This window comes from Catharus ustulatus, chromosome 2, assembly GCF_009819885.2.
Source record: "Catharus ustulatus isolate bCatUst1 chromosome 2, bCatUst1.pri.v2, whole genome shotgun sequence".
NCBI lineage: Eukaryota > Metazoa > Chordata > Aves > Passeriformes > Turdidae > Catharus > Catharus ustulatus.
In genome coordinates this window covers 92,510,383-92,636,975 of record NC_046222.1, presented here as the reverse complement: position 1 = coordinate 92,636,975, position 126,593 = coordinate 92,510,383, and the positions used below count along the sequence as shown (strand labels likewise).

At 40.6% G+C, this 126,593-nt stretch overlaps 2 protein-coding genes across 8 annotated transcripts; one reads left to right on the top strand and one right to left on the bottom strand.

Moving 5' to 3' along the window:
• Window positions 1–7,699: 7,699 nt before the first annotated feature.
• On the top strand, window positions 7,700–39,706 carry CNGA3 (cyclic nucleotide gated channel subunit alpha 3). 2 transcript variants are annotated; one of them, XM_033085227.1, is made up of 8 exons: window positions 7,700–7,806; window positions 17,674–17,805; window positions 21,450–21,566; window positions 22,977–23,156; window positions 29,319–29,426; window positions 31,502–31,609; window positions 32,485–32,591; window positions 35,827–39,706. In XM_033085227.1, exons 2-8 carry the CDS (start codon window positions 17,705–17,707, stop codon window positions 37,230–37,232), a joined length of 2,127 nt encoding a protein of 708 aa, XP_032941118.1. In that variant the 5' UTR covers window positions 7,700–7,806; window positions 17,674–17,704; the 3' UTR covers window positions 37,233–39,706. The 2 variants fall into 2 exon arrangements, with proteins under 2 accessions (XP_032941118.1, XP_032941109.1); XM_033085218.1 differs by lacking the exon at window positions 29,319–29,426.
• An 8,063-nt stretch (window positions 39,707–47,769) lies between these two features.
• On the bottom strand, window positions 47,770–101,823 carry UBE3A (ubiquitin protein ligase E3A). Of its 6 annotated transcripts, XM_033085203.1 has the most exons (16): window positions 101,738–101,796; window positions 97,925–98,132; window positions 92,213–92,280; window positions 84,543–84,689; window positions 83,810–83,928; window positions 83,088–83,169; window positions 80,412–80,456; window positions 70,532–70,842; window positions 66,214–67,469; window positions 58,677–58,821; window positions 53,273–53,478; window positions 50,961–51,125; window positions 50,421–50,576; window positions 50,246–50,319; window positions 49,635–49,778; window positions 47,770–49,419 (listed from the first exon to the last, which is right to left on the bottom strand). In XM_033085203.1, coding segments are annotated over exons 7-16 (2,580 nt in total). In that variant the 5' UTR covers window positions 80,414–80,456; window positions 83,088–83,169; window positions 83,810–83,928; window positions 84,543–84,689; window positions 92,213–92,280; window positions 97,925–98,132; window positions 101,738–101,796; the 3' UTR covers window positions 47,770–49,298. The 6 variants fall into 6 exon arrangements, with proteins under 6 accessions (XP_032941094.1, XP_032941058.1, XP_032941047.1 ...); XM_033085167.1 differs by lacking the exon at window positions 83,088–83,169 and having other exon boundaries at window positions 97,925–98,014; window positions 101,738–101,800; XM_033085156.1 differs by lacking the exon at window positions 83,088–83,169.
• Between the last annotated feature and the right edge of the window lie 24,770 nt (window positions 101,824–126,593).

Sequence of the window (126,593 nt, the reverse complement as noted above, 5' to 3'; positions counted from 1 at the left end):
CAAACCTCTGCTTTTTATGTAGGTAGGAAATGCTTGGTTCCTCTCCTGGATGGAGCATCTCACAATGGGATGACGTAATTTTATCACCCATGCAGTGGGACTCAATGGCCCATTAGCAGAAGATATCTCCCTGGAGGAAGGATGGGTCATGGGAAAGATAAAGAACACTGCCCCACCTGGTTTTTAACAGATGGCCCATTAGCAGAGGATATCTCCCACGGAGATAAGGAACATTGCCCCACCTGGTTTCAGCAGATGGTGATAGAATACATACTTCTGGGCACATCTTTACATTGTAACCTAGGACATTGACACAAGTATCTGAAGCTTGGTTTTAACCTCCTTATTTCTGTATAAAACACCCAGCACATCATGACTTCTAACAATACCCCCTCCTGTGGCAAGAAAAGGGTTTAAGGATAAACTTTAGGGATGCTGCTTGCTAAGCTCATGAAACTTGTCCTTCAGGGCTGTTCTTTATAAGTAAGGCAATAAACGGGAAGCTAATCTTAATTATATTCTGTGAAATTATTCCTTCCCCTCTAACCATTACCAGCATAAAATCAGGCACTATTTGTTGTTCTGCGCATTAGAAGGTGCAAACATTGTAAAGTGTCTTGGGTTACAATACAGGGTGTGATAAAAGGTCTATTCTATCACCATCGGTTGAGGGTGGGGGCAGTGATCCTTATCTCCGTGGGAGATGTTCTGCCAATGGGCCATCCATTGAAACCAGGCAGGGCATTGTTCTTTATCTTTTCACAACCCATCCTTCCTCCAGTGAGTCATTTTCTGCTAATGGCCCATTGAGTCCCACTGTGGGACTGATAAAATTACTGCATCCCATGGGAAGTTGCTCCAGCCAGGGGGAAGAGCCCAACATTTCTTACCAAGATAAAAACAGAGATTTGGGGACACTAAAGTAGCCCCTTTCCCCACTGGACTCCAGAGGGAAACTGGATTTCTCCACATCACCACTGGACCTCTGGTAGGAAACTGCACCTTCTACAGGAGCACTGCTCCAACTGAATCACATCTGTCACTACAAAAGGACTGCAACCACCATTTAATCAAACTGCTATCAACACCCTGCCTGATGGAGTGTCAGGTTGTACCCTGTCAGGGCTTGGGGTCTGTTTCTTTGTAGTATTGTATTTTTATTTTAATTTCCCTAGTAAAGAACTGTTATTCCTAATTCTCATATCTTTGCCTGAGAGCCCCTTGATTTCAAAATTATAATAATTTGGAGGGAGGGGGTTTACATTCTCCATTTTGAAAGAGAGGCTCCTGCCTTTCTCAGCAGACATCTGTCCTCCAAACTAGGACATAAAGTCTTATTATTTGGATTTTAGCAGTGTTAATCTTGTAAATTCTTCTGTTTTACTGGCAGCCTCTGAAGCTTTTTCCAAAAACTCTCTGGGTCTGTCTCTAGCCCTCAGGAAAACCACTCAGGGTTTTCCCTGAGTTTCCTCTGTGCTGAAAAGAAGGCACCATTCTGGGAAATCCCTTTTCCCAATGGCAGCTGCGCTGCTATTTCTCATTTGACTTTCAAGTGACATCAGAAGATTAGTTGCAATCTCTTTGCAGGCTGCTAATCCAGAGTGCTGCATTACAGTGTCTTGATGTCCCTCTGAATATGACATAGAGTTGACAAGAAACAGAATAGTGTTCATAGGTGCTACACAGATATTGACAAAGATATCTTGACACCCCTGTCTTGAGCCCCCTAAAAGTAGCTGTAACACCCCCAAGGCAAATCCATAGGTCTACTTGGGGGAAGATGCACAACTTGAGGCTGTTGAGGCTGTTTTGTCTTGTCCTGTCACTGGTTGCCTGTGAGAAAAGGCCAACACCCATCTGGCTGCACCCTCCTCTCAAGTGGCTGTAGACACCAAAAAGGTGCCCCCCTGAGCCTCCTCCAGGCTAAACAATCCCAGCTCCCTCAGCTCCTCCTTAAAAGTCTTCCTCATTCCTCATGCACTGGCAACATCAACTTTGAAACTTAGGTAGTTACTACTATGGAGGCTTTTTGATCACTGTAATACTACTTACAAGTGTGCTATTAGTTTTCTGAAATAAAACTCCTGTTGTTATGGAACGAGGACAAGCTGACTTGAAACAAGGATTATTTCGCTGTCTGGGGAAATATCTGCATTCTGGTAAACTCTGATAGGCTATGCCAGGCCATGGTAAATTACCATGCTGTAGCCATGTGTGTGTGTAAGCCAAAAGGAGATAGGGCACAGATGGCTTGGTACCCACACTACAAAAGAAGGCATCTCCCCAAAAGAGAGACAAAAGAGTCATCCAGCAGGAATCTCTCCCTCCCACCAAGATTACAGTGAGAGTCAGTAACATGCTCAGTTCAGCCACATCAGGAGCACATCAGTCAGACCCCAGCTCTCACACAGCTTGTTTGTTCAAGAAAAGCCTGTGTACAGAATGTTCCCGTTGGCAAAGGTTTCCTGAGTCTTTGTCTTTGTTGTCTATGGTTGTTTCCATTTCGTAAGATAACAGTACCCACCTGGCCCAGCCAGTAATATTTGTTCTTTAAAAGTGTTTCTTATTTCAGCATTTTGCCTTATATGACTCGTATGAGCTGGACTGCTCCTGCTCTGCTTTAACCTCTGGTCCACAGAAAGCCCTAGAAAGACATTTAACAGTGCCAGATAAAAGAAGATTCAGCAGAACTCAGCACTCTACTGAAATATTGAACTTTCTGTCACATTTTTAAATGCTTGCTTTTTATGACTACTGTAACATGAGTATTAGTGAGACAGATCTCACACCTTGAGCCTTGTATACAGCAGATGGAAATAAAGGGTGTTGCCTAAAGAAACTCCAAGGGAAATCATAGAATCACAGAATGGCTTGGGTTGCAAGGGACCTTACAGGTCATGTAGTTCCAACCCCCAAAATGAAGTGAATAGGATTTTTTTCTTCTCCTTTTTCCTCAGTTGTTGAGGGAAGTCACTGCTATCTGCTAAGAGGCATTTGATTACTCAAACTGCTGTTGAAATGAGGGTCAGAACAATGAGGGTCAGAACAAGGAGCTGCTAGCTCCCAGTAGCACTCTTACACACACTTTTTAGTTCTTTGATTTCTTTAGTTCTAAGTATACAGCTTGACACAGTGCTTACAGACAGCAGCCAGAGATGTACCACTCATCATTTGTCTCCTGTATTTCAGAACAGTCCATCACAAAGCCTGTACAGGCTGTTGTTAGAGCCAAGTAAAGATATTTCTGAGCTCATGAAAGAGACTTCTTTAATCTGTGATTATCAACATTTGGCTGCAGACTCTCAGCTGTGTTTCCTCAAACTCATTAGTGAGGCCCAGCGATGGCAGTGACTTCCATCATATAGCACAATGGGAAAGGCTTTTAAGCCCTAATTTATATTTCACGTAAGTGTCTCTCTTCCCATTAGCTTGCTCTTAATGGACTGCCATTATGTGACTGGAAATGTCAATTCATTCTGTTTGGAGGATCTGGGCTGTTTCCCTATCAGTGCCTCAGGCCTGACTAGCATTTTACTAAAATTCCCCTAAGGGACAGTGGGATAGTTTTATTTTCATTAAGAGACAGGATTGTCCTGGGAACCAGCATAAACAAAGTAAGTGCTCTTGTGTATACCTATTATCGAAGCCAGGGAATGTTCACCTGGGGAACATTATCAAGACAGCATTTGCAAACGTGTTTGTTTAAATAGAGGAGCATGAAAATTCACAGGAGGATTTCACAGCTCTCTGATTGTCTGTGGTGCTTCTGCATGGCTCACAGAGCCTGTGTCTTCAGGCAGTTTGACTCACACAAGATGGTGAGGGAGCTCACAGCTAGGCTTGCAGTCAGCGGGAATTTCCACACCTCTCCCAGACCAGGAGCAGTGTCCCTGCTGACAGGTGACCATGTGCTCCCCATCCCTCTGGGCTCTCTTCTGACAGAGAACGGGCTGGGGCACAGTGAAAGGCTGTGTCACAAAACCGGGACACCAGGTGGGAAAGCTCCTCACCTGACCATGCCCTGGGCTGCTCTTGTGCAAATGCCTCCATTCCCTGTGGCAGAACAACCCAAGTTAGAAGGTCACCATTCATGCTTTGGATAGTTCAGCCTGTAATGGTTGCACTGTGATTTTTCTTGGAAAAAAAGACTGGCTTTAAGTGGATGCCTGGGTTTTTGTGTATGTAACAAAGACCCAACCCTGTTACACCAAAACCTATGGGATGCTTTCCATTGATTTCAAAGGGACACAGAGTTACTTTGCGCTCAGCATTTATTTTTACTCAAGCCAGGTAAAAGCTCCTTAATTCTGGTTAAAAAGAGAATATCAAACTCCTGTCTTGCCCCCTTACTGTACCTCACCCCAGTGGTGCCGAGTAGGGTAAAATAAAGAGAGCTCATTCACTTATAATTAGAACAACATGGAGATTGCAGTGTAGAACACTGAACAGGTATGTGTGACCTTTTATGTATGTGTGACCTTTTATTTAGCAGGACATCCTTGGCTCCAGTGGGGCTAGTTTATGAAAGCAGCTTGACTGTGTTCAGTTTTCTACAGTAGTTAGTTCCTCACAGGATCAGGCTGTTCAAAAACTCTGAAAACACCTGTGATGTGGACTTCACATGCCTCATTTGGTTGTTTCTAGTCTTCTATTTATTCTGTCTTTTGAGTCTTTTTGTCTTGCATTTGCACATCATAACTTCACAGTTTTGTTCAGTGGAGCTCCAATTTTGCAGGTCCTCCCCAAATCATAACTCACATTGTTCAAATGTGAATGGCTTTCTAAGGCAGATATAATCAGTGTTTCTCTTGGAAACAAAACCAAATGAGCTTTTCTAAGGTTGGCAATTCAGCCCAATTATTTCACAGATCTTTGTTCGTTTAATTCCTCTGAAGTGGAACAACCAGGAATAAACAGGGCAGAGCTACAATACAAATGGGAAATTACGATTTCTCAGATTGAAGAAAATGAGATTTTATAACACATTTATTTATTTATTTATTTATCAAGTCTTATTCTTTTGCCATGCATCCCAGCAGTGCTTTATCGCAGAAGCACTGTGGTCTTGAGAGAACTATCAGAATAATGTCAGTGCTCCTCAAAATGGAGCTGTGTAGACAAAACCACAGGTACTGTAAATAAGCTCAACTCCATTGATTACCTGGGACCTATACCAGTTTAGAATAACTGAGAACTTGCAGTTTACTGCAGTGAAAGGATGTTTTTTTCACTTCTTGGATAATATCATTATATATAATCATAAAGTATCTTGAGCTGGAAGGGATCCACGAGGATCACTGAAGTCCAGGTGTGCTGGAACTCCAGATTTTCCTTTTCTTATTGATTATAATTTCCAGTCACAAACTGTCATGAAGGTTTTGCTTAATTCCAGGCATTGTGGCACAAAATTAATCTTTAGTTTGCATATAAAACTGAAAAATCCTCTGTTGAAATTAGACATGGTAATTCATGCTTGTGTTTTGAGGAGATGTCTATCTAAGACCAAAAACTTTAGGCCACTGAAATGAATCATCAGTAGTGCCTTGATGAACATAGTAATTTTGATGGATGATATCTTGCAGCCATCAGCAGGTTAAATCTACTTGTTGATAGTTCTCAGGGGACTGGCTTAATGATTGTACAAATGAAGCAAGAACTAAACTTGGAAAGAAAACTTCATGGAAATTATGAAAATATTGGAAAGAAGCAATGTTTGCTCCCTGAATAAGCATGTTTTAATTTATACCTAACAATTCAGAAAATGGAAAAGGAAAACAGATTTTTTTTCCCTCTCATCTTCAATTCCTAGGCAACTGATTTTGAGGTACTGTGAAGATGTATTACAACTTTAACTCAGTCTTTTCTGCAGAATTTCTTGCAGCACTACCACTAAATGAATGCCATTCTGGATGTGGACATTCATTTTTGTTGACCCAGCCTGATGCCCTCACCGTCCAGATCTGGAAGTCTCCACAGCTTTTTCCTTGTGTTCCATTCACAGGATTCCTCCACATGACAACCAGAACACAAGGGCAAGATGTACAACCAGACCTTGTCTAAGGAGGAAGCCAGAACCTGTAAGAGGCATGTGTATAAAGTGCAACCAGTGCTTGAGCCTTTGGGGGACAGCAGCAGCCTGGCACTTGGTGCACACCTGGTTGTTAGCTGCACTTCCAGTGCTTCCAAAACGCTGCCTGCAGTACTCCTGAAGGGTCAGCCCAGCAGGAAAGGACATGAAAAAAGGATGCTCTTCAAATGCTTTCTGCCTTCTGCTTTTTTTGCCTGGGGTTTCTATTCTGATCCTCAAAGACCCTGTTACACTGAAGACTGATGTGGCAGCTATATGAGACAGACACCTGGAGTTTCTGATGGAGTTTCAGGAGTTTTAGCCATGGTCTTTTTCCCTCCTCAGTCCTTTTTGTGTGATGTGGTTCATATTTCAAGTAAAATAACCCGAGCACTTAGAATGCATTTCTAATGTCCCATTGTGTTCATTCTGGTTCAATTGACATGCAGCAAAGTGCAGCAGCCTTTCAGTCAGGAATGACATGGCTTCTGCTGATATTTCCCAGCTGAAGAATCATTTTATGAATCATACACACTCTTTGTTTCCAGCTCTTCTGAACCCTGTGAAAAGCAGAATCAGAACTGAACAGGTGGAGTTCGGGAGAGTGTGAAAGCCTTGAGGGAGCTTCATCAGAGGAAGATGAGGGTCAGCACCCTCAAGGTCAGGGAGCAAGCGCTGAAGAAGAAACCTATCCATGGGTACGGCGAGGAGAAGCGCCTCTCATGATGGGAGAGGGTGCCGGCCCAGCAGCAGGGCTAGGAGCGGCTGTGGGCCGCCATCCCCTCGCGGCTCCCCTCGGGCAGGGACGGAGCCAGAGCCCGGGGAAATAATCACTCCCCGACGGCTGCCGAGAGGGAGCAGCGAGCAGGCAGCGGTCGCCCCAGCCGCCTTCCCGAGCATCCGCGCCGCCTCCGGCCGCTCCGCCGGCGGCAGATGAAGGAGCCCTGGGCGGTGTGTGCGAGGGGAAGGGCTGCGGGGAGCCGGCTCTCCTAGCCGGCCCCGAGCTCTCCTCCCGAGCGGCGGGACCGCCGCCGCTCCTCCCCGCTCCGCACGGGCTCTCTCGGCGGCACGGACCGCACCGGGCCGGGCCGGGCCGGGAGCTGATGCGCAGCGGGGGGCGGATGGCGGCAGCCGGACCCTGCCCGGCCCGGGGGCGCTGGGGCAGCGGCCAGCAGGGCTGAGCGCTCGCCGGGCACGGCTCCGCCCCGCCGGGGGACCGCGACTGCCGCGGGCAGCGGGCCGTGCGGCCGCCCGCCCTCAGCCGCCCGGGGCTGCGCATTCCCGCCCCGCCGGCGGCCCGGGCCCGGCCCGGCCCTGCCCTGCCCGCGGCAGGTCCCAACTTTCCTCGGCGTGGCACGAAATGTGCCGAGGCGCCGCCGAGCCCCTTTGACGTCTTGATCCTCTCCGAGAACTTAACAGGATCGCAAAGCCCTTCGAGCGGCTTTTCCCGTGAGCCGGGCTTAGGCGCCGGGGCTGCAGCCGTAATCCTCCGGGCCCCGCGGAGGGGCGGCTCGGCGGGCGCTGCCCTGCCCCGGCGGGCCCTGCCCTGCCCCGCCGCCCCCGCCGGGCCGCCCGGGCTGCGCTGCCCTGCGCTCCCGGGCTCCGCGGCGCGTCCGGGCCGGCCGAGGGCAGCGCTGCCCGCAGGGAGAACGCCCCGGGCCCCGCAGCCAGGCAGGCGGACGGGCGGACGGACGGACGGTGCTCCGGAGTTCGGATGCTGCGGAGGAGAGCGTGGGCAGGTGAGTCTGAAGCAGTAAGCCTCTCAGTCTGTGATGGCCGTGAGAGTAGCATCGTGTCCTGCATCAGACTTCAATTCCAAGCCTTAGCTCAAAAGCTTGAAATGGAAACGTAAACTTTGTTTATTTATTTAATTTCAAAGAAAAATGTAATTTGATTACTCGTTGCAGAGATCTGTGTACTTACAATTAATTAATTCAGGGCACAAATCTGAACAGAAGTGGGGCTGAGGGGACTTTCTCTACTCCTGTTGACTGATGCTTAATTTTATTAGCTTTGATCAACGTTTCTCTTAATTTCTCCACTGTCTGGTGCCTGTGGTGTAAGCATGAGGCTGTCAAATCCTATATAAAAATTGCTAGCAAATACTACAAGCAGTGAAAGGGAATAATTTTTCAGTGATTCCTTGTGCTTCCAGTAAATTTACCTTGGTTCTAGGAATATGACATCTTTTGCAAAAGTCCTGTACTGTAATCCAGGCCATAGTCTGCCTAAGAATGTAGAAGATACAGTAATAACTAAAATCAGTGTCTTTCTCTAATGCAAGGTCCCCTCATTTAGCAAGAGGAAAAGTCTAAAGAAGATAAGGAAAAATTACGTGAACATTAGATCTCTGAAGAAATAATGTTAAATGTAAATGTTGGTATCTGTTGATCTACCTGTTTTAACTGTATTTTGTCTTCCAGATTTGTAGTTGCTACATTCAAAGCAAATTGTTAAGGGATTGTTATATTTAAAATCTGTAAATTTTATTTTTACAACTGGGTAAAACTACATTTGTAGTTTCAGATGTTACAGATTTTGAAATAGCATAACTGTGTGTCTTCAGTCAGCACAGTCTTTGGTCTTTTTCCTCTGGTATTTTTCATGTTGTTTTCTTTGAGTATGCATGCTAAAACCATCTGATTAGAAAAATACATGTTGCAAATGAAAATGGGACTGTCAGGATGTTGAATCAGCGAGGGTAATCATGGTAAACAAGTAGTGAATGACTTGAGGGAAGAACACATGAGCGTTAAAAAATTATACATCATCCTTTCGTATCAGCATGTCTCAGCTTTGCCTTCTGTGTATCCCAGCCTTTGTCATCCAATTTGCACCCAAGCTCAGTCATTTCGGTTCAGCACGTTGTCCTGCAGCCTTCTGCAATGTTGCTATCTCATTTCATTAACGTCTCTTAAATCCTCTTCGGTGAGATGCCTCGTTACCACTTGTGAAACGTGACACGATTTACCTCTCGTGTTTCCCCAGCCAAATGGGATGGCTCCGATAGCTTTACATAAAGTGGGCAGGGAGTGAATTTGAATGGGAACATTCACACGTATGCACGTGCACACATGCAAACACGTATTTATTTTATAGGCACACACTCAGCAGTGTAAACCTGCTGTGTCCCTGCTGTGTTCGCTTTTAAGAGTTAACTCGATATGTGAGTGCACTGACAGGAGACATTGGCAGAACCGGTGAATTTTACAGTGGCTTCAGAAGCCTTGCACTGAGCTTATTTGCTGTGTAGAAACATGGACCTGCACCGTGCTAACCCATACTGGCAGCAGAAACAACATGTGGCTTGATTGTCCAGTCAGCTGTGATTTTTAATTTACTGTGTTTTAATTTACAATGTTAAGTTCAATATCCACAGCAAGTTTCTCCTGAAAAGTTTCCAGTCTAAAACAGAATTCATCTGCAGAAAATGGTCTACAGAAAACTTCAGTAAATCTTGAAACGGCACTATATTGCTAATAGTTCATAGTTACAGAAGGGAAACTCAGTCCAAATAATTCAATTTATTTAAATTATTATTTTGGTACTACTAGGCGCCAGAGACTCAAACATCAAATAGATCAAAGGTAATAATGTGCATTTCATTCTAAAACTATAAATTATACATACCTGAATAATGCAGTGCTTTGTGAAGTGCATGCACATCTAAAGTACCTGTGAAAGGTAGAGTATTTGACATCCTTGGTTGGTACTGAGGCTGCTAGGCTATGCATATAAATTATGTGCATTCTCAGGAGATTTCAGTGCTCACGGACTGTAGAAAATGTAATATGACATAGCAGACAGTAATAAATTTTGACAAGTGTGCTTTTAAAAGTGGTCCTAGAATTTAAGAATTGTTGATTTAAACTGTAATGAATTCATGAGGGTAAGTTGGTACTGCTGATTGTTTTTTCAACTCCCTGAGCTTGATCTAATAGCCTTCATACAAAGCTGATTTCTGTGAGTGTGCCAGTCCAGTCTGCAGGTGAATTTACAAACCTCCAAATCCTTGAAGAAAAGGTTGTGCCTTGTCCTCAAATCATGTCGTTGTTGAAAAGTTCCAGTGTCCAGTCTTTGATTTGTTGCCGTTGCTGGTTGAATCATTGGAGCTGCAGCCTGTCACAGGGCACTCACAGAAGATACATAATGCACAGCTGAGCTACAACTATTAGCAAGTGATATAACAAGGATCATGTAGGTGGAGGTCAAATCCCAGAATAAATCCCAAAGACTTATCAGGGTTGAATCTGAGAGGCTGTGTGAGGATTTGGAACGTGTCTTAACTAAAATGATGTAAGTGATCCCATGCAGCTTATCACTGCTTCCATAGCAATAAATAAAATGCTGAAAGCTTCAAGAACAACATTTTAACAACTACACAAACACATAGGATACTTTATAAAATCAAATGTAAAGTCATCTTTTGCTTTGTGATGGTGATACATATTTCACCTTGAAAAGCTCTTTTTAAAATTCTTCCATATTTTCTTTCTGTACTCCTTTTACTCTAAACAAATAAACTTTAAGAATCCTAAGAGGTGGTATAAATAGCTTGATCTGTCATTATTTCTTGACAAACAACTACATTTACTTTGTATCAGGTGTATTCATTCTTGGTTGGTAACAATTTTGAATTAAGTTAGGTAGGGTTGATGTATTCTGCCCCGAAAGGGAACCGCTAGAGTAGCCCAAACATGAACTCCCAGTGCTTTTGAGGGGGAGACTACAGTAATTCAAAGATCCTTCACAGGTGTTTGACAGGCTACAGAGCTCACTTTGATGGCTTAGTGGATAGCTATCAACTTCCTAGATTCATTATAATTTGTAATAGTGAAGCGTGTGCCTGTGTGTTGGCGTTTTTTTCCCTGCTGAGAAGCTGCAAAATTGTCTGAAACCCAGGCCACAAAGCTGCTCAGAGGCCTTGACTGTGTCCAGATTGCAGTGGGTGCTAAAAAGAGATATTCCTGCTGCCATAGGTATTCTCAGAGCACTGAAAACTCATGAGAAAGTTATTGGTATCCCATAATGTACTGGTAGCAGGCTCTGAAAAAGGTGAAAAACTGATTTTGTCTTGCTTAATTTGGAGCAGACTTGAAAGGTTTCTCATTTTCGAAGTGCAGCTGTTCAGTGCAATGCAATTTGCTGCTACACCGGTGAATCAACTTGAGAAAGGGAGAGCTATGGCTGTGAATTGGGTGCCACTCCTTTTGGCCTGGAGTTAGAAGCCCAGTTATTCTCAGTATCCCAGTTTAGTTTCAGTCATTTCACATCTGTAGCTTCCTTCTTAGTGCCTTAAGCAGGAGTACCTTCTTAGCTGCATTTCTACTTCAGATACTGCAACCTTCGTAGCTCTAGTTCTAGGTCTTATTGATGTAGTTCTGAAGAGGTAAGTAAAACCTGATTTCCAAAATTAGGAAATACTTATGTGAATCTGAAACTTTTATGTGTTACTTGAACTCATATTTGTTGTCAAACAACGGTCTGTATCGTTAGATTTCACGTAATTTCACGATTATAAGCCGCGCCATCTTGACTAAAATTTTGGTCCGAACCCGGAAGTGCGGCTTATAATCAGGTGTGGCTTACATATGGACAAAGAACGAAAAGTTGCTGTTTTAGTTCGGAGGACAGGTGTCTACTGAGAAAGGCAGGAGCTTCTCTTTGAAATGGAGAATGTAAACCCCCTCCCTCCAAATTATTATAATTTTGAAATCAAGGGCCTTTCAGGCAAAGATATGGAAATTAGGAATGACAGTTCTTTTCTAGGGAAATTAAAATAGAAATACAGTACTACAAAGAAACAAACCCCAAACCCTGACAAAGTCAGAGTACAACCTGACACCCCATCAGGCAGGGTGTTGGTAGCAGTCCCATTAAATGGTGGCTGCATCCTCCTGCAGTGACAGATGTGATTCAGTTGGAGCAGTGCTCCTGTACAAGGTGCAGTTTCCCTCCGGAGGTCCAGTGGTGATGTGGAGAAATCCAGTTTCCCTCTGAAATCCAGTGGAGAAAGGGGCTCCCTTAGTGTCCCAAAAACTCTGTTTTTATCTTGGTAAGAAATGTTGGGCTCTTCCCCCTGGCTGGAACAACTTCCAATGGGATGCAGTAATTTTATCAGTCCCACAGTGGGACTCAATGGGCCATTAGCAGAAAATGACTCGCTGGAGGAAGGATGGGTTGTGAAAAGATAAAGAACAATGCCCCACCTGGTTTCAATGGATGGCCCGTTAGCAGAATATCTGCTGTTGAGATAAGGATCACTGCCCCCACCCTCAACAGATGGTGATAGAATAGATACCTTTTATCACACTCTGTATTGTAACCCAGGACAGTTGCCGACACCCAGAGGTGCGGCTTATAATCAGGTGAGGCTTATAATCGTGAAATTACTGTACTTCTTTTGTACCAGATAGTGCCTTTAAAATTGTTTGACACAAAACCTCAGTTGCTATAGAATCTTGAATCGGATATCGAAAGGAAGAGAATAAAAGAGCTGGACCACTTGCATTTCAAGTAGAGAGTGCTAGCACTAGCGTATGTAATTTGTTACATTTGTAGTAGGATAATGCACCTGTCTCGTTTAGCTGTAGTTTCAGTCTCTGATTTAGGCACTGAAAAGCAATGTTCTAGAGTGTGGAATTATTCATCTATCAGGTAAGTATATTTGGTAGCAAGGAAGAAAAGACTAGGTGAGAAAGCATATCAAAATTCTTCTTTAGGCATTGGTAAAGATGCCAATCTTTCAAGAGCTAGGAGGGATTCAAGTTTTATTTTGCTGGGTGACTACACTGAGGTTCAGAGGACTGTGTATGTCTGTCTGTCCATCTGTTTCTCTTGTTAAATCACTTGTGAGCTAAATACCTGTTCTAAGTGCCTAACGTGGATTTACCAGACTTGTCAGCCTTTAGGTAATCAAGTTTTACCCTCAGTGTAATTATTAGCTTTAAATATTCAGAGCAGAGAGCGTAGTTCCCAGGTAGGAGATGTTAATTATAAAGGGCAGGTACCAGTGTGGGGTGGGTGCAGCTGGCAGGGATTGTGAGGCCAGATGTGAGCAGCCGGCAGGGCTGCCTGTGCTGGACACAGATGGCTTCAGCCAACTCCAGCTCATCCCCTGTGGCTTTTTTTTCAGGGAAAAAGCCCTTAAGAAAAAGTAGGATGCCACAAAGCCAGTGTGTGGGGATTGAAGGGTTAAAAAAAGGGTGAAAACCATCTCTGCAGGAAGCAAGGTCAGAGAAGAAGGAGCGGAGGTGGTATTGTCGGCACTGGAGCAACTCTTGGAGCAGACTTCCACTGTGGGTGTCCATCCTTCAGTGGAGCCAGGCATGTCCTGAAGCAGACTGCAGCCAATGAAGAGGAACCTGTGCAGCAACAGGTTCTCCTGACAAGAACTATGGTCCATGGAGAGCTCACACTGGAGCAGGGTTATCCTGCAGGACTGCAGCCTATAGAGAGGACCCACACTGGAACAGTTTGAGAAGGACTGCAGCCTGCAGTAAGGACCCACGCTGGATCACAGGCACGGTGTGAGGAGGAAGGAATGGCAGGGAGGAAACATTATGGATTGACTGCAGCTGTTTCCCATTTCCCACTTCCCAGCCCCTGTGCTGCTGGGTGAGGTGGAGGAGTTGGGAATGTAGGGGTAAAGTTGAATCTGGGGAAAAATTAGTGGTAGAGTGTTTTGTCTTTGTTTCTCACCATTAATTCTCACTATTTTAATTTGCACTGAATTGACTTTTCCCTATTTTGAACTCATCTTGCCTGTGATGACAATTGGTCTCCCAATGTCCTTTTTCTTGCTGCTTTTTCTCTTGGCCCATGATGAACTTTCTCATCTCACTTTCTCCCACTGGGCTGCTGAGGAGTGGAAGTGCAAAAGCAGCTGGGTGAGCATCTGGCAGCCAGCCAAGGCCAAACCCACCACTTGTAAGGATCATGGTTTTAAATATGGAGCTGAGCTCTACTCGATTCTTAAAACTGGCTTGCGAGAGCCAGTGTTTATTGGCAGTTTTGGCATTGCAGGTCCCAGATGGTTGGAGCCATCTCTCTGTGGCCCTGCAGAAGGTGTTTGTGGGAGCCTCATGGCTCTTCAGGGCTTTCCTGCTGGCTGGCTCCTGTTAAGCTGCTCCTTAGTTGGTTACTTGCCATATTTTGGATCTAATGTTGAAATACTGATCTCCTCCTTAGACTATTAAAAATGTTTATAATTAGGGTTCTTAGAGGCCTGGAAATAATTCTTCTTCATCAGATAGCTAGTAATTTGTCAGAACATTATGGACTTTATGCAGTGCCAAACCATGTTGCTTCAGGAGGTCTCAGTACCTGTGCTGTACCCAAATTACCTCGCTGTTTATTTCTGTCACTCCTATTTTCAGTCTCTCTCTTCCACAGCTGGGCACATGTAACACACGTTCATCCACTCTTCCTGCCTCCTTCCAAAATATATATTTATGTATTTTATTGCTTTATAGTAGAGTTATATTTGTGAAATTCTACCCCCCTCCTTTCCTCCAGTACAGTGAAGAATAAGAGCTCAGACCACACTGTATATTGAATGCAAATTTTACAGCTGAAATAATTGTAAGGGATCTGAAATGAGCTGAAATTTTACCTACATATTTTTATTTTATGATGTTTTAGTCTTCACCCTTCTAGGGTGAGCAGGCCTCATTTTCCTTTCTCTCCCTTTTCCATACCTTTAATCATTCTTGCCAAGCTGTTACCTTTCTGCTGATATTCTGCTTTATCTTTCTGTTTAAGAGAAGGACTTAGAATGTTCCAGTGTTCCATGCACTGTTGTTTCATGGAGCAGTTTTATTGTTTTTTCACATGTCATTAGCATGTTCCATGTATACATTGTAAGTTGTTGCGCCAGCAAGCCTGCCCTGCAGTGAGCATGCTGTTTCACTGAGCTGCACCTGTGTCATAAGTTCATAAGTTGGTTTGGTTGGAAGGGACTATAAGGACCATGTAGTTCCAACTCCCCTTCCACTAGATCAGGTTGCTCAAAACCTCATCCAACCTGCCCTTGAACACTTGTAGGGATGTGGCATCCACAGCTTCTCTGGACAACGTGGTCCAGTGTTTCAGCACCATCATCGTGAAGAATTCTTCTGAATATTTAATCCAACTACCCTTTCAAGTTCCCTTTATGAGAGCATATGGTTCATCTGGAAGCATGTAGGGCAGCAGTTTTCATGCTTTTCATCTGTATTCATGGGTTTCTATTTGTCCATGTTGCACATCACTTATCATCAGATTGAAAAATTGCTGTAGTTGATGTTGGCCACCCTGAGGTTCCCTGCACTCCTTTTGTTTCTCTTGCCTATACCATTTTTTGTTGTCCTGAATCTTACTGGATCACCACTCCTTCTTTCCATCAGCGTCATTAACAACAGCTTTTCCTACAGAGCCCTGAGTTATTAAACTTCTGCAGTGGTGAAGGTGACTAATTTACTCCTATTCTTGCTTTTTGTCTTGTTATCCAGAATAGCGTTTGGCTTCATATGCTTTTACTTGTTTTTGGTTTTTTTTTCTTCTTTAGTGGCATAGCTTTTGAAAGTCTAAATAAAATTTCCTGTATTCAGTGCACTGCTGACATACTCAAGCATTTCAGGAGGCTTGGAATATCTAATTCCTGTATCTATTAAAAGTGTTTAATTCCAGATTAGTTATATCCAATTTCAACCATTTCAGTTTTAAGTTTAAAGAAATACTGTACTTAATGCTTTGTATACAAAATTTCAGGAGCTGATGCACAAACGCATCTGGAAATCCGTGTGCCACACCTAGAGCATTTGAAATGTAGAGAGGCACTGTTCACTAATTCCAGTTTCAGAAGTAACGTGTCTTCTCAGAGAAGGAATCCGTGGTGTTGGTAGCAAATTATCTACATCATCCCAAGACTTCAGAAGGGCTTTATTATCTCATGCTTTTATTGTTTTAACAGTTTTGGTTTTTAACAGACTTGCTTACTTTGTTGGAGATTGTGAACCAGGTGACCCTTGTTTTTAAGAACTGTTGTAGGTAGACATCAATCTGATCGTGAATCGTCAGAACTGATAAGTGTAACTGTTAAGTGTCAGAACTAGTAAATAACTTGACTCAGTACTAAATTTGCTCTGAAATTACATCTTCAGAAAAAAGGTTAATGCTTTGTTACTTATCTTATGAATAATTCTTCCCATCATCAAGCTTTTAAAACTCTGAGTTATGTTTTTAACATAAATGATCTGCACTTTGGAAGTTAATTCTTCTGAGTGAACATTCCAATCTGAGAGTGGGTTGAAAGAATTCAATTTTTTTAATATCAGTGTGTTATAAAAATGCCCATTTGCTCCCCAGTAAAACTTAATCAGCATGAACAAGGCTCAGTTTAGGGGAAGACACAGTTAGACATTAACTGATTTACACTGAGGCAAAATTAGTAATAGGAAATACTAATAAAAAATTTAAATATTAAGTGATGCCCAAGGCTGTTTATAGAGTAATTTCATTATTTCTGGATTTTAAAAAACCCGCTTTAAAATATATTAAAATAATTTTAGAAGTTGTATATTATTTTCTTTAAATGTATGGGAATTGAGTGGAGGGTAAGTCAGGTATCAGGTTTTTGAGAAAGTGGGTGCATAATGTTCTAATCATGGATAGTGAGCTTTGCTTCGGGAATAATTCAGATCACAAAGTTTCTGAAAGATCTGTATTTCATTTGATATTGAAGGTGGATCTTGTGTGGTCAATGAGGTGAAAAAAGGACACAACCTAGTCTGAGGGAGTTGATTGATCTTGACAGAATTTCATTCTAGTATATTTCAAACTAAAAAGATTCCTGAATGGAGTTTCAAAACCTTTTTTTTTCCTTTTTTTTAAAATTCAAAGATTTCACTGAAAGTCTTTCAGTCCTTCATTTGTAAGACACTTGTCTTGGGTCTTAAAACTCATTTTGTAAGTGGTACATGTGATATGAATTTGGAAAGGCATTGAAGATCAAATCTGGAAAGGAATTCAGACAATTTTTTTAAAACTTGTAGGAGATGATCTGCTACCTATCTTAACAGAGATTATTTTGAAGTATTAGAATAAAACCCTCTAGTGTGTGTTTAGTGCAGAGTTTTAATAATGTAGAATTGTAGTATGGCCTGCATTAAGCTAAGGGGTAAATGTCATTAATTATCTGCATGGATTTTTGTAATAAAAAGCTTAAATATAAAATAGATGAAATTAGTACACAATGTAAAGTGTAATGGGTTGTCCTAGCACACGTGCTTCTTTTGGTTGACTTTCTCACTAACTATCTTTTAATGAGATTTTAAATGCAATTTCCCTGTGCATAATAGGTATGTCAGTGTTGGTAATCCATGGAGCCCAGAGACTAAAAGAATATGGTGTCATGTAACCTTTTTAATTTGGTCATGATGAATCTTTACTAACACTTTTCTTTTTCTGTCTACTGAAAATAAATCTAGAAACACGTGTCATATGTGTGTGTTAGTATCACTGACTGTTCTTCAAATGGTTGAAATTGCTTTTTGCTGTTCCACTGTTTTAATAACGAACTCTTTTTAAGTACTGAGCAGCCTTCATAAATATTTTTCCCATTTCAGCTGTCATTTAGATGTTGATATGTAAAGCAAAATGGCAAAAATCAACACCCAACACTCCTACCCTGGTATGCACAGCCTGTCTGTCATAACTACTGATGAAGATATCGAAAGGATTGAAAATGGCTATATCAGGTAATATTTTCCTTTCTTCACTGTCAAGAGGACAGATTGCTGCATAATTTGTGGAACTCCTGTACCTCTGGGAATGAGAGCTAGAAGAGAAGTATGGGAATATTGTGTCTTGATATTGTTGCTCCAGTGCACTTAACAGTGTATCAGACATGACATCTGTGCAAAGTACAGAAGAAACAGACACAAGAAGATTGTCCTGGCTTGCAGTTTTAGAACCAGGAGCTGTATTACCTCAGGGAAAAAAGCCAATTTTCCCATCAGAGGGAATTACACTAACTCATTAAAGAGAAACCTCTTTCTCAAGTCACCACACAGATTAGCAGGGTCTGTGCTTCCAACAGAGTATGTCGGATTTGGTGAAAAAAAGGTCCTTCCAGCACCATGCAGTGAAGGCTTGGGAAGGTTTTTTATGAAAGCAGCCTCTGCAAATGGCCTAGTTCCTGTGATAGGGAAAATCTGTAGTGTATGAGGAATATCAGCATTTTTGTTCTGCGTTTTCAGTGTCTCACTGTACAGAGGAAATGTAATAGTTTCTTTACATTCACCTTTCTCTAGTTTTGATAGTTTTGAAGTGGCTGTTTGAAATGTGCCAGTGAGCTTGCACTTACCTGTTGCACAGTGCCAGTCATTCCTCTAGACTGGGCCTGCTGGGCCTGTGGAAAGATGCCTGATGATCCATGGCATCTGTAAACGCTGGAAAATGTTTTCTGCTTTTGGCTTGTTATGGGCAACCACCTCCTCTATGTGGACCTTGTCAGGCTGTTCAAATGCACACCCAGACTAGAGCACCCAGAATCCTGATGGGCTGATGGGGCTCTCTGCATTATGGTGAGTTTTGGATTGCATGTCCCTAGCAGCTGCTATGGATGTTCTGTTTGAATTGGTCCTTTTTTTCTTCTTGCTTTGCTTACATGATACCTTCAGTCACATAGATGTACCTACAGCAGTGAAAATGAATCTGATTTGTTCTGCACTGTAAGGCTTGCTTGCTTGTAGTTACACTATCCCATGGTCTCCTTAGGGAGATTTAAAAGAGCCCTGTCCCTTTCTCTCCATTAACAGTGATGTGTCAGAAAAAGTGAAAACACAAGTTGAAATGAGCCACTTCCTTTCCTTTTTTTAATGTCCTATTTGTAGCAGATGTCAGTGATTGGCAGCTCACAGAATGGAATTACTGGCAGAGATGTGAGAGTGGGGTTATAAAGATTTAAATGTAGAATTAAATCCCTGGGGTCATCTGCAATTTCAGAGGCAATGCCTTTGACAGATAGAGGGACTGAAATAGAAATTGCACTTCATCATTGGGGTGATGGTCTTGAAGATGCTTTTTTTAAAGGAAAGTGTGGTATTATCAGCATTAATTGCAAGATTTCATAGATGGGTAAGAAGATACAGTCTTGCTCTGTAAAAGAGATCTCATATTTAAGATTTTTGGATTGTTGAAATGATTGCTGGTAGGTATATACAGTATCTTCATAATACCATTCAAAAATTCTGTTATTTTTTTAGAAATTCAGATTTGCTTTAAGATATGTCTGTACCAAAATATAGAAACCATCCAGGACTTTAGCTCCTCTCTACCTTATATCAAAATATGCAACTATAGGTATTAGGAGAAAAGCACATTTGTAGAGTAACAGCATTTCTTCTTTGCCTTTACCTTCCTCCAGCTCCTGTTGGCTAGAGTTCAACAAAGCAATTAAACACATTACTTAGTTATTACAGCAGTGGGTGTTAAATTTATGCCTAATACTAAGGATGTGCTTAAGCACTTTTCTGCTGTGAAATGAGGTGTTGCCAAGAAAAAGCATTCACTGCAACAGTTAACAGAAAGTTGCTACTGATCTTTAAAATGCTATGCTCATTTATGCTACAGTGATTCATGTGCCCGTTATCTTACTCTCTACTGTGTTATAAAGTTGGTTCATTTTGTTAAAACAAAAATAAAAAACCCCAAAAATAACAAATGAATCTCCATTTTTCAAAGTATAGAATGTATAGAAACAGCTCGAATAGGAAAGGCAGCACACTGGCTTATAGACACAGGCTGGCTATCTAAAGTTGAAAGTAGGATTCAACTGTGCCCTATAGATATCAGGATTTCAGTGTCTTTATGTATGTAGGTGTCTATATTCCTGCTGTCCTGAGTGGAGATGTAGTCAGTACTGATGGTCAGCAGCACCCAGGGAACTGCTCAGCTTACCCTTAAATTCAGTAACTCTTCTGGCTCCTTGGTTATGAGAGGTATTTAGTTGCCTAAAATAGGCGTCTAATGCTATTTGAGATACCACAGAGTATTTGAAGTGTTTAGCTGGTGCTAGTGGATGTGAGGAGATACCTGTGTGCTCTGGAGAGGTCCAGTAAAGCATTCTGAGGTGTTCCAGACTCCTGTTCTGAATGCATTTTGTTGTATTCTGTATGTAGTTCTGTTGTACCAGACTCCTATTACGAAGCAGCTGAATCAAGCCCTGAGAGGCCATTGGCTATAAAGGGAACTTAGATATGTATTAGGCAGTGCCATTAACAATACTAGAATTTATTGCTAAGATCACACAAAATTATTACTCAGTATTACTAGGTAAATGGGAATAAAAGTACTTAAAACCAACCATGGTAGTGCTGTCTAAAACACTACCTAGTCCAGTATCCTTTCTTCATCAGGTCTGTAGGCAATTTCTGCAAGAAGTACTAAAAAAGGTGGACAAACTCTGCTATTCTCCCAGCATTTGTCTGAAGAGAGTTCTTGGGGTGAATGTGGGCTCTGTGTATCTGGTAATCTGTGATGAATGTCTGTTCCATAAGTTTGTTCATTGTCCATAAGAAGGATGTTAACTTTGGCAACCACAATATTCTCAGCACTGGCAACATAAACTAGGTTATAAAAGTTTTTCAGTACTAAATGGTGTTTTGTTATGGGAAGAGAAATAGAAAACAGTTAACAAGTTGAGAATACTGGGACCATCAAGATCTATTTTAGCATTGTTCTTTGAGTAGAAATAATAAAGTTTTAATTCTTTGTCTGTTAGTTTCTCAGCTGTGAGTGCACATAAAATTGAGCTGCTAATTATCCTCTTGTGGGCATTCAGAATGCTGCTGCCAGTTCTTATGAAGATACTGCAGGTATCATTTCAGTCAGTGTTTTCCTGGCAATACAGATTAACAGACCCATGTGAGAATCCTTGTTTGCATTACAAAGGCAGAAAAAAGTGATCCTTAATGGACGTAAAAAAGTCTTATAAAAGTGAATACTAAAGACTGAAAAACGCAGAGAAAAACAAGGAGTACTATAAAAAAATCTGGAGTGAACCCTCATAAAGTTCAGGTTCCAGTGAAGTAAATTTCAAAACTTCATTACTGGAAGACAAGGCTAAAATTTAATTTTTTTTTCTCAAATGCTAATTTTTAAAGTGCTAATAAGTAGTATTTAGCTTCTGAGCTTGCTGGAATGTATGACCAGTTCATATTGGATGGTTCCAGAAGAATAGGAGCACAGGCTTAGCAATATGGTTATCAAATATATGCTATATTAATAGGGAGAGGACAATTTGCTGGACTGTTTCCTGATGCAGTGGTGGAGAGAACCAGATGGGGGTGAGTCTGGTGAAGGCTGCATGGAATTCCTTAAAAATAAATTGTTTTTGCAGAACCCATTCACTTCGTGAGGATGCATGTTCAGAGCTGCAGGGAGTCATTTCTGTGGAGGGAGGACATGTACCTGAATCTCAGGCGAGCTCCTTCACTGGCAGGGGAGCAATGGCAAGGTAAATTACTAACTGATATAATTTCCAGTATTGAATTATTAGCTGAAATTTGCTGAAAGAGACTGATCACAATTTGGAGGCCAAAGAAATCACTTTCCAAAGAAAATGGATGGAGTCCAGCTGAAGAAAGTCTGTAAGAAGTAACAGAAGTTGCATTTGACCTTGATTCATCACTTACTTACTGCTAGTAAAAGTCTTAGAAGCTGAGAGAGGCTGAAAAAGCCCAAAGAAAGTTTGTCAAATATTAAAAATATATATTTTTACATAACTGTATCTGAAAATACATTGAATGCTGAGGAAATGTAGGGCTGGACTGTAAAATAAATGGCTGTGTTTTGTTCTGGCTGATAGCTGATGTAGTGTTTGTTTACTGTCAAATAAAACATAATGATTGTTTCCTTTTGGTAGATGGCTCTGGAAAGAGAGGAGACAGAGGGTATTTGTGTTTTGAGTGCAAGAATTTCTCTGTTTTTGGAATCCAGTTATAATGGATTTGGAGCCCTAGTCAGCAAAAGTGAAGCTGAACATTGTCTTAAGTTGTTTATATTACTGGAACTTAAATATAAACATAAACCTGAAGTGGAGCTTCAAAACCTTATTGTGTCTGCTTTGTGTCTGAGACTGCAGGGCTCTGCCTTCAGATACCATTGCTACACACAACACAGACCACAGTCACTTTAAGCACAGTGTATTTCAAAACTAGGATAAAAACTGTAAAACTAGGCTAATTTAAAGAGTATTGTTCACACGTCATCATTTTAGATAGTGGAGAAGAAGCTTTTATTTCCCTGCTTGGTTTTCAGATAATGACACCACCAGATGTAAATGACAAAGTCTGCAAGAGGTTGACTTTAGATGAAAAAAGATTATATATGTGTGTTTTGTGTAAACATAGTGCACATGAATATATAAATTCATACTGAGAGCTTCCTTTTTAATCTTTGTTTATAGTTTCCTTTACCATTTTCAGGATAGATTGAATTACATATGCTCTGAACATACAGGGAAGTTTGTGATGTAAACATGAATGCCTAGCAGTTTAAATATTAGGGTAACATAGCATGACTTTTCAATGGAAATTCTCAAGGGTCTAACACAAGTGCATCTGGTGGACTTCACAGAGTATCTCACTTTGAGATGTAAGGCCCCCAAGCAAGAAAACTCTGTTGCTCCTGCCGTGGTGGTACAGTAGAATAGGAACTGATGTGGGAGGTATTTTCCTGATCCACTGGAGAAGGTGATCTACGAAATTGTGGCAAGTGGCTGGGTTCACACAGTTACTCCATCAAGTTTAATTTCATGACAGGTGGAGATGTGGAATAAAATTCCGGGCTGGTGTTTGCAGGGATGTTTTAAACCACCTCATGTTTCTGTCTGGTTCAGTCAGTTCTGTGTGTGTGTTCCATGCAGGCTGTCACGATTTGTCTTATCTGTGAGGTCATGGGCCACAAGACACTCACACCATGGTGACCAAAGGCCTGATTCTTTTTTGGAACGTATCAGAGGGCCAGAACTCGTAGAGGTGTCCACCAGGCAAAGCAACATCCGCTCCTTCCTGGGTGCCCGGGAGCGGCCCGGGGGAGCAAGCAGGTAAGAAGAGGTGCTTATACTTCAACTGAAGATGATTGAAGTTATCATGTTTGCTTAGTAATTAGGATGTAATTAGTATTTTAAGAAGGTGGTAAGGAGCTTAGAGTGGGAGAAGAACAGATTATTTAATGCTGCCCAGGAATCTTCGCATAACTAAAGTATTGCACTTTCAACAGACTTTCTCTTTCCTCCTCAAACACACTGTGGCCAAGATCTTAAAGTAAAGGATTTTGATTATGCTGCTTTAGGGAGAATGATTTCTCAGAACTGGAATTTTACCAAATGCAACTTGATGTTGCTAAACTGCTCAACTGAGGAGAATGCAACTTCTGTTTCAAGAATCTAGGATATTTCTACTTTTGACTTTTCATGGTCTTAATGTGAATTATTTGCAAGTGTTAGGAAACTGTAAAGAAGCAGTTGTGCAGAATGTGTCATTCCTTTGCTACATCTACTAAGAAGTCCACCTGATAACATTACAGAAAGTTTTTGATGCAGAAATGACAAAATCCTTTGGATGCTGACTTCACTTATTAGCACATATGCAGTATTTGGTATGGAAGGCAGGTTCAATCCTAATTTTTTCCAATAAAACAAAAGAGAAACCTTTATGTGTTTACAGTTCTTTGACTTGATGAGTTGTTATTACTTTATAAATGTATGATACATATTTTAAATTTAACTCCAGCTAAAATGGGAAAATGAAGCCCCTAGACAAAAGCTGACTTTGGCATTAGGCATTGAAGCAGACACTCCTATATTCTCCTGCATAATTAAAGATTGGTAGGTAAGCAAGTAATTAGTTTCAAAAATCTCAGCAAGCAATTCAGATTAAAGCAAAAACCTTTGAAGGTCTACATTATGCAGGTTACTTTGATTTGTTGTACTCCAGCACAGCCTTATTATCTTCACTTGATCTGCTCTGTACAAATTCATCTCAAGAGCATATTTTAGTGAATTAGCCAGACTGTTGCCTGATTTCTCAGGTGTCTGGATCAGTAGCAGCTGCAGATGGGAAGTAATTAGAGAGAACAACATTGATCATGGGCCAGCAAACCTCTGTATAAGTCTCTCTGAAGTCAATTTGAGAGCACCCATCCTTACTTTCTCAGTTTATGCTGTTGCTGGTTGACAGTAACTTTCAGTTGTTGTATCATGAAGGCTTAATTCTGCAACAATGGGTAGGTATGCTCATTACTTATCTACAAGCCTTGACACTGCATCTGTGAATAGGACTTGAAAGGATTGAAGAAAGCTTAAAATAGTAGTCCAATGAGTACAGGGCTAGAAATAGTGAGGTGCATCTTGCGATCCACTAATACGCCTAAGAACAGACTTCAGACATCAGATGTGGTCACAAATGTGTATGCCAGGCACATGACAGAAAGGAACTGGTGCCTTGAAGCAGTTATGCAAAGGAGCTTATCACAACAGTCAAAATTGACCTTGCTAATCTTATCAGTGCATATGTGAGGAGCTCGTGAGTCAATCTGTCGTGTCAGCAAACACGTGTTTGAAATACCAACAGCCTTTACACTCTTTAATGTGTTTTATTTAATTTGCTTGCAGTCACTGGCCCTTGGCCAGGTTTAATGTCAACTTTAGCAACAACACCAATGAAGAGTAAGTACTGTTAACTTCAAAGACCTTTCTGCTACCAACAGCTTCCCTTTTTCCCTATCCAACCTAGTAACATTTGTAGTATAAACTCCTTAGTTCTTCCTAATCCTTTCCTAAGAGTATAGTTTTATTATAGAGAAAGGGCTAGTTTTTTAGTATGAAAAGCATCCTTTGTGCTCCCTGTGAACTTCTTTTTGGCTGAAGTTACCCCTTCCTCTCAAGGAGTGAATTTGACAAGTGTTTAGTCCTTACCTTCTGTAGTTCAGCTGGCTGATTTTACTGCATTGCCAATTGATGCATTAATTTTTCAGTTTTTAAATCAGATTAAGGTATTCATTTTCTAGTAGTGGTTTTCCTCTTTTAACACACTGGTCCCTTTTTGCAAATCAAGCATCCCAAAAATTTCAGATTGTCAAATGAGAAATGGATACTGATGAGGGCACCAAAACCCATTTATATGTCCATATTTGAAAAGTCTGTGCTTCAGTTCAGTGGGTACTGTTGTTTTAGAGAGACAGGCACCATAATATTGCCACAGAATGTCTGACAGAAGCTGTCCTTTCAAGTCTGTTTTATATAATTGACAAGCTATTTTCACAGTGTTACACCAATGAGAAATTTATTAAACAACGTGAAGAGCTCCTGTAATTTAAAATCACCCAACAACATTTGTTGCTTGTCTTAAACCACAGCAATCTGAAGGGATATCTACTCTTTAGTATTCAGCAGCAGATCTGTTCTCATGCATACTGGTAGTAGTTTTTTTCATTGCTTTCCAGATGAAAACAAATTTAAAAATAGCCAGTACGTCTTCTGATTGTGTCAGAAATACCTCTAGAAAACTCTTGGGTTATTTTTTTCTCTAAATAATTCTACCATAGGCAAGTTTAAACTATACATTCTAAATGATGCTGCAGAACCTTTGTGCATGAAGCTGAACAAGAGATCTTCCTGCTCCTAAAGCAATTTTTTGGTTTGGTTTGCATAACTTTTGTTCAAAAGGAAAATCTGTGTGCAGTGAACAGTGACAGAAATATGCATACTTTTATTTAGACAGATATAAAAGAAGTTCTATAAGCTTGGAGCTGAGCCTACTAGACAGAACCCAGAGGACTGGTTTGGACAGAAATTCTTCTGCCTTACTTTGTTTCTGACAAGGACTCAAGTACCTTGGGCAAAACTTTCATCCCTTCAATGTTTCATTATTTTTAAGTGAAGACGAGACCTGTTTGTCTGTCTACCTGTCCAACAGTCTGAAACATACTTGATTTGCAAAGTACTTGATAGATGAGAAATCCAAATATTTGAGTCTTTCAAAGAGTATGGCAGTGTTTTATAAGGGCTGATGAAATAGGTTTCTAAATCTGAAGCTGCACATAGCTTAGAAACAGCATGGATGCTGCAGTGTTGGGGTCAAAGAGGACAGACACAAACTGTTTCATTAGTTACTGGGTTCCAGTTTACTCAGCATTACTGGTAAAGAAGAAGAAAAGTGGACTTTTCATTATGTTAAAGACCTAACTACGCCATGTTCTGGGGAACTGTATATGAGTGTACAGTTCTTTGATTATGGCCAGCCTTTTCATCTGAGCAACTTCCATTGCCAGACTGCAAGTAGATGGGAGTATGATAAGATGGGAGTTACCACAATGGAAAGATGAACAAGGCAACATAAATAGAAGAAACGCACTTAGGAAAGGTACCTGTAGTTGACAGATGAGTTTGCAGGAGATCTCAGGCCAGAGAAAAGTAAGTATGACTATTAGATACTGTGTGAAATAAAGTTTTTTCACTTTTTTTAAAAAAAACCCACAAACATAGGAGGGAGTTGGAATTTTCAAAATTCACCACCACTGAGACTTTTTGACTTATTCTCGATCTCAACCTACTTTTCCCTGCATAACAAGATCCACAAATGTACAGTGGCCCTACTCTTTGAAAATTCTACTTACAGTAATTTCACGACCATAAGGCGCACCGGACTATAAGGCGCACCCCCTGGGAGTCGGAAAAATTCGCAACTTTGTAGATCATATAAGGTGCACCGGACTATAGGGTGCACTTTTTTTTTGCCGTGAAGATCCGTGCCGCGCGCAACAAAGTAAAAACTTAGTAACGGAAACCCGCGATCGTGGAGTTTACTGGCAGGTGCGCAATTTGGAAACATTTTTCACAGATCGACGTAGGCTTTCAAAGGCAGCCCCAGGCACCCTCCCCGTGCAGTGGGCCCTGGCACTCCCGCCCACCCCCGGTGCCAGCAGGCACGGCTCGGCACGGCTGCGGGGCCACTTCCCCCTTGTGGCTCCGTGCTGCCACGGGGCTGTTCCCCCTTGTGGCTCTGTGGAGCTGCTGTGCTGTTCCCTCGCTCGGCTTGGCACTCCTGCCACCTGTCCCTCGCTCAGCTCGGGGGCGCTGCCCCTTCTTGCCCCTTCTTGCCCCTTCCCCGCGGTCGGCGGCGGCACTGCCACTTCTCGCCCCTTTTCTGCGGCCACAGGGGCTGCCCTGCTGCCGCCGCCACTTTCCCACGGCCGGTGGCGCTTCGCTCCCCCTGCGGCCGGCAGCTCCTTGTTCCCCCTGCGCCGGGACCGGGGCCGGCAGCAGCTCGCTCCCTCCCCACGCAGCTCCTGCCGGCCGTGGCCGCCCGCTCCCACCCCCCATCACGACTCGGCGCTCCCGCGGCAGCACCCCCCAGCGCCCCCCCATTGCAGCTCACACTTCCGGGGTGGCAAATGTCGCAACTTTGTACATCAGATAAGGCGCACCAGACTATAAGGCTCAATTCTGGATTCAGGGAAAAATTTTAGTCAAAAGGGTGTGCCTTATAGTCGTGAAATTACTGTACTTGTAACTCTTCCATCCTGATAAGAAAGCCAGGCATTTGAAGTGTTGAGGATCTGCATTAATGCTAACAACAGCAAGTGTGCATTTGCCTTTAGATCAGACACCATGCATGGTAATCTGCAGTGAAATCCTGACAAATTTTTTAAACAGGAAGGAGTTTTGGGGGCAGATTGGAAAATAAACCATTAAAGTTCTGGAAATAAAGTCCAGAGAAATAAATTTTTGAGAAGCAGTTCCTACTGCTGTGTAGGAATCGGCCTTGGTAAATGAAAACATCTTTTTTTGATTTGAGGCACTAGTAGAAAGAGATCAGTCAATCCAAAGGTTCTTTTCTCCTCCAGTTCTGCTCCCTTGCACTCTGTACTTTTGAAGGTTTCAGTGGTCAACTTGGTAGATGTTCTCCTGGATGTGGCAGAGCGGAGGATCTCAGCGTTTTTTAGCAAATGAGTTGTGGCTTTTCCAAAGTACACTGTGGTGGTGCATCACTGTGGAAATGTCTAAGTGTAAGAACTGGAATAGGTGCTCAATGCTGATTGGTGAAAGCTGCTACTATCTTAAAATTGGTGGCTGTCGTCTCCTTTGGAGCTTCTTTCTCCCTGCAGTGAGAACATTCCTAGATGTGACTGCCATTTACAGCACAGACCTTTCTGGCCTAGCAATATGAGGAAATGTGTGTGGAAAGCCCAAGTTCTGTAAGCAGCATTATTCCATATTCTTCCTGTGGGACGTTGCTGTCATTAAATTCATTTGTCCTTTCTTGATACCAGTGCAAAGGGAGATTCAGTCCTGACAGCTCAGAGGAGAAAAAAAAAAACTCCTGTGGGAGCAGGAATCCATGGCTTTTATTCAAACCAGATACTATGTATGGGGAGTTTTGTTGTCTACATACACTGTATCTTATCTACATACACTGAGGAACACTTAGGCTTTTCTGTGTGAGAAGGACATGTTCTGCTTCAAGGACTAGACAAATGTCAAATTAAAAAGGAGATCTCAGATGATGGATTTTCTGCTTGTGCAAATGAGCACCGTTCTTCACATCACATTACATGATTCTTCACCAAGGCATGTAGCAAATCTAGCTTTAAGATTAGGTATTGTCAGAATCTTGAGAAAGATGTTAACTTCCTGTAGGTTTGAAAAGTGTTTGTGGGCCTGCCTGCAGAAGTTAACATATTTCAAGACTTTTCTGTTCAGGCAAACCTAAGAATGGGGCAGTTCAGATCCAGAGGCAATTAACTAATTAAAATGTTGTTGGTTTTAAAGAACCATAAGAGGAGATTCATCCTCATTTTTTATGATTATTATCAAAGCTTCAGACAGTCATGTTGAGGTTTTGGCTTTGCAAAGAATGTTGACAGTTTGTTAAGCCATTTCACATTCTGTCATCATTTGATAAATTTCTTTTTAAATGCCTGAGTTCTTTAAGAGTCAATCAAACTGAAAGCAGTTACTTAAAATCAGCCTGGTACACTGATGTATGAAAAAGTCAGGAAGGTGTGGGCAGCTAATGCAGGGAATCAGCCAGCTGGTTACTTGATGTGGTAGTGTGGTGGTGTCAGGTCTCAGCCTGTAAACTTTTTTCCAATTGGATTCCTGTCCTACTCTGTCCAGAGTCTAGTCTTGTTTCCCAAACCTCCACCCTCTCCCTGAATTGCTCAGTATTGGTAATATTGCTAAGCCTTGCATTATGTTGTACAGCAAAAAGGAAGAAAAGAAAGAGGTTAAAGAGGAGAAAAAAGAGGAAAAGAAAGAGGAAAAGAAAGAGGAAAAGAAAGATGACAAAAAAGATGACAAAAAAAAGGAAGAGTAAGTATAAAGAATTAATGTGTGATTGTAGCACGTCTCCTACAGTACAAAACATGGAATAGCATTTCATTGTAACCCTTACAATTGTTCTGTAGCTTGCAGATTCTTAGCCTATCAAATCTCTAATACTTTTGCCCCTTTGGGAAGGTTTCAACTGCTCAGCAAAGTTGTTGTGTCTTGAAGACCTGTGTTTAGATCTTTCAGAAACAGCTTCCTATGTCAGTAAAAGGGAATTGACCTACCTCTGCGTCACTTTGAAGTTGAAGATCACTTTTTAGTTATGAAGCACTTTAGGACAGCAGCCTGCTTTGCAGAGTTGCACAGACTTCATTGTTCCAGAATTTCCATACTGATTCAGAGCAAATGGACCAAAAGTCTGGTTAATCTTACCATGTAGAAATACCTTACATGTAGAAAATTAAAGTTTGCTACTAAGTTTAGTTATTTCACTGACTGGTATATTTATTTACTTATTATGGTCCAGTTCATTGAATTTCCTTTTGTTGATTAGGGGATACTGTATTTCTGCAACAAAGTGAGGTAATTTGAATGCTTTTGGCAGAAATGGATCCTCTTCTAACTTTGTTCCTGCAAAGCTGACCCAAATATAGCACAATTTATTATCAGTGATTAAAAATAACAATGATGGCAGATTTAAAAAGAATGCATTTGGATGGCCTTCACAGTTAAGGAGTATGTTAGAGTAATATACTGTAGGTTTATAGGTATGTATATGGTGGTACCTGCTATATAGACATGAGGACATTCGAAATGAAATCTGATTGATCTCAGGATCTTTATTAAAGCTTTTAATTGTTTTTTTTTTCCCGATTAGAAAGCCCTTGTTCAAAGCACTCTCTTTTGGCTTTAATTACTGTGTAGTGAAAGCCTAAGCTTTGTAGTAGCCAAGAGTGCTTTAAAACATTTTTTCAAAGAGAGTTAGTGTTTTAATGTCTGCAAGGTAGTATACTCTGACATATAATGACCATGTTTCATGGTCACCAGTTTTAAGGTGGTGACCAGTTTTCTACAAGAAATGATTTAAAACCAGTTAGTGAAGATGGTAAATACTTTTTAGATAAAAGCTGCTTCCTTTACTCACATTGCCTAGACATTCAGCTGACAACAGTGGTAATGCCAGAAATACACACAGATTTGAAATAAATTATCATTACATTTTAATATATTTGCATTCTTGGAGATTAGGAAAAGTCCCACAAATGCATGTTCAAGCATTGCCTGGTCACATATTCCACACACTATTATACAGTCCACAGATCACACTCCTACTGTTGAAGTAATTTTGCAGCTGTGGACCTCAAATCCACTACTGTATATGTCCTCTGATTACTTGCCTAATTGCTCTCTGTTCCATATCAACCTTTCTCATGCTAGAGGTGGGCACTTCTGAGCATGCCCTGTGCCATTAGCCATGCTGTTCTTTAAATCTTCATATTCCAGGCCTGTGTGCATCTTTTAGCATGACTTCCTTGTTGTGAGGCCTAAGGACCAGGACTGTGAATGTGTGAAATTTCCCTTTACATACTAAGATGTGTTTCAGCTCTAGACACACACACTGTATGTGCATATGCACACAGAGGTTCTTACTTGTACAGACAGGTATTTGAATGCATATGTGTTTTACTTGTTCAAATGTATGCTTATACAATCATTTCCATAATAGAATTTACTAAAAATCAACAATTAGCCTGCAAAAGAAGGCTCTTTATCTAGCAATGAAATGTAACCTTCTAACAGGAGTGATAATAAGAAACATTTAACAATTTTTTTTCAGCGTGGGGCTTAATACAGAAGGCTGTGGGTTTCAGCCTGGGAGATACAGAAGTCTGTGTTTTTCTTTCCACTCTTATTTACTTTTCCCGAAGTTGGGTCAAACAAAGAAATAGAGCTTGTCAGATGGGGTGCCTGGAATCTCATCTGCACTGCCTGCACGGATACTTCCTCCTCTTGGGCAGCTGTGAGTTCATGGTGAAATAAGCAGCCTCAAGAAGAGCGAGATCTAGGAGGTTACTTGCATACATTTCCAGTGTAAATCTGCATGTTTTACTTTCCAGGCCAAAAAAGGAGGTCTTTGTGATAGATCCTTCAAGCAATCTGTACTACAACTGGCTAACCGTAATTGCAGCACCCGTGTTCTATAACTGGTGTATGCTAGTGTGCAGGTATGGACTTAATAACAATTTTACATTTCAGTCATTGTGTTTCCTATGTAAATCACTCTCTTATCTTCCCTGCAGCATCTTTTGGGTGACTTATCTAGAAGGTTTACAGTTCATATGTCCTTAGGGGATGTATGACATGGGTACCACTGGGAATAGATTGCCAGTGGTTTTTTCCCCCTTTTTCTCTAAAAAGCAGGTGGATGTAACTTGCAGTGAGTGTCCTCATGAGCGCCGGTGTGGCCTTTGTGTGCCACCTGCTGGCTCGTGGCTGAGCTGTGTCCTGGCCACTTCATCCCTAAGCACTCCGAGGGATGAGAGCTTCCCACCACCCAGGAGAGGACAGGAGGGATGTGGGCAGTGACAGGGCCTCTTAAATTCATATAACGCATCTTTTGGATGCTCGAAGGGCAGGAAGATTTAACTCAAGTATTTCTTTCCCATGGTAGAATGTAGAAATCAGTTTCAGTCAAAGTGATGGAAGGTTGTAGAAATAATTTTCTTAAATTGTGTAAGATGATAGGGGTGAGGATGGCTTACCACTGGCAAACAAATCTTTTATTTGGGAATTATCTTCATGGAGATGTGTATCACATGAAATCTGATGCACTTTTAATTGTAGGGATATGTGTAATCCTCCGTAAGTGCACTCGTGTGGCTTCTAGTGTTTGAGTTTTACTCCTGTCCTGTTTCAGAATTCTGAAAGATCCTGGTATCTGTTTGGACATAGCTCTAGTGTGCAGATGTCTGGACATGAAGATATGCTGCCTGTAATATTTCTGTTCCAAAAATGTGCACTAATGTGCAGCTAGGACACATAATGCAAGTACTCTGCTTGTGTAGTTGACCTAATTTTAAAAAAATCTTTCTTACTTTAGAGCCTGCTTTGATGAGCTACAAATGGACCATGTTAAAATGTGGCTCTTCTTGGATTATATCTCTGATATTATCTATATTATTGACATGTTCGTCAGGTTCAGAACAGGTGAGTCTTTCTGGGATTTTACAGTGTTTCCAAATACTGCATGTATATAAAGGATTGGAACAAAAATTCCCCTGTGGGCTCTGACTACTTTAGAACACAACAGTGGAGGCTTTTGGAAGATGAAGTGTCTGATCAGTTTGGATTTTTTAAGGCTGTACATTCCAACACTTGCTCTTCACTTCTCTGTAAATTCAGTTCTGTCAGTAATAGGTGTGCCAGATGCTGAGTGCGTAGCCACTGTAACAGGCTGTATGGGAAGGGACAATAGGACACTTGGGGCAGGAAACCAACTGCACCTCACAAATGCTGCTTTCTTAACCAAGCTGTGCAGCATCCTGGTCAGAAGTGGTTATTGAGTTGGTCAAGTGCAGGACCTGGCACCTATCTCAGCCTTCAGTTTGTGGTCCTATGCCTGGCACAGGCAGTGTGGTCCCTCTGCCATCATCTGTGCTTCCTGTGGCCTCCATGAGGTCCTGTCTGGCTTTCCTACTGCCTGGTGATGGGATAGGGTTATCCAGGAACCTCTGTTTATGTCCTGCCTTCCTGGAGAAAGAAGGATCTATGAGGGCTGCACCATGCTATGTGTGAAGTGGTTCGCTTCAGCTTCTTGTCCCTGTTTCTGTAATCCAGGCAGGCTGAGATTCCAACCTTAAAGTGGTATCTGTTTTAAACTGAACAAGGTCACAGTACAGGCCTAAGCAATGACATACAGTGATCCATATCACCAAGTTACTGAATAGTCCTTGATGCACTTTGATGCCTGCACTTTGGTCCATGCCAGCAAGTACCCCGTGTCTGGGGACAGCTAGGACAGCAGTGGTTGGGTGCTGTTCATGGTGGTGTTTTTGGAGGGGCCTGAAAGAATTTACATGTGAATAGAAGCTATCCTATTGTGGCAGCTGGTCTTTGGCCAGAAAACATCTCCAGTCTCATTGTCTTCAACTGACACAGCTTCAAAGTGTCCCTCCAAAGAACCCAAAACAACACTGATGGTTAAAAAAAATTAGAGTACTTTTAAATCTTTCATTTTAACATCATGTCTTTTTAATCTATTTATTTATTTAAAGTTGTGCTGACAGCTTGATGCTAATTATGGCCTGTGACAAGTTGTAAACATAATTACAAGATGGGCTAAAAATGCTGTCATGTGGGATGCACACAACCCATGGCAAGTCAAATTCTTAAACCTAGCAAGTACCTTGTTCAACAGGAAAGTTAGTTTCAGGTACCAGCCTAAATCAAAAGAGTGCTCTATTTGGGGCAGGATGGGGGTGGGGGGTGTTCATCTTCTTTGTATAGTTAAAATACCAACTGTGCCAACTAAATTTACCTTCTGCAGTTACATCTATTAATGTAATGGGAAAGAACAGAGCAGAAATTAGGCATGTCCCAGCAAAGCAAGCTATAAGCTGCCATGGGCTGTCCTGATAATGATTATATGGCTGTTAAAGCCTGACTGGAATTTGAATTTTCAGCTCTGGCTTGCAACTGCAGAATTGTTGGAGCTGTCTCCTGAATGCTTCAGTGCAGGTGTCTGCTGTAGTTCCAGGCACTCCAAGAAAGGACTTGCTTCTTTTAGGTGGCAAAATCTTTGTCAACTCTCTTAACAGCCCCTCCTGGCTCTGCCTTTGCCTGCTGCCTTTTCCTATGAGTCTGCAAGGTCCATCTGTCCTGGGGACAGAGGTCCTGGAAGCCTTTGGGGAAGAGTGAGACTTTCTGCTGTCTGAGGGCAGGGTCTGCCTTTGAACTGAGATCTAGGTAGCCCCATGACTACTCTGATCATCAGCTTCTCCATGGTGCATTTCTGTCCAGCTGCAGGGCCAGTTGGACTGCATTTCACCTATTTGGTGACTGTGCACTGTGAAACAGAAAGGATTAATGTCTCAGCAGCTGGTTGTGTTTAGCATACACTGTGTTCTGATGCTTTCAAAAGATTTTACTGTAAGATTTTAGTTCCATAAGGGAACAAAAAGCTAAGAGATGTTATCTCCTTTCAGCAGGAAGGCGTTTTCAAAGTTATTTTTCATAACTGTGTATCAGAAATTCATCACTCTGGCCAGCTTTTCTGTTTAGTTGTATAACTAAAGGGCATATTTGAGGCATATTTGACCAGCTTTTTCAGCAGTTTTCTGGGGGGCAACACACGCATGGCACAGGAACTACTCCATTTGTATTCACCATTAGTTTGCAAATCCAAAGCCAGATACACACAAGTGGATGAGGCTTTATGGATGCACCACACATTCCAGAAGTACAGCCGTGCTGTATAGGACACAGAGAAATGCAGCTTGGTGTTCTGCGTGAGATGCTTCCCTGAGAAAGCTGTAGAAGGTTTGTAGATTACTAAGGGGCTAGTAAAATGTGATAGTCCCAGATACACCAGGAATGTTTTGTTTTTTCCTCAGTGGACTTTTTCTCATGAAGGGCCTAATGGGCTGACAGTTAGATATCTCCATTGCAATTGCAGCAAGTATTTTGCAGTGCATAAGCTGTTCCTTGTGGAACATTTTTAATGCTGTCAGAGGCACAAAAGAACACTGTGGCTGGACTGTCTGCTGTAGAGATCTGTCACTGCAGTTTATATCTACTTGTAAATTTTTAAAATCGAATACTTTTCAAAGTCTTTGGAATGAAGAAATATTGATGTGTGAAAGTCTGCTTAGTAGCTCTCTCACTAGAAACACAAAGTGCAAACCAAGGAAAATCGTGTCAATTTTAACATTGGACACAAGAGGAAAAACATGACTTAGCGGGGTAACTGCATTTCTTTATCTCAAGGATATCTATATTGTTTGGAAAAAGTTTCCAACAATCCATTGTACCTACCTATTCTTGGTATTTATCTTAAAATATTCCACTGCTGTTTTATACACAATTGCTTAACGTTTGCTTAACTTTATTAGGACTCATGCTAATGATTAATGAAAAATTAGACACTTGAATCTCCCTCTTTATTTTTGGCAAAGATACCTAAAAGAAAAAGATACAGCTGTCACAGAATAGAGTGGAAAGCCTCAGGAAGCACTGTTCTCATGATAGAGTTATTGTTCTTAGTCATTATATATCAGCTTTGAAACTTGATTGAAATATTTAAATACGCAATTAAATGACCTCGGTGTCTCAGTGTTAGGTGTAACAGTACAAGTTTTAACATTCTCAGGCCTGAAACGTAAGTCACTCACTACTGTTGATGGTATTTTTATTCTAACAAGTAAAATCTTTTTATTCTCTGAAGGCTTCCTTGAACAAGGCTTGCTAGTTAAAGATGAGAAGAAATTACGAGAACATTATACCAAAACTACGCAGTTCAAACTGGACGTGCTGTCTCTTGTGCCAACAGACCTGGCATATTTCAAGCTTGGTTTGAACTACCCCGAGCTCCGATTTAACCGCTTGCTGAGGATTGCTCGGCTCTTTGAGTTTTTTGACCGTACGGAGACCAGGACCAATTACCCAAACATGTTCCGTATTGGCAATCTTGTGTTGTACATTCTTATCATCATCCACTGGAACGCGTGCATATACTTTGCGATATCGAAGGTGATCGGGTTTGGAACCGACACCTGGGTGTATCCCAACGTGTCTGTTCCGGAGTACGCGCGCCTGTCCAGGAAGTACATTTACAGTCTGTACTGGTCGACGCTCACGCTGACAACCATCGGAGAAACACCGCCCCCGGTGAAGGATGAGGAGTATCTCTTTGTGGTCATCGACTTCCTGGTGGGCGTGCTCATCTTTGCTACTATTGTCGGTAACGTCGGCTCCATGATTTCCAATATGAATGCTTCCAGGGCAGAGTTCCAGGCCAAAGTAGATTCCATTAAACAGTACATGCAATTCCGAAAAGTGACTAAGGATTTGGAGGCCAGGGTTATTAAGTGGTTTGATTACCTATGGACCAATAAGAAAACAGTGGATGAGAAGGAAGTTCTTAAAAATCTGCCTGACAAGTTGAAGGCTGAAATTGCCATCAATGTCCATTTGGACACGCTGAGGAAAGTGCGTATATTCCAGGATTGTGAAGCTGGACTTCTCATTGAGCTGGTGCTGAAACTGAAACCTACGGTCTTCAGTCCTGGTGACTACATTTGCAAAAAAGGAGATATTGGAAGAGAAATGTACATTATTAAAGAGGGAAAATTGGCTGTGGTGGCGGATGATGGCATAACCCAATTTGTAGTCCTAAGCGATGGCAGCTACTTTGGTGAAATCAGCATCCTAAACATCAAAGGTAGCAAATCTGGCAACAGGAGGACAGCCAACATTAGGAGTATTGGTTATTCTGATTTGTTCTGCTTATCTAAAGATGATTTAATGGAAGCTCTCACAGAATATCCAGAAGCCAAAAAGGCTCTGGAAGAGAAAGGACGTCAAATTCTGATGAAAGACAATTTAATAGATGAGGAGGCAGCAAAAGCAGGAGCTGACCCAAAAGACTTGGAAGAAAAAATAGGGCGACTTGAAGTAGCTCTGGATACACTGCAGACTAGGTTTGCGAGGCTTTTGGCAGAATACAGTGCATCTCAACAAAAGGTGAAACAAAGACTTGCCAGAGTAGAAACACGAGTGAAAAAATATGGTAGTGGCAGCTTATCAGTTGCAGAAGCAGAAGCTGAAAAACCTGAGGAGGAGAAAAAGTAGTAATGGCGTATTTATATTTCCCCATTTATTGGAGAAGGTCGAAGCACTGAAAGCCATAAATGTATGTAAATATGTGTGTGCATACATAGACATAATTATTTTTATATGAACTCAAGAGAATGGTTTTTAGCATTTTTAACTGAAGCAGTATTTTCTTGTAAATAGAACACTGTCACCTTCTTCTTGGGGGGAGATTTGGTCCAGCACTTGGTACTTTTTTGTACTGAGAGTGGGCTTCTTACAAGTCATGCTCAGAATGTCTGTTGTGTTTGGTATCTGTAGGTCTTGACACACCATCTCTTCCTGCGCATTGTGCGCTAAGAAGGCATTGTACTTGAACTAGAAGAGATTAATTTTTTTCCTTTTTAAGAGCTTAAAAAGTGTTTATAGGGTACCCTGCTCTAACTTGCTACTTCAGTAGCTGATGAAATGCGTGGATGGATATCTGGGTTCTCAAAATCTTTGTTCTTTCACAATTTGTGCAAACAGTTGGATGACAGCTAAGCAGAGTCAGGTACCTGGACATTGCAGTGCACCCTGCACGTGTCTGAAATAGCTGTGCAGTCAGATGCTTTAGTCTGATTCTCTCTAACGAGCTCTGTACAAAGGACCATGCTGACAGAGTAGCAGTGCTCATTCCTGTCCCTTCTGGCAGAGTCTGTGACAGCCTTTGCTACTCTGCAGCTGCTTCACTGGGGAGAGAGCAGAGGCTCCTCCCTTTTAGCCCAGTTCCATCTCCACTCTGGTAAAACCCTCACTTGGAAAGGAGTCCCCTAAAGCTCACTGGTGGAAGGGTAGTACGGCTTTACCGAACCTGGGAAGAAAAAAGAGGGCCCTGGTGTGTGCAACTCCCATATGTAGGGTGCTGAGTGAACTCCCTGGCAAGTGGGCTGTCTGTAGGGAGGCTACAGAGAAATGCCATGGGCTGGCAGAGCAAGCTGTCCCTGCTCCCACAACAGGGTTTCTGCAAGGCAGGGAGAACAAGCCCTGTGTTGCAAAGTAATTTCAGTCACTTAGGCCTATGTTTTCTTTCTTTTTATTTCTTGTAAGGATGTGCACTCCAACTCCCTTTGCTATTTACCACCATCTTTTCTCCAAAGTAGCTGTCACACTAACTTGTTGCCATCAGTTAAGGACAATGCAGAAGATATTAAGCTTTCATTTTTTGCTGTACAGTATTTGCTGTCATGCAATTTCCCTATGTTACTTTCATCCTCCTGCATCTCACAGGCTTTTGAAAAGTATGGAGTAGCAGAGGCTGTTCAGCATATATAGCATGGGATCCTCCAATGGCATTAGGTATTACTGTGGGTGGTGCTCTGATTTTGGTTGTCCTCAGGCCTGACTTATGACAGCATCTGGGATCAATGGCCTGTTGGAAAATTGGTGAGGAACCCACTAAGAAGGTGGTTTAACTGGGTGGTAGTGGAAAGAAAAGAGACAGTTTTGCTAAACTGAGTACAACTGCTCAGAGTAAGTCCTTGTCTCCAGGCAAGCAGCTGTTCCCTTCTATTGACACTTCTGAGCCTGGTGAGGGAGACAGATCTGTCAGTGATGAAGGAATGGGGCTTTGGCAGCAACACTAGCAAAGGGACAGCTGGGTAGTAATGTCCACATGGGGCCCTCATCTTAACTGCTGTTAGCCTAGAAGCCAACTACACTTATGGATCTTCCCTAGATTTGGCTTAATCTCTATTATCAAAATATCCACTGATTGTAACAAGTAGTTTGGAAAGTTAGCCAAGACCTGTTTGTGGCCAGTGGCATTGGTCCATCAGCTTAATCTTGTCCTTATTTTCTTTAAGGGCTTGAGAGAAATGGGGGAGCTCCGAGAGGCTGTTTCTGGCAGGGGTGTAGTGCCCTTGGTCCCATGCAGAGGCAGGCAGGGCTGAGGTGGAGCTGGGCTCACTGCCGGGTACCCCTGTGAGCACAGATGATGCTGTCACAGGCTGCTCAACTTGTAACTTTCACCTCCTGACAGAGGCAAGTACCACACTCACCTTGGCTGACATTCACTGCTGTGTGACTCAAACCCACTGTATCTGGCAGGGGTTTTGTGCATATTGACATGTTCTCCATCAGTCATCATCTCATACCAATCTACCCAACATAGTACAGCTGTTCCAGCCCACTAGGTATGTATGAGTAAAACTTGGAAGTTCTCTTTATACCAGATTGATACCTGTTTAAAAACCCTAAAAAACACAGGACTGCTTCTTCACCTGATGGATTAGAACAGCCTAATTGATCAGGTAAATACATATTTGCTCTTCCCTTTCTGTGCCTCTTGATCTGGTTTTCATACACCAGAAAAGAGCATTTTGATGCTATTGGCTTCAGTCACTTTGAAACATACAGCTTCTGGCATGATGAAATCATATCCTTTGGCATCTTTCATCTCTGTAAGATGTTTGTTCCTGTTCTTTAATGTGGCTACACATGTACATTAAAATATTTTGAGTAATGTTCAAGGATCTCTGTGTTTTCTCTTACCCGCATCTCTCTAGATTTTAGTGTTTCATGACAGACTTTGATCATGTCACCATTACATGGCTCAGAAAATCATTAGCTGGAACAGAGATCTGAAATGACAGAAAACTAAGTGGAAATGGTGGTCTCCCACACTGCAGGGCAGCTGGCACACAGCTTTGGTCCTTGGCCCAGTTCTGACACCATCCCTGTTTTTGCAGATACCACTCAGGCACAAGAGCCTGACCATTATCCCACTGCCCAAGGGGTGCCAGGTCCCATGGGGCACAGAGCCTGTCAGGCTCTTCATGCACGGCCACCTGTCTCCTGTCTTCCCCTTCCCAGTTCCAGGCAGGGCAGCACAGCAGGGACAGTGGTTTGTCTAGCAGAAATAAGTGTGTACAGCTTTCTGCTACTCACACATAGGTCACCTACCAAACATTGCCTGGCACAGACTGGGCTGGGCTGGTCTTTCAAGCATGCCACAAGAGAAAGCAAGGCACAGGGTAGTGCTTACAAAGCATTTGAGCATAGGCCCTGAATCTAGAAATAGGTTTAATGGCCACAACACTCACTTCACATGGCCCAAAGCAAGTAGCCATGGGCTGGCACTGCTGCTCCAAAGTGCCTGTGCTGAGGGAGACACCAAGTGGGCAAAGTCTGAGAGGTTTAAACATCTGCTCCACATGCAGAAGGAGAGGAGAGGTGGTGGAGTGGCATACCATGCTCCAGCTGCTGCTCAGAGTGAGCTTTTACAGGGAGAGGGCCTCAAGCTGTGGACCCTATACCCTGATAGCAAACAATTTCAGCCTTGCTCCTCTCTGAAGTGCTCTCAGTGCTCTCCCCGTCCTTTTACCCTCATCCCCTACTATTATTTTACTTTACAGTTTTTACTGTAAGAAAACTGCCCTGGCAAATTCAATGAACTGGACTTAAGAAGCAGCAGTGACATTAAAACAGCTCATGTATTTATACAACTGAGGGTTGGGGTCTTCTTGACAGCACAGGTCTTTCTCCAGAAACAGCCCAGGGAAGGTACAATTGTGCTTTTAAAACTCTTCTCCAAGGCAATGGCTTTAGAGTTTCATTCCTGTCAAATACTTATTAATGTACAATATGAGGGCTCTACTTCACATTAAAAACCAAACTGCTCATCTTCCTTTCCTGCACAAAAGCATGAGTGCTTTCTCTGAGCTGGTCCTTATGTTGCTGGCTTTGGAAGACACACTTGTGTCTGCATCACTGCTGACACCAAGGATGAGGTATTCACCTCAGGCCAGGCAGTCCAGTGAGATGAAACAGGCAGACTAAAGGAGAGCTACTCTTCACCCTCAAGATTTGCAAGATGACAGCATTTGCACTTGGCTTCAAGGTCCCCCAGCTCTTCTATTAATGTTTCCAACCTGGAACAAACAGAAAGAATCAAACCCTTGTCTACATAATTCAGCATTTGCAAAAACCCCTCATGTATCCCTGAGAGCAAAACGAACTATACACTAAAAGGATCTGGCAACTGTACAGGCAGTTAAAGCACAAGATTGCAGTTGTGGCAGCTCTCTTGAGGGAAGCCATCAGTCTGGGACTCCCCTCTCCTCCCCAGCCCCATTCATAGCTGAGAGCATAAGAAGGGTGCCTGGGGCAGGGAAAAACCACACCAACTCTCTAGGGCTGAAGATGGTCAGGCCTTTTGTTTCCGAAATTCAAATTTTGCAATCATTTCCAGCTCACAAGGGCTGAGGCTTGCTGCTGCCCATGGCCCTTGCAGCTTCACTGCAGCAAATAGTTCTGCTGCTCTGTGTTTGCAATCCTCCCCCTCCCATGCCTTAAGAGCAAAGGGAGGAAGAAAAGCTTGCACTCTTTAAGCAGTTATTTAAGGATGAACACAAACATTAGCTTTACTCCAGAAGCAGCAGCAGTTCTCAGATTTCCTTCATCAGAAGCTGGGAGATCATCTGGGCTCCTGTAAGCAGAATACAGGTTGTAGTGCAAATGGCTCAGCTTCCATGCATGGGCTGTCTTCCCAAGAGGCTGAGGACACTAGCCAGCTCTAACAGAGACCTGTCTTGTTTCTACAGGTAAATCAGGGGTAGAGTACTAAAACCAGAAATGCAGAAACATGGAAGGAATTGCCTAATGGATGCTATTCCATTTTTCTTTCCTTAGCATTTGTGATGCCTGGTACCAACCTTTCTGTAAGAGGGCAACTGAAGAACACTAACATGGAAAATCAGGCAAAGCACGGCTGTATTCTAGAGCAATAGGCAGCTTGATGAACAGCTATTAATTTCTTAGCTTTTTGTCTGTTCTAATATGTCATTTCTTTAGCTTTCTCACAAGGAAAAAACCCCACACCATTCTGTTCTTATTGCCTACAATTATATGCCCTCACTGCCCTAGAAAGGGAATCACCCCAAAGCAGTCACACCCAAGCAGCCACTTCAGGTGAGTAGCATGGCAAGAACCCATGGGCACTACTTGCCTTTCCAGAGAAGGGGACAGAAAAGCACCAAATCTTTTTCTTTCATGTAGCCTGCCTGCAGGGCTGATTAATCAAACCAACCATGCTGTAAAGATCTGTTATAGGAAAACCGATTGCCAGTTCCTCATCAAAGCACAAATATTTTACTTGCAGAATAGTCCAGATAATTAATCCAATTTACTGCTATGAGATTCCCACTGTTTTCACATTACTTGTAGATTTAAGCTGTTTAAAGCAAGTCCTCAGGCTGCTTGTTCACTAGTTGGCATAGGAAAGCCTCTCTTATAGCAGCAGATTTGGGTACTATCCGTGAAGGAAATGATCCACAGGTGGGAATTTTCAGTTCTGACTATTGAAAACCCAATGCCTCATCTCCTTGCAATAAAAGCTGCCTCTGACCATACTTGCATCAAGGTTAGGAAAAAAGCTTATGTGTAGCAGCACAAAGCTGCAGAGCTTTTATAGCAAAGCACCTCATGCCTTTCCAAACACGTTGCTTGCCTCCACAGCTCATTTATCCTGTCAGCCACAGCCAGGCTTGTCTGTGTATGGTTCAGCCTGAGCACTGACAGCACAGGGAAGGCTCATGGCTCAAGGCAGATTGACAGAGGAGCTGCCCCAAGCAGAAACACTTTCAGTTCAGGGCTTCAAGGCTGACAGTTTCATTGCCATAACCTGACTGCACCAGCTGTGAGCACTGGCAGCCCAAGAAGGATGAGTGTGGTGACGAAGAAGAGGAGCAAGAAAAGAGCCATGTAGCACCTCTGGGCAGCTGGTGGCAGTTCAAAACCACAGCCACGAGCAGGGGTGACAGATGTGCTGGGCAAGGGAGACACCCCAAGCTGCTCAGCTTCCTGCCACTGGGGAAGGGAAGCTGGTACAGAAGGGATGCAGCCAGAGAAAGCAGACAGGGGAGCCTCTGTAGAGTTTTCTAAACTGATTCACACTGGTGGCCAGAAGAGGCCCAAGCCAGACCAACTGGTGACAGGAATGACTCCAGAAGAGCATGTTCCCCCTCCCAAGCCACTGCCAGTGCTGAGGACAAACCAGTTGTGCAGCAGAGCAGTGCTGCCTACTCCATACAAGGTTCAGTGCTACACAGCTTCACTCTTACTTGAGCAGGGCAAAGGGAAAATTTTGGAGCAAACTCAGGAGGTGCTGAGACTAACTGATGCTGCCATCAGCCACTATGAGACCCCAGAGGCTGCAATCATCCTCGGGATCCAAAATTCCCAGAGGAAAGGTTAAAAACAGCAGCGTATGGCTGCTGGAGGCTCCCATCTTGCAAATGACAGGAAGAAACTGCTAGAAGAGCCTGTTTTTATCACCCACACCCCTGCAGCAGTGAGGCTTGGAAGCAGCAGGCAAATCATTGCCACCAGCTGCCCCCAGTGCCACTGCTAGGCTGCAGCAGGACATGGTGTCCAGAAGTGCTGGCTCCAGGCCAGTCCTTGCTCTGCAGGAGAAGGCAAGAGCACAAAAGAGAAAGAAGGGACTAATCCATTCTCTGAAGGTGGCAACAGAGGGCAGGGGTGGTCCCAGAAAGAGAGCCCCAAACCCAAGAAACCTTTCCCGAGGCTTAAACACCAGGAAATCCTGTCCTCCAAAATCAAAGCTAGCACTGTTTGGATGCTAGAAAAAACTGTTCTGGATGACAAAACTTCTTGTCCAAACTGCTGCAGGTCTGGAGCAGGATTGCTTCCAAAAGGCCTGAGGATATTGACTGGAATAACTCCAGGCACAGGAGCATTGCTCTCACCCAGGCTGGCTGCTAGGGCACAAACCAGAGGCTGGTGGCTCCAGCCCTACATCAAATGAGCCAGACAGGAATTCTGTTGGAAAGGATATCCTCTTGAGGATTTCAGTTTGGGAATGAGACCCTTCCCAGAGAGATTTAAGGTGTTAAAAAACAGTTCAAGAGCAACACTTAACAAATGCTCACAGAGAGGTCTGTGTCATTTTAAAGGAAAGTGCCCGTATTGGCAAAACTAAAATGTAATTTGTTTTATTTCAGGTGGTTTGCTACAAAATTCATAGTATTCTTCATGCACAGATGACAGAAATTAAAAATCAGTGTGCATAGCACAAGGGAGATTTTTCTTTTGAAAAAACTCTTTCATCTAGAAAACATTATTTTGCCAAGTTTCCCATTTTTATTAAAATCAGTTCTCTTAGGAAACAAAACCCCTTCAATTATAACATATTGGCTTACCTGATCTTTACCCCTTGCTGCTCAAACACAAGAGTGCTTGCAAAAGGAAATATTAAATCAAAGGTAGCAACACATGATGTATAGCAGCTCAAAACCTGGAACAGGGAAGTTGAACTAATTTTCATTTCATAGCCAGTTACTCCTGAGCACTGTTACTCCCTCTGCTGTCCTATACAGGTCTGGAAGCAGAAGGATGCAGCAGTTTTAAGTTTTTTTTTTTCTGTACACGACCCCAGTGGCACAGCAGATATCCTTTGGTGATATTAAGGTTTCCTGTCAGCCTAGCATGTAGCAGTTGAGCTACAAATCTCTGCAGTTTTTATCTTCACTTGACATTGGTCAGTCCAAGCTGTGAGCCAAGGTCACAGGAGCAGCAGGATTTCTGCACATGCAGTTGTTTGTAGTTGAGCTGTGCTGCCTGTCCTTCAAAGGGCAGAAGTCTAACTCCAGCAATTGCTGTCTGACTTTCACAATCAGCTCTGGTCTCAATTTTTAAGTCTCAAAACTATGCACAAATCTACCCAGCAAAATAATGTAGGAGTTCCTAATGCAATCTTATTGCTGTAAAATAGAATAATGATTTCTATCCTCCACTTGCATCTCCAATGTCTTTGTCTGTTAGACATTTCCCCACACAGAAATCCCAGCACAGGATCTATATTGAGCAAGACATCCACAAACACAAGCACACTAGGCAAACTTCAGCTATTTATCAGAATCGCTTTCTTGATGTATCCTACAAATACTGCTCAACAGAACAAAACTACACTTGTATATCTGCAATTAAAACCACCTTCCCACACACTTTTTAACTGAGTTAATGAAGAACAACAATAAAAATAAACAGCTGAAGGTATCTTCAGATGGACCACTAGAGAAAAATACAATGACATTTCATTGGTTTTCCAAATTAATTTATCTGAAAAGAAATTACCTGTCTAAAGACTAATGCCAGTATCAACTATTTCCAAAGCAGCGCCCCTTTCATGATTCAGTATAAATCTGAATTTTTAAAAATTAATTTTTTCAAGTCCCCAATGGTCTTATAAATTTTATGACAATTTAATTAAACTTTCAACTATGAACAAGAACTGTAACTTATCACAAACCCTTGTGACTCAGAATAAGCATAATAATAAACTCAGCTCTTGTTAGAAAAGGTTTGATTTTGAATAGTTTAACTTGGAAGAAATTCCAGCTCCATCTTGCATGCTGAAATGATGGAGTTTTTCTGAATAATAAACAAGGCACAGTTCAAGCATTCCACCCAATTCATATTCATCATAAAAACTCTTGAAGCAAGCAGGAAATCTTTAATCCTCTTGTGAGATTAAAAATTTACCTGGAGGTAACTGGCTACAACAGTGCAATGGAAACACCTTAAAGCTGATGATATGGGGGTTGTCCTCTTCTGGAACATGAGTAGCATGGGAACCTGTGTCCAATTCCCTCCTTCACGGAGCAGTAGCCCAGGCAGGCACCTGGGCAGCTCAGACTGCAGCTCCCTGGAGGTTAAGCCCACCAGGTCCATCACACCTGGGTGTCAGATGTGACAGGAAGCTCCTGCTTCAGCAGTGAAGCCACTGTTGGATGGGGGGCATGGACTGACTACCATAACATGGAGCTCCTTGGAGCTCATTTCAGCATCAGCTTTCTTCAGAATGCAGGGTTGGAGGGGGTGCCTTTGACTGCCACCACCATCCTGTCTCAGGCTGCTGCCTGTCAAGTGGAAGACAAGCCCAGTGAGAAGTTCACAAAATACTACTCCTTAGTTAACTGAACTGTGCTCACTCCTGACAGCTGCTCTTGAATCTTTTTAGCGATAAGGAAAAGCTTTGATCTTGTAAAAGGTGAAGTTCTGTTTACGCAGCATTATGTGCTAACATAACTCCAGAGCTAAAGAAAACTATTTCTTCACTCCTAATTATATCTGAAACAGTGCCACATTAAGATGATTCTTTTCAGGGCATTACTTCTCTTGCACTACTATCATTTTTGAAGCATGTGATTGTACAATGCACAGAAGCCTGATGGCCCCTTTTGCACTGAGGTTGGAGACATCCAGGCAGTCTGTTAGGGTGCAGAAGGAGATACTTGAAGAAGTATTTTTCTTTTGTCAAATGAGGTAGCGCTGAGATGTCCAAAATATTTTCTTGTCAACATATTGAAGACACCCTGTGGAGAGAACACCACCACACTGGCATCAGACTACTGCCTTGGAAGAGGAATCTTCTGTCTCACTCAAGAGAGGTATTTTCATCACACATAAGTACATCCAAGTTTTGTAGACCTAAACTTTGCTAGACACTGTGAAAGACACTCCAATTGTGCCTGGAGCCCAGTAAAAATCCCAAACCAAACCCAACTTAAAATGACATTTTCCTCTTCAAACAACAGAACACTGACTTGAAATTTCTGTAGAACAGGAATGCAGCCTGTGGCTATAAGACTTCAAAACTTATTTATTTTAAACCGTATCAACTGGTGCTGCTGAACAACTACTGTGCATACACCAGCATTAAGAAGATAAGGTTTCAATACAGTGGTATTTGAGGGGAGGCAGTATATATTAACATGAGAAATGTAAATATTAAAGACTTATATCTTACCTGAAAATGACTCCTTGAAAAACAACTTATGCTTTTGAAGGTCAATGCAATTATGTATTATTTTAGTCTTAATGCTAAAGGAAAACAGAAGGACCATATTTACAACATCAACAGTTAAGAGAACTTTGTATTGCTATCCAGTTATGCCTCCTGCACACCTTTTAGACCTATACAAAAAACCCAACATGAATGACATACACCTGTCAGCTGGGTGAACCACAAACCACAGCTAAATCAGTAGAAGACTTACAGGGATAGAGCTTAACAGCACTAGACTGTGAACACAGTACATACCACACAGCAGTATCATGATGTGTTCACGCTTGTAGTGAAGCACCTCAAGGCACTCAGCAAATGTTCTCACCGCTTACAGTAAGAGTTGCTCCGAATTTGAAGGGCTCAGCAGGCACTGTTGTCGACCACTCTACACTGAGAGGTAGGGTATCTTCTGTTTTCCTCCTCTGGGACATACAAGGTGGGCATACAAGAAAGCAAGCCCTAAGGGAAACCTCTGAGATCAAAGGCCAGAAAACAGACAGCGCCTCTCCCTCCCCAGGAAGTTTCAGTCCTGTGTGTCCAGGCCACCTGGCACTGGCTTAAATTTGAGAGGGGAACACCGCCGGATCCCATATCACTACAGTTCACGGGTGGAGAGCTTTCCATACCTGTAACCCTCAAATTATGCAGTACTACAACAATTTCTAATCAAACAATTTAATATCTAATTTATCAAAGTAAGAAAGTAACTTATTTTCTTTTTCACTGAACCATGGTGAAAAAAGGTCATTGTTTTATTCAGCATCATAGTTACATAACAGTTGTCTGTTTCTATTACTAGAAAGAATTTATTAAAATAGTCCTGAAAGACATCTTTTCTTTTTCCAATGATTTCAAAACTAAGCCTTTTAATGCCAATTCCACACAGTCATGGGTTTGATCGGTAGTAGCCAGTTATAGCAATTGTCAAGGCACAAGCTCAGCTCTGCACACACGCTGCAGCTTGTATTGGAAAAGAGATATGCCAGTTACATCTGCACTTACAAATGCATAATCCCTTCATCGTATATTGCAACAGGAGAAATTAACATTAAACACAGACTAAGAAAGGTAAAGGATTTATTTCTGATATGATTTGTAGAGTTAAATTAAAAACCTACTGAATACTTTATGTAGTAGATGAACATAACCTTAGTACTTACTTTCTAACAGTTTATTTAATGGTTGGAAGTGTACAACATGAAGTAGGCCTCACGTTTAATATTGTTCAATTTTGCTTATTGTTAGATGAGATTAAAATACAGTAGCCATCCCTTTAGACTATGGTGCAACACTGATCATGTGCCTTGATAGGTAGGAAAAATGATTCATTAAATAAATGATGATGACATAACATGTAGGGAAGACTTTGGATTGTCTATTTTAAATGTCAACATAATAGGCAATTAAGAATAGAACTTCATTTTAAGTGCACTTCCACATGCTTTGTTAATAATATAGCAAAAACTTCCTATATTTTTTCCAGACACTTCACTCCCTACTCTAAAGCTGTTCAGTTGAAAATGCACTTTCCCCAGTAAACTTCTTTTTTAAAAAAAGTAACTAAAATTTCTACCCTTTCATATGCTAAGAAATGTTTCCTAATTAAAAACACAGTTTATTACAAGACATGTGAAGACAACATATAGTGAAATGAATTTTAATTGTTGTGCTGTGACTAAAGTAAAGTTCTCAAGGCTGCAATTTAACATTCCAAGTTCTCCCTTCCATCTTTATTGATTCTTAAGATTTTGCACAGAAACTCTTTGGGGGCTAGAACAGCAGTAATTGCATCACACTGTTTTTCAAGACTTCAAGTTTCAAAAGCAAACTCTTCAAAAAGTACAGTTCTTGATTTGATTAGATACAGGGACAAAAATATAGCACATACTTGAAGGTTACATGGTCTACAAATGATGGCAATATTTTCCTTGGGAGAGTACAGTTTGTTTTCTTGTAAATACTCAAAAAGGCTCAACTTCAAGCAGTAATAAACACAAGCAAAAGTGATTTAACCCTTAAAATAAATATTCAGGAAAACCTCTCTGTACATACAAGTGAAAGAATATGTAACACTTTCACGCTAAAAGAAAAAATAAAGATTTTGTTCATATAAGCAGCTGAAATCTGCTGTTCCAGCCCAATGTCCCCAGTAAAGAAGGGAGGCACAAACACAGGTGACTACTGTAGCTCACTATCTTATGGCCTTTTTGGACAGGGACATCATCACCATAATTTCTTAATCCCTTTTGTTATACTTATTACAGCATGCCAAATCCTTTGGCATATGTGATGGCCTTCAATAATCTTTCTTTAAGCTTTTCTTTGCTTGAGTACTCCGGAAGCAAAAGTACATTAAAGCATGTGTGAGATGTAGGTAACCTGTGGGACAAAAAATACAAGAATCAGATCTTGGAACATGCAAAAGAAATACGTCTCTATTTTACAAGTAAAAAATAATGAATTTGAAGAAAATAAACTTTTCTTATAGATTAAACTTTCAGATTTAACTAGGTTAATAATTTAAAAGCACAGAATTCACTTCCATTTATGAAAGAAACAAGAAAAACGCAGTGTTTTTGGGGTTTTTCTTTTACCTCTCTGTATCTGGGCCATTTTTGGCTATGATCATCTTTAACTTTCCAAGTCCTCCCACAGGGGCTCTGTCTGTGCCAGTTGTAAACTGTAAGAATAGTCGTTTCTGTTCATCTGTAAATGAATGGACTATTTCCCAGAATTCCCTATCAAAGAAGAAATCAAAAATATAAACTGTAAACTTTCTTTGGTATAAATAAAAATTTCAAAAGTAGTTGAGCTTTGAAGGTGTAATGGTTCTAATCAGTCTTAACATCAAGTTTGCAAGCTGCATTCATAAAGCAAAACTCTCATAATGCATTTACCAATAAATGAGATTCAGAAATAGAAATCAGAAATAATACTAAACACTGCAGTTTAACTGTCTTTAAACATTATTTTGGCTGTGTTCTGCAGTTATTTTATTATTCCTGTTTCCTAAGGAATGATACTGATTCAACAATGCTTATATCATCTCTTCTTCTCTAATGACAGTACCTGAGAAAAGTAAAATTACACATAAGATTTGCATCTCCAGTACTACAAAAATACCAAATCTTACAATATTAAATTCATTACGAAGAAACAAGCAGATGAAGTGCTTTTTATCTTTACAAAATTAGAAAAAAATTACCTAATAATAAGAGAGTCTCTTGTATAGCCACCATCATATTCTGTAGTTTCTTCTAGTGCTTGAAAATCTAAATTCTGAAAGAAGATGATTTTTTAAAGATGACCATTAATTATATACCCAGGATCAAAAAAAACCAAAAAAGCTCCACTCTCTAGTGTATATTCAAAATTCTTACCCTACTTCCACAAATAAGTAATTCAATTTCCTCTGGTCTAAATAAATATTTCAAAGGAGATTCATTGGTCACCATGTGGAATCCTCTCCGAAAGGCCTTGAACTGCTTTTCTACTGATTTGTTGAGTATATAGTCAGCATATAGATTGACAAATTCCTGCAAGGAAATAAACCCCAAAAAACCTTAGTGCTTCAACACATGCCACTTGAAGTACTTCCCAAAAATACAAGACCCCAAAATAAATATAATTCTGTAATTCTATGCAAATTATCTGAGCTCAGCTTTTAGTCAGCAACTCAAAAGAACAAGTCTCAAATACTGCTCAAACATGTCAAACATCCCACTCAGAAGCTATGTGTCCATGTATCAAAGCTTTCTTTAAGAGAAGCCTTTTCTGTTCATAACCACACTGTGCTATGACAATTTTAAAAGAGCCTTTTAAATTAAAAAAATATGACACCAAACCTTTGTAGGGTTCTACATAATTCTACATACAGTATATCAAAGAACTACAGATTCTGTTTAAAAAGCTGAGTGTACCTTTCTGTTTTCGTTTGTAATAGGAATTTTATCACCGTTTTCCTTTAGATCGTGCATCATTGGATTGCCAAAGAGATCCGTGTGAGATATTTGAAACGTTATCATCATATCATCTTCCACACTTCCTTCATACTCTAGTAAGTCTCTCAAACTCTGATACAGAACCTAACAGAACAAGAAATACATCTGTCAGAAATAAGTTTTGATGGACTCCACTGAGTAATACAGGACATGAAAGCACCTGCCTCAAAAGGGGCTGTTATATTCTATGACACAAGTCACCTAAAAATCTGCCATAGCAGTCCAAACAATAATTTATTAAGCTCAGTATCTGGAAAGGGAAACAACAGAAGATATTAAGATAAAAAAGAAACATGGCAATCATTGATAACTCCTTTATAATAGTGTTTTAGTACCCACCAATCTTCCAAAATGCAGTGGTCAAACCTGCAGTTTAAGAGCCTTTAATGACGTCTTCTTAAGTCTTTTGAATCTGTCTTTAGGCACCCCGAATATGTTACACTAGTAAGGGGAACATTTATGAGTCAAAAATCAAAGAAAACCCTGTATTTTATATCAGCTAAAACTCAGAGAGTAGGCTTTTATCTTCTTATTTAAAACCGAAACCAATTAGGAAGTAATCCTGAAGCAATACAGATGGGGTAGTCTTTAGCATAAGAAGACATTTATGAACCAAAAATAAAAAAATCACAAATTTGGTCAGAATTTACCAAGTGGAATCTGAAATAACCTGTAAGAGTTTGCTCTAGTCAAAGGAGCAACCAGCTTTCCTCCCTGCTATGCCTTAGGAAAAGCCCAAGACTCTCTTGGAAAAATGCCCAAGACTCTCTTGCAGCAAAGGAACAATTATTTGGTTGCAATCGAGGTGTAGGGGCTAAAGAATACAAAGTGAAGGTGAAAGTGACAACTGTGTGCAACTGTATTTTTGTAGTGAACTAGAAAAAATAAATTTCCCCCCAATGTTTTAATTGAAACATGAAAGTTACCATGTAAGCCTCAACCTCTCACTATCTGTGTGTTTTTGGTTCTTCCACAGGACATTTAAAAAGGACCTTGCACTGAAAATCACTGGACTTGGAACCACTGGTGGTAAGGGCTGGTGAATATCCTCTTCTTCATGCTCTGAAGTACTAGAAAAAGCATTTGGAGGCTTGACTACTGTGAATTTCATTTTGGGTTTGAAAAGCTCTGAAATGTTTAAGTCATATGAGATCACAAAGAGTTAAAAAAGGATTATTTTAAAAGAAATCAGTGTAGGTGTTAAAAGAGAAATGTAAGAGAAGGGGAGAAAAAATAGGAAATTCCCTGACTGCCCTGTTCCACAGAAATACATTCACCTGTTTTTTGGTCACAAAAAGTTTTGAGTATGTAATAAAAGTTAGAGGAAACTCAGGGCACTATTTCTCAACATCATTATAGAGAGAAATTGGTTGAATCTGGCATGCTGTTGTATGTAGCCATCCAAAGCACACCAGATAATGTATTTTTGATTACACACGCCCCATTTTCAAAAATGAAAGCCAAGTTCTTTTTAGACAGTATCATTTGACTAATCTGTTTTGAAAATATGAAGATTTTGTATAACTGCTTATAATAGGAAAGTGTCCCATTGTTTGAAACAAAATGAAGCTTGCTAACAACTCCTACCAGTAACATGAGGGGAAGCCACTGGTGATCTCTGACTGCAGGTGGACCAGGGCCAAGACATCCTGCACACACACTTGTGTGCTCTAATAAAGCATCTTTACAGCTCAGTGTTTGTGTACAGCCACTGGCTAGGAATGGGTGTGGGAAGATGGACACTCATCACTGCTCTGATAGGGATACTCATTAACTGTAGGGATATTCATAAACATCTGCCTCTTGCTTTGGACAAGAGCCAGTAAGAACATCACACCTTTGCATGTTTACTCTTACCTACAGTTTTTTTGGGTAGAAGTTTCTACTTTTCTTCTACATATAGCTATAAACAGCTCAATTTTAGAAATCTCTTTGGGAAGAAACATGCTTGTTTATGTTTATTAATTCTTAGTAACATTTAGGAGTTTATGTAGTAAAAAAAATAAAGCTTTATTGTTACTGAGCCCTATTCATTGACCTTACAATTTTGCCTCCTCCAAACCAAATGCAGCAAGAAGATTTATTGCTTATGAATCTGTTTTAACCAATTCAGACTCTTAATGTAAGTCACTGGTTATTTCACTTTCACTTTTGACACTGATCTTGTGTTTAACTATTAAATTATTGCATGAAAAATGCACTATTAAACTCAAAGAACATAATGAACTCACAGGATGAGAGTCTGCCAGATCACGGAAAGTTCCTTTTTTGCCCATTAGCTTCCTGTAGACAACCATGGGGAAATGTACATCCAGTATACAGTTGTTGTAAATAGCCAGTCCCAGTACTATGCCAATCAGGGTAAACTGACCCTCAGTTTCAAAAGAGGACGGATTAAACCAAAACAGTTTTGTAGACTCATCATATGTGAACATCCCTGTTAATAATAAAAAAAAAAAGTTGAACAATTATGGTTGTAATTCAATAAAAATGGCACATAAAACATACATAAACCCATTTGCACTAGTCTAAGACATGTTTAACATTATACTGAATTGAGTAGCAAAGAGAAACTACTTACCTTAGGGTGACTGGAGCTGCTCAAAACACTGTTACTCACAGCACCACTAAAAGTGTGCAAAAGAACTGTGATACAACATCCTGCAACACTCACTGAAGCTGCATGTACACAAGCTTTCACCCCTCCACTACTGAGGAACCAGCAGCACACTGACAACAGTGACTGTTACTTTGATAATACAGTAGTACTGTACAAAGTACAAAGAAAATAAACAGTCAAAAACATGCAGATGAAACAATCCTGACAGATTTGTTTGCTTTTCTCAAGGAACATTGTTACTGCAGCTATTACATATATCTGAACATGGCCTCACAGAAGGGGTTGCAATTTTAACAGCTTGTCACTGTCTAAAGGGAGTGGTTTTCTTCTCTCATTCAGTTCACTATTTCAGGTGACCAATTTCCTGCCCAGCTCATGAGCTGAGCACTGAGGACTTCAACAAACAGCTGAACTGGTGCATGCCAGAAGCTGTAGGGAGAAAATGTGAAGACAAGAGACAGGCAGAGGTCCTTACCTTTTTGGCTGTAGCGAGACACAAGATAGCTCTTGTTTATGAAACTGGAGTGTACAGGCTATAAATGATTTAAGTGAAATCCACAATAAAATCCATTGCTTACCTGATTAGATACTGAAGCAAGATAAATGCAAACCCCATAGACTGAAGGTGAGAGAGAGACCACCCTGGACAGGTACAGTCCAAGTCATCTGTTGCTTGTACAGCTGTCATGATTTTCTGACAGAGCCTAAGAAAAACTGCCCCAGGCTCCTTATTCTCAACACACCATAATTCAGACCCACATGGTGAAGAATATCAACTACACTTGCTACAAGGATTTATCTACTCAGTTTGTTCATATACCTATGAGATGTACAAACTGATTACAAAGCCACATGAACAGAAAATTACTCTAAAGACTGAAAATATCATCTTCATTCGAGAGACAAAGACTCCTCATTCCACATAAGGCAATAAACTGCAAGCTCATTCAAAGACTCTGGCTATTCCCCAGAATGGATTATGTATCTCAGTAAGTGACTAGGGCTGGATCAGCAGTGAGGGGAGCACACAAATAAAGAGACTGACCCATCAGATAAGGCAACTGGAAATCAGAAATAGATGAGCAACTCAGAAATATATAGGTCAAACGTCATATGGAATCCTGTATGGCATTTTCTGAACTGACTGAAGTAACTTCAGGATTACTAGTATAAAGCAAGGACTTGAACTTTTTGGAGTATGATGGAAAAGTTAAACTGTCAAAACAAACAACTCCAGCAAATGTTTAATAATGAAAGAGAAACAGTTTACCCAGATCCACATCTGGAAACACTTTAACATGAAATATATTATTTTACCCCCCTACCAAAAATTAAGACTACAGTATAAAAGCATAATGAGACACCGGAAGAAACTGGAATCTGCAAGAAGGGGAAAACAATTGCCCTTGAAGTTATATGAAATTATCACTTTTTCCCCTTTACCATGGAATACTTTTACCAGCATTTTTTTCTGAGTTTCTGATTGCCTCCTTTGAGTAAAACTTCAAGGTAGTTCAATATGGAAATACTCAAAAAGTCAAAGAAGCTATAATAACAATAGATATCTCTTCAAATATACCTATTAGAGGACAGACAGTTTAAATTCCACTTAAAGGATCTCCCTTGTTTTCTCAGGTAAAGAAAACATTTATAAATCAACAAAAATCACACTTGATATATCTGGTGCATGCATGAATTGCTATACTGCAATGCATATATAGACATATACATATACATATATACACACACTGAATGCAAGCTACATTTTTTGCTTTTACACATTTATGTCAAAAGCCAATAAAAAGCTTTTTTCCCCCAGAGTTGTGTACATACTTTTAAACATTTTTAATAGAAAAGTAACACTTAGAACATGCATCCACACCTAATCTATTACCTATCTTTAAATGCAGGGAGTACATATACAGTGCTTGGATCTTAGGTAAGCACACTTTAGCATTACTAAATAGAGTATTTCAATACACCCCCACAACTTCTGTTTAGATAAACTCAAGTTGAAAATGTGCAGTAATTTCATGATTATAAGATGCACCTGATTATAAGCCCCATGTCCGGATGTCAGCAACTGTCTTGGGTTACAATACAGAGTGTGATAAAAGGTATCTATTCTATCACCATCTGTTGAGAGTGGGGACAGTGATCCTTATCTCCGTGGGAGATATTCTGCTAATGGACCATCAACTGAAACCAGGCAGGGCATTGTTCTTTATCTTTTCACAACCCATCCTTCCTCCAGCAAGTCATTTTCTGCTAATGGCCATTGAGTCCCACTGTGGGACTGATGAAATTACTGCATCCCATTGGAAGTTGCTCCAGCCAGGGGAAAGAGTCCAGCATTTCTTACCAAGATAAAAACAGAGGTTTTGGGATACAAGGGAGCCACTTTCTCCACTGGACTCCAGAGGAAAACCGGATTTCTCCACATCCCCACTGGACCTTTGGAGGGAAACTGCACCTTCTGCAGGAGCACTGCTTCAACTGAATCACATCTGTCACTGCAGGAGGACTGCAGCCACCATTTAATGGGACTGCTACCAACACCCTGCCTGACAGGGTGTCAGGTTGTACTCTGACTTTGTCAGGGTTTGGAGTTTGTTTCTTTGTAGTACTGTATTTCTATTTTAATTTCCCTAGAAAAGAACTGTTATTCCTAATTCCCATATTTTTGCCTGAGAGTCGCTTGATTTCAAAATTATAATAATTTGGAGGGAGGGGGGTTTACATTCTCCATTTCAAAGCAGACACCTGTTTACATTCTCCTTTCTCAGCAGACACCTGTCCTCCAAACTAAAACAGTAACTTTTCGTTCTTTGTCCATATATAAGCCACACCTGATTATAAGCCGCACTTCCAGGTTCGGACCAAAATTTTAGTCAAAATGGTGTGGCTTATAATACAAGCCGCACCAATTTGACTAAGATTTTGCTCCTAAACCGGAAATGCGGCTAATAATCAGGAGCGGCTAATACAACCTCAGAAGTGCCTGCCAGAGTGCTGAGCCGAGCAGCTGCAAAGTCGGCATTTTGCGATTGTTACAAATCGCTACTCTGTTGCACCGCGGGTGGAGCCTGGCTCCCTGTAGGCAGCACGGGGGGCGGGGAGAGAGGCGGGAGAGCTCTCTTTCCTCCTCTGCCACAGCCCAGGGGAGAGACGGGGGGGGGCCCGGCGCCGCCATTGCCGCAGCCCAGGGAGGAGAGGGGGGACCCGGGCCGCCCCTACGGCGGCCCGGGGAGGTGGGGGGAAGCCCGCGCCGCCATTGCTGCGGCCCGGGGAGGGGGGGGAAGCGCACGCCGCCATTGCTGCGGCTCGGGGAGCCGACAGGAGCCCCGCGCAAGCCATTGCTGTGGCCCGGGGAGGGGGGGGAAGCCCTGCGCAGCCATTGCCGCGGCTCGGGGAGCCGACAGGGTGCTTTGTCCCCACCCGCCGCCGCCGCGGCAGGAGCGGGGAAACTCCGTCCCTGCCCGCCGCCGGCGCCACGGGCGCGGGAAAGCTCCGTCCCCGCCCGCCGCCGCTGCCGTAGGAGCAGGGGAAGCTCCGTCCCTGCCTGCCACCGCGGGGCAGCGCCGACCCGAGGTGACTGAGCCCAGTGGCAGCGGCGGCCGGCCCCGAGCTGCAGCACCGAGCTGGGCTACCTGGCCCCGTCAGCGGCCCCTAGCGGGCCAAGCCTGCACAGCCTTAGCTCAGCCAGTAAACCCCGCCCTCCCGCGGTTCTGTTACTAATTGCACGCGGGTCCTCGCTGCGAACGACAAAGCGGCTTATATTCGGGTGCGGCTTATCTATGGACAAAAACCGAAATGTTTGCCAACACTCAGAGATGCGGCTTATACTCAGTGCGGCTTGTATTCGTGAATTTACTGTACTTATTTTGTGTGGAAAATAAAATTTAATCAATTGAAGTACTAAGAGTTCTTTATTTTGCCATACTTCGAAGCAAGCTAATTCAGATTCCAGATCTCTCCAAATAAATAGCATTTTTCAGAGTGAGTAGGACTTGTCTATGGTTCTGTACCACCTGTTACAAGAACTGGTTTGCATATGGTGAAGGGCAAGTGGCAAGGTTCAGATTTTTGCTACTGATTCTGAGTACCTGATACAGATACCCCCTCTCTGATCCAGCCAAAATAGATTTATGTTTATGTTCACCAATTTTCTAAGCTACAAAACCAAGAACAGCAGCTTTCTCTTTTAAAATAGTCCAGTGAAACCAAATTAACAGCCATGAGCTGTTAGGTTTCTTTAATGGAAGCCATTACAGGAAGTACAATGTAACACTTTACATAAAATGTGAAATTAGGAACCTGGCAGGTCTCATTTCTATTCTACCATGAAGCATTCTTATAATTTTATAACATTTTCATCTTTTCAGAGTAGTTGACGAGCTGCACACTAAAAGAACCATGTCCTTGCATAAATGATTGGTGCAGGGAGCAAGGGAAAAGAAGAATATGATGGAAATATAACTGCTGAAACACAAATGTAAAATTTTGACTCTAATAGAGCAAATTACTCTTGGTTATTTAACTACAGTAAAATTTGACAGTGCTGTCACACTTTGGATCTGCAGAACTATCAAATTCATTAAGTTGGAGGAAGTGGAGGAAATAACTCATAGCTCTTCATCTATGGTTTGATTACTAATTCTTGAAGCTAATCACAAAGCAAAGTGAGGAGAAAGGTGAGAGAGCAAATAAAGGAACCCTGCAAAAAAAACCCCTGTACTACTGATTTGTATCCAAACAAGTAATGATGGTTCTCATTAACTATACACAGTTACTCCTTCCATCATTCCTCCTTTAAGAGGATGACTGCTGACAACATAGTGAGCCTCAATGTGTGGCAAATATTCTCCTGACCATCAACGAATCTGGAGAGCTTCAGAGAGAAGCAGCAGTGGATATAAGAGCATAAACATAGATACAAACCAGTTTGGAAGATCACCCAGGTCAACCTTTTATAAGAAAAATCTGTTAAATCAGTAAATTTTTAGAACACATACCAATATCTGGATTGAAGATTTCTTCCACAACCAGTTGAAAAAATTCTTTGGAAACACCTCCTTCATCTACCCCTTGCTCTCCTTCAAATTCAACATACAATTGCTTCTTCAAGTCTGCAGGATTTTCCATGGCAATCATCTCTAGCTATTGAGTGAAGAGAAAGAAATATTTCATTAGTAAATCTGTTTATTGGAATAGTTTAGCATCAAATAATGAAACTAAAAGTACCCTACAAATTTAAGAAGAAAGCGAGCACAAATCACAACAGCAAAGTAAGAGAAATCAATAGTAACGCTAAACCACTGAAAGCATGTTTTAGAATCTGGGAATTAACAGCAAGAAATTTACCACAGAACTGATCTGCCAGTCCATTAAAGTTCACTGGCTGTTAGCATTCTCTATTTCTATTCTTTTAAGCACTTATTTAAACCAAGTTATTGTGTTGCACACAATTCACAGAAAAAAGAAGAAAACAAGATGTATTACTGGGATAATTAAATTCATCTGACAATGAAGATTCTGCAATATGATCTACATGTTTGACAATAAACGGCTTTGTGAAGGGATTACACAAAGATTTGTTTTCAGAGTGGGAGACAGAAAACAAGCCTTTGATGAGTAGTTGCATCTCTCAAGCAAAGAGCTGGGGAAAAAATCCTAAAACCAAAAAAGACAGTAATATTAGTCAAATCAATCCCCTCTCCTTGACCCTAATGAGGAAGTCTCAAAACTCTCTTGCTCTTATTTCTTCGGTGCCTTTAAACAGATCTACTGCACTGTTGCTATGAAAGTGAAAATTCAGTTAAGGCCAAGTAGAAATTCTGACATTTTACAAGAAAGGGTTGCAAGTCTACATAAAGTCCATTAGAAGCCACCAAATCACAGAATAGTTTGGGTTGGAAAGGACCTGGAATGATAATCTAGTTCCAATCCTTTTGTCATGGGCTGGGACACATTCCAGTAAACCAGTTTGCTCAAAGCCCCATCTAGCATCAACCAGATAGGACATTCCCAGCGTTCCTGGGCAACCTGCTGCAGTGCCTCACCACATTCACAGTAAAGTATTTCTTCTGAATAGCTAATCTAAACCTCTCCTTTATCATTTCAGATCATTCACCCTTGTCCCATCACTACATGCCATGTAAAAACCTCCTCTCCAGTCCTCATAAGGAACTTTCTATAAGGAAGTTTCTATAAGGTCTCCCAGGAGCCTTCCCTTTGGCTGAGCAATCCCAACTCTCCCAGCCTGTCTTTATAGAAGGGGTGCTCCAGCCCTCTGATCATTTCTGCATCTCTCCTCTGGACTAAACCCAACAGGTCCATATCCTTCTTATGCTGGGGACCCAGAGCTGGATGCAGCACTCCAGGAGGAAGTCTCACAAGAGCAGAGCAGAAGGGGACAGTCACCTCCCTTGACCTGCTGGTCATGCTGCTTTTGATGCAGCCCAGGGTATGGTTGGATTTCTGGGTTGTGAGTGCACATTGCCAGATTCTTCACTTGCTTACACCAAAAATATATCTTTCCAGTAAATCAGAAGTTAAGCAAGAATATTTTGCAGTTGATATGAAATATGCTACTTAAAAGCATAAACACACTGGTTACACTTATGCAGCACAATTACACTAAACACAGCTATGAGGCAAAGAAAACTCAGCAGCAAATAAAGGCACAGATGGACCTGTATACTACTCTACCATAACTTGTGAGATTTGCCTCTGATTTGGGCTACTGCAAATTGTACTTACCCGCAGGTGTCCTTAACATGCTAAACCTTACTTTTTATTTCACTACCCCACCTTATCCACACATGCCAACACTCTTTGCAGCCCAGAATTTTAGTACAGAAGTGTAAAGTAGAACAGGAACAGAACAGAGAAGGTAAAGGCAGCAGTAATGACACCATCAACTCACAAAGTCACACCACCAGCAAGACACATTTTCTCCTTCTAACTGCCAAGTCAGCCAGACATGATCTGAGCAGCGCAGCAGGGCAGGATGTGTGAGAGTTAGGGGGGTTATCATAAGAAGACTTTGAAGCACCACATGCAAAAGGAGCATGTGGAGAAAAAATGGCACTATCTGGTATTGAAAACTGTATTTGGAAAGAGAGGGAGTGTAACTTCATAGCATATAAACATCAGTTAAAAAAACCACAAAGGCAAGCTGTGAAGACCCCAATAATGACAGCAAGTGAGATTCGTCTATATTTCAATCAGCAAACCACATTTTCTGAAAAACTTAGTTATACACTACCTAAGCCACTTGTATAAAACATTCTTTTCCTAGGACATCAATGGAGCTTCAACAATGTTCCAAGTACAGCTTACAACTTTTGAAAAACAGAGAACTAGCATTTATTTTAAAACTGTAAATTAAATGCTCAAGTTGGACAGACAGAAATTCTACTATTTGGATCCTTTCCACTTAAAACCAACAGCAATAAAGCTGTCATTTTTTTCTCCCCAGTCATGACTTTGTTGGCTTTGTAGTCTTTACTGCCAGTAATTTACTATACTGCATGACTTACGAATTTTCACGAGTTCTGAGAAAGCGTATGTTGTCTCTGCATTTCTTTTGGGACAGCAACCCTATGTCATAGTGTGAACACTCTCTTGTGTAATGGAAATGCACTAAGGAAAGTGTTCATATTTATACATACAGAGCAGTTAAAGAAATTTCAAAATTATTTCTTTGGCAGACAAAAACAGCCTGAAAAAAAGAGGAAGGAAACACTCTTAGTTGAGCAATGCTAGCTAGGCAGATTAGAACAGTGCACTGGATGTCTGCAAGGGAGTCAGATAAAGGATTACCCAAAAGCCAGCATTTTGAGCAAAGCCTGATGCTCCTTGAAGTAGATTCTATAAGCAGGAAAATGCTGCTAAGCTGCTCAACTCAAAGTTGTGGGTTTAGCTGCTCCTTTGAATATCTGTGTCAACACTGATGCCTCAAAATAAAAACTGAATGCACTGGGCAACAGCAGCAAACACAACAGTAAGGAGGCACTAGATTTTAGCAGAACTGTAGCAGTGTTTCTATAGCAGGGAAGTATGAACTTCAGTTATTGCTGTCGGGCTCTTGGGTTTTTTGGGGCTTTACTTTGTTTGTTTTTAATAATCACAGCTACCTCTACATTGTCAACATAGATGCTGCTAGATAAACACAATCCAGCTGTGTGAATTAGCGAAGTTTTAGAAGCCGTTTTCTGTCATGATTGTTTAACTGGCCATGTCATTGAAATAATCATTACATTTTCCAGGGACTTTCTAAAAAGCAAGCGTGTAGCATGTCTAAAGCAGCAGAAGAATGTATTAATTGACAAGCTGAAAGCTGAGAGATGATGTCATACAGAATATCTGTATTTTGTTTGCTGAAACACAACAATGTACCACAACTTAAGACATTGGATGATTTTACTTTGTTTACAGAGTAACACCGCTTTCCTGAAAGACAGGAATGTTCACTGAATGACAGAAACATGAAACCATTTAAAAGCTTAATGTAACACCAGAGTTTGGTGACCTGCTTAAAACTGATAGCAACTGAATTAATTTCTATGCAGCTAAAAACGACCATAAACCACCTTAAAGAGAACTTTTATGTTATGTTAAAACTTAAGGCAGAGGCTGGAATACTTTTCACACTAAATAGCAAAAATGACAGAACACAGCTAATTTAAGCTTGAAAGTACCATTGACACATCATGATATAAGCCGGTCAACATGCTTCTTCTAAAAAACTGGCATGGAAAGTAATAGAGTGACAAAGCCGCCTCTTCTCCCGTTGTTTATGGTTCATGCATTTGGAGCTTCACACATCAACAGTCATAACCAAGGCATACCAGTGCTTACATTTTCACCTGAACACACAAACTTCAACTTCAAACAATGTAAATCTCCTGAAGTACTTAGCTGCTAATACAGGAGAGAATCTGCCTACTGGGTTCAGGTGTCACAGAAGAGTTTTGGTCATCAATACATTCAGCAGAGTCATTTACAAGCAGGAGAGTGTTGCTGCCCACTAGCTGTCTGCATTCCATGTGAAAGTTGTCAAAATTAGTTTCTAATCTGCAAGCAAGTACAAGCCTGATGCTGCTGAAGGAATCCACCATGCTTTCCACCTGCAGAAGTCGTGTGTTTAACTCACACCCTTTAAATTACTGCTACCTGCGAAGAATGCCACATTTAACCTGGGCCATGGGGGTGGGGGAAGAGCAAACTCAGAAGAAGGGGATTAAAGAAATGGGGAATGAAAAGGGAGAAGATTTAAGGATATATTTCCTTTCATTAGTACCACACTCACACAGCATGACTCAGCAGTACAGCTAACCTATTAATCTTGCTAGACAGAAAAGAGAATTTTAACTGCTTTCAGGAACTGCAAATTGAGCTACCATTCCCAAGTATAAGGGTGCCCTAAAAAAAATGGGGACTAAAAGTGTTACAAATTCTAACATTCCACCCTTGTCCCTGGGTGACTTTTCAGACTAACATATATACAAATAAGTATACAATAAGTATATAATACAAAAAGATATTTCATTAAATAATTTCCAATAAAAAAGGAAAAATAAGTTTCTGAGGCAAGTTTCATACATGCAAAGGAAGTGAACAAGGAATTTGTAAATAAAATTTTTCCTTAGATGTATGTGTTTTGGGGAACTAAGATTCTTTCAACTTTAAACATGATAATGCCTTAAAGGTATTTAAAAAGTATTACTTAAAATTCTTAGTAAAAGGAAAAAGGTCCTACGTTAATAACAAAAAAAATCACTTACTAGTGTTCATATTTTCTTTAATGAAGTCCAAGAAGTGAGAATACATACATACTGAATTACAAAAGCTAAAATATTAAGTACTGGTAGGAGAAAAGCAGCTTGGTAACGACTTGATCAGCTCAACTAATTAGCGGAAAGCCAGTATTTAGCATATTTGCAAGAAATTGTGAAGGCTGATCAATGCATTTGAAAAATATTCAACATCAGCAAAGAAAATATGAGTAAGACTATCTCAACCTCCTTTTAGTTAATATTCTTGAAAATGCTTTTACCAGGAAGTTATCAGTTATTCCACAGATACTCAAAAAAGACTTCACTGACTTTTCTGTGAAAATGCAGGTCTAGTGACATAAACAGTAGTTACAATTCAAAAAAGCCTGTAAACTTTCAAACCTCTGAAGTTAAAAAAACATGAAATTCGAGGGTAAATGTGTTGGTACTCATAATTAATTACCTGTGTATTAAGCATGTTCAGAAACATTTTGTCACTGAACAGATCTAAGAGCATGCTTTCACTACTGAAGATTATTATCCTTGAAAGATCTTTCTGGTATTTTTCAGTGAGACCCTTCCTAAGTTCAGTACTGAAGACTCGTTCTGATACTAAAATGGGAAAAAACCAATGAAAGAGAATAGGCACTAACACTAACACTTCCTCGGGAATATTTAAAATCTATTCCCCGAGCAATGATATTATGTATCCTAAGTTAAGACAGCAGTAGTTAAAAGGTGGATTCTGTACCCACTTCATACAATACAATTTTCCCTGCATCCACATTATCCCACAACAGCTACCTTGTAACATGTGTTTGAAACAGCACATACTCCCTTCCTCCACTCTGAATGACACGTCTGTGCTCATCTCCATTTTACTGAATATAATTCATTTTCCACTTCTGAGAAATGCCTGGGCTGCACTTGGTCTTGTTGGCTACCACTACAGTTTAGTTCAGACTACCTGAATTTAGAACAATTTTATCTTTTCCCTTTATTTTCTGTCCCGGAATAAACAGTTTAAAATTTTACTTTATTTGGGGCTCTGACAGTCAGGTCACCATAATTTATTATCTCTGACAGTTTAAACTAACAGCCATAGGAGGAACCACGGCAACTGCCCAGGCATGTAACTCAGGCTGCTAGGCTGAGCAAGAGCTGCTGCAAGCGCATCACAATTTAGCTTAGAATGTTTGAGTTTAATCTGAAACAAGTTTCCCAAACTTCCTATTGGCCAAAAGTATGCACAACAGTGACTGCTCTGGCTCCATTGCAACTTGATGTCACCCACAAACTTTTTAACTACACTAAACATATTTTTTTTGTCCTCAAAGGTTTCAACTTCCACAACAAGCAGTATGTGAAAGAATGCCTTTTCTCATATTCATGGACTTTCCTTCTTATTATCAGCATGAAGAGGAAGGTTTGCTTTTGCTCTGTTGGAATTGACATTGAAAAGAAGATCCTAAAACTAGCTCTTAAGCTTTTTTAGCTCATCCTCTCCAAAAGAGAAAGTATTTTCCCTATCTTTTTCCCAGTATTTATGTGCCCAAAGCTGAACATTCAGGGAATAAATTCCATTACAATAATATGACAAAACATAACTGGTCACAACTGTAAGTCTGATAGGTAGTGAAATTACAAAGAGTATTCTTAAAAAAACTGGTACACAGTATTTTTTTATTTATTTGCCTAATATAAAGTTGAGTTTACAGACAGAAGCCATTTCTGCATTGCAGAAATTTTATTTTTTCTTTTGGCACTGAAGACAAATGTTTTCCCTGACAAGTCATGATATCAGCAACTCCCATGAAGCCGCTAACCCAGCTGGAAATTCCTAGGCAGGCAGAAAAATCAAGGTAGGAGGTCATTCAGGGTTCTCACAATTGACCTTCATTGGCAGTTAAAGTAATCAAATTTAACTACAAGTAACAGCTGGGCTGAGAGGCAAAATCAGGTAATTTCCCCAAAACCTCTCTAAACACCTCTCTGGGTCTTCAGTTATAAGTTTTAAGCCATGGGTAAATTAAAAAATTTCCAAACCTTGTGCTTTAATAACAGAACACAGCAAAATGAGCTTTTAAAAATGACCAGCTTGAACAAAAACAACAAAAAAGGAAGGGTCCTAAAATTAAAGAACATATTAATGTCATATATGAACCCATTTACTGTAAAATAGTTTGTATCCTGTATGATTCTGCTCTTCCAAAAATGCATGAAGAAATGACATTAAGTTTTAATTTAAGAAGTCAGCATATTCAGAAAGAGGCTGCTCTCACATTTCTCTGGTGTTAACAGGTCTGCCTTTCTTGCTCAGTAGTAACAGTATATGCACCAAATTAAAATAATGCTTTATTTCTAGAAATTTGTAACTCCACAAGAAGAGCAACAACTAAAATGTTTTAATTATAATTTCTATCTGAAAATCCCTACCATCAGAAAACGATCCAGGACAGTGCAGAGGACAAAGAAACAGAAGTTGGTCACTCTCACCATCAAGACCTGTGCAGGATCTGATAATGGGGAATAAGAGCTATTTGACACTTTAAAATATCTAAATCTTCAACCACTCTGAGCAGAAGTAGTTCTGCTGAACACAGAAATCTTCAGCATCATGCTTAGAATTCAAATAATAAAGCTATTAGAGATTCTCCTAGAGGAAATCTAGTATATGTGCACTCACACTGATCTTCAGTTACTCCAAGCCCACGTAGTTTGCACGAGTCAGAGCCAACAAACTCAGGCACCACACTGTTGCGGGACTTACCCGGACAAGCGCATCATCGATGATGTGATCACGTCTCACTTTCAGTCGCAAATATGGGTTGAGCTGCTGCCCTTGAACTAAGCTGTAGAGCACAGTTATGCGTCTTTCACTGTACATCCGGATCCTATTGTCATAATACAATCCCAGGTTCTTGGTAACAGCATTCAATATGAAGGGACAGGTCATAAATGAGAATTTATTCTCTGTTTCTACTTTGAAGAAAGTGTAGTCTTTGTCCATTTCTAGAACATCATTCAGTGGTTCATTAATAAATTCTTCAAAAGGAATAAGTGGTTTTCTGCAATCTATAGTTTTAACACCAAGTTCAGTTTCCAGTGGGTCCACTCGAGGACCTTTTTTATTTCTTCTTTCCTCACCCAACAGCTCTTGAAGAGTTAGTTCACTTGATTCTGGGATGGGTTCTTCATCTTCCTCTTCGTTATGATCTGTGTCCACATCCCCTCCTACTACATTTGCATAGTAAACCATTTTCAAGCACTTTGAAGCAGCAACAACAGCATCATCATCATTCACTAGGTTGCGACTATTGAACTCGTTGCTTATGACTTTGTAAGTAATAAGCTGCTGAAATGTTTCCATCATCCTCCGAATTTGATCTGCTCTGTACTTAGACCACAATCTGACCAGTTTTGCTTGAGCTGCAAGGGGTAGTTTGCTCATTGCTTTGCAAAACAATGGTAGAGCCATTTCCAGGTATTCTGGGCTATGAAGATTGCCATTCTCCATAACGATAATAAACAAATTCAGATAGTTAGGATCCCGAGAGTACACATTATGGTAAGTCAAGTCACATTCCACATTAGGTGACAAGTACACAAGTGCATTTAAAAAGGCAGTTTCTATTTTTTCATTACAAAGTAACCTATCATAGACCCGTCTGACTGCTTCAATATCTACAGACACTTCATCTGGGCCTAGTTTTTGGAGGTTATTGTCTCCCTGTGTGTTATCACCTATTCTTGATGACGAAGATGATGATGCACCAGAATCCTCTTCCATAGCAGCAGCCGAACAGGCAGCTTTTTCCTTTTCATCTTCATCTTTGTCTTCATCCTTTCCTTGAAGAGACTTGAGCTCCTCCTTGGTGTGCTGCTTGGTTTTTCGGAAACTCTGTACCAGTGCTTCAGCACTAGAAAACACTCTCCCAATCACCCGGATTAAAGGGGAATAATCCTCTTTTTCTCGACATAGTTCAAGAATTTCATATATCTTGTCTTCTGTTAGAAAAGTCACATCTATAAAAAGATAAAGATATTAGTTTTATTAAGACAAAAATTAAAAATATAAAATACTTCTGGTTTGCCCTACCCAAGAGATCTGTGTTTCACATCATCACTAAAACTGCAAAAACAGTGCTGAATAAATTCAAGACAGATACTTTATAATTTCATTAGCACGAATAAATCATGATCTTATTCACTGACCTTGTAAGATATTTTATTCATGGATGTCAATCAGAGAATGTGCACAATGGTGAAACTGTTTTGCAGCCAATTAACTACATTTGGTAGTTAACAGTACTGTATTGTCTAAACAAGTGTAATCAGTAAGAGGTTTAAACTTCACAAGACTTAATGAATAAGGCTGTGACAATACAGTCTTCTGGTAAATCTGCACAGTTAATATGTAAGTCATTAAACTAAACAAACCAGACTGTATCAACCTTTTTCAAACCAGACCTTGAAGAAAAGACTCAATCACTTGTTTTGTTGTGTGTTAATGGGAATATAAGATTTATTTCTCTTTTTCATGCTTTCTGCAACTGTTTTTAGACTAAATTGGTGCCTGAAAACCATCCCCAAACCCTCAATATATGCTCTGAAATTTATGCTGCCTTCTAAATTACATATACACTCTGGCCTGTAGATTATCTCTTTGTACATCAGGCCTCGCTAAGATAAGCAACTTGGGTATACTCATCAGCATGTTATTCAGATGAACAAGATGGTTTACACACATCATCTGCTCCAAATACCTGTCTGTTCTCCCTCTCCCCAAACTCCTGATACAAAATAAGTCATTTGAAGAGTCCATTTGTTATGTGAAATCTTCCTTTCTCTTCAGAAAAAAGAAAGAAAACATTATTTATAGCTTTCGGTGTTACTTCTCAAACAGAACCCAGAGATGCTTTCACACCAGGTGATGATTTACAGCAGTTTAGGTAGATGCTTCTGAACTAATTTAGAAATAAAACAGAATCTGTTTAATAGCATCTCTAGAAATATAGAAAACATCTCAGAACTGTATTCACCAACCACGCTAGAACTACCTACCTCTGCAGAAAGAAGTGCATCATTTTAATAAAGACCCTTAATAAAGATGTACATTAAAACATTTTGAAATGCGATTATCTACACTGATATTCATTCCAAGAAATCATTAAATTAAAAACAGATGATGCAAACTAGATGATGTAAAGACAGAGTACCTATTGACTTTCACAGAACACCAAGCTAGTCTTAACAGGAAAGGTTAAGCTTATTGTCTAAGCTTAGACTGACTTCCAATCTGAAGACGCTGACAAAGCTCAAAACTAAAATCTGTCCTGTTAAAAAAACAGCTCTATTGAAAACATTATGAAAGGATTCAAGCTTAGTGCAACATCTATTTTTATCCGCTGCAGTGCATGCTCAGGAAGCAAAACTTGTCTTAAAAGAAGTCTTAATTTTCTTGTGTTAAGAGAAATTTATCTGCTGATACAGTTAATGTTCCATAACACAGTTTCTCAAAATGAGGACCACAGTCTCAAGTTCATTGATTCTGGATCACAGACATTATTCACAGATAAAAATTATCAGCGCAAGTTGACAATTTAACAATACAATGAATTTCAGATTTCCATACTTAAACAGGAATTCCTCATTCACTCTTTCAAAGGTTTTAGTATTTCAGGAACTCCAGAAAAGTAATCTAAGTAATTATTTCTGAAGGATATTTCTCTTCATTTATTTAGAACTTTCAATCCTATGTTAAGCATAAAAGTAAGCTACATATCCTTTTCCTTGGCTTTGCTAAACTTTGCTGCAGATTTCCCAGTAACTGTTCTAGCATACAGACCTTAAAAAAAATTCAGAGTGCTAGATTCCTTAGACATCACACAATTCCAAAGGTAACTAAGCCTCAGATGAGCTTTATGAATGCACTGAAGCCCTCTGTCTATACAGCTACAAAGAAAGGTCAATACTTGTGATGCTCCAAAAGAGAAGTCTGAGTCACTGCTGTAGCCAACAGACTGTCTCTGGAGGTAGGTTGAGAAAACTCTTAGGTACCTGCCTTGGGGAGAGGGGAAGGTTAGACAGAATAAGGAAAATTCTGTATCTGAAAAACTCCATTAAAAACACACAAAAAAAATCAAGAGATAAAACTACAAAATAGACTTAATGTGCCTGTTGCTCATTTAATGCTACATTGCCTTCTCTCTCCCCTTCCTAGTGTTTGCCTCTCTGCTTATTCAGATCATAAATAATTTGGGTACAAATTTATCCTTGCATCAGATAAAGAAGAAAATGATGATGCTATTGACTGGAACAACTTATAACATCTCATAATGGGTTGCTTATAACACAGCATTATGTTTTATTGATAATTCTGTAGGATTTTTAAATCTTTGCTGTAAACAATTTAACTTTATTTAACTAAAATAAAGTGAATCTGGACTTGTGTTTATACCACTTTTTGCCATAATACTGAAAGGTGATCTCCTCAAAGGTTAATGGTTTTTAAAACCATTTGGCCTTGTTTCTGGATGTGTTTGCATCATTATTCTATTAGTATGTATTTACTATTAGAAATAGTTTGGAAAGCTAAACAGGAGTTAGAAAACACATACAGAACAATATTTTATTTTACACTGGCTTAAAAATAACTGTGCTCAAACATTTTTTAGCTTAGTGAATGTACTGACTATCACCCACTGTATCGTTTCCTTCATCTGTTATGTTTCTTAACATAGAATCTGGAATTAAAGTATAACTTTTAAAATTTATTGACTGCAGAATAATTATGAAACTAGCAAAACTAAAACAGTCGTACAACAGCACTTAAAGCTTTCCCATATTTGCAAAAATCATTCTTATAAGACTACAAATGCAGGTCGTTAACAGATGTGGTCAGGATCCAGATTTGGAATCAGTGTTCAGGATTAATCCGTCCATTTTCCTGAATCCATAGTAAAATACTCAATTGTCCAACATTGTATTTTACTAAAGTCAGCAGAACACCACCAGAGCAAATTCTGTTGGCTTGAACTTGTGTATTCAAAACATGGGTTTTTTTAGGAAAACTGTAAACATCTTACCTTTAAAGTCATCTCTTGGGCCTTGTATTTCCTTCTTGTTCATTTTTCTGTCAGTGCAGGAATTGTTATGGGCACCTTTGGAATTGTTTTCTAGGTAAGCTGAGCTTGTTCCTTTCTTGGAGGGATGAGGATCACAGAGTTTTGCATTAATCTTATAAAGCTCGAGGGCCTTAATGGCTGCTGCATTGTTATCCATACGGAGAAAAGTTGGACAGGAAGCACAAAATTCATTCGTGCAGGCTTCATTTCCACAGCCCTCGGTTAACTGGTGGTAGTAGCGCTCTATTAGATGCTTTGCAGCTGCTCGCTTCCTGTAGCAAACATTCAAACAGTAAGTACAAGGATTAGTGGAGCTTTCACATACAAAGCTCATTCAATAGCATCAGCAAGGCAGAGATTAGTCAGGCATTGAAACACAAGATTTCTGTCAGAGAGAACATATCAGAAGATTTTTTTTAAATGCAGGATTCTCATCTTGACAAATGCAAATATATTTAACACACAATTTAATTTGTGGGTTCTATGTAAGTAAAAGATAAATCCTGTTTTCAGCTTTACATGGTAGTGGAGACAATCTTGTAGAGTTCTGAACAATCTCAACTGTCGCTAAAAAGAAAGCAATTTGGATGCAAAACAAGGCTGCAACTGAAACGGAACTGGATGTTGTACAGGTGTTGAATCTAATATATAGTACTGAGGCATGGTTGCACTGACAGATGAAAAAGGCATGAAACACAAAAAATTCAGACATTTATTCAGCAACACTATCAATACAATACTATTTTACCCATTTTGACAAGATTCCAGATAAGTAAATTATCAGATTTAGTCTATTTATATCTGCACAAAAAGTATTCCTTGATTAATTAAACTGATGCCAAAAACACAATTACAAATGAGCTCAAGGCTGGACACATTTCTCCTCAGCTTAAATAAACTATATGGTTGTCGAAATAAAAGAAAAAAAAAACCAAAAAGCACTATCTGCCTAATCCTTCTCTTTCTCCTGCCATTATAGGTGGCAAGTATGTATTCTGAAAATTCACAGAGGTATTGCTGTACAAGTCTAGCGCTCAGTACTATATATATGCACAAAAGAAAATATAACAGCCTTATTAATAAGGTCATAGACTTCTACAGAAACATGCAAATAGTAAAGAAATCATTGGAAAGCTGCAGGTAACCAGGACAGAAGCAGCTGCATGCAGCACCAAGAGCACTATGTTTGACCACATTTCAGAAAGAAACCCCCTAAACCTCGACTTCATCTAAGATTTTAAGTTATTAATGAAAACCACCAACTATGAAAGATTTCAAGCACTCTGAGTAGGTTTAACATACAAGCCTTTTATGGAACTTTAGTGATACTATAAAGATTAGAGCATCAGAAATTGTGATATTAACTTAAAATTGCCTTTTCTGATATTGACACATGCACAGATTCTGCACAGAACAAGTACTTCAGAAGTGAACTGCTAGACTCAGCACTGGCTGCACCTTGCTGTTGATAATGGCTGGTTAAATAGCAGTTTCAATGCAGCTACTTTAAAAGAGAAAATGTTCTGAGAGGGACTACTGAGTTGTGTATTACTCAGCAATAAGACCCCTGCCTCTTTCTTTTCACCATTCAAGATCCCATGATCCCAGATAAGAAAATATATCTTACAAGGAAAACAATTACTTTGATGTCTACCTGAGGTTTCAAATGTCACAGTATGCTCCAAGGAAAACAAAAAAACAACTGAGGAGACAGGTTTCCCTGGCACTTTGAGATGGATGTGGAAAGAAAAAGCAGCATGAGCAATACCATTAAAACCATTACTGTGTAAGAGGGAATAGCTATATCCTAATCTAAGGGAAGCGTTCTAGTTTCTCACATTTTTATATGCAGACTTAGGAATATCAGCCTCTCTCCATGTACATCTAAAAATAGGTGGGTTTTTTTAATCTTGTCTTTCATACTTCAGCTGTCAGTATAAAGGCTTTAAGGAAAACCACCCATACCCCCCCAAAGCGTTTTAGTAAAACTTGGACCAGTAAATAATTTCAGACAGTTATTTCTGAATGCAAAATCTCGTGCTTTAATCATTCCTCACTTTCAATCACTCCAGACCTCCAGATTTAGAGTGTAAAATATTGTAATTTGTAAGCAGGTTAAATATTTAATATGAAAAAGCTGCATTTTTACACCTGAGCTGTGGTCACCAACATGTACACCTTTATAGCTCCCACATCTAATTTGAATAAAGTTATATGCCAGCAGATAAAGTTAAGCTTGAACTTGTCTCTAACAGTTAACTTCTGAAGGGCTCAATTTTTTTTTTTTTGCTTTTAGTTTCTAGCTACCAATTACTTCTCAAACTTTGCCATGTCTACAATAAGACTGTTTGTACAAACACTTTTATTTTGACTTGTGGTTGGAGACTCACTGACTCTGAAACTCTATTAGAGACAGGTCTGACTGAAGGTTGTATCATAGATTTTTTTTTAAAAAAATCAAGCATGTATAGTGTCAGCAGTACTAGAATACAGCAGTATCAGAATTTCATAGATTATCCTTAGTTGGAAGTGACCCACAAGGATCATCAAAGTTTAACTTCTGGCCCTGCACAGAACCATCATCAAGAATCACACCATATGCCTAGCTAACACCTCCTGAACTCAGGCCTGGTGCTGTGACCACTTCCCTGGGGAGCCTGTTCCAGTGTCCAGCCACCCTCTGAGTGAAGAACATTTTCCTAATATCCAAGTTAAATCTTCCCTGACACAGTTTCATGGCATTCCCTCAGGAACTGTCACCATAGAGAAGAGATCAGTGTCTGCCCCTCTGCTTCCCCTCATCAGGAAGCTGTAGACCCTGATGAGGTCTCTCCTCAGTGTCCCTCTCCAGGCTGAACAGACCACATGGCCTCAGTCACTCCTCATATGGTTTCCTCTCAAGGCCCTTCCCCATCTCCGTAGCCCTCCTTCAGATGCTCTCTAATAGCTTTGTATCATCCTCATATTGCAATACCCAAAACTGTGCACAATATTCAAGGTGAGGCTGTCCCAGCTCAGATCAGAGCAGGACAATCCCCTCCCTTGCCCAGCTGGCAGTGCTGTGCCTGATGACCTCAGGACAGGATTGGCCCTCCTGGCTGCCAGGGCACCGCTGACTCATGTTCAACTTGCTGCTGCCAGGGTCCCCAGGGGCCTTTCTGTGATGCAGGTCCCAGGAGCGCTTGTATTTGTTGAACTTCATGTGATTGGTGATTGCCCAACCCTCTAATTTCATGAGGTCTCTTGGCACGACCTGGCTGCCTTCCAGGGAGTCAACAGCCCCTCCTTAGTATCACTGGCAAGCCTACTTTGCATACCTGCGTTCAAGACATTTATGAAGATGTTGAGGAGTGACAAGGACGGAGCCCTGTGGAACTCCTACTGACAGGTCACCAGTCTGAGGTCACCCCATTTACAGGAACCCTGTGTGCCTGATCTGTAAGCCAGTTGCTCACCCCTCACATGATTATTTATTCAGCTGTGTTCTGGACGTTTAATCCAGAAGGATATTGTGAGAGATAGTACTGAAAACTTTATGGAAATCCAAAAAGATGACATCACCTGGCTTCCCTTGATCAACTGGATGGGTTACCTTGTCACAGACAGAAATTAGGCTTGACACGAACCCACGCTGGCTGTGACAGATGTCTGTGGTGTCCTTCAGGTGTTTTTCAGTAAGTCCAGAATAATCTTGTTCATGATTTCATCAGGCACTGAAATGGGACTGACAGTCCTGTGGTTTTCAGGGTCATTCTTCCCACCCTTCTTGAATATTGGACCAACATCAGCCAGTGTCCAGTTGACTGAGACCTCTCCAAATTCCCAAGATCACTGAAAAATCCTTGAGAGAGGTCTTGTGATGATACCAGCCATCTCTTTGAGTATTCTTGTATGAGTACTGTAAGGCCCCATAAACTTACAGGGATCCAGCTGGATCCTCCTCCTGGCAGCTACTCCACAGACTTTTTACATCACCTCAGACAAATGATTTAGGTAAATAAACAAAATAAATAAATTTAAGTGAGGATACACACCTCAGAGTGTAGAAGAGAATTTACCAGGCCTTTCACAAGAGTTGCCCCTAGTGAGGTACATCGATAAAAGGACTTACAGAAAATGTGGTTCTGAGTAAGTCAGTGTGTGATTTTACAAAACAGACATTTCATACCACATTCCCACTGGTGTACTTCAGGTATTATTATCATTGGCCACTGCCAAAAGCCCATGTTTCCTATTTCTATATTGTTCAGCAAAAGAACTTGTAGCATATTCTCCATATTGTCCAAAAGTGAAAACTTGATCTCTTTCTACATTCCCCTACTCATTTAGTATGCTGAAAACTAAAGTTCTTGGCCTGAGGCATTAAAACTGGTTCATCAAGCAAGGTAACATAAAACCACTCTCTATTCTTAGCTCATGCTACACCCGTGAAGATTGCAGCTCTCTTAAAGCTCCTATAAAGGGAGCTGGTGAAGAGCAACTGGTCCCCTAGAAAACACAAGGCCTAATTCTCTGCACATTAGCACACACAGTTACTACTGTAGCTTAGGCTGTAGTGACAGATTTGCATATATATTTCCAAATAGTCATTGTTGTTGCACATCCAACTATAAAACTGCACTGGTGTGGCTGCAATTGTAAACATTTCACAGGCATTTCCTTACAACTGAGGGATACCTTCCCACTCAGCAGGCCTTGTATAACCTCCTTAAGCAATATGCACTGCTTCAGCGAGAAGAGGCACCTAAAATAGACACCCAACTTCCTTCCCTAAAGTCCAACAATTTCACAAGCACACTTTTCTGTTTAAAATGAAATTACCATTCACTGACTTAGTTTGTAGTAGTTACAGAAAAAAGAATTGCCTTTAGGCTTTCCATATGTTCTTTAGCTAATAAAAAGCCAGATAATAAGTACTTTGCATTTGTAATTTAAATGGTGCCAAAATTGTGGAGTATCACAAGAAACATGTACCACTGAGCTAAAGGTGAACTGGGCTGCATTTTCTGTAGTAATTTTCGAATGTCTAAAACCTGTAAAAAACAAGGATTGAGTGTACTGGTTCAAAAGTTCTTATGAAACAGAATTTAATTTGCATTTCTCAAATATTTTAAACTAAATATAGAAAAATACCATGTAAAGGAATCTCTTGCCACAGAGAAAATCAGGAGTTAAAACATTAAAGGAATTTTCAAAAGAGTCAAAGCATGTAATAATTTAAAAGTTCCCTACAAAGCATTTACATTCAAAATGTGCCTTAAGTTTAAAATATCTGCATAACTGCATCATTTTTGCTGGTAAGTTTACCTAAATTTTAAAAATACACATGGATATTTCATTCTTGTCTGGAAATACCAGCACAAAATAACACACTTCTGAATGGTTTCTGCTTAGGACACAATAATTGTTTTATTACGTTTACACATAAATCTCACATTGGACAGGAGTGTTGATCTGCTGGAGGGCAGGAAGCAATCCGGACAGGCTGGATTGATTGGGTCAAGGCCAACAGCATGAGGTTCAACAAGGTGAAGTGTCAGGTCCACCCTTGGGTCATAACAACCCTGTGCAGAGCCACAGGCTGGAGCAGTGTAGCTGGAAAGCTGCTCAGTGGAAAAGGAACTGAGGGGTGTGGTCCACAGCAGCTGAACGTGAGCCAGCATGTGCCCAGATGGCCAAGAAAGCCAATGGTGACCTGGCCTGAATCAGAAATAGTGTGGCCAGCAGGATGAGGCTGTTACTTCCCTGTTTTTGGACCTTGAATCCCATGTCCAGTTTTGGGCCACTCACTGCAAGGAAGACATTGAGGTGCTGGAGCATGTCCAGAATAGAGCAATGGAGCTGGTGAAGGGTCTGGAACACAAATCTTATGAAGAGCAGCTGAGGGAACTGGGGGTGTTTAGCTTGGACAAAAGGAGGGTCAAAAGTGACCTTTATCACTCTCTACAACCATCTGAAAGGAGGCTGTAGCCAGGTGAGGGTTGGTCTCTTTTCCCAGGCAACCAGTGACAGGACAAGAGGAAAATGGCATCAAGCTGTGCCAGGGAAAATCCAGGTTGGTCATCAGAAAAAAATTCTTCACTGAAAGGGATGTCAAGTTTTGGAATGGGGAGCCCACAGAGGTGGTGGAGTCACCATCCCTGCCTGAAGTGTTCAAGAAATGACTGGACAATGGCACTTGGTGTAATGGTCTAGCTGACAAGGTGGTGCTTGGTCAAGGCTTGGGCTCAATGATCTTTGAGCTCTTTTCCAGCCTTGATGATTCTATGATTGCTCCAAGATGGCTAATTTTATTAAATGGAAATCTACAACAGCCTGTTATACAATGGCTATTAGGAATTTTAAAATGCCAAAATGTTCACAGGCAATTTTCTTAACAAAAAAAAAAAGAAAAAAAAGAAAAGCATTAATATGCATGGATGGAAACTATGTTTGTCTTTTGGGTAAGAAAAAAACCAGGAAAGTGGTTTTTTTTTAGTGCTAATAGCAAAACAACTTTTAATAGATGTGTTAACAGAGGCGTATAGAGACATATCTGCAACAGTTGTACTACACTTTGGAAAAAAGATGACCAGCATATCAAAAAACTGTTAAAGAAGGTGTTGCAGATGTCATCTTTGTGAAGTTAAAACATGCAACATGCAACAGCTCATGCAAGCTTCAAATCTTGCACACTGTTTTTCCTGCTTCTGTTTAGTAAGAATAAGAACAGCAGTGCTAGAAAAGACAAGTTTTCAGTAATAGCACTGCCCACACAGAGCCTTTTGAAAAGCCCTGCACACCAAACTGCCAAACAGTCCACTCACAGCTGGAGCCCAGCCCTTTGCTCCAGCAGTGCTGTAACACCTTTTGCCTTCCTCAGCCTCTGGCACCACAGCAAATGTGCACCTGTCAGATATGCATGTGCATGGAGCTCACATTTTCCAAACTCCATTTTTTCCAGTGTGGCGGACTCCAACAGCAGGGGTGGACTGTGAGCCCCGCTAGGGCTTAACCCAAGGGACTCCCTTCCCACTGTGTATTCTAGATCCACCATGCCTCTGGGAACATCATGTGCTGACAAAGGCATGGCACTTCCTCAGGAAGAGCAACCCTGAAAACAGGTCTGTCCTGGGTACATGGAGCAATGCAGGAAGACAGAGAGAAGAACATGAGTCAGCACCTATCTCGCAATCTTGTCTCAGAAAGATTGCCTTGCTACAGTCATATTAAAAAACAGAGAAGGGCTGCAAAATTGCAAAGAATCCCATCCTCAAAAGCGGGAAGAAAAGATGAATGCATAGAAAGCTGTATGAAGACAGCCATACCTTTGCTTTGATATGTAATGCCATAAAAAAGAGAGTGAAAACACATGAACAGGTAAGAAGTTATTGTTAAACAATCAAATTATGTAATTTAGTGCTAAAGATATGTTAAGGAAATTATACTAATTGAAGTTGAGAAAGTCAAAGGAGATGTGTGACAGGAGCAGACAGAAAATGCTGACCTTAACAATTCTAAGACCAGAATGAATGCTAAGGTAAAAGGACTCCTAACTTTGAGTTAGCACCAAGATGTTCATCACATGGAGACCCAGAATTTGAAAAGCCTGGGATAAGCAAGACTTATATATGAAAGATTTTGCTGTAACAATCTGAATATTTTCTTTAAATTTCTTTTCATTCACACGTGAATCATATATGACTATGCTCTTGGTATAAAGCTTAGCAATTCAAAACATGGAAATAAATAAAGCAGTTGTATCAGCCAACCACAGCAAAACAAATCATTCATTGTGCAAACAAAAAAGCACTTGCTTTAGACCCTGTATTTACTAATGAACTTTAGGCATGTAAATAACACTTTAGCAACACAGCAGGCTTGCAGGTCACAACTCTACGACTCAACCTGCCATTCCACCTTATGTGGCAAGAGAAGTTAGGTAGCAGGATTGCAAAAATTCTCTGTAATAGGTGTAGTACACATCACATTGTGATACAGTTTAAAAAACATTTAGTTTTGCAAATATACTGTATAACTACTACTCAAATATGTGAATTCCTACAGCTTGACTGGCTCACATTTATTTTAGACAGATAGCTAAAATTTATGAAGTCAAGGTCACTCTGATCACTGCCTATATCAAAAAGAAAAAGTACTCAGCTATAACATGGAAAAGCTTACAACTGTAAACTTTTTCATGTCTAGTTTTAAGGAAATAACACACACAAGAATTTTCAAACTTCTAGAATAAAAAGTTTTGCTGCCTTTTCCTTCTGATTTATCCTACATCCTTAAAGTCTTTGTTTCACACAAGTCTAGGTGAGTGTTGCTGATACATCTTTGCTTAAAATGCAAACAAGTAAAATAAAAACAAGCAATCCAACTGATAAAATCCAGAGTGGACTACAGGCAGGCTGCAGCCTTACTTCCCCTGTTTGGCTAGGCCAGGGAAACAAAAGGACACAACTCAGCTTGCTGCAGGAACAATAAAAGAAAATGCAGCATGGGCCACTACTAGAGCAGGAGTAAGAGACTATGACAGGGCATTTGCCCTGTGATATCTAATGCAGCAACACACAGAGCCCACATAGCAACAGGTAGAGTCACCTCTCAGGTCAGGATTCCTGCAACCTTCACTCCTAAGAAAGCAGCTGGACAGCACTCTCTTAGTAGATGGTATGAGTGAGGGAAAAGAAATGTCATACCAGGAGAATTGCTTCTCCTCGTGCAAGAAAAGGCTTCACTGCAGTGAACTGCTAATAACACATTAGGAAAGTCCTCATTTTTAACTCTTCCTCATTTTTTAGGTACGCAGTCCAGTGTGTGTGGGGACTCACTGTAGTTTTTTTCTTCCTTAAGTCAGGCAGCTACAGCAGAGAAGTCCTTGAGCAATTCACAACTATGTCCCTAGCCTGCAAAACATCCTGAAAACGGCATCCAGCCCATGGCATGCAAAATGCTAGACCACTGGGGGGAAGGCATGAAGAAGACAAGTTTAAGGTCAGAGAACAAATTTGTGGCAGAAGAGAAATGAAACCAGATCCTTTGAAGCCTCAGACAGCACACCAACTACTGGGCTACATTCCCTCTATTATTTTGGAACTTGTGCTGTAAGCCAGAAGAGCAGTTTGTGGTTTCCCTGTTCGAGTTCTATGACAGGACAGTTTAAACAGCTAGAAAATACTTTTGTTTGTCACAGAAAAATAAAGTCTCAAATATTTTTTTAAATGGTCCTCTAATTCCTGCAACCCCTTTGAATTATGAATTGAAATGAATATTTCAGCCCATCATAATGTTGATTTTAGTTCATCTTGGTTTCCAACATAATGAAGACTGACAAAAAAAGGTTCAGACTGTCAGCAAGATGCTCTGTGAAATACTGTTTAGTGAAAGAGAGCTAGTTTTCTGTTTCTAGAACTAACTGGCATATAAATTCACCAAATTAAGTTACAGTTTCTTTTTCTCAGTTCAACAATCCATCTGCCACAACAAATACCAGCAGGTATTGTGCCTTACAACTGAAGTGTCCTCAAACTCATGCGAGATGTTAGTGAATGGCAGGTAGGAATTACATCCTGCAAGATTTTTTACATTGTATTATGCTACCATCTACTGGCTCACGCTAAATTAAACCTCTGAACTTCCCCTCCAAATCATTCACCCTCAAAAAAACCCCAGTTTCTACAGAGGTTTAAAACTGCAAAAATTGCAAAATATTAATTTGAAATTTTCTAAGGTAATTTCACAGTTCTACTCAGCTTTTGTCTTCTTTTTATTAAGCAGATGCAAGAGTGACTGCTATATATGTTCAGAACATTTTTAATCAAGATAAACCAAACTCATCCACTCATTTACTTACATTCGGCTAGTTTCAATGTTCTCAGAGTGCGGTTCTCCTGGTGATCTGCAAAACCAGATAGAAAACCTTAAGCACTGCTTGTTTCTCTAAGTCATTACAATATGAAGTTATGAAAGATGGAATGCAATGAGTGCATTATTGTCACTAAAAGCATCAACTTTTTGATACTTGCAGATTTAATTTATCAAATTCTAGAATACAGTTTACTCCATAAAACACGATAGTATAATTAAAACCGAATTTCCCTAAGAAAGAGAGCACTTTTTCCCCACTGCTTACGCAACAGGAGCCATTAGGGAAGAGACCTGCTGGCAGTACTTCCGCATTCAGGCTGCATAGTGCCCCTGTGCTGGGCTAATTCTTCATAACCACTTCTGTAACCAAAGCATGTACTCAAAGATTATCAGTGATCTGCTGCAACCAACAAATTCTTTACAGGGCTGGACTCTAAGAAGTAGCAGCTCAGAAGCAGGGTTCAAAAGAATCTCAAAGCAGATTTCACATCTCTCTCCACCTGAATTCAAGGAGCTAATCTCACAAACTGCTGTTTTCTTCAATCCAGCCAAGAGATCAGCCAGTAATATTCACAATTAAGTGTTATTGCCTGGCACAAGCAGCACCTGTGTTTAGCTTGGCAACCCCACTGACCTAATTTACAGAGTAATTCAAGGGGTATAGCTCAATACTAACTTAAAGTAGACTAAATTACAGTTATTTAGCTCCTCCTTACTCCCATGTTCCTTAAGACAGCACTGATTCAAATGTTAACTTTTTTTCAGACAGTACTTTTTTTCTCTCTTTGAGGGAGAACTCCCCCCTAGCCAGTGAGTTTGTAGCAAGACAAGCCAGAAGACAAGGCAGTACAAATGCAGCAGTTTTGATTCCCATGATCTTAGGATGCCCTAAAATCAGACCTTAAAGAACCTTCACTTGGGTACCAACTTTGGTACCAGAACTGTCATGCTGGAAATACTGTGCAAGGAGTGGAAACAGAGCACAGCCATTACAGTGAAACTCTGCAGCTTACATGAACAAAAATGCCTTTCATGACAGCTCTCTAAAAACAGAAGTGAGCTAAAATCTGCAAACAGAACTAACTTTGTAGGTTTCACCAGAGTCTGCTGGGAGACCTCAGTTAGGACAGTTATGCAGACTTTCCCACAGCTTTACTGCGAAAAAAACCCCAACTTTATTTGTAGAAATGCAATTTCTAGATTTCTTTATTATATCACTATAATATTCTATGTGCTATTGGAAATCTCCACATGTAGCCAATACGTTCCTTTTTGCCCGTTACATTGTGCTATTTTACTGGATGGTCACTCCTATTAAAGCTTGGACTGCTGTTCAAATTCTCCACTAAAATTTTAATTCCTTTTCTGAAATACCAGAACTTTTTGGATTCTACTAAACAGAACCAGTGCATAGAAGGCATTTCTGGCAGACAGCTTATAATTCCTAGGCTAGCTGGATACTGTGTGGTGACAGATGATGCAGAACACAGGAAATTATTTGTTTGCATTTTGTTAACTTATAAAATTTAATGGACACTGGGGACAGAATTCAGAACTTCCTGTTGAAGTGACTTGATACTCATGCTTAAAATGTAAATACCCTTTAACTGAAAAAAACCATAAAAACTACCCACTCTCAAAATTTGGCCTCTATTTATTACTTCCAAAATACATTTCAATTACTCAATAAATTCAGGACTGATAAGCCAGTTGCTGATAAAAATAATGCTCAGCAGCAAAACAAAAAATAAAAATTTCCCTTTAATTCCAGTGACCAAAGCAAACCTCTAAATGCTTACTGAAAAGAATCTAAATTTTTTTCCCCACTTATTCACATGAGTATGTAAATGTTAGAAGCTGGAATAGTGGAAAGACACATATTTAAATTTAGCTGGTTAGCTCCTCTATTTACTTCCAGGACTTCAGAAAATGGTAGCAAAATGTCTGGACATTTAAGATTTTGCTCTCTCAATTCTAGTATTGGGACATACAACACACTGAAGCTTTGGGAAAAAGTAGTGCTTTTAGTTGTTATGAAAATGCAATGGAAATAGTGGTGTTATAAGAAAAACATCAAGAATACTCATTACTTTCAGCCTTTAAAATAAAAAGCAGTATGAAGAATTACAGAAAAAGAGCAGATTGGCATCTAAACTCTGCATATAAAAAAAGAAGCCTGGTGATCTGCAGTACAGACATGTAAACAGCTAGCAGTATATCCAAAATATTTTTCTGTCCTCATTATTTGTGAGAATTTTACCAGGGGCATAAGGACACAATACAGTACAGTGTATGTTACTCAAAAAAAAAAAAAAAAAGGTTGCATCTATAAGATAAACAATATAAAAAAATACCATCTAGTTGGGTGAAAAAAGACCTGGTCCTCTAAAGTAAGTGGTTCTGCAGAACACAGGGTGAAAATTCCTTCAGCTTATTGTTTTCTAAAACATAAGCAGACCTACTATAACTATGACTTGCAGAACTATTCATGGACATATTTACTTGATTTTAAAAGGTTTCAAATGACAATGTAAGCACCTAATCAAATGAGCTTTGAATACTCAGTAAAATGAAGTGGAGGATCAATCTAATTACAGGAATTGTGCTTGCTTGTTGAGAAGCTATTTATTTTGCAATACCCAATTGTTTACAAACAAGATACCTTGTTATTTCCTGTGAGCAGGCAACAGTACTGAAAAACAACTACATAGTACGGCAAGACGTCCTTTCATCATGCTTAAAATCTGAAACAAGAGTTCTGTTCAGAGAAAATCTCAGAGCAAATGCTCTTAAAAATTTCAGCTTTTAATTAAATTGTAGATACTGATCACAAGACATCAACTAATCTGAATACTGCACTATGAGGTCACAAATTCAAATGGTGGCTCATTTCCAATAACACAGGAAGCAACTTCTCCATTTTACAAGCCACGCCTTTTACCATCAGTGTACCTCTCTAGATGAGAAAAGTAATGGTATGTAAGCTTACACACACTTTATATCGTCAATCCTCCCAGATAAATACTTAAAAAAAAAACCCAAACTGAATTCATGCTTGGATAAGCATGCTAAAAATTTACACAGAAATCCAATATGACCGTAAAAACTACTAGAGACTTTCAAGTCATAGTATTGTTCTTAAGAGGGATATCATGGAGCACCACAATGCTTGTACTTTAAAAAGCAGGCAGGAACAAACCAAGTGAGCTTTGAAATCAATGTTAGCAAGGGTGTAAGTCAACTTTTCCAGCTGACTTATCTTAAACAAACAATGTAACAATATTATTTATAAAACTAACTTCAAGCAATACAAATTAAATACCTTAAAATAAACATTATAGTAGAAAAGCTCCTGAGAAACAACCTGATATGCTTCACACTTACCTTTTACAAGCTGTGGCCATTCGGTGACATCAGGGTGATCACAATTTTGAGTCACTGATCAAAACCGAGTTGCTGCACCACTCCTGTATCACGCTGGGCTAAGCATAAGCTTAACAATTCTAAATAAGTAAAAATAATTTAGTTAAAAGTCCTTAAAAATTATTTTCAGCCAATTCTTTAATTTAAAAAAAAAGAAAAATATTGATGCTAAGCATTAAACACTGATGCTAAGCATTGTTTTACCAGTGAGATTAAGATTTACTTACATTCATTTTTGCATGACATTCTAACTTCTAGAGTAACTCGCTACAGTACAATCAACTGGTAAACTTTAAAATTCAGGAACTTATTTTCAGTCTTTCTAAAAAATCAAAAGCCATACCTGGCTCTTGGACCAGTGAAAAACACCCCATGTCAAGACAATAAGCATTCAAAGACCTGGAAGTGCGTGCATAAACATGAACTGTAATTTCTAACTACAATAAAATTCTGGTAGATGTTTTGCTGCTACAACTGGGTTAACATTGTTTCTTAGCAAGGCTCTGTTCCCCGCGGAACAATAAGTAACCTGAACTTTGTTATGTGCCTCTCCCCAAAAAGAAGTAAGCTATAGCTATGTAAAAGTTTCAGAGAAGCAACCTTTGTTATCTATGGCAAATCTTTTAGATTCTTTGCTCCATTTACATCATGTGTCCTCTCTCGTCTCCCTTAAATTTTCAAAAGTATATTTTACCTGTCAATTGTTTCCCGTGATCTGGCTCCACTGGTATAAATTGAAGGGTTGGTCCTTTACTTTGTCACGCAGGTGGCAGCCAATGATCACTCAGCAATACTCGTGCCCAGAGCGCCCTGGGACCACCCCAGCTGATTACTTCCATGGCTGAAAAGGAACCAGTTAGTCTCTTACCTACTGCTATTATCTACTCTAAACTAAAGTTAACGGATAAAATAATTCCAAACATAATCCTCAACACTCAATTCATCCCATCCTCTCTCCCCCCCCAAGTTCCTCAGTGCACTGGAGAAAGCCAGAAAAGAAAAAAGGCCTTTGAAGAAGGATCAGATGATAATCAGCATTTGCTTTCTGCTAATATAAAGTTTTGATTATTTATCTTACTTTCTCTTAAGAGCAGTAGCTATGAAGACAGAACTCTATATAGTATCCTGAGAAGTTTATTCCTGTGGTAACCCAGATGAAACCCCACACTTGCAGGTTGCCATGCAGCAAAAGCCTTACACAGAATGAAGGTGCACAAAGCTATTGAAGGCACAGCCACAGCTCTCTGCAACACCTGCAGACATAACAATCTGGTGCAAATACTAAGAGAGCACATCAGACAGCTTTAAATACTTAGTAAAAAACATTTATTTCTTTACTGCACCCTCTTTTGTGCTTCAGTCCAACCTATTACAAGAGTATTGCAGTAAGACCTTAGCAAGGCTCATGATTTTTCAAAGTTTGTTGGAGAAGCTGCCCAATTTTGCCAATCTACTACAATTTGCCATTCTGTCATCAACTCTGCACAGAACAAAATTTATCTTAGTTTCAGAATGATGCTTATTACTTTATCATTCCTTGAGATAGGTAAAGTGCCATCTGTTGATTTTAACATCAGTAATATTTGAGTGCTCTCACTGTAACACAAGTGCAGTTGACACAAGGAAAGTAAAAAAGAAGTAGGCTACCAAAAATCTCCAAAACAAAACAGAAGTTCTCCAGTACTTATGTTTCATAGGTGTAAATTGTCAAAGTTTAACTGAGCCAATGCCATGAACACAGAACAACAATTAAAAGTCAGTTGGAAAGGTTCCTCATCTGTCAACTTTACAGAAGAGGGTAAAGATTTTCCAGCTGACCATCAGCTGTACAGAAAGGCAACACCCAAGATGCTGATGCAAAACTAAGAAGCTGTAAAAGACTGTTCTGCTTATGGACATTCTGATTCAGACCTGAAAATGTCCATTTTCAGGCAAGCCTTAGTTTTGAGGAAACAGATGCCTATTCCAACACTGCTTCTAGCACTTTGCCCAAGTAACTTTTAGTGCACTGGTCAGAGGACAGTCATCTCTAAAGCCTCATTGGTTGGGAAACCTGCATTCTGTCTGACTACTGGAAGTACCAGTTCATGTTCTGAAGTGTGCCTGATCAATGACTCCCTACCTAGACTTGGTCCTATATCACCCAGACTACTGACAAAAGCTTATTACAGAAGTCTTACATTCAAATGGAAGCATGCTGGAACACCAGGCTGCCATCAATCTTAGTAAAACAAAGTCTTCCTAAGGCTGTTTCATATGGGAGAAGTCATGAACATGACTGACAACAGTGAAGGAGCACATGAAATGCTGGTGCTGGATTCAAACACCGCCAGATTTTGGAATGTTAAAAAACATATATTAAGTTGGCAGCTCCACAGTCATAGCCAAGACAAGCTTGTGCCAAGGCCTGATACAGATCCAACTCTGTTAGTCTGATTTACCACACCACCAAACACAGTATCCAGAGTAGTTCTGTGATGGGAGGCAGTGTCTTAACTGTCACAAATCTCACTAAGCTGAAGTTAACTTATCTAAGTTTTGTTCTGAAATTTGTATCTTCAAACTGAATTTGTCATGGGTCAGAGCTTTGAGTCAGGTACTTTCAGCATTTCTGATTTGTTGCATGATATCTTAAAACTAGACTTACAGCACAGTGGTCTAAAATTCTCATGCTTCTTTTCAGCAGTCTAGATGCAAAAAAACCTTAATGAATCATTTTTCTCTTATCTCCTTCTCATCCTATCTTCCCCACCTATCCTTGCTGCCACTCATGTGGGACAGAATAACTGGCAAGGATTCAGATCAAACGATTAATTTCTCTAAAACCTTATTCATGCATCAGCAGAGTAGTGTCTGCTGGCAAAGAGACCAGCATGCTGAAACATGCTGCGTGGTGGGTGGTGAAGGAGACTGCCATCAAAGATTTATTCTGAATATATTTCAAAGGACATTTTGACTGCTTGATACAAACAAGGCATAAAATCCCCAACCTGGTTAAGTGAGTTGAAAGATACTACATGATTAGGAAAGGAAAACCACACTGATGAATAAACCAAGATCTTGGATAACGGTATTATGAATTTTGAATTGGTCTAAACCAACTGCTTTTCTATCACAAGAATTTCCTTACAAAAAATCTCCTCTGTCGGTAACTTACCTTATAGAAGACAGAAAGAGCAGCCCCAGAGCAAAAATATCTGCTATTCATACTACTCAAACAAATTTCCCTGGTCCTCACTGTTATGATCAGCATGGCTTATAGTTTAGGCTTTTATAGACACACTGAGCAGTTGAAGGTATGAAAAGAAGTTTGTGCCTGTAGAGTATGTCCAAGAAACCCAAGATGGCTGTCAGGCTCTGTGGGACTGGGCAGGCTCCAGAACTGACACTTTTGTGTCTCCCTAGTGACTATTCACTAGAGGTATAATGAACCAGGGCTGCAACAACTGCTGTTACAGTTAGCAAGACAATAAACAAGGATCCATGCCTTCAAACCATGTATCTGAAGAACTTTGTGACTTGAACTAGCCCTCATAAAAAATGAATGGGATAAATAATGTTTATGCAGTGATTTGGAACATTTCTTCAAGATGGCACAGGTGAATATTTTCTTAAAAGAATGTTCCTATCAACTCAAGGAGTTAAACAAGAGTGAAAGAACAAGACCTTAGAAAGGAAAGATGCATCAAAACGGGCTAAAAGCAGTTTCGTTGCACAGTTTGATGAAAGATGTGGGCACATTTCCTTAAACCTTGAAAGTCTACAAGCATGCGGCAAGAAAAGGTCCCCGGCTTTAACACACAGAACCTAAAGCCACACCCTGGAGATCTTAAGTACTTATTTTTCACCAACCAAAAAAAGGACAAATGACTTCCAGGTATCAATCACTCATTTGAACATTGTTACTTAAATGGATTCCCTAAACCTACTACTATCCCTGGGTTATTTGATGGTAACCTCCTGTGAGAGTAATGCAGTCTGGCAGCTGCTACACAGTATCTGAGGTCTAGCAAGAACCCCTAGAGTATGAACATTTTCTTATTTAAACTATTACTTCTGACTGACTTATTAAAAGAGTGGCACTTGCAGGAAGTGGCACGTGTAAGAATTTAGGTTTCCTTTACAAAGGAATTTTAAGTATCTACCCAAGTAATCGTTGATCCAAATTTAAGAATCTCTTTTTGATCTATGATGGAAATAGGGGTGATAGACTGTACAATGAAGTACCACGATCTACCTTACCTTTCAGTACCAGAATTTGCGCTAATTAAATATAACCACCTTTCTCAAGAATATACCACTAAAGACAACTTTTGAAGGTCTTCTTAAGAGTCCCTCTGAATGCCTTAGGAATGAATTTTACCTATTTCCAGAATGAGTTTGAGTACCACAATGAAACAATCATCTACACAGCAAGACACTTAATAGGAGAGCTGGCCTTTTATAATTTGAGATCAAGTCAATGTCCTGAAGAATATTCACCAAACCCTTAAATTCAATCTTAATTGTCACATGCAGAAAAAAAAAAAAGTAATGTAAAAGGCATGTTTGAGTTTATATTTCTTCATAAAGTTGGAAGTACAAATTACTTTTCTTGCCTGTATGCTGCCTCCAATGCACAAAACATAAAAAGATAAGCTTTCTTCATCTAACTAGCAGGCAAAATTATTACTGATTCTACAGTAAAATAAAACAGTCACTAATACAACCTGATCATATAAATCCTAACAGAGCCAAAAAAAGCTCCAACCAAACAGTAATAAGGCCTCTATAAGAATTTTTTCCACACTGCCTAGTAAACCAAGCAATTCAACTAGTAACAACAAATGCAAAAATCACATTAGTTAGAAAACCAAAAGAATTGGATTCTATCCTGGAAAATGCCAACCTGAAGTGACTAAAGCAGTCACAATTGATGTGCAAATGTACACATGCTCCCATATATTACAAAAAGAATGACAGATATTACTCATAAAGGGTCCCTGGAAAAGTGTTCATCTGCACAAAGTACTTCACACATCTTTCAAACTTAAATCCAGTTCTCTAATTATTCAATATTCTTTAAAAGTGTTCCAGAAGTAGTAGAAAAGAGCCACAAGGACAGTATGAAGATAGAAGAAAATGCCTTGTGATTAGACAATGAAAGGAGTTCAAAGTTAATCAACCCTATCAACGTAGACACTGGAAGAAACTAAGTCTTCTCATTGCACAAAAAGAATACATAAAGATCTTCCAATTGAAAGAATGCATATAAAATTCCTATAAATAGAAACTGAAAGCTCAGAAATTCAAATTAGAGCAGGAACACAAGCATGCAGGATAATGAGAACACTTAACACTTGAATAAATTATTTGGGATGGGCATCTGAATTTGCTACTATCTTCAAATGAAAGTGCTAGTCTAGAATTCACATTTCAGTAAAAACTCTAAAATGTTTACAATGAAAAGTTGTTACTGAGTTTCATAAAGGTAGAATTTTGTTCATGTCAATACAAAGAGATCAAACATAGATTCACACAAAAGCTCCATCCTATAATATCTGTACACTTACTTTGCCTTGATATCAATACTTTCCACTGTATTGGTTTTGGCTGGAATAGAGTTAATTTTCTTCATAGTAGCTATTGTGGGGCTGTGTTTTGGATTTGTGTTGACATAGGGATGTTTTGGTTATTGCTGAGCAGTGCTTTCATAGATTTAAGGACTTTTCTGCTCCTCACCCCACCAGGGAGGATGCTGGGGGTGCACAGGGAGTGAGGAGGGTTCACAGCTGGGAGAGCTGACCCCAGCTGACCATAGAGACATTCCAAATTATATGGCATCATACTCAGTGTATAAAGCTGGGGGAAGAAGGGAAAAGGGGGAATGTTTGGAGTTACGGTATTTTTCTTCCCAAGTCACTGTTATATATGATGGAGCCTACTTTTCTGGAGATGACAGAACATGTGCCCGTCCATGGAAGTGGTGAATGAATTCCTTGTTTCGCCTTTTTTTTTTTCCACACAGCTTTTGCTTTACCTATTAAATTATCTTTATCTCAACCCACTAATTTTCTCACTTTTACTCCTCCAATTCTCTTCCACATCCCACTGTGTGGGTAGGTGAGAGTAGCTGTTTGGTCTTTAATTGCCAGCTGGGGTTAAACTACAATATCCATAACTCTCAGAGTAACAGAAAAATGCCTAATGTTTGCTCCCACTCCCTCCCCTCAGGCCAAAAATAGAGGCTTGCATGTTATTCCCATTTTCTACAACTGCCCCTGCAACTCTGGACTCTAGATTTCGCCTTCAACATCTGGTTTTGGTTTTATATTTCAGTGAGATCATATATGCATTCTGTTCACTTTTGTAAAATCAGGAAAGATCCAAAATTATCCTTAGCTTCTGCATTTTACACTAAGACCACAGCTGATTTTTCTTTTTCCACTACAGACACACCTCTGATTTTTTTTCTTTTTTTTGCAGCAGAACTATTTGTTTCTATTCAGTTATATTATACCTGTTACTTCAGGCTCCCTCCAAAATGATACACAGCCTTGAACAAAATGCCCCTTCTACACCAGTAGGTGAAATCCCATCACCTACTTAAATGTCTTTTAGTGACTCTCCTCTTATTGGCTACTCATCATGTCAAGTTATTTTGCAGTCAGGTAAGTTTTACAGCTTTGCTTCAGCTTTACTGTTTAAGCTTTTATTCCATCTGTCCTTTTGCTTATGCTCTATTTTGATTGCTTTTGCCACCCATCTTTCATGCTGCCTTTCATGTAAAGCATCTTTCTGTTCACCAAGTTCTTCAGCATGTTTGTTTAAATATAATTGATACTAAAACCAAGCAACGATGCAATTCTGTAGCATGACATTCAGCTTTTCTGATGTTCCATTAGTATTTATTACTCACTATTTATGGGGGATTAGAAGGGAATTCTTCATCAGTTTATGAAGCACATACCATTACAAAGACTCTATGCATACATACAGTGGCAAGCAGTTAAACAACCAGAAGAAAAGCAGCCAGCAGGAATAATGGCAATAAAGAAATAATGGCTTAGGTTTGAAGAAGAGCCATCATACACAGAACTGGTATTGACACTGGAGAGCAAGAAGCAGGTGGGTGGTCCCAGTGGTGCTGTGGGTGCAAAAATGAACATACACTACCTGCCAGATGCCTGCTACAGTAAAGGACCAATCTATACAATTCTCTCAGGAACATCTGGATTGTGATAATGTAACATTGTAGCTTTTTGAGAGACTTACAATTTTTAATTAGTACACACTATAGCTAAAGTTTCAGCATAGAATTAACAGTTTTATTAGAGCCTGTCTATAGCTTCCTACAAAACAGAACTTAAAAAGACATCAAACAATTCTTCTGCAAATTTGAGATTTTGAGATCTCTAAACTTTATTTCTAAGTTAATTATGTTGAAAAAAAATCCAGACATAAACACATGGCACAGAAAACTCTTATCAGCCATTACTTAGCTCTTCCCCACAATTTAAGTGGTTAAAAGAGAAAGAACACACATGGTTTAGAAAATGTTACTGAACTAACTACACATACAATCTTGTACATGTATTAACAGATCTATTTAATATGACAGAAAAATTATCTTAATTGTTGTTTTTCTGAATGCAGTGATGCTTAAAGTTTCAAAAATTCTTTATGTACCAAGTTACAGAACTACAGAACTTAGAGACAGTACAAAGCAGTGCAGTAATACCAGGTATTACCAGAGAACTACACCAGAATTAAGTCAGGAAATAGCAATCAAAATAACTACATGTTCCAACCCTGTTACAATACACGTACATATTTTTAAGCTGGCTGGACATTTAAGAGCCTAGACAGAAAAGAGACAGCATGTGCCATGGGTTTACGTTAACACCGTTAATAAAGATTATATTTCTGTATTTCCCAGCATTCCTATTTGTAAACTTGACTTACACTGATGATTGCATAAATTTTCTGCAAGTTCTGAACTTATTTTTCAAGTCATAGCCTCACTATAAATATGTTCAGCAGCGAATTAAAAAAACCAACACAGCTTTCAGAAACACACCAGCTCTTATCCAATCCATGGAGAAATAAATGGATGGTAGCAGCATGATGATGAGCTTGTTAAATCAAAAGGGAATTCATCAATGTTATATCATCAGCATTTATTTTCCCCAAGAAAAATCAAATAAGTCAGTTTTCTAGAGAATTATGACTAAGTAACAGATACCATAGTTAAAAATGGGGGGAAATTGTGTGTTTTTTCCTGAATTAATTTTCAACCTTTTTTTAAATCTCAGTGAAGAAAAAGTATAACTATTAGCTATTACAATTAGCATACAAACAATATAAGTGGAAACATAAACATACCATATCTTTCCAGAGCTGCAGAATCTTGCTCTTTCAAATTCTAAAATGGACTTCTACAGTTCTTGTACCTATAATGCAAAACATTACAATTCAGTTCTTGCACTATGCTCCATACCAATCTGAAGCTCAACAAAACTTCAATACAATACTTTCAAAAGTGCCTACTTGATAAGTCACAAGTCTGCAACTAAAGGAAACACAGAATCTTAGAACATGTCTAGTCAGAAGGGACCTACAAGGAACATCAACTCAACTCCCCACGTCTCACAGAACTACCCAAAACTAAACCACACTTCTCATAGAAAAGCACAACTGAAAACAATGATTATGTTAGATAAACTACAAAAGCGTGAAGTTCATACATACAGTGTTCCCATTCTTTCCCCTGTAGTGATGCAATAGAGTTTTACAATTCCATTCATCCAGTTCATTACAAATACCAATTTCCTTTCTCATTCCCGCCCCTTATTTTATCCTTTTTATCCTTTTTATTCTTTTCCTTTTCTTTAAGAACTGGTATTTATAATAAAATAATAAAAAAAAGCACTCAAAAGAAGACACAGATAGAACCAAATCCATGTCCTGGGTACATAAAACTGCTGGAGTTGGAGTTCAATATACTTTTCTACTAATTCATTTTCAGAGAAGTCATAATTAACAAAGGACTAATACATACTTGAAATATTTTCAACAAACACCTAAAAGCACAACCAGTTTTGAAAGAAAAGGTGATAGAAACAGACATATGCATATAACTAAAGAAAGACAGGGGTTGTGGATTCCCCATCACTGGAGGTGTTCAGAACCAAGCTGGATGGGGCTCTCGGTAACCTGCTCTAGTGAAAGGTGTCCCTGTCCACGGAGGGGATTCATAATTCAATTTTTCTTTAAGGTAGCCTACCAACCCAAACCATTCCCTGATTCTATGAAATCCATTAATTACTTTCCAAAAAAGTTAGTAATTTGGCACAGAACATCACATTTTTAGTACTTAGAAGATTTAATACATAACTTCTTGGCTTAAAACTCTATTAAGAACAAACAAATACATCGCAGCTGATTTAGGTTGATCTCCAATGTAGATCAAGGTTCCTACATAGGAAACCCCAATCTGGTTACCTTAATAGTACATTCAGTTTTATTTTAAAATTTGTCAAACCACCAAGAATCATTTAATATCAGGGGCTACATTCTTTATCAGGGAACTGAAATGGGGTGACCCTGGACCAGTTTTACCACTAAGGCTCTAAGCACTAACAACGTCACCACACTATTTTGTGTTTAAAAAAAATTAGTTAAGTAGGGCACCCTACAAGTTCTGTGAAAAAAGACTGCTATTTCAACAAACAATTCTACTAATTATGTAGATTTCTGTACAGTTAGGATTAGTGTGTTAATGATACGCAACTGTGTCAATAAAACCTTACTACCATTCAGAAAAAAAAAGAAAATTTTATCTGAGCAACATGAGACAGTAACTTATGATTTTCCTGTTTGTAAGTAGACCTTCCACTCCATATCCACAGCAGGAATCCAAAATGCCTTATATTCTACAAAAGAATAATTCTTCTTGGCATAATGGCATTCACAATGGTGCCATTAGACAAACTCAGTTAAAACTATTCTGACAAATGCAACCAATATTTTCACACCTTGTGTCACAGGACTTTCAGATTCAATGTATACATTCATTCTTGTACAGACATAGAACAGTGTCATCTATATAAAATTCTCTCATTCTCCTTTAAGATACAAAAGCACAAATTTTCAGTGTGCACAGAGTCGGAGGACAGCACCAAGTACTGCAGGAAAAAGTATTGCAAATACATCTAGAAGAGATCTTATGATTATTGCCCAACAATATAAAAAGAAATAGTTCCCAACAGAACTGAAGCTGTGGAGTAGTGTAGGACTGTACAACTGATAGAGAAAACAGGACCACAAAGGAGGAGATGTAGACAGGTTATTTGCATAATAACACACAGCAAAAGAAGAGCAAATCCAACAACACAAAACTGAAGTTCCTGGACTTCCAGTTCTTCTCCTTCAGTCTCTCCTCACCAGCTACCACTAAGGCAGAACAGAGTTCAGGAGTCTACTAAGTCTAAAGTCTACATTCGCTCAAAGGCTACATAACAACACAGAAGGAAATAAAGCTCTGTAATGCTTGTCTAACAGGAATGAAAATTATTACATGAAGTCAGATGTACTTCAACATTCACCCTCAGTATATTTAATTAGCACTAAGCCACATCTGCCTAAAAAAATGCAAATAGCAATGCGAATAAAAGCTTGGCCAACCTTAATTCCTTCCATTCCACATTAAAAATCTTGGTCAGTCATATGACCAGAGCCAAAAAAGTTGCTTGTTTACAACTATGTCATACATTTACAATAAGAAAAGGAGACTTCAAGGCACACTGAATTATATTAACACAGACAGTAAAGCACTGAATTAACCACACTGTAGCATACAAAATTACAAAATATTTAAGAAACTATTTATAAATTACAAAAAGTATTTTGCAACTCTCATGTCTAGTTTGATAAAAGATATCATTAGATCATCTCTATCAGGTGCTTAGATTATGTTTTCCACTTGTGGTTCTGTGTTGCTGTATTAGTCTGGTTTTATCCAACAACTTTAATAAAACAGGAATAGAAGAAAAAATTCTGAGAGCACTACCCTAAAGAAATAATACCTAGTATTATAAACATAATCTTCCAGAATTAACATTCTTAACAGTAAACAAAAATCACATTAGCCAAGTAAAAAACAAGTATCCACAACTATCCTTCTTTTAATTAGTTATTCAGGTTATAGGAATCATGCAAATGGAGTATTTTTCACAACCTTACTATGGAAAGGGCTCAATCTTTGCAAGCAAGAAATACCAGAGTTTCACAGAAGTGATACACTCTCTCAAGAGCTCCCTCGTCCTTGAAATCTGATGGGATTTGCAAGTTGTGTGGACTCTTAAGTATGTATTTCTATTGGCTACAATAAGCAAGTTTTGCTACATCCGCTGAAACACAAGGTGTTGCTACTCAGCCAGTGTACACTAGTATACCTTGGACTTTCTAAAAATAAACCTGGGTGTACACACATAGTAAAACACAATATTAATCACCAAGACTTTGCACATGAGATTTAACTATGAAAAAACAAGCAATCATTCAAATATAGCTATACAAATACGAAAAATGAAAAACTGTATTGGATACAGAAATTCTGAGGTAGTGACAGACCTCTTCAGTATTATCCAGCTTTGCAGAAGTTTTTGATTTCTTTTTTAGAAAATGGCAAATACCACCTTGTAAAATAAAAATATTTAAAGCACTAGTTAGCTCAAACATGCAACTAAGCATAAAGCAAAAGCAAAACTCACCTACAACCATTATAGCCTTTCTTGAAGTATTTTGACCTACATTCCATTTGTGAAGTTCAGTTCCTTTAAGAGCCACTCCACCACCTGCTAACAGCCCAAGCCTGCTGAACTGCAGCTGCTCCAACCTGGGTCCCAGGGAGCATACCAGAGCAGGAGTACACAAGTAGTGCCAGAGTCTGGCTGCCTGGACAAGCCTGGCATCTCTCAGTGCCTTGCAAGCTTGGCAACACAAGATAGATCATTCTTGTGCCTCCCCTCCACACAGCGCCTAAGGGTAAGGTAGAGAGGGTCATCCTGATCTCCTAATTTCATAGATTTCTTTGGTGTCATGATTATCAACAAAGCATTAAAAAGTCTTAAAAGTTGTCTGCCAAAGGAAGCAAAGAGCATGGTCTTCACACCTAGAACTCTAGCTCGGTCAGAAGTCCTGTCACAGTCCTGACACAACACCAGAATGAAACGCACACTATGTGGACTAATCATTGCCAGACCATTTTGCAACAATCACCAAACCCAAACAGAGGTTCTGTAATTTTCTGCTTGTGATCCTACCGATCCACAGGCCACCAAGATCAAATTTCCTTTGGGTTTCAAACCACTCTTTAGTTTTTGACACTCAAATTTTGTCTTTAGTTGTTTAGGTCACATTTTTGATATTCTGTCACATGAGGAAGGAACATGAAGGCACATGGAGGACAGGGAGATATCAGACAGCAAGCATGGCTTTACCAAGGGCAAGTCCTGCTCGACCAACCTAATGGGCTTCTGTGACAGAGTGACTGCATCAGTGGACAAGGGAACAGCTAGTGGTGTCATCTATTTGGACTTCTATAAGGCCTTTGAGGTGGTCTCCCACAACCCCCTTCACCCTAAACTGGAGAGACAATGGATGGACTCTTTGGTGGATGAGGAATTGGTTGGATGGTTGCATACAGAGGGTAGTGGTCAATAGCCTAATGTTCAGATGGACATCAATGACAAGAGATGTCCTTCAGGGGTCCATGCTGAGACCAGTATTGTTTAGTAGCTTCATCAAAGACAGACAGTGAGACTAAACGTACCCTCAGGACACCCACAAACAATACCAAGCTCTGTGGTTGTGGCTGATATGCCTGAGGCATTCCATTCCATCCAGAGGGACCTGGATGAGATTGAGAAGTGAGCTCATGGGAACCTCATTTAATAGGCCAAGTGCAAGGTCCTGAACCTGGGCTGGGACAACCCTGGTATCAATACAGGCTGGGGGATGAGGGAATTGGCAGCAGAAGTAATTACACAAGAACTTGGAGATCCTGGTTACTGGAAATCCAGCCTTGTTCCAGCAATGTGTGCTTGCAGTCCAGAATGTATCCTCAGCTGCATCAAGAGCAGCATGGCCAGCAGGGCAAGGGAGACTGGTCTGTCCTTCTACTCCTCTGAGAACCCCTCACCTGGAGTGCTGCATCCAGCTCTGGAGTCCTCAGCACACAACAGGCATGCACCTGCTGGAGCAAGTCCAGAGGAGGACCAAAAAAATGATCAGAGAGCTGGAGCAGCTCTCCTACGAAGAAAGGCTGAAAGAGTTGGTGCTCAGCCTAGAGAAGAGAAAGATCTGGAGAGACCTGTTTGCTGTATTTTAATACTGAACAAGCTTACAAGACAGAGGAGGACAGACTTTATTCAAGAGCTTGCTATGACAGGACAAGAGGTAATGGCTTTTAACTAAAAGATAGTAGATTAAAACTAGATATAAGAAAGTAATTTTTTACAATAAGGGTGGTGAAACACTGGAACAGATTGCCCAGGGGTAGGAGATGCCCCATCCCTGGAAATATACATGGTCAAGCTGGACAAGGCTCTGAGCAACCTGATCTATTTGAAAATGTCCCTGCTTATGGCAGAGGAATTTGGACTAGATGACATTTAAAGGTCCCTTCCAACCCAAACTATTCCAAGTCTGTGGAAAAAAAAGTAATGCACTCCATATCAAGCAGTCAAGTGGTACATCAGTTTGAACTGTTGTATATCCATCACCACTGTAATTCACCTCTGGGTGAAGTCCCACTTCTGTCACACTACATACGATAAATATTATTCTCAGAAGTGATGTTAGTACACACAGCATGTTTTTTAAAGTTATTTGAATGGATGCAAACAGCAATGCTTTTCAATGAAAAGTACTGGGACAGCTACATACTGTGAATGCCCTTTTCAAGCCTCCAGATAAAAAAGAAAAGAACTCAAAGCTCTGCTTTTCTAACTAAAAGTTTATCTAGAAAAACATATATGCTTCTGTTCTAAAGAAATGCAAGTAGCTTCAAAAGAAGCAGATCACCCCTCTTACCTAAAACAGTGAAGTGAGGGTCCAGAAGGAAGCCACCCATTTAGTTCCACTCAGCTGAACAAGTGGAGCTTCTCCTAATTCTTCACCACTCTGTAAAACATGGGTAAAGAACCATGCAGGATGGTAACGGAAAGAGTATCGGTAAAGACTGACTTCCACCCCCTTCCTCCATTCAGCAGTTTGCATAATACAGGGAAGCAGGCTCAACCTATTAAAGTAAGTAAGAAGTAGTTAATGCTTCCTTTAAGAGATTCATTCATAAGAGTATTTGTTAGACGGAGCTATGATAGTATTTAATTTACAACGTAATTTTGCACCCAGCAAGTTATTTTGTCAATAAGCTCTATCCCTCCTAACCACAGGAAGGTGCAGTTATTCAAAAATAGCATTTTTAAGTGCTATTTAGTCAGACGTTACATTGCCAAACCTGAATCTTGGATCTTAACATTATTTGATTTTCATATTCTTCCTATGAGGTTATTTTCCTGAAGAAATGTGTCACCAGCTGGTGTAGTTACTGAAGTGCTGCCTCATTGCAAAATGTTACCTTTAGACTGTATTTGCTGACTTTCTGTTAACCAGCCAGGTATGTTACACACATTACAATTCCTATCAACCAGCTTTTTTTCAAACTTTTATTCATGAGCAACACAGCCTTATCAGGCATTGCCTGTTAAAACAAAAAGTTAAAGCAGCGAACGTTAAGGTCAAAGTATTTAAGTTGACAAAATTCACTTCAAACACGAGATTTGTTCACTGCTGTTGTCTCTGGGAATCAGCTATTTAGCACAGCTTATAGAGCTTCAGTGAGGGGGTAATTTTTTTTTTTAGAAAGCAAACAACATACTCTAGATTTTTTCATTACAGACCCTGATAGCAAATGTATTGCTCCCCACCTTCCAGGTATAAATCAGAATTTGATTAGTGGCAGAAAACCTTTTAATACTGCTTCTCTAAAAAATTTACAGCTATCTTAAATACAATGGATACTTCAGAAAAATTGTAAAACACACCTCCTTTGTTTAAAAATCAATATCAATTCATTAATTAGAGTGAAGACTTGGCTCACACTACCAGAACGAAGATTGATGCTGCAAATGAGATCTGTGCCTACATACTTTATGAATTCTGTTCCTTTTTCCTTCAATTGCATGTTCTATTTTTAAGAATTAGTGGTTTTCGTCTTCGGGTCTATGAGTACACTGGTGTGGGGAAGGAGAAAGATATTTAATTCTCTCTGGATGTTCACTAAGTAAACTAAGACTAGAAGTAACATAGGGAGAAAAAAATCTTTTCCTCCACAGCAAAAATTAGGATGTTGCATACTTACAAAAACATAAAAACTGCATGAATTCCATTATAAGTGTCCTATCATGTACTATGCTAATTACTGCATAAAGAACACGTTATATGTTTAAACATGTTCACAATTAAACATGCTTATAACTTAAAACTTAACTCAAAAGTATTTCCACCCCCATTATTTATCTGGCTAAGCAGAACCTGTGAATTCTGAGAACTAGTAAAGAACATGTCAACAAAGGACATAACCATAACAAAACAAGCATGATTTTATATTGTGTGTGCTGGATCCTGGTGGTACACGTAACATTTTATACTCTCAAAAGAGAAGTTAAATTATAGGAAAAACAACCTGGTTTATTTTCTCAAGTTGATTAAAACAATCAGGGACAATTTCCAGCTGCTCTAACAGGGACTCCAACAGGCTGAGAACATCCCTAGATGTATTCAGCATATACACACAGTTTTCAATTCCATTCACAAAAGAATCACTGTTCCCACATTTTTAAATAGCAGCAGCAGTTAGAAAAAAGGAAAAGACCAGAAGTCTTGTTTGCTATTAAAAAAAAAAAAGGGATCAAACCCACACAACTTTAGAGTTCTGAAGAGGACTTGGACTGAGAAATCTAGGCTTTAAAACACACTGCTGTGAAAGGTTCTGCTTTTTCAAGCCTGACTTTTTTTACAAAGTCATGATGATACCCTGAAATAAATCCAAACATATCAAACATTCATTTTGATATCCAGCTTGGTGCTTTTATTTCTATACTCTTGGGAGATGCTCAGGACAGTCCAATGAGGAGAAATAGCAAACACCTCTGACAAACAAAGTGAACTTCCTCATTCGAGCAGGAAAGATGCTACATTAAATAGCAAACACTGAGTGGAATGGAAAGTATTTGTAAGAGAGATATTAAGTGTCTGTAATGCTGTACAGAAATAATTTCAGTTAAAAGTATCAGCTCTGTAAATCTAAGTAGTGGACTAGGTTTTCTTTCACTATTTTCCTGTATTAAGTTGACAGAATGATCCTGCACTACAAACTGTTTTAAAAGACAAACACACATGAAAGTTTTTTCTGCATATCCATCAATTTAGCAATATACATTTCACACTTTCAATTCAACACACTCAAAACTGAGTTTTGCCATATTTTCAAATTTCTAAAAAATACCTTCAACTGTTTCCACAATGAAAGGGCACAGCTATTCAGAGCCAACATCTAAACTAAGCAGTTTGTGGGAACTGTAAGCTCATTTTCCAACAGTTTTCAATCTTATCAAGTAATACACCTTTTACTATATCCATCATTTCCCTCCCCTCCTATCATAAGGGTCTAACAACACAGTACAACTCAGAGTGTGGCTTCTTCCTTAGCAGGGAATCTAACTGGATGCTATTTGCATGAATTAGGAACTTAATCTTATCTTTTAGACCTCTCCCTTTCAAACCAGTCAGCTTGTCAAAAAAAAAAAAATTAGAAAAAAAGAAGATAAATTGACAATACAATCACACAGGTCTAACTTAAGAAATCAAAGCTAAAATCGGGTACAATTTTTCACTGAGAAACTTTCTGCAAGACATGCAGGAAGCATGGTAAAACCACACTGAGAAGCCAATTCTCACAGGGCTTCAGGTTTGCAGACTCTTACTGAAGCAGGTAAGTTCCCACACAGAGGCACCATCCCCAAAGTGATGTGTAAGACACACATTTAGCCCCAGAATTAGACCAACACATTACACAGAAGGAAACATAAACAAGTATTTCCATTAATTGGAGAAAAAAAGAAAATTAGTAACTACAAGTCTATAAATTACAGGTTCTTGTCACTTAAAGGAGAATTGTGAAACATGTTTTGTTTCTGAAGCAGTAGTAACTTCTGAATGACCACAACACATCATCTTAAACATCTGATTTACAAATCAACAGTGAACTGTAATATCCCTTAGCAGAAATACTTGTAGGTATGCTTAAAAACTGAAGCCCATAAAGTCCTGCAGTGAGGAGCGACAGACCACATACATCGGCAAGGCAGCCTGCTCACAGGTACAGATCCAACTCTTCAGACTGGACAGAAGGTAACACGAGCAAGTGATCAGACCCACTTTGTCAAACAGGCCTTGGCCACTAGTTAAGAGACCCTCGCAGCACTTCCCATTCCGGTAGCCGGCCGCACCGACGGCACCGAGCCGTCCCATACCCACAGCAGCGCCGATGAGTAGTTACGGAACCGGGAAACTGAGGCAGGGGCAGGCTGGGTTCACCCAAGGTCGCCCAGCGAGCCCGGTCTCCCCGGGGGGGCGGGAGAAGCCCGGAGCCACGGGCCCGGCCGGCCTTCCCGGGCGGCCCCGCACCCATGTGTCTCACGGTGCGGAAGGAGAGGACTCCCGGGGCTGCCGCCTTCCCCTCCCCAGCGCGGGGGAGCTGGCAGGGCCGCCTCCCTCCCGTTCAGGGCCAGCGTGAGCCAGGCGCCATCCCCGCTCCCGGCCCTGCGCAGCGCCCACACCGACCTGGGCACCTCGGCTGCTGCTCCCGGGCGCTCCCGCCGCCACTGCCGCCCGGGCTCATGCGGGGGCCGCGCCGCACTCGGGGCCGGGCCGCGGAGGAGGCGCCGCCGCTACCGCTGCCGGTGCCGCGGCCTGGCGGGGCGGGGAAGGAGAGGCGGGCGGCCGGGCCGGGCGGGCGCGTCTCCTCCTCCTGCTGCTGCTCCTGTGTCGGCCGGGCCGCGCTCAGCGCGAGCCCCGCACCTCCATCTTGGGACAACGCGGATGTCGGCGCGGCGCAGGCTCGGGACGCGGGGCGGGGGGGGCGCGCGGGAAGGAGGGAGGGAGAGAAGGAGGGAGGACCGGCCGTGTCCCGGCGTGCAGCGCGGGCGGGGGCGAGGCGGCGGCGGCGCGCTACCCACCGCGGGCAACCATAGAGAGCTGCCGGGCCGCGCCTTCCGGCCGTGTGCACTCGCGGCGGCGCCCGGCGGAAGAGCGGAGCCGCGGCGGCGCCTGCGCGCCCGTGCGCGCGGGGCGGGAGCCGCCATGTTGGAAGAGGGCAGCGCGGGGTGGGGGCGCTGGCCAGGCGGGCGCGCGGGGCAGGGCGGGGCTCGCGGCTGCGCGTGCGCAGGGCTCGGTGGGGAGGTGTGGGTGCGACCGTGGGAAGGGGAGCGGGTGGTGCGTATACCTGTACGACCACATGTACATCCACATGTACATATGTATACACAACCATATAGAAATATGAACGTGAGCACACCGGTGCGCACGCACAGTGGTATTGACCCACACACGGACACACACAGGTGCCCAGCCGCACACGCAGCCGGCTGGCAGCCCAGGGTCTGGTGCCTCAGTAAGCGGTCATCGCTCCCCTGGGCAAGGAGAGTGGCCGCCACCAGCTCTGAGTCCCTGTGCAGGTCCCCACCGAGCCCCACCAGAGTCCAGCCTGTCCGGCAGGCCCCGTGGCAGCCCGCCCGGGCTTTATCGGGTTTAATCTGGGCAGGGAGCCATGGCCGGTTGGCAGGAGGGAGGAGTGGAAGGGGAGCGGCCGGTGACCTCTGGAGGGGAGCCCACGCTGGAGCCGTGTGTCAGCCAAGGCATGAGAGGACAGGCAGTGCCAGGCCTGGCCAGTCCCAGGCAAGGGAGGAGAGGACGGGGAGACCGAGAGCTGCGTGACCCATAGGTGGCAAAGCATGGGGATAGCCTTGCTGTCCCAGCCTGCAGCGCTGGGCAGAGAGCCACCATGGTGTAAATTTAGGTCATCAAATGCCTGGTGTTATTCAAACCTAGCACCCCGGAGGGTGCACAGAGGGCAGAGCTGGCTGGTGGGGCTGGAAGGGTCGGGGTCTGGGACCCGGAGATGCAGCCTGAAGGGTGGGCAGCACACCCTCTGGTCCTGTACAGCTCTGCCTGGCACCTGGCTCTCTGTTCTGCCCCATGCATAATTTTTCTGTGGCCTCTTGGGTCATTCCTTTCCTTCGCCTACCTACACCCAGGCCTATGTGTTGCAAGTACACATTTTGTGCGATGTTAAAAGCACGAGTAAAAGTGTTTTTGGCAGGTGAATGTTAAAAGCAGTTTGATCAAATAATTTTAAAACTGGGCAATGCATGCAAAATTTTACTTTTTTTGGATATTGAGTTTTTTAAACTTTAAATATGTGGAGCTACAAACATAGAAGGGGGAAGGAGTAAGTAGCAAAAAAAAAGGAAAATAGATATGACTCTTTTCTACATTATCCCTTAATAAAGGCAATTAAATAGAGGTGCTTCTGTCCTGGTAGAGAGTATGCGTTTTGTTTTGTTTTGTTTTAAAAAGTATAAACTAGACAAATGACTAGTTCTCAAATGTTAGAATAAGCTAATAAAACCATAAACATGAATTCTCAAAAGTATGATACTAAAGCCTGGTTGTGAGCTAGGAAATAGGTATTTAAGAGGACATATCTTCTTGGGCACAGTTTTGCAAGGCTTATCGTGTTTGTTGCTGGGTAATAGCCGTTAAGACCAGTGAACTCAAATGGCATTAATACAAACCAGTGCAGAGTCCTGGTACTTGCAGAGGACATGGTGCGCAGATGTATCATTGAAATATTAAGACTGAATGAAGTGTTCTTGTAGTTCAGCGTGGTCTGAAAGCAGGGTACATTGCTGTGTTCAGATGGACATTGGTAATCATCTAAAAATAATCACTGGCATGAACACAGCCTTCTGCATCTGGAGGCTCTCTCCCACGTAGCAACAAAATCTGCCAACTTTCATGTATTAAAATTTCAGATTCAGGCCAAAGTTTATTGTGCCATGATCTTTCCTGTTACCTCAGAAGTAGTAATATTGAAAAAACTGCATCTGGAAAATGCACTATCTTGCTACTTTTCCCTTGCTCTATTGCAGAGCCCACATGTCTGGTCCTTATCTCCTGTTTGACTTTAAGGATGCTACGGGGAAGCATGTCACAAACTGAGTCTAAGTAAACATCTGCTCTCTTCTTACCTGCAGAATCTTTTCTTCTCAGCTCAAGCTGGTCAGGCATTATTTGCTTCTGATGCTGGCTGTTCCCAGTCTGGAAGTTCTTGATCTTACTGTGTCTGGAAATAAGCTTCTCTATTTTCAGGTGAAGCTGCTCAGCTGTACCCTCCTTGATCTCTGTACCTCAGATTTCTTTGCCTGCAGCTCTTGGAGACTTCTCGCAAACACTGTGATTATTGAGAGACGGCAGAAGGTGGCCTCACAGTGACATTGGCCAGCTCTGTTTTTGTTATCACTTGCCATCTGATCCCATGAGCTTACATATGTCCAGTTTATCTAAGTAGTCTCTAACTTCATGTTCCTCATCTGAGAACATCCTTCTCTCTCAAGCTTTGCTATTCTCCATAAGGATCTGGGAACTCCAAGGATACACCGTGCCAGCAGTGATGGCATTGATGTACTCTTTTCTGTATCCCATGCTGCTGATGCTCTGATTCGTTTAGAAGCAGTGCCACAATTTCCTTAGTCTTCTTTTTGCTACTGATGTAACTACCAATTCTCTTATTTGTCCTTCATATCTCTCACCTATTTCAACTCCAGTTTAATCCAGCCTTCACTATTTTATCCCTGCATATTCAGGTAATGGTCCTAAAGACCTTCTGTCCTGGTTTAGGGGACAGTATTGCCAGAAAAGAAAAAAACGAGAGTTTTTTCCCAAAATGGAGAGTGAAAATTCCCTCCCTCTCAGTTTACTATAATTTGGAAATTAAGGGTTTCTCAGGCAAAAGGTATGGGTTTAGGAATAACAGTTCTTTACTGATATATCTACAAGACAAACAAGAACAACATCAGCTATGAAAAGATCAGTGACAAAACAGAACGAAACTCAGTCTCAGTCCTTTTGTCCAGTCAGACGCTCCTCCACACAGTCCCGGTGGAGCGGGGGCGGAGTGGCCTTCTCTCCTCTCTCAGTCGTGGGAACTGCTGGAGCAGGCAGGCGGCAGCGGCAGGGGCGTCCCAGGTGGGAGAAGGGTGAAGGAAAAGAAACCTCTGCTCACCGTTTGCGTCCCGGTTCTCAGCGCTGTTCTCAGAAGCAGGAAGCTGTAGCAGTGTTAGAGTGCAGGGCCTGGTCGCACCATGGAGAAAAAGAACCTCTCTCCTCCGCGTTCAGGCTGGCGAGCACAGTGGCTCCTTGCAAGGACAAAGCAACTTACAGCTATTCATCCTCACCCCTCTCTTTCGTCTTGAGTAATCAAAAACCAGGGAATTGCCCGGACCAGGTTCCTTTGACATGCTAATGCAAAAAATTTTCTCCACTGAGGGAAAGAGTAAAAAGTCCCCCAACCCCCAACCCCCAACACCTTCCTGGAATATATGACAATTAGTCATTGCATGGAAGCTGTCTCTATAACTTTTATCAGGACAATCGGTCATGTTTGTGTTTCCTTAGAGCAGAAAAGACCAGTATCCAAGATAGGAACATGATTTATACAATGACGGTGTTTTTAAACCTTCTGTGTTTCCAAATAGTAGCTGATACTTGTTTGGGTTTTTTGGCTGTTGGAGACCATAAATTATATTTTTTTCCATGGATTGCAATCCTGAGGTCTTGTCCCATGTTAGTAATGAGCAGTTCATAACTCATCTCTGCTCTGAGGTAATATAGTTTAGATGTGTCACAAGTTTTCTACTGAAGAAACCAATGCAATTATGAGGAAGAGGCAAATTATAACGGATGGAGGAAGTGTGCAGGATGGATCGAGCTGATGTGGATGCTGGTGGTTATTTATTGCATTGCCTAGATGCAGAGGTAGGGGAAGGAGACTTTTCTGAAAAGAACACAGGTGTGAAAAGACTCACCTTTCCTTCTGTTTTGAGATGTGGGACAAATCACATTGGCAGTGGACAGGTGAAGAATGATACATTAAGGAATATACCCCAGTAGTGTTGCACAGATGATCAAGCTGCATGACGGATTTCGTTTTGATTCTGCTGGGGACAAGTTGCCATTTTGGGGGAAATACTAGATCACTTTTAGGTTTTGCACCATGTGCTTGGGGCTTCTTTTTTTACTTTGAGATAGCGTGACTAGCAGTAGACTAACTGTGTCCATTGATGTGCCTAAGTTGCTTGTGTTCCAGTGGGGATGATTGTACTTTCCAGCCTTATTTTGGTGCATTACATATTCTAAAGTGATGAGATGCTAGGGTACAAAAATGCTTTTGCTGCCATGAGTGCTTTCAGCTACTTTGCATTGGTATAGCCAGCTGCTGGAAAGCAACTGGATCTGCCCAGCTGAGCTGGCTCTGAATTTGGAGAAATCTGACTGGAACTCCCAGTGGAAAAGCCACCACTCCCTCCCTGCTTCCTTGCTAATCCCTGCAACTCTAGGGCCTGGGTATGGACTGCAGCTGAGGAGAACAAATGGTTTGACTGCCTTTTACAGTGATCCCTTCACGGAGCAGGCTCCGATGAAATGCTTCAATTGCATTATTGAAGTAATGCTTGGTAAAAAAGTAAAAATCAACTATTATGGCTAATAACTAGGTCATGAAGTGGAAGTCCTGCAAAAAATTAGTTTTAGCATATGAATATTTGGAAACAGTTTTTTTTTTTCAGCTGCTGAAGGGAACAAACACAACTTGTTTCATGGACAAGTTGTATGGAATAGGCAGTGGTTCCCAGCAGGAGGAAAAAGACTTTAAAAATAGAATCCCAAGCCTCATTCACAATTTACTTATGATGCTGGAGAAATGCCATCGTGAACCAAGTCTGCTGCATATTAATTTCAGCAATGTTGATATCTCACTTCAGAACTTTGTGGCAAATAGTTTCCTGTCTTTGTAAACACACAGAGTGCTGTGTGTGTTCTGTTCTCATTTAATTTGAAGACCTCAATACAAATAGTTTGATAATAGGTTTTTTGGCGTTCATTTCAAATAGTTATGTGAGAGAAAATTAGATTGTGAAGCTCCGTAAGTGTAACCCCTTAGGTGATAGGGGATTAGAGACTTTGTGAGTCAAGCCAAATGCTTTAGCATCCCATTGCAGATAAAAAGATAAGGGATGGGTAAAGTTCATCAGTGATGGAAAGAAATATTGAAGTTTTGAGTTAGAGCTTAGTCTGGGCAACTGGGAGATTCAAGAAATCCCCTTTACACAAATAGATGGACTGGTCCCTTAGTTAAGCTGTGATGTGGAGGTTGGTGTCATCTTGAAGTGGCTCCCATTTCTGAAGACTTCTCAATCAAGTGAGGTTGTATCAGTTCCTCCCTGTGAGCTGAAGGAGGTTTCATGACTCATTTGCTGAAATAAGCTTGTCAGGGACAGTCTTGTTTCCTTGAATGCTTTGCCCAGCCCCGTGGCCTCTGGAAGGAAATAAAGTGAAAGGAGAAGCAGCTCACATGCAGCTCTTTGACTCCAAGTCCAATGTACCATTTTTTTGCAAGCCTTGCACTTAGGTCCTCCAGTCTTCTTGAAGACGGAGCAGAATATAAAGCAGCATTTCAGTTCTTTCTCCGGGGGTGAGAGGTTTGTGGTTTGCTGCAGGTCTTCATTGAATTTCTGTTGGTCACATGTGTATGTGAACTGGAAATGCTCTTTTTTGGCCATTTTGTGGTTTTTTTGGTTGGTTGTTTTTGGTTTTTTTCTCTCTCTCTCTCTTTTTTTTTTTTTGTTGGTTTTACTTGCTGCTGTGTTGTGTTACACATTTTTCTGCATTCACAGTCTTGCCCTGGTTCCTGACTATCTGTTTTCAGAAAGAAGTCTTGAGCAGTTGTAGTTGTGAAAGATGCTTAGGAACTGCTTTTGTTTACTCAGAGATTTCGTAGGGACATCTTGTTATGTTTTGCAGCACTCAACACAGCTGAAGCTGCCTTACATTACATAGCTATGCAGGTTTGGGCTAGCCATTGTTTTGATTGTAGAAGAGGAGCCTGACTGACAGCTGTTTTTCTGACCACATGCCTACATTTTTTTTCCCAAGATATATATAGAAATCTGATTTGCTGAGCAGAGCAAAATGCCTTTGTGCAGTTAATGTGACATGCTTAATAATGCTTGGAAGGATGCAAGCAACTGCATTTATAAATCTGCCATGGCTAAAAAAAAATAAAAATATCTGACAAGCAATCCCAGTGCATGCACATGTTTTTCTAAAAAAGGGACCGTGTAGTGCCTAGTTGTAATGTTGCTTTTGAGACAAAGCACTCTATTTTTCCAAGAGAACTTGTGTCATGCTGGAAACTCACTTTATCCTTGGGTTATCCTACACAGTGACAAATTCGATTTATGACTTTTTTTTCTTCTTTGGAATTTTAATGTCATAATTACTTTCCTATTTAAACAGCTCATTCATTGAATACAGAGTGTGGTTTGGTTATTAGCACTGCAGTGGCACCTTGGTGAAATCACATTCAACCAGCTCTCCATATTTTTTCCAGTCAATAAATGATTTTTAAAAGGTCATCATGGCATAATTGAAAAGTTGAAGGCTCGGGTAATTAGCATCAATATGCAGCTTTCTCCACCCAGTATTTATAAGCTACTTTACTATTACTGCTGTCTGGGGAGGTTTTAATTTGAAAAGGGCACTTGCGAGGGGTGTCTACATGAAGATGAAACCTTATTTAGCTCGAGAAGAAATAGCATCAGCCACAGCTCCAACATCTTTTGTCTTAGGTGCAAGAGGGAGTTAGAAGAGAAGCCCATCTCCCCTCTTTTCCTTAGCAGCAGTACTCATTTTACTGTAGATGTTGCTACTGCAGCACCAGCTATAGCTACACAAGTTCAACCTCCTGTAGCCATAAGGACCTATCCTGCAGTATGACTTTGCTCTAAAGGTAGAATGTACAACTCCCAACATTTCTTCATCAGTGTATAAACATCAGATGCTTGGCTGGCAACCCCTTTCAGGAAAAATGAGGGATGGGGAAGAAGAGGGAGAGCTGAAGCTGCTTCATGTGCCTTGCCACAGTGAATTGCCTGGGTTTAGTTTAGTTTAGTGTCAGGTGAAAGTTTAATTTCTGTACTTCCAAGGAACATCAGAAGAGGAGGAAAAAGGACAAGGGTCTAGGAGGCATTGACCATTGAAGAGTGTAACTGTGGAGAAGAGGATGAAAATGTTAATTTATTATCAAAGTGGGGATGAATTACGTTTGAACCCAGAGGTTAAAAGTAGTATAGTTTGTGTCCTAAGACAACTGCTATCCCCGGTGCTGAGCTCTCCACAGAAGTGTAGGATTGAAAGACACCATTCAGGTAAAGTCTTATGCTTGGGGTCCTGCTAGAGTGTGTTGGAGGCTGAATCTGACCCTTGTGACCTTGGCATGTGACCCTGTCACACCACTTAACCCCAGATGTGGAAATTACTCTAGACTGGTAATACCCATATTGCAGAAGAGATCACCCAGGCTGTTTTGGACCCAGCAAAAGCATTTGATAAGTGTTTGATCTGGCAGAGCATTGAACATCTATCCCAATCATATTTCATATTGATCCAACAACTACCCAAACATTTACAGTAAGGGGTCTTGTTTGTGTGTTTTTTGTTGTTTGTTTTTTTTTTTGTTGTTGTTTTTTTTCTTTCAGTTTTGCTTTCTAATTTTTGCATTTTGCAAGATCAGAAAATAAAACTTTCTGTCTGGCATGCTAGAGGAATACAGCTATTTTCACTAAGAAAGTGAAATCCTCCATGACAGAGGAAAATCGACTTGAAATATGCGTGAATTTTTCCCTGAATAAACTGTAATGTTTGGCCCTTGGGATGGAAATAGACCTTGGAGTTTTACCAAGGTGCTTCAGAGATCCGTGCTCCCACTGCTTTTCTCTTTTAAATATGATGACTGGAGCTATCTGGATGCAGGACTCATTTGAAACTAAAAATAAATATATTTTAAAACAGGATCCTCGTTCTCTGGTCTCTTTGAAAGTCTGCTAAGGTATGATACAGTTTTTGGTGCTGATTTTCTTGGCTGATTTTTAATCTGTGTAAATTGTGAAATGCTGATTTTACTTTATTTATGTGGAAAAGGCCAAGCTTGTGAGTAAATTATTGTGTTGCTAAAGATCTGATAAGCTTTTTAGTTCTTTCCTAACCTTCAGTACTCATTTATTGCAAGTACTTAAAAATAAAATCAGCAACTTCACTTTGTTTGGAGACATTGAAGAAGAAATATAGAGCTCTTTATGCACATGAGAATCAGATTCAAACAGATACAATGGATGTTAATTGTGACTTCTTGTCATGTTTTCCTTTGTAAGCCTAAAAGTTCCTTGACAGCCTTGCAATTGTGGAAAGAAATATTTTTTTAAAGCCACAGAACAGATGTGATTCTGTGCCTTGAAAGGCTGAACTGACATCACTTTTGCAGAAGGAAGCAGTGGGTGAGTGCTTCTATGATTTTTCACAAATGACACCTGATTTAAGAAGTGTCCTCACCATACCAGAGAGGATATAATCTCATGCTTCTAAACTGATAAAAATTGATCTCTTCACAGACTTAAAGGCATCCTAAAGCTGGATGAGCACTCACAAGGCAAGGTAGAGTAAGACTCTTAAACAATGTAGGTTCTGTAAGAATGGACATCACAGCATGGTCTGCTGGGTTGCAGTTTCTTTCACTTGCTGTATGAACAAGACTGGATGCTTGTCTATTATTTAGGGCTTCTTACCTGTACTGACCATAAAGAAGGTGAAAATGAAAAGTTATTTTTCAACTGCTGTGTTGGACCCAAAGTACTAAGAATTGCATTTTTGAAATTCAGTCACAAACTCCTGTGTTGGAATGGAAAATTTTCCTTCAAAGCACAAATTACCCTCTCCAGCTTGGAGTGAACAGCTGAAAATTGCTGAAGAGTCTGTCCCTTGGAATGAATGGAAATGTGGCAAGATGCATTGTACAGGATGGGAAGGTTATCTTTTATTAAAATACCCATACTGAACTGATGTTACTAAGACTTGCATATTACTCCAGAAGGAATATCCTTCAGTTTTCAATTTTGATTAATTCCATGCTTACAAATACTTAACTTCTTCACTCTTAAACTAAATTAATGAGCCTCTCAATGTAGTAAGTACTCTATTTGTTTTCTTTGTTATCCATAAAAATGCTCATTCTGAATTCAAAAATAAGATTTGCACAAATAAAATCTTTTCCCTGAAAGTGAATGCTGTGGCTTGATTTCCCTGTCAAAGCTGCAGGTTTTTCAAAAGCTTATTTATAGGCATGTAGGGTCCTCAGCTAAGAGTTATATAGCACAGTAAGTGCTTGCAATAATTTATGAACTGGCATTAAAGTTGTAGAGTTATTTCTAATATTATAATGCTTGTAATGCTGGAAATAGTATTTTCATACAGCATGTCATATGCCTCATCACTAATTAAGATATAACTCTAGCTATCATGATCTGTGAACTAAAAATGAAAATAATATCAGAATTAATGCCAAAACACTCAGGGTTAGATATGAGCTCTGATATTTAACACTAAGTAAAGTTCTGATCCTCAGTTTTACTGTGACTATATGCAAATATGGGATACATAAGGAACAATGGCTTTCTTCTTCATGTTGAACTTTCATTATATGCTGGTTTTGTCTGAGGTAATTTTCTTCAGAGTGTCTGGTACGGGGCTGTGTATTTGTTTTGTGCTAAACACAGAGTTGATAATATAGAGATGCTTTTGTTATTGGTGAGCAGGAGTTACACATAGGCAAGGTCTTTTCTGCTTTTTCTACTGCCAGGCTGGTGTGAAGACTGGGAGTCCATGGGAAATTTAGGAAAGACGTCACTGTGACAGGTTACCCAAAATGACCAAAGGCGTATTCCACACCATACAGCATCCTTCCCTGTATGTAAAGTGGAGGGAAGAAGGAGGAATGAATGGAAGGACATTTGGATTGATGACATATGTCTTTCCAAGTCACATTATGCATGATCTCCTGGAGATGGCTGAACACCTACCTGCCTGTGGGAAGCAGTGAACTAATTTCTCTTTTTGTTTTGCTTCCATGCAGGGCTTTTGCTTTCCCTATTAAACCATCTTTGTCTCAGCCTGTGAGGTTTCTGGCTGTTACTCTTCTGATTCTCTCCCCAGTCCTGCTGATGGGGGTGTGAGCAAGCGGCTGTGTAGGGTTTGGCTGCTGGCTGGAGTTAAACCACAACACCTTGGAAGAAGAGAAGACCTCTCATGCTGTCCCACAGAGGACATAATGAGATGTCATCAGAGACACAGTGCCATATCTTCCTTGCGTAGACACACGCTTATATTGAGTGAGAACTGGAGAGGCCACCTCTCACACTGAAACCCATTAACAAGTCCTTTGTGCTCATATTTCAGTTTCCACTCCCTTAAATTATAAATAAATAAATATAGATCTAGCACAAGAGAAGACTTCTTTTCATGGTGTTTATGCTATGGACTACATGTAAGTCATGTGAATCATGAAATATTTGAACTGCAAGGTCTTTTATGTTACATTTACACTAAACAAAGTCTTTCCTGACCTACTTGAGCAAATAATTCTCTTGTGTACAGAGAGCATGACTTGTCTCATTTTGAAATGTCTTTTACTGGCAGTGATTGGTCTAAAAAGTATTTTGTTTGTATTTATTGGTGGGGGGGGGGCATTGATGCAGGAAAAAAGAAGGAAAATGCATAATAAAGGCTAACATGTAAAAAGATTGCTTTGGAGTATTAAAACATAGCTGTATTGATATATGGTACGCCTATGAAAAAAATATTTTTAAATTTTTATCCTGATGAGGAATTGGTAAGGAAAACAGCAGTAGCTTATTTTTATTTTTTTTTAAACAAAGTTAAAATGAGAATAACTGGAATAAATTTCTAATTGTTTATTTAGAGACACTGTCAATCTAAATGAGTATTCATAAGGAATGACCTGACTAATAAGACCCTTATATCATGTAGTTTCTACATCAGTGATTATCACTGTCTCATCTGCCCTTTTACTGTTTTACAGTTTTTTTTCTTTTCTTTTTTTTTTTTTTTTAACCATTTGGGGAGGACTTGATGTTTGAAAAGATATGTGAAGTTGTTAGCTTTGTGGCTGTGAAAATGTTTCCAGTCAAGGCAGCATAGATGAAAGGGCTGCAGGGGAAAGCATCAGGGAGGGATGTCTTTGCTCCACGGGTGCTGACAGAAGCTGATTATTGAAAGAGAGTTGTTCCCTGGACGTTTGTGCCAGGATCTGGTAGCTGAAAATAGTGGTGATTGCTGTAGGGCTGTCTGTGAAGAACTAAATTCTATCTGTAGATAAAGCAATTGTAAGGGTACTGTATGTACTATTATCACAATACTATTTTTTACCCACTTGGGAAAATAATGTGAGAGGCTTTGGACGGCCTCTGTCAACCTGTAAGCATCAGGGTCCTTAAGATGATGAATTACTAGGGTGAAAATGCCTTGTACTGGATTTGGACCAGAGAACTGGATTTGGAAGCCAGTAGAGTTTATGCAGAATCGGAGTTGTGTGGCCCCATGGGACAAACCTGGGTGTGCTGCTGCCTGAGATCTGAGTTAAACACAGAGTAACAGCACTTGGGGAATTGTAGCAAAGTCCAAACCTCGAAGATGAACTTCTAATAGCTCAGCCAACTGGACAGGAAGAAACATCCCTGACTGCTACTGCTAGCAATTGGTATTGCAACAATGTGGGATCCAAGCAGGAGATTTTGCATTTGGGGGTCAGATTCCTTAGGGAGTGCAAAATGGGCCCCTCACATTTTCTGCACTATGTAACAGATGAGCCATCCTCTCTGCAGAGTTATGCTCTGACTAGAGATGGAATTTTTCAGTACTGACCTAATAACTTTCTTATTGGTATTACACGGAACAGAAGTGGGCCAAAGCTAACCTTTCAGTGCAGCTATTTAAGTAAATGTAACACCTCATGCAAGTAACACCTCATGTGTGAAACTTGCAGGAAGTCCCAGGGTGTCTAGGTGGATGTCTGAGACACACTGAGAGGGTGTCACAGAAAAGAAGTTTCCTTCTCAGCTCTCCTGGCTTTTGTTCTCAAAGATTTATAACAGGTTTTGCTGGGATAAACCAAGTGGCTTTTTCCAACTGCATCGTGTATGGTCTGTGGTGCCCAAACTCAATGGCCTTTAACATTAGTCTTTAAATCTTTTAATGTAGTGATTAAACATGACAGGGATTAAGTCCCTGCCCAATAGCAGCTCACCTGGGTGTGTTGTTGGTTAGATGCAAAGCACAAAGCCAAATGCTCTTAAGTACCCAAGGCCTTCTGAAATCATAGCAAGTCAAGTCTTGTGATTAGGAAGCATTTCTTCTTTATCAAAGATAGAGTGGAACAAAAAGGTGGCAAAAAGAAAACCTTTCAGAGAAAAGGAAACAGATTGTCAACAAAAGTTGGAACAGAAATTGAAAAGTTGTATCCTAAGTGTTTTTAAAATAGGTGTATATTGTATGGTTTAGATATGTTTATGAGGTATCTAGTCTAATGGACAAAGAACTTAAAATTTCATCATTTCCTCAAGTATCCAGGCAAGAGACTAAATTACTCATATAAAGCAAATCAAATAGAGTTTGACACACAAACCATTAACTAATAAAAACATTCTTCTGGTTGCCAAGTCACTTAAAAATCTCTCAGGAAATGTCATAAAGGAGGTATATGTGTGAGCCATAGAGCCTTTAATTATGCCAACACATGTTATATTTATTCTTGCAGGCTTTTTGCCTTAGTATGCTTCCTTTTCTTCTCATTGTTTTATGTGGATTTTATGGTTAACACACAGTTCATGCATAATTTAAAGCTTGTTCTGGAGACAAAGTCCTTTGTTTCCTTATTGGCCTTTTCCTATGATGCTAATTACTATAGCAACTAAGTGCTTCCCGTGGTTTTATTTTCATAACATCTCAAAATGTTGAGGGGGTAGCATTACTATGCTTTACAGATTAACAGAAAGTTTGAGGTAAAAAAATGAAGTAAGTTTATTCATTTATAGAGGGAAAGTGCCATTTAAATTAAATTGTCCATTGATGAAATGTCCATTTGTTTTTAGCTGGAAACCACTCTGGGAAGTGTGATTGTGTCACTCTGGAAGTGGGATGATTTTTTTTTTTTCTCTAGAAGAATAAGATCAAAATATTTCCCTTCCGTGTGCTTGAATTCAACAGGAACATGTTTGTGTTGCACTGGCTCCAAATATCCCATTTGAAATCTCTTCTAAAATGAAGTGAACTCAGAGAGTGGAGCAGAGTCCTTGGCAGATTATGTCTCCTAATGCATAGTCTCTGTGCAGGGGTTACATGATGCTGCGTGCTGCAGCAGATGGGAACTCAATTGTAAGCCTGGGTTTCTGAAAAGCAAACACGTGGATTTATCATATTATTAATTTGTGTGGGCATGCTAACAGCCAGGACAAAAATGACAGTTTCCCTGCAGAATAATTTCTCTGTGGTAGGTATGCAATGAAGAGGGTGGTAGTACACAGCAGCTACCAGCTGCCCTTTGTGGGTTGCCTGGGGACTTTTGGGAGATCCTTGAGATTCTTTCTCAGAAACTTTCATAGGCATTTCTGGACAGAAAATTTTAAGAAGGAGACACTCAATGCCTCTTGGCTCCCAAAGCTTTTTCTTTAATCTTTCTACTTTTTCTTTGCATGCTGCTTTTGCACCTCTTGTTCTTTCATGATGCCACATGCTTGCCTTTCTCTGCATCCTTGGTCCTCACTAGCCTTCTGTGCTTCTTGTACCATGTTTTATTTATGCATCACTCTTCCTACTGCCTTGCTGAACTCCAGCCCCTGCTTTGCCCTTTCATTCTTTCACTACTCAGCCAGTCCCAGTTTTCCAGTTCTACTCCCACAAATGTTGTTTTCCTCATTGTCTTGACAGCATCCAAACTAATGTTTCCCGTTTTATCCTCCTGATCTTCTTTGTCTTTTCCTGGTCTGGTTGCTGGTCTTCATCTGTTCTACGCCTGCCTCCCCCAAACCCTGCAGACTGATGATCTCCATCCACTCCAGATATGAATTCAGGTGTTTTTTACGTGGTGCTTGGATGGCATATTCAGTAGCTATTATATATTTATATTATATTCCTATTCAGTTACAGACTGCTTGTTCTGAAGTGTCCCAGAGTCACTGAAGTGCAGCTCCAGACACAAGGGGTTGAGCATGTGACAACAACGAGACATCAGTCACTTTGAGGAGATCTTTCTGAGGCCAGAGGGGCTGTGGACATCAGAAAGGCTGCTCATGGACAAGCAAGATGTGTAAAACAGGATCCTTTGGCAGGTCTGGGAAGGATGGGGGGAAAGGGGTGGTGGGCAGGGGGCAGAGGGTGGTGGGCAAGGGCCCAAGGTGGAGACTGCCCCATTCCTCCAAGGTGGCCTTTTGGACAGCCTTGTTATTGCCAGCTCCTCTCTGAGTGTGCTTTTCCCATGCCCTCTGAGGCAGCAAGAGTTAACATAAAGGGAGCAGGGCATGGCTGAAGCCTTTGGCAAGCCTGCCTGATCCATCCAGCAGCACCTGCCCCCTTCACTCTGTCTGACCAGCACCCTCCATGCACAGGGCTGCCTCCTCTCTCGGGCAGAAGGGCAGCATGAGCAGGTGCTCTTTTGACTTTGCTCTTTTTTTTTTTTATTTTATGCAGAGTGGCATGACTTAACTAGGATTTTGTGAGGAAGAGCAAAGGGTATACTGACCCTTCACAAAATCTCGTTGCATGAACTGCTGCTAGAGGGAAGCTGCCCCCACAATGGAGAGAGAATTTTCAAGAGGAGATTATTTGCAGCAAGGTGTGCAGACGTGGTCAGAGCAGTCTTCCAGTTTAGCTGCTGCCTAACCTAATTTTGAGATTGTTCAAGGAAGGCTGGAGAAATGGGGAAATAGTGTATAGACTGAGGACAAAGAATACTGAAACTGAAAAATTACAAATGGCAAGACATCCATATGGAATCCATAGATTCCACAGAATCCACAGTGGTCTGTACTTACTGCTGGAAATGTACCTTATCTGTACCTTACTTTGTTCATCTGTATGGGTAGCACAACTGACTTATGTTTAAGGAAACAAAGACTTTGCCCAAAGGTATTCTCTGTCCCAGCAAGTGAAAATATTAAACATATGGGGCAATCTGATTTTTAACAATGCTTTAACCAAAAAAAAAAAAAAAAAGGAAAAACACTTTCACTGTGTATTTTAGAGTTTCAAGGGCAGCAAAAAAATCACTGGCATGATTTATCTGTATCTGGAGAGCTGATACCATCCTTATCAGCAGGGAGTTATTTAACAAATCTGGGCAGAGTTCCTGCTGGTGGCATCTGTCAGATATCTTTGCAGTGTAATAGGTCATATGTGGATGTTTTAGGGTCCCTGCTCTAGGTTCCTTTATTAAACCTGTAAGTTCTGCTTGCTGACAGACTTTGGGGCTGGGCTGTCCCATCAAACAAGCACACACATTTAATCCAATGTGCCTTGAACCCCAAGAAAGTAGAGAAATGGTAGAGCCCTTTCTGATAGCTTAAACTGGGATATTTTGCTGTAATTTGTATTTCTTTTGAGATGAGAAGCTCACAAAGGAGGATTTACAGTAATTTCACAACTATAAGGTGCACCCTTTTGACTAAAATTTTCCCTCGAACCCGGAAGTGCGCCTTATAGTCCGGTGCGCCTCATCTGATGTACAAAGCGGCGAAATTTGCCAAACTGGAAGTGAGAGCAGTGAGCCGTGGGGGGAGCCGGAAGTGCCATGGCAGCCGGGTGAAGGCAGTCCCAGGGGCCCATGACTGCCAGGTGAATGCAGGCCAGGGGGCCCGCGGCTCCACCCCTGCCAGGTGGAGGCGGGCCCGGGGGCCCATGGCTGCCAGGTGAAGGTGCAGCCTCGGCCAGCAACCGCGCGGGGGGAGCTGGGGGCGGAGCCTTGCTGCAAAAAAAAAGCGCGCCTTATAGTCTGGTGCGCCTTATCTGATCTACAAAGTTGCGAATTTTGCCGACTCCCGGGGGCTGCGCCTTATGGTCGTGAAATTACTGTAATTGTATTGAGTTTCACAGGCAAAATAATCATGAGCATTGCCAATAAAAGTGCCTGTATTATACCCTTTGTGGGGAGAAGCAGGAGGTGAAGACAACAGGTGCCTTGAACACTGCCACAGTGATGGTCACTGTGGTAAGCAGAAGTCCCAGAAAGCCTATTTCAGTTAAAATAAACCACTGCAGCTTCCCTCTCACAGCAGACCAGAGATTTATGCATTTTACACTCAGTTTAGATTCCTCCCAAAGCTCTTGTAGCCTCTTCTGAACTCCTGAACACACATAATCCCCAGCTCCTGCTAAGTGTCCAGGCAGCACGAAAATAATTTATATCTTTCTACTTTCAAATATCATTGTTGCTAAGGGGAAATCCCCACTGTTTCCCCCTCATCTGTCTCTGCTTCTCTCCCCCTTGCCAGTGAGGATTAGGCTTGACTGCAGCTGACTTTGCTGTCTCATTTCCTGCAATGGGTTGCCAAGTGTTCCACAGTGATACAGCAGTTTTTCCTCTGTTCCCTCAATTTCCCCTGGCTGCCCCACTCATTCAAAGCCTCAGGGATGATGATTTTGCCTGGTTCAGGGATGTGATAAGACTCTGAACATTTTCTGGGGGTTGGCTTGCTACAGGGGGTCTGAAAAGTGCAGCAAGGTAAAGGAGCATGTGAGGGGCCACAGGATTTTCATAGACTTTGCCAGAACTGAACCAATTCAGTTTACTAATATTCTGCATTGGTAAAACAACACAACCTCTTTTTTAATATTTTTTTTTTGTTGGAGGAAGGAAGCCATTATAAGGAGAAAAAGCTGTATATCCATGTATGCATGTGTGCACACATGCTTGTTTGGATTCAGAAGTGGAATTGATAGCAACTAACAATGAAAAAATGCAAACACTTTTAAAAAATTTCTGTTAGACTTTTTCATGAACCTAAAGCGTTGTCACTGGACTTGACTGGTTGCCAATTTTCAAAAATTCAATTACTTTATGATCTCACTGAAATTTGCATGAGTTTTAGTAAGTAAGAGTTATTAAGACAGTGAATAAAACCTTAAAGACCTAGATTTTTCTCTTGATTTTGAAATATGGTGATTTATTATTGTTGTTGTCATTCTTGCTGCCAGTCTCAGGTGTAGAGGCTAAATTTCAATATTTTTGAAGGCACTCCTGGAAAACAAATGAGAAAGAGTCATTAGCATGGATGGCTCACATTCTGCTCCACTTGGTACTTTATAATTTTTCCTGTTCTATTTTCCTTCTGATTGTCAAAAACATTTTTTAATTTCTCCAAATCCCTCTGTAAATTTACAGTCTGGCTTAGCTGGTCTACTTTTCTATTTTAGAAAAGTCAAATTGAGTTGGCTTGGCAAAGTAAATTACTTTCCTTGATGAGAGGGTTTTCCTTGATGAGAGGGGTTTCACTCAATTGTTGGTTCACAAGATGCACAGTTCCCTAACTGCTGAGCTGCATTCATTGACACAGATGCAAAACTGTCCAGCTGAAGTTGCTGCTACTTGTAAAGGCTTGAATAGGAAGGAAAGTTATCTCCTTTCCCCCCACACCCTTGTTCCCTGTCCCGTGTTACCTGTATGTCCAAGGCCAGGTCCAGCTCTTTGGGTGCGGTGCCTGCAGGGCAAGCCTATGGAGGAGCAGTAGCAGAAGGGATTTTTCCTCTGCTTTCTGTTTTAGGTTTTATACACATGCTTATTCTCTGGCACAATCACTTTGGTCTTCACTGGATTAAGTTTTTAACTCAAGCTGCCTGTCTGAACTGGACTTCAGTAAACCTAGGAAAGCACATTATCAGTTTACAGGGAGAGGGATGCAGAACCAGGCGATATGAGAGCACTTGATGCCAGTGAAAAAGCTGAAGATATCAGACTTACTAAGTGTTTTTGGTTTTCTATTTATACTTTATCCTGCTGTTGTCTTCCGAGGAGTTTGAGCAGTAGATGATTGTGTAGACAAGGTTGTCTTTTCTGTTTCATTGATGTTTATCATCTGTTCAAAAAGTTTTATACATTCTAAGCTGCTTAAAGTCTTTTGGCTTTACATTTTTTTCCCCCCCACTGAAATCCTTGTACCTATCTCTGACTTGAGAAGTCTTATGCAGACTGAGAACCTGATTGTGAAAGGTCTGTGAATAAGTATTTCTGTTGGTTAATATTCTGGATGCTGGAGAGCAAAATATCTCTGTCTGTATTAAAATGCTAACAATTCTAAGCACTGGTTCAAAGCTTATACTGATTATGGCAAAACCTTCTAATCTTTCTGATCATTATCTGTGCTCTGGAACAGTCACTCTGTACAAAAATTGAAAATCAAAGAGCAGATCAGATTGATGGTGTTCTCAGTCATATTTCTTTCTGAAGGAACTGAAGGAAAGAGGTGTCTGAATTTTCCCAGGCTTTACTTGGCTGTTTTTCCCTGCTGCTCTGCCTGGCTCTCCCCTCTGGCTGTGAGCAGAGGATGAACTCTTGTGCAGAAATGAGGAAAATCTCAGAGCAAGTCACAGCCCTCAGAAAAAGCAACTTGGCCTTGATAGTAGAAAGAATCTCTAGCAAGTAATATTTTATTCCCTTTATTAGGGGAAGGGAAAACTACTTGTATGTAACTGATTTTATATGTCATGGAATTTCAAGTCACTGAGCAAAAAGAAACATACAATGCATGGATAGAGGTGTCAAGGGAATCTTTTCATCTGGACTTTTGGAAAATGCTACCCATTAGTTGTGTAAAAGCCTATGTTATGTTCACCTCCTGTAGCAGGGTGGCTGCATAGTTAGCCATGTGAAGTGGGGAGGATGCTACATTAGAAGATCATGTGAGATAAATTAAAATAGCACAACAATAAAAACCATGGAGCAGAACTGATGCTTGAAACAGCCATCCACACACACAAAGGAGTAGCAGTTGCATTTCAGAACCTCTGCTGCTTCTGAGGAGACATCCCTGAAAACATGCTGAAACAAGGAGGGTGGCACACTTCTGAAATACTGACTACTTGTTTGTGTTACACCTCTCTTTCTGTTCACAAATCTGTATTTTTAGACTGGGTGTTTGGCCCACCCTGAGTCCCTGACAGGGAGCAGAGAGAGAGGGATTCCTGGCTGGAATCCCCAAAAGTGATGAAACATCCCTGCTTGTTCATGTAATCCCTGAGAGCAGCACAGTGGGCCTTACTGAAAATTTTAACAGAGGGCTGAAAGAAGTGGGGTATGTCAGCTATGCCAAAATTGATCCTATTTTTCTATTTCATATCTTCAAAAAAAGCCAAAAAACCTTTAGTTTTAGCCAAGTCATTAAGAAAAAAAAAATGAAATTAATGTACCTGTTCTTACAGTGTGTTTCAATGATAGCAAAACCTCAGGAAAGCTGTCAATTAATGGAGTACGAGTATGTGTGAGTGCCAGGGATGAAAGTGAGACCAGTAAGCAAAATACAGGGTATCTTTGATCATCTCCAGTCTTCCCTCGACACAGTGGCTTGTGTTAGTTTATTCATCTTTGCTTGTCCTAGGGTGACTTTATGATGCTTGTATCCCCAGTTGTCTGTTCTGTTTATGCTGGGTATTAAGTTCTGCACCTTGAAGACTGGCTCTGAGAGGGAAGGAGGGGCAGAAGATGCACACAGTTTGTTAGCAGAAGCTGCATTTGCTCCCCCACATTCCTTCTCTCAGTTTGTGTTGTCTGTCTCCTTTGCTTTTAGTTAGTTTTCTTTAGTTAGCTGAGGCCAGAAGTTTTTGGAACTGTTCAGCTGTTGTTCAGTCTGGGAGCACCAGGACTATCGTCCAGAGGCCCCCCAAGCTGCAGTGTGGCCAGAACACTGGACCTGAACCCTGGAAAAAAAGACCCTGGCCCTGGAAAAACTGAGTGAGCCAGGCTACACCCCGTGAAAAAGACTCTCTATCTGAATTTACCATCTCTTCAGAACAACAAAAAGTTCCATTATTTAATTTGTTTTTCATGTTTGTGGGTACTTTACTTATTAAATCAACAGTTTCTCCACTTATCTCAAAAAAGTTTATATCTCCCAAAGCAATGGGGAAAAGGGCCACCTAAATTTGCTTTTTAGGGGGACCCCATTTGGAAGTTTCCTCCCAAATTTGCCCTAACCAAGACACTCCCGAAGACCACTGTGCCCAGAGCTTCTCTCTATTTTCCCCTGCCGGTTTCCAAGCGGAAACATTATTCTCTCAAAGTCTGGATGTTTGGGAACTGAGCTGAACTGTGGGTCTGGTTTTAATTTTTGCAGTCCTGCAAACTCTGTCTCTTTTTGTCCCCCTGTGGCTACATTTAGTGTCTTCCAGATTTTTCCTGTTTTCTGGCACAGTAGAACAGGACCTGTTGCTCCATAACCAGCCACTCCTGCATCTGCTCCAATATCCTCTCTGGGACAGTGGAAAGTACCAGGTTTGGCAGTGAAAGGTCTGAGAAATTCTAGAGCATGATAGTTAAATTGGATTTCCTTGGAGGGGAAAAAAATTGCTCTTGCCCACCCTCAAAGATCCTGCAGCCTACACTGGAAGATAGCCTCCATTAAAATCAAATCACATCTTTAGTTCTAGCACTTGACATGTTCTCTTTTTCTTTCATGAAAATGTCCATTCCTTTTTAATTCACAAAAATTAACTCCTGGTCTCAGTTGTCTCTGGTGGAAAGGAATAGCACCAGGCAGTTGCTGTGGGAAAGAATTGTTCTTCATCTTTTGTCTTTCCTTTTCAGCAGATGCCCTTCTGCTCCTTTACGATGGGAGATGATGAACTGAACCAACTTTCTTTGGTGCCATTCATTAATTTGAACACCTTTAAGTGAACAGGTTTGATTTTATTATTCATCTAGAAGCTTTTCATGGCCTCTGATTGTTTTCATTGTAATTTCTAAATTAATTTCATGTCTGTTTTGTCCTTCTCAAGGTGTCCAGAACTGATCATGATGTGCTTAGTTTGGGTAATAAAAAGTATTTTCAGTATTACTTCTCTGTTCCATTCTTTTCCCTTCCTAACTGTTCCTCTTTTTAGCACCATGTAACATCTCTGCCAAAATGCCAGTGACACCCAAGTTTTTCTTACTCTTCACAGTTAAATTTGGAAGCCAGAAGATGTAGTTTATATTCTTCCTCTCAGAAACCGCCATCTTCTGTTTGAAAATGCTGCATTCATCTGTGATGGCATCTTGCTTTACTGGTATCTCACCCAAGTTCCTCTCTTGATTTACTTCATTTTTTTTGCCTTCTATCATCTTCACAATCTCATTTCTTTGTTCCTTTTCAAACTTTCTCAGCAAAAAATCTTTTGCACTTGGCTGTTCAAGACTGTTTTGTATATCCACATTTTATTCCTCTACATTCCCGGACCCTGAGTTTATAACAAGGTAACTTGACTAGACTTGTACATTTAGTAGTGTACATATTTAAAATTCTTTTAATCCAGGTTAGATCAAGGCATTTCCATGGTTTATTAGTGGATCTATAAAAGCTTTTCTCATCTTTTCTTACTTATGGCAAATCACTTCATCAACTAGGATAAATCATTAAAGTTCACTCAGAAGCACAGGTGCCCATCAGCTCATCAGTCAAACAGGCTGCAGAAGGCCATGGGCAGCAGACAGTAATAATTAATGGCAAATTTGTGGGCTTTTTGTTTATCTCCCTGAGACATACTGACCTACAAACAAAGAGAACGCTGTCGTTGGATATTTAATTGTTACATTACCCAACAGAGAGGCATATTGGGGAATCAGAAAAGATGACCAACTTTATTTTTAAATAAAAATGCTTACCCAGGAATTGATAATTCTTTTCTCATTATTGTAAAATAGTATTGATTCAAAAAATGTAATTATATATTTTAAAAAAGAATTTTAAAATCCTCTGCACAAATTCCTGTTTCTCTTTTCTAAATTGCCATTTTCTGACTTGGGGACTGTTTCCAGGGCAACACAACAAACACTGAAGGAAGCACATGAGAGAATTCCCTCTTCTATTTTAGGTGAGAGTTATGTCCCTCTCTTATTGCTAAGGAAATGAGGAATATTTTGCATTGAAAAGTACTCATGGTGGATCTCTGCCTGAAGTATGCAGAGCTGTGCAGTCTGTTTTGTACCTGATGTTTGCCAAGAGATGGAGCTGCAGAGTAAGGCACCTACCAAGCCTGACCCTGTAAATCAGGAGAGATATAATAAAACCTTTGGCAGCAAAAATCTGTAGCCTCTCCTAGTGATGCCTGCTATTCTTCCCCAAGTGGCGAGAGGCTTGTGTTGGGCACTTGTCCAACTCTGTTCAATCTATTCCAATTTATTTCATTAAGCTGCGGCTCAGAAAAGCCAAGAAACAAGCTATATTAATCTTGTTGTATATCCTGGCCCTGCTCAGATGATGTTATAGAAAATGCTCAGCAGCCCCACAGTTGAGCAGTAACAGGATGAAAACAGCTGCTCTTTTGGACTTGCCTTAAAACTTGTGTTCCCTACAAACACTCCAGTGAAATGTTGCTTGTGCTGTATTGTTGTTACTTAGCTGGTAGTTTTCTGGGGCTACCCTCACAATTTAAGCACTGTGCAAAATGTGTTTCAGTTTCTAGGCACCTGCAGTGTGAGACAGAAGATAGCAAAAGCATTCCCAAACTGCCAGAGACCTGAGTTTGTCACTCTGCAAAGTGTCCCTCCCCATATGGATTTACAGGCTTAGCTCTGGAAAGCTGTAAACCTGTGTTAGTACTGAGCAAAGCCAAGTATTTTTGGAGCAGAGCTTGGGTTCAAGGCTGGGTTAATGCAATGATCTGGCATGACTGAGCCAGCTGCCATCCACTCCATGCTCCTGTCCTTCCTGTCCCAGCACTCTGAAAGGCAGAACAAGGCAGGTTTGTCTGTACCTGCCTGTAATATCCCAGGATTGCCTGGAGCTACTTTGGGATTAGGTACAGCATGGGGAGCCTACTCAGCTAATTGGGCTCCCACCCCTCTCCAAACCCAGGGGATTCTCAGAGTAGACATTCCTGCAAACCTAGTCACTCCAGTTGCTGGGTCTCCCCAGCATCTGCCACATCAGTTCTCATGCCAAAAAAAGAGCCAAGGTTTGACTTACCCAAGAACCCTCCTGCACCCATGAGCAGTCAGGGCATTTCTTTGTTTTCAAATCTGTGTTCTGCTTCATTTGCTTAATTCAAAATCCGCTACTGATCAGTGCCTACTGATTGTTTTGGTGAGAACTGCCAGATTAACATAAATTCTGCCTCCGTTGTGCTCCCAGGTGAGGGAGGAAGGGAGAGAGGGGGGTGAGTGAAGTCAGTCTACCTCTGCTTTTGGACTGCAGTGCAAATCTTGGGGCTGTGCCAACCTGTTTTGAGTCCTTCTTCTAATGAAGATTTCATAGATTTCATCCTTTGTGTTATGTAAATAAGACAGAGACTCAAAACTAAATTGATTAGAAGAAAAGCCACTTATACGTTTGCCAAACAGGGTTGAGAACAGTCTTTTTTCCTCTCTGGTTTTTTTCATGGGAAAAGGCTGACCTGGGTTATAACTCCAGCAGGAAAATCTTGGCTGGGAATACTGAGGGGTTCAAATACTTTTCAGGATAAGGACTCAGCAGCCTATGTCTAGTTGGTATTTCTCTTTGTGTGTCCAAGAAAGCTCTTTGCTTGCTAATTTCTGGTTTTTTTTTCCCTAATTTGGGGTTATGATTTGCCCCAGGTGTAAGATACTCAGAAAATTTAGCATTGTAGCCCCAAGGTCACTTTGGAGTTTTAAACTGCATGGAGTTGGTGAAATATTTTCTAATCTGATTTCCCAGGGAAAACTCTGTCAGTCTGTTGTTTTATAGTAGGGCAGGGAAGAAAATCCAAAAATAGTACATGAGAGAGATGAACTATCATCCATACTTGTAGGTGACAGTTGAAATGCATGTACATTTCAGGCATGTGTAGATCCAAAATATCATAACACACATTGTGTATTGCTGTAGTTTTAAAAGAGAGAAGATTTTGAGTGGTGGGAAAAAAATATTGACCCTGACTTCAGATGATAACTTTTTCAAATACCTGTGGGGTTTTAATGTGATAAATTAATTATGGGTTTAAAAATCAATTGTTTGGTTTAAAAAACCAAGATAACCACTTGGTTTCTTCTGATGCAGTGACTTCCAGGTCCATGCATTCCACTGGAAATGACTCCCAGTTTTCGTAGCCATGTCTTTGAGCCCAACAAGTCCCTGTGGAGCCCACACTGGACTGGTGGGAGTGCTGGCTGGGGCACTGGGCTATGGTTCATGTAAAATGTGCTTGTTCCCTGCCTCTGAACACTCACCACATCACTAGTTAGACCCCGTAGCTGTAGGTAAGCCCTGGTGGCTCACTGAACCTCTGAGCCTCAGCACCTCTGCATTGGTAAGTA

Excerpts from the sequence above, each read along its gene's own strand:
- CNGA3 (XM_033085227.1), top strand. The coding sequence starts at position 17,705 with ATGGCAAAAATCAACACCCAACACTCCTACCCTGGTATGCACAGCCTG. Across the intron at positions 17,806-21,449 it reads ATTGAAAATGGCTATATCAG|AACCCATTCACTTCGTGAGG; the intron begins GTAATATTTTCC and ends TTGTTTTTGCAG. Across the intron at positions 21,567-22,976 it reads GGCAGGGGAGCAATGGCAAG|GCTGTCACGATTTGTCTTAT; the intron begins GTAAATTACTAA and ends TGTTCCATGCAG.
- UBE3A (XM_033085174.1), bottom strand. The coding sequence starts at position 83,829 with ATGGCCACAGCTTGTAAAAG. Across the intron at positions 70,843-80,411 it reads AACATTGAAACTAGCCGAAT|GAAGCGAGCAGCTGCAAAGC; the intron begins GTAAGTAAATGA and ends TGTTTGCTACAG. Across the intron at positions 58,822-66,213 it reads TCGATGATGCGCTTGTCCGG|CTAGAGATGATTGCCATGGA; the intron begins GTAAGTCCCGCA and ends TTCACTCAATAG.